The sequence below is a fragment of the Phyllobates terribilis genome, unplaced genomic scaffold (assembly GCF_046119375.1).
Source record: "Phyllobates terribilis strain yellow unplaced genomic scaffold, ASM4611937v1 Scaffold_11__3_contigs__length_659146591, whole genome shotgun sequence".
NCBI classification, from domain to species: domain Eukaryota; kingdom Metazoa; phylum Chordata; class Amphibia; order Anura; family Dendrobatidae; genus Phyllobates; species Phyllobates terribilis.
In genome coordinates, this window is record NW_027362771.1 from 331076482 (window position 1) to 331220660 (window position 144179).

The 144179-nt window shown below is 44.1% G+C and overlaps 1 protein-coding gene across 1 annotated transcript; it reads right to left on the reverse strand.

The window, feature by feature from the left end:
- Positions 1–31884: 31884 nt before the first annotated feature.
- CRABP1 (cellular retinoic acid binding protein 1) lies at positions 31885–110629 on the reverse strand. Its single transcript, XM_073650776.1, has 4 exons — positions 110419–110629; positions 107862–108040; positions 56393–56506; positions 31885–34506 (listed from the first exon to the last, which is right to left on the reverse strand). Exons 1-4 carry the CDS (start codon positions 110486–110488, stop codon positions 34456–34458), a joined length of 414 nt encoding a protein of 137 aa, XP_073506877.1. The 5' UTR covers positions 110489–110629; the 3' UTR covers positions 31885–34455.
- Positions 110630–144179: the final 33550 nt, after the last annotated feature.

Sequence of the window (144179 nt, forward strand, 5' to 3'; positions counted from 1 at the left end):
GACATTTCAATCAGTCAAAATCTGCAGTGGAGAAAATCTGCTGCTTTTCTTCTCAGAAATTTACATGCTGCGGGTAAGTTTACGCAGAGTCAAAAGTGGGCATAGAATTTCTTATAATTGAAATAAATTTAGAATTAAATTAAAAAAATGGTGTGGGCTCCCGCATCATTTTCATAACCAGCAATGGGAAAACAGATCACTGGGGGCTGATATCACTAGCCAGGGAAGGGGCCATTAGCCAAAAATGTTCCCTGGCTATTAATAACAGCTCACATCTGTTTGCTTAGCGTTTACTGGCTAGATTACAGGGAGACCCCAGAAAAACATTGACATAGGGTCCCCCTATAAAATATAACCAGCAAAGGCTAAACAGACAGCTGTGAGCTGATATTAATAGCCAGTGAAGAGGCCATGGATACTGGCCTCCTCCGAGGCTAATAATATCTGCCCTCAGCGCCCCCAGAAATGGCGCATCCATAAGATGCGCCACATCTGGAGCTTAGCCTCGCTTTTCCCACTTGCCCTGATGCGGTGGCAAGTGGGGTAATAGGGTTGGGGTTCATGTCAGCCTTGTATTGGCAGCTAACATGAAGCCCAATAAAAGTCCACATTTTATTGGGCTTCATGAAATAAAAGTCCACATTCTTTAATCATTTATTTAAAAATAAAAACACAGTTATACTTGCCTAATCCCCTGAAGCCATCGTCTCCTGTAAAAAAAAAACAGAAAATAATAAACAACAAAAAACTCACCTAACTCCCATTCCATTTGAAGCCATTGTCACCTGTAAAAAAATAAAAACCAACCATATCCCTCACCTGTCCGACGCGATAACATAATCCAGAGTGTCTTCTGAAGATCTGGGTCAGTTCTAGAGCAGTCACATCAGCAATCCATGACGTGACTGTTCTAGAGGACAGCAGGCTATACACTAATACAGGAGTGTAATCACTCCTGTGTCAGTGTATAGAGCTGAGCTGCCGGGAGGGAGGTCACCGGTGTTCAATCAGCTGATGAACTCCGATGACCTCACTTACGGCACTACCACTGCCTGAGATTTTTTTTGCTCGGTGCAGTAAGTGAGGTCACTGGAGCTCATCAGCTGATTCAACTCCGATGACCTCTCTCCCGGCAGCTCAGCGTTATTTACTGTTGGGAATGATCGCGCTCATGTCAGTGTATAGCGTGCTGCCGGGTGATCCGATCGCCATGGGACACTCGGGATTACGGCGGATAGGTGAATATAAGGTGTTTTGTATTTTCATATTTATTTTAACTTTTTTTTTCACTGTGAGCTTGGTCGCCGGCAGATGACAGCTCCCATCAGTGGTGTCTGCTCTCGCTGTTATCAGCGGCAGCAGCCGTCGGCTGATGAGAGGAGTAGTCTCTCATCAGCTGATGCCTGTAACCCACGGTCAATTCTTTGTGCGTTTTTGACGCGTTTTTGACCCATTGACTTCAGTTTCATCAGTCAAATCCACAGCAAATCCGCAAATATTTTTAGACCTGCGTTTTGCTGCGGATTTGACTGACTCAATTGAAGTCAATGGGTCAAAAACGCACAGAGAATTGACATGCTGCAGATTTAAACGCAATGCAAATCCTAACAGGAAAATTCCTGATTATGTGCACAGTACTTCAGGATTGTCATTGAATTAGTTGGCAGAAGGATTCCCTAGCTTTTTTGGATCGGAAAAAAACACTGCGAAAATGCACCAAAAACCCACAGTGTGCAGACAGACTTATGGCATCATTAAATCTGTAAATGGCTTTGTTGTGGAGTACACACACCTCTCATACTGCCTTTACTTCACATAACCTGCAGCCCAAGATATCTGTTCCATCAACTTTGAAAGCTAAAGGGTAAAATTGCTGGAAAATTGTATAAAAAATGCAATGAATTGTGCATGCTGCAGGGTGAACCTATTATTCGCTGCCAGTTTTATATGGCTGTATCTCCGCTTCATATGTGTAATGTGATTGTTTTGCAGACTCCACCCTCCAGGTATACTTTTCTACATGAATGTTTTTCATGACACTTCTATGGGTTGTTCGCTCTCTTGTATTTCAAATTTAATAAAATGTATTGAGCCATAAAAAAGCAGTGTAGTCTGAAAAGCAGGTGGTTTTCTGCCACGCTGAGGAAATGGATTTACAGGGACTCTCTTTTCAATATATTTTCTGACCAGCACGTATCAACATAACCTTAAAGAAGTATCCCCATCTCAGACATTTATGGGATATTTACGGGATATGTGCACAACTAAAAGGGTTAAATCCAGCTCACTGGTTCAGTGATTGTATAGTGTGAGCCTTTCCCATCACCTTGTATCATCCATTATAGAGTAGAAAGAGGCACACACGCAAGCCATCCTTATGCAAGATTCATATGTTAGTAGATAATCAAAAAGTTACATAGTTGAAAAAAGGCACGGGTCCATTATATTCAATCTTCCTCCACCAGTTATACAGTGGCAACCAAAAGTTTTGCATTTTTTTTTAAAAGTGTGATTACTTCTGTCTGGTTGTTGTGATGCCATCTCCCTGGTGATGAATTGAAAGTGCATGAAGTTGTCATCATACAAGACCTTAATTTTAACCAAAATTCTTTTGAATATAGTTATGATCATTTAATTAAAGAAAACTGACTGCCAAAAGTTTTGCATATACTATTTATTGATCACAACACAAAGAATAATTCATTGTTTACAATGTCATAACTTAGTATTTTGTAGCATCACCTCTTGCTTTAATTACTGTAACACACCGACGGAGCATTGAAGCCACTAGGGTATTCAAGACATCTTGAAGGATCTTGCTCCATTCCATTTGCAAATCTGCAAACAATTTGTCTTTATTACTATCGTTACGGGCCCCAACTCGTCGCCCTAACTCATCCCAAGGGTGCTCTACAGGGTTTAAATCAGGTGATTGGCTTGGTCATTGCAACAGGCGAACATTTTTCTTTGCTAACCTGTTTTTTACTAAATTAGATGTGTGCTTAGAATCATTGTCTTGCTGGAATTTCCATCCCCTGCCTGCTTTGGTTTCACCATGTGGCAGCTTTATATTGTCCAGTATATCCTTGTACATGGTAGCATTCATATTTCCATCAATTCTATGCAGAGGGCCAATGGCAGATGCAGAAAAACAGCCCCAAACCAAGACATTGCCACCACCATGTTTCACTGTAGGAGTTTGGTACTTTACATCATTATGTTTTCCAATGTGGCAGTATATATAGTGCTTGCCATCACTACCAAGCAGATTGAACTTGGATTCATCCGACCACAACACCTTAGACCAATCTGTCTCTTTCCATTGGCTGTGTTCTTTAGCAAACTCAAGTCAGACCTTCCAGTTCTTTGCAGAGATGAAAGGCTTCTTGACTGGAACTCGTGTATTCGACCTTACTGCTCTTAGCCATCGCACCGCAGTTTGGCCACTCACTTTGACCCCATATTCTTCGTTCATTTCGTGTGAAATCTGTATAATACTTTTATGGACATCAGATACTGACTTTTTCTTAATAATGTGATCAACTCTGGAGGAAGTTTTCCATGGTCGTCCACTTCTAGGTTTGTCAGCTGTTCCATAATCTTCTTTTCTTTCTTTAATATAAGTGACACTTGACTCTGAGAACAGTTGAATTCCATAGCTACCTCTTTTTGGCTTTTGCCTGACTTCACTCTCAGAATAATAAGCTTCCTGACATCTGGTGATAAATTTGGCTTTGTCTTTGCCGTCTTTTAACCTAAAAACACACACACAAAAAAAAATTCTTCAAAATTGAGCTACCCATGACAAAATATACAAAACATTTGGCCCAGCAAATGTTGAAATGTAACACATAAAGGTATAAAACAATCCAAACACAATTTTCTTCCTTACAGCTGACAACCATTTGCTTCCAGTTTACTAAAATCACCAGGAAAATGGCATCACAACAACCAGACAGAAGTAATCACACTTTTAAAAAAAATGCAAAACTTTTGATTGCCACTGTACATCACCTGTGACTAGATTATTATTAACCCACAATGATATTTATTGTGACAAAAAATTCTAGCCCTTTTTTGATGCTGTTATAGTTTCTGCCATTACAACCTCTTTCGCATTCCACAGTCTGTTCCTTTGCAAGGTCCTTAAAGAAATAAATCATGTGCCAGTCCTTCATAGATTGTAAGCTTGCGAGCAGGGCCCTCACTCCTTTTCGTACCTGAGTTATGTGTTATTCTGTAATGTCTGCTTATTCCCCTCTAAAATGTAAAGTACTGCGGAATATGTTGGTGCTATAGAAATAAAAATAATTATTATTTGTATTGACCACACAAGTATTTATAGATGTAAAATAGAAGTCAGGATTCTGTTGTCCTTCTGCGGATTGACCACTAGTGGCTGCTATTATTCACTTTGTTAAATTGTGCTGGAATTGTACTCCTTACTACTGGAGGCTGGTATTGTGTTCTGGAATCATCATTTAGTAAGATTATTGATGTTGAACCTGTGGAACCCATCTTGTTTGCTGTTTGGGCCTACTTAAGCCACATGGAACATTCACTCATTGCTTGAGTATTGTGTCTAGTTGAGTCTAGTTCCAGTCTTCAGCTCCTAGAACTGTCTTATCTAGACTATTGCCCACCGCTTTCCAGATTGTTTCTACGATCTCCACTGCTACAACCAAGAACTCCAACTAACACTTGGTGTTCCTGCCCGTGTGTCTCAAATCATTGGATCCCAGCCGTGTTCCACCACATCCCCTCTGATGCATCTTTTTTCTGAGTTAAAGAACTTTTCTGTTATCTCATTATATGGAGGTCTTCCATCCCTTGTAATAATCTAGTTGGCCGCCTTTGAACTACCTCTAGTTCCAATATCCTTTTTAAAATGTGAAGCCCAAAACTGGATCCCATATCCTAGATGTGACCTCACAAGTGATTTATAAAAGTGTAACAATACGTTGAGATAATTAGATTTTATCTCTTTTTTATGCACCCTAAAATCTTATTTGCTTTTGCAGCTGCTGCCTGACATTGTGTACTGCTGCTCAGCTTACTTGTAACCAGAACACCCAAGTCCTTCTCTTGCTCTTTAATTTCTAGTATATTTCCATTTAGTGTATATGTATTAGGGATGAGCCAGCACTAAAATGCTTGGATGCTCGTTACTCGAATTGAGCAATTCCTACTGCTTGTTTCGAGTAACGCGTATAATGGAAGTCAATGGGAAATCCGAGCATTTTTTCCGGCAGACCCAGCAAGGGGGCTGTAAAATGTTGAAATGGATGTAAAAAGTTCTAAATGGAAGGAGAACAACATGGGGAAGACCCTTGGAAGCATGTCTGACTCCCAGATTGCAGCTGAGAACAATGGTGTCACACTTTTACGCTACTTTAAGGACTGACAATAAAACATTCAAAATCAAAGAGAAATTGGAGTTTACAGGAAAAAAATGTTAAGAAACAGCCTTTCCTGTATAATGACTTGTATATAAGGCAACATTTAAAAAGGATTCTAAAAAAATATTAATTTAAGTAAACAAAAATTTAAATTTTTATAAAAAAATGGAAATTTCAGTGTCATTTATGAAGGAAGCAAGAACTGCCAAAAATTAGATGGAAGAGGGACTCAGATACATCCTGTATTAGACAAAAAGCCGGGCCTCATACACATTTTGTTCAAATTGTCATGTAGTGGTACTCCTAGACTCACAAAGGCTATGCCTTAAGTGCAAAGCCTGCCAAAAATTAAAAGCCGGGTCATCCATACACCCTTGAAGACACCAACTGTAGTGCCTCATTCAAATATTGTGAACAAAGTGTAGTTGTGGTACTCCTACACTCATAAAGGCTTTATGCAAAGCCAGGAAAAAATTATAAGGATGGTCATCCAGTCATCCTTAGACCCTTGAAGGCAACAACTGGAGGGCTGCATTAAAATATTTTGAAAGTGCAGTTGTGTACCCCTTTACTCATAAAAGTGCAAAGCCAGGAAAAAATTATAAGAAGGGTCATCCAATCATCCATAGATTCTTGAAGGCAACAACTGGGGGGCCTCATTAAAATATTTTGAAAGTGTAGATGATGTACTCATTCAAATATTAAAGATTAAAAACACTTTATGTGCTGCTGTCAACTGGTGGTGTGCAAAAGTCAGGGCTATTCCAAGCTTTGTTCATTTTTATCGGAGTGAGCCTGTCAGCATTTTCAAGACATAGAGGGACAGCTCATGACAGGTGTCCAGCTTTAAGACCCAATAGTTGAAGGTCGCAGAGAATTACGCTGGTTTGGTCAACAAGGTAATGCTTGACCATCTTTAAAAACGTTTCCCTCTTTGTCAAAAATACCCTGTCATCAGGCCCTGGATGCTGGGAGAGTGTCATGAAATTGGCCCAGGCCTTTGACAGTGTACCCCTGCCTCTTCTGTACCTGGTGTGTGTCTCTTTCGCCTCTCCTCTTTGGTTGGGTAAGCAAGCTTTCCCCCTGCCGCTAGTGTTGTCTGATGGGAATTTTTAAAACATATTTTACACAATGGCCTTCTGGTATAGCACCATTTTAGTAGACCTCTCCGCCTCAGGAGGGAGAAATGCAAAGTTCTCCTTGTAGCGTGGTTCTAGCAGGGTGAACAACCAGTATTCTTTTTTTGGCCAAGATGAATATAACAAGAGGGTCACAGGAAAGGCAGCGGTACATAAAGTCAGCCATATATGCCAATCTCCCTACAGCCAACACTTCCCTGTATCCACCATGATGACGACTCTCCATCTCCTTCTCCCTCACCACCTCATCTTCCACCACCACACACTGGTTCTCCTGACTTCATGACTTAACAACCTGACTTACCGGCAACTGAGTTTCATAATCTACTTCCTTAGATAAAATTTGCCGTTCCCCACCGTCATCTTCTTGTGACTGTGGCTGCTCTAAGTTTTGTGCATCACTAAACAGCATGTTCACCTGTTCCTCTTGGAACATGCAGGGTGAGAGGTCATAATCAAGAAATGATGATGTAAGGGGTTCTCGTAGTGTCGGTTTTTGTTTATACTGCCTCCCAAAAATCGGAATAGAACGTGATCAAAAAATGTCATGTGCCCAAAAATGGTGCCAATAAAAACGTTAACTTGTCCTGCAAAAATCAAGCCCTTACATTACTCTTTTGGCCGAAATATGGAAAAATGATTGCAAAAACTAGTCTTTGCAAAAAAAAGCATCTAGTGTGTGACAGCTGCCAAACATAAAAACCTGATATGAATCTGGTATCGCTGTAATCGCACCGACCCGAAGAATAAAGTCGTCTAATCACTTATACTGCACGAGGAACCCTTGTGAAAATAAAAAAAAATTGGGTCTAAAGTAACATTTTTTTGTGAAAAAAAGTTAAATGTTCATTGCTTTCTTCTACATTCCAAAAATTCCTGTGAAGCACCTGAAGGGTTAATAAACTTCTTGAATGTTGGTTTTGAGCACCTTGAGGGGTACAGTTTTTAGAACGATGTCACTTTTGGGTATTTTCTGTCATTAACGTCCCTCAAAGTCACTTCAAATGTAATGTGATCCCTAAAAAAATGGTTTTCTAAATTTTGTTGGAAAAATGAGAAATCGCTGGTAAACTTTTAAACCTTATAACTTCCTAACAAAAAAAAAATTTTGGTTCCAAAATTGTGCTGATGTAAAGTGAACATGTGGGAATTGTTATTTATTAACTATTTTGTGTGACATATCTCTCTGATTTAAGGGCATGAAAATTCAAAGTTTGAAAATTGCAAAATTTTCACCAAATTTCAGATTTTTTCACAAAGTAAGGCGAGTCATATTGAAGAAATTTTACCTCTAACCTGAAGTACAATATGTCACGAAAAAGCATTCTCAGAATCAGTGGGATCCGCTGAAGCATTCCAGAGTTATTACCTCATAAAGTGACAGTTGTCAGAATTTAAAAATTGGCTTGGTCATTAACGTGCAAACCACTTTCGGGGTTAAAGGGGTTAATATACTGTCATAATGTAACACAAAGCTCGTTAAACTGTATGGATGACTAATTCAATCCTGAATTTATTTTTTTTTACTTTTTTGGAATTGTATATACCACCATAATGTAATACTAAACACGTTAAACTGTATGGATGACAATATAGTACATTTTTTCACTCCCCAAAAAAAAGAATGAGGTCACCTGCAGCAGCTATATACAGTTATATGAAAAAGTTTGGGCACCCCTATTAATCTTAAGCTTAATGTTTTATAAAAATTGGTGTTTTTGCAACAGCTATTTCAGTTTGATATATGTAATAACTGTTGGACTCAGTAATGTTTCTGCCTTGAAATGAGGTTTATTGTACTAACAGAAAATGTGCAATCTGCATTCAAACAAAATTTGACAGGTGCATAAGTATGGGCACCTCACCAGAAAAGTGACATTAATACTTAGTAGATCCTCCTTTTGCAAAAATAACAGCCTCTAGTCGCTTCCTGTTGCTTTTAATGATTTCCTGGATCCTGGATGAAGGTATTTTTGACCATTCCTCTTTACAAAACAATTCCAGTTCAGTTAAGTTTGATGGTCGCCGAGCATGGACAGCCCTCTTCAAATGATCCCACAGATGTTCAATGATATTCAGGTCTGGGGACTGGGATGGCCATTCCAGAACATTGTAATTGTTCCTCTGCATTAATGCCTGAGTAGATTTGAAGCGGTGTTTTGGATCATTGTCTTGCTGAAAGATCCATCCCCTGCGTAACTTCAACTTTGTCACTGATTCTTGAACATTATTGTCAAGAATCTGCTGATACTGAGTGGAATTCATGAGTCCCTCAACTTTAACAAGATTCCCGGTGCCGGTATTGGCCACACAGCCCCAAAGCATGATGGAACCTCCACCAAATTTTACTGTGGGTAGCAAGTGTTTTTCTTGGAATGCTGTGTTTTTTTGCCGCCATGCATAACGCCTTTTTGTATGACCAAACAACTCAATCTTGGTTTCATCAGTCCACAGGACCTTCTTCCAAAAAGAAATTGGCTTCTCCAAATGTGCTTTTGCATACCTCAGCCGACTCTGTTTGTGGCGTGCTTGCAGAAATGGCTTCTTTCGCATCACTCTCCCATACAGCTTCTCCTTGTGCAAAGTGCGTTGTGTAGTTGACCGATGCACAGTGACACCATCTGCAGCATCTGCCTTTCTGATGTTTTTCTTGGGATGCCACTTCTGGTCTTAACAAGAACTGTCCCTGTGTTCTTCCATTTCCTTACTATGTTCCTCACAGTGGAAACTGACAGGTTAAATCTCTGAGACAGCTTTTTGTATCCTTCCCCTGAACAACTATGTTGAATAATCTTTGTTTTCAGATCATTTGACAGTTGTTTTGAGGAGCCCATGATGCCACTCTTCAGAGGAGATTCAAACAGGAGAACAACTTGCAAGTGGCCACTTTAGGTAGCTTTTCTCATGATTACATACACCTGGCTATGAAGTTCAAAGCTCAATGAGGTTACAAAACCAAAAACAGTGCTTTAGTAAGTCAGTAAAAAGTAGGTAGGAGTATTTAAAACAAGAAAATGATAAGGGTGCCCATACTTATGCACCTGTCAAATTTTGTTTGAATGCAGATTGCACATTTTCTGTTAGTACAATAAACCTCATTTCAAGGCAGAAACATTACTGTGTCCAACAGTTATTACATATATCAAACTGAAATAACTGTTGCAAAAACACCAATTTTTATAAAACATTAAGCTTAAGATTAATAGGGGTGCCCAAACTTTTTCATATAACTGTATTAAGCAACGGACTGCAAAGCCCAAAGCCCTGCCTAGTGGCTGTATTCTGCCACTCTCCCTGCTCCTGCAGCTGTCCCTAGGCTAAATGCAGAATGTCATAGTATATATAAATGGCCTCTCAATAAATCAGCTCCCCGCTGAAAATTAACAGATTAGCAACAAAGAACCCAACAGAGAGTATGGGATAAAAAATACATGATCTTTATTTGAAAATCATTAATAAATCACATAACATATATCATATTTAATACTGGACAATATAATAGGCAACAGAAAACAAAAAGCTAATGGCAGACCACTAACATTAGCTATCCAAATTGTAAAATACAATAGCAGAAGGTATGTGGCATAGCAGGCTGTACAATATATAGTGCCTAATTGTCTGCAACCTGAATCAAGCTACTAAGCCCATATGCTATAAAACATCATCCAAATATAAGATGAATTGCTATGTATATTGAAATATCATTGCATATATATAATATAACCAAGAAGGACATGTCATTTAAAACATACCTATGCTCATTATTGTAGAGCACACTGCCAGATACCAAGGTGGGAAGAGGGAACGCCAAACAGACATGTCCTTCTTAGTTATATTATATATATGCAATGATATCTCAATATACATAGCTATTCATCTTATATTTGGATCATGTCTTATAGCATATGCGCTTAGTAGCTTGATTCAGGTTGCAGACAATTATTCACTATATATTCTACAGCCTGCTGTGCCACATACCTTCTGCTATTGTATTTTACAATTTGGATAGCTTTATAGTATACCAGGTGGGATTAGTGGTTGTTACGAGTCCGGGTGGTGGAACCTCTGTGCTTCGGTGCAAGGAGGGACCAGAGGGGCGTGACTAAGTGCCTACTCGGCCCGACCAAGGTCACATGGCGGCTTAGTCGACTCCGTGAACCAGGGAGGTGGACCAGGTGCCACTCTGGGACTGACCTTGTGTGAGAGCAGGTGACTCCCACGGGTCAGATGGTAGGAACTGACCGGTACAGCAGATGAGCATGGCAGGAAGGCTGAAGGGTGGATCGGGTAGATAAGCAGGCTGGTTCGGCAGATAGCCAGATGGGTGCTCCGGGTAGGTGAGCAGGCGGGCACGGCAGGTAACTGGCAGGTGCTCCGGGTAGACTGGCTGGCGGGCACGACAGGTAACAGACGGTTGCTCCAGGTAGGCAGACTGGCAAGCACGGCAGGTTACAGACAGGTCCTCCAGGTAAGCAGGCTGGCGGGCACAACTGTAGACAGACTGGAGAACAGAACTGTTAAGACAGGCTGGCGGGCTGGACTGACAGACAGACTGGCAGGCAGGACTGACAGGCAGCGGGACCTGAGGGCTGGAGCAAGTGTTAAGCACACGGAACAACAACCTTTTGGAGGAGGTGCCTTATATAAGGTAAGTCCTCCGTCCATTGTCAGGGGACTCTATAGGACGGAGCGCGCGGCCCCTTTAAGAGGGAGGGAGCGCGCGCCCTAAGCACAGTGCCCGGGAAGCTGCGCGCGGTGTGCGCCACAGCAGCAGGGGAGCAAGAAGACTCCGGACCTGGACCGCGGCGGTGAGGGGAACGGCGTCTTTGCCCGGCAGGAGGCAGAGACGCCGATGCTACAGTACCCCCCCCTTTACGCCCCCTCTTCTTTAGGCCCGCAAGAAATTCTTTAAGAAGATGAAGGGCATGAATGTTCTCCCTGAGTTCCCAAGACCTCTCCTCAGGGCCAAACCCCTTCCAATCCACAAAAAAGAAAGTCTTTCCTCTTACCCTCTTGGTGGCCAAAATGTTTTCTACCTCAAAGACGTCCTCAGCAGAGACTGGAGCTGGAGCGGTACCTGGATCGTCAGAGAAAGAATTAAGGACAACCGGTTTGAGGAGAGATACATGAATTAGTTGGGAATCCGTAAGGTGACCGGGAGTTGCAGCTTGTAAGCCACGGGATTGATTTGGTTCAGAACCTCGAATGGACCAATGAACCGCGGACCCAACTTATAGGAAGGTATCTTGAGATGAACATATTTGGAGGAAAGACAGACTTTGTCTCACAGACGGAATTGAGGCGGATCCAGACAACTCTTATCAGCATGTCTCTTCATCCGCTCGGAGGACTGGAGAAGCGCAGATCTAGTGTCTTCCCAAATAGCCGAAAATTTGCTGACCAGAGACTCCGCGGCAGGATTGTCCACTGAAGAGGAGACGGGAAACAGAATCCGGGGGTGTTGATCGTAGACCACAAAGAACAGAGATTTAGAAGACTTTCTCTCATGGTTGTTATAGAAGAACTCGGCCCAGGGCAGGAGCTCAACCCAATCGTTATGGTGAGCTTTGACAAAGTGCCGAAGAAAGCTGGTAAGGACCTGGTTGATACTTTCCACTTGACCAATGGATTGAGGATGATAAGCAGAGGAGAAATCCAAGGAGACATCCAGCAGCTTACATGTAGCTCTCCAGAAGCGTGAAGTGAACTGAACCCCGCGATCAGACACAATGTGGAGGGGTAGGCCGTGAAGACGAAAGATGTGATGGATGAAGTCCTTAGCCAGCAGCCAGCACAGATGCAGACGGAAGACCAGGCAGAGGGATGAAGTGGGCCATTTTAGAAAAGCGGTCAGCGACCACCCAAATGACAGTACAACTGGCAGAAACAGGGAGATCAGTAATGAAGTCCATTGCAATGTGTTGCCATGGAGCGGAAGGCACGGGGAGAGGAAGGAGACGGCCGGATGGAAGGTGTCTGGGAACCTTGTTACGGGCACAGGAGGAACAAGCCGCGACGAAGTCCGCAACATCCTTGCGCAGGGAAGGCCACCAGTAATGTCGGGCAATGAGCAGAAAGGTCTTCCTCTGGCCAGCATGACTGGCTAGTTTGGATGAATGGCCCCAGAGTAGAACCTTCTTACGATCCGGAACCGCTACAAAGGTCTTACGGGGTGGAAGATGAGACAGGTCAAACGGAGCCACAGTCATTACTTTGGAGGGGTCAATGATATGTAGAGGCTCCTCCTCTTGGTCGGAAGACAGGAATGAGTGGGATAGAGCATCAGCTTTAATGTTCTTGTCCGCCGGGCGGTAATGCAGCGTGAAGCAGAATCGAGCAAAGAATAAAGACCACATGGCCTGTCACGGATTTAATCTTTGGGCGTTCTGCAAATAAGCGAGGTTTTTGTGGTCAGTGTAGATGACCACCAGGTGCAGAGCCCCCTCCAGCAAGTAACGCCACTCCTCCAGTGCTAATTTGATGGCCAGCAGCTCACAATCTCCTATGGAGTAGTTGCGCTTGGACGAGGAGAAGAGCTTGGAGAAGAAGCCGCAGGTTACCATTCTCCCAGACGAGGATTTCTGGGTGAGCACCGCTCTAGCTCCGGAGGAGGATGTATCAACCTCCAGGAAGAACTGCTTGTTGTAATCCGGACGGTGTAGCACAGGAGCGGAGGAGAAGGCTTGTTTAGGGAGACGAAGGCCTCCTCCGCTTCGGAAGTCCATTCCCTGGGATTTGCTCCTTTACGGGTGAGCGTGGAGATGGAAGCAGTCCGGGAGGAGAAATGAGGATTGAAGAGGCGGTAATAATTTGCGAAGCCCAGGAATCGCTGAATCGCCTTCAACCCCTCCGGTCGGGGCCACTTTAAGACGGCAGAGACCTTCTCGGGATCCATCCACAGACCAGTCTTGGAGATAATATAGCCCAGGAACGATAGAGAGGTCTGCTCAAAGAGGCATTTCTCGAATTTAGCGTATAGGCGATTCTGCCGGAGCCTTAGCAGAACCTGACGAACATACCTCCGGTGAGAGAGCATATTCCGGAGAGAAGACCAAGATATCGTCCAGGTACACCACCACGCAAGAATACAGGAGATCACGGAAGATGTCGTTAACCTGCTCCTGGAAGACAGCTAGGGCATTACAGAGACCAAAGGGCATTACGCGGTATTCGTAGTGACCGTCCCGGGTGTTGAATGCCGTCTTCCACTCATCTCCCTGGCGGATCCGGACCAAATTGTACGCCCCCCGAAGATCGAGCTTGGTGAAGATCTTCGCGCCTTTAAGGCGGTCGAACAGCTCCGAGATGAGAGGCAGGGGGTACTTATTTTTTATGGAAATCTGGTTAAGACCCCTGTAATCGATACAGGGACTTAGAGAGCCGTCTTTCTTCTTGACGAAGAAGAATCCTGCTCCAGCCGGAGAGGTGAATTTCTGGATAAATCCCCTAGCAAGATTCTCCTCTATGTACTCAGACATGGCCCGGGTCTCAGCCAGCGACAAGGGGTAGATACGCCTGCGGGGAGGAGAAGCAACAGGTACCAGGTCGATGGGGCAATCATACGGCCTATGAGGTGGTAGTGTCTCTGCTTCCTTTTTGTTGAAGACGTCCGCATAGGACCAGTAGGGTGCCGACAGGCCAGGTAGATTAGCCAGAGTAGACGGGGGTCGAGCAGGACGAACCTGAACCAGACAGGACTCATGGCATTCCTAACCCCAACGGAGCACTTCACCAGATCTCCAATTCAGGATGGGCTCATGTCTTTGTAACCAGGGTAGACCAAGCAAGAGGGGGTGAGAGAGACCGGACAGAACATGAAAGGAGATCTTCTCCGAGTGCAGCATTCCCACCTGAAGGGTTACAGGCTCCGTGACGAGCAAGATGGTCTCTGGAAGAAGCCTCCCATCCATGGAGGCAACCGCCAACGGTTCAGCCAGACGTACAGTAGGAATCTGATACCGCTCCTTAACAGCATGTTGAATGAGATTCCCTGTGGCTCCAGAATCCAGATGGACAATCTTGAAGAATCGGGTCTCACCACTGGAAATAGAAACGGACAGAGTCAAAGATGGGGAGGATTTACTCTTGCCTAGGACGACCTCTCCGAGCGGTCCCAGACACTGGAGTTTCCCGGCCTCACCGGGCAGGAATAGATCAGATTCTCTTTACTGCCACAGTAGAAGCAACTCCCCTCGGCTCAGCGCATCTCCATCTTGGTTTGGTCAATTTGCATGGGCTTAGGCGAACATGCCCAGGGAATTGCTGTTTGCGAGGCTGGCTTTTGGAATACAGGAGCGAGACGCGGAAATCTTCTCTCCCAGGTAGTCTCCTTAGCACTTCCAGAAAACGGATGTCAATTAGGGTAGCTAATGACACCAGGTCGTCCAGGGTGGAAGGGATGTCACGACTGGCTAGCTCATCCTTGATCCTTCCGGAAAGACCCTCCCAGAAGGTGGACACCAGGGCCTCGTTCCAGGCAAGCTCAGATGCGAGGGTTTGGAAACGTATGGCATAATGGCCCACGGAGAGACTCCCTTGGCAGAGACGGAGAAGTGAGGAGGCAGTAGAAGATTTTCGTCTGGGCTCATCGAAGACCTTCCGGAAAGCAGCGAGGAAAGCCAGAATATCGGACACCAGGGGTACCCCTCTTTTCCACTGAGGGTTTAGCCATGCCAATGCCTCCCCGGTGAGGTGAGACATGATGAACGCCACCTTGGCCCGGTCGGAGGGGAGCTGATGTGCCCGGAGTTCAAAGTGCAGCGTGCACTGATTCAAGAAGCCCCGACATAAGACGAGGTCACCATCAAAACGTGGAGGCGCAGAGAGCCGGGGTCCAGAGCCGGGTGCCATAGCGCCAGTGGGATGAGATGCCGCTCGGCTAGAGACGGACACAGACGAGGTGGACAGCGTGTCCAGGCGGGAATTGACAGTCCGCTGATAGGACAGGATAGTTTCCTGTTGAGATCTCTGATGTGAGACCTCCTGATACAGATCAGAGAGTGAAGGAGCCTGGGGGCCACCGGGTTCCATGGCCTGTGCAAACTGTTACGAGTCCGGGTGGTGGAACCTCTGTGCTTCGGTGCAAGGAGGGACCAGAGGGGCGTGACTAAGTGCCTACTCGGCCCGACCAAGGTCACACGGCGGCTTAGTCAACTCCGTGAACCAGGGAGGAACCGGGCAGATGGACCAGGTGCCACTCTGGGACCGACCTTGTGTGAGAGCAGGTGACTCCCACGGGTCAGATGGCAGGAACTGACCGGTACAGTGGATGAGCACGGCAGGAAGGCTGACGGGTAGACCGGATAGATAAGCAGGCTGGTTCGGCAGATAGCCAGACGGGTGCTCCGGGTAAGCGAGCAGGCGGGCACGGCAAGTTACAGACAGGTGCTCCAGGTAAGCAGGCTGGTGGGCACAACTGTAGACAGACTGGAGAACGGAACTGTTAGACAGGCTGGCGGGCTGGACTGACAGACAGACTGGCAGGCAGCACTGACAGGCAGCGGGACCTGAGGGCTGGAGCAAGTGTTAAGCACATGGAACAACAACCTTGCGCAGGCACCTCCATTTTGGAGGAGGTGCCTTATATAGGGTAAGTCCTCCGTCCATTGGCCGGGGACTCTATAGGACAGCGCGCGCGGCCCCTTTAAGAGGGAGGGAGTGTACGCCACAGCAGCAGGGGAGCGGGAAGACGCCGGACCTGGACCGCGGCGGCGAGGGGAACGACGTTTCCTCCCCGCCGGAGGGCAGAGACGCCGATGCTACAGTGGTCTGCCATTAGCTTTCTGTTTTCTGTTACCTATTATATTGTCCAGTATTAAGTATGATATATGTTATGTGATTTATTAATGATTTTCAAATAAAGATCATGTATTATTTATCCCATACACTCTGTTGGGTTCTTTGTTGCTAAATGCAGAATGTATCTGATACAAACAGCAAAGCACAGGATTAGCCCTTAGAAGGACTGTTAGTATGATTGTTCAGCTTTAGCACCGATATCACCACTAGAGGACTCTGCCCTTCGCAACCCTGGGATTTTCCGTTTTTGCATTTTCGTTTTTTGCTCCCCTTGTTCCCAGAGCAATAGCGTTTTTATTTTTTGGTCAATATGACCGTGTGAGGGCTTATTTTTTGCGGGATGAGTTGTACTTTTGAACGACATTACTGTTTTTACCATATCGCGTACGGGAAAACGGGAAAAAAATTCCAAGTGCGGTGAAATTGCAAAAAAAGTGCAATACCACAGATGTTTTTTTCTTATTTTTTTTACCACGTTCACTGAATGCTAAAACTGACCAGCCACTCTTATTCTCCAGGTCATTACGAGTTCGAAGACACCAAACATGTATAGGTTATTTTTTATTTAAGTGGTAAAAAAAAAATTCCAAAGTTTGCTAAAAAAAAAAAAAATGGCGCCATTTTCCAAGACCCATAGCGTCCCCATTTAATGGGATCTGGGGCCTTATTTTTTGCGTGCCAAGCTGAAGTTTTTATTGATACCATTTTGGGGTAGATCCGATGTTTTGATCGCCCTTTATTGCATTTTATTGCAATGTTGCGGCTACCAAAAAACATAATTCTGGCGTTTACAATTTTTTTCTCGTTACGCCGTTTACCGATTGGATTAATTCTTTTTTTATATTGATAGATTGGGCGATTCTGAACACGGCAATACCAAATATGTGTATGTGGTTTTTTTTAATTATTTTATTTTGAATGGGGCGAAAGGAGGGTGATTTAAACTTTTATATTTTTTTTATATTTTTAAAAACATTTTTTTTCACTTTTTGCTTGCTTCTATAGTCTCCATAGGAGACTAGAAGCAGCACTTGTCTGATCGCCTCTGCTACATAGAGGTGATGAGCAGATCACCTCTATGTAGCAGAAATGGTCCTGTGCTATGAGCACCGACCACTAGGTGGCGCTCATAGCAATCAGAACATGACAACCACTGGGGTCTGCTGCAGACCCAGGGTTGTCATGCCCACGCATCGGTGACCCGCGATCACGTGACGGGGTCACCGATGGGCGGGGCAAAGGCCGCGCTTCCTGCGCGGCGATGTTAAATGCCGCTGTCAGAGATTGACAGCGGCATTTAACATGTTAGCAGCCGCAGGTGAATCATGATTCCACCCGCGGCTGTTGTGGGCACCGGTTCAGTGTAGGCTCACCGCCGGAGCCTGCGCTGAACAGGGGGTGACAGCCTGGTGCGTACTAATACGTCCCAGGCTGTAAAGGGGTTAAACTGAGCACACACAGGCCTTGGCAACTACTCTCTCCCTCCAATCACAACTGTCCCTGAGCTGTGCAATGGTGTCAGTGTGCCGAGCGTGGCTCTGACAGTTCTTTTATAAGCTCTGATGATGTAATGCGGTCAGGCAATCACAGTAATGCCACTACCAAGAGATGGCTACGGCATTACAGTGACTGGCTTGCAATCCCACATGTTTATTAACTGTGTAACAGGCACCAAACATGTGGGGTGGGGATTCGAGCTTGAAATCCAAGCACCCAGATACTCGAGTGATATCCAAGTATCACCGAGCATGTTCGCTCATCACTAATATGTATATATGAGCAATTGAAATACTCCTGCCAAGGTACATTACTCTATATTTATCAACATTAAAGTGTCACTGGTGTGTCAGGTTTGACAGACAGTCATACGGGGTCTGGCTGTAGAAGGTCGCTGCAGTCGCTGTGTTTAGCCTTGCAAACATCTTCCTGATCCTTTCATGATCCCTCTCCCTTTAGGATCCAGCAGTGATCCTTACCTTGCTTGGGGATTATACTTTTAGGTATACCCAGTGGTGATCCTCACTTTCTGCTACTAATTAGCACGCACTTGCTGTATTCTTAAATACACTCAGTTTCTCCAGAGAGTTGCCAGTGATAAAATGTTCTGATCTATTTAGGCCTGTAATTCTAGTAGTCGACTAGAATTTTCTTGGAGTTCCTTCGTGGATTGTTGCTCTGTTTTCTCCGGTGTCATCTTGAGGCTAAGTGTATTCCCTTGTTTGTTCCCCATATGTACTTTAGTTTGCAGTGGGGCTGACTACTTCTCACCCCTCCCCCTCCCTACCTAGGGCCTAGCTTTAGGGACATCTAGGGCCAGGTTTCCTGCTCGGCGATAGGTGCAGAATTTATATACGGTCCATAAGGGAGTCAGGACTTGCTGTTTGAACTGTTTAGGGGTCTCCACTTTCCCTAATTGTAGGGCACCCTTCACTTTTCCTGTCGTTATACACTGGGTTCCTCCATACCCAGAGTGACATAAAGGGGTTGTCTGGTCCAAATCGATAAGTCTGCAGTCACTCTGTGTGACTGCAGACTAATGAATCACCCCAGGGCACGTACTGTGTGCTGTGGAGATTCGCCGGTTTCTGAGCTGGGACTGGAGGGTATGTATAAGTTATACATACTCCCGGCCAGTGGGCATGGCCTTGCTTCCATACACTTGTATGTCTTAATACAAATGTATGGAGTGAGGCCACGCCCACTAGATGGGCCCTGGGCCGGGAGTATGTGTAACTCATACATACCCTCCGGATCCAGCTCAGAAACTGGTGAATCCCCGCAGCGCACAGTGCGTGCGCTGAGGAGATTCATAAGTCTGTAGTGACACAGAGTGACTGCAGATTTATCGATTTAGACCGGACAACCCCTTTAAATGTGTTTGCCCATGCAAGTATCTTTTCTAGATTGTTCTGTAATATTATACAGTCACGCTCAGTTATTATTTTCCTACACCAATAAAGTGCAAAATGATCTGACAATATTTACCATATGATCTAAAAAGTTCTAATTGCAGCAAATTATTTATTTGAGTCAGATGTAAAAAAAAATAGTGTTTACAATTAGGTAGTTAACACGCTAACCCTTACTATGAGGAAGCCATTCCCTTTCTCAAGCATGACTGTGGAAAGCTTGCAATAGGCTATAAAACATCCAACATTCACGATATTAGACAAACACACTATATTGAAATATTTAAAAAAATACAATGCAAGTAATAACAGATATATACAAAAGAAAACAAATTAACATGTTAACAATAAGTACTTTTAAATACTGAAAAAAAAAGAAAAATGAAAACCAAATTACTCACATATATAGTACTGTGCAAAAGTTTTAGGCAAGTGCAGAAAAAATGCTGCAAAGTAAGAATGCTTTTAAAATTAGAAGTATAATGGTTTACTTATTAACTAATTGCAAAGGGCATGAACAAAAGAAATCTAAATCAAATCACCTTTTGTGTGATCTGCCCTTTGTCTTCAAAACAGTGTCAAAGCATCAATTCTTCTAGGTACACTTGCACACAGTTTTTGAAGGATCTCAGCAGGGAGGTTGTTGCAAACATCTTGGAGAACTAACCACAGATCTTCTGTGGATGAAGGTTTCTGCAAATCCTTTTGTCATACAACATAGGAAACTATAAATATAGCCCCTGCTGTAAAAAACGGGATGTATACGGACGGCACACTGATGACAAGTGAGAAAAAAATCATCAGAGTTTTCTGGATAAAACCCTTCTGAATGATGGGGGCCCAGAGATCATACATTTATCACCTATTCCATAGATACACTAGTGACCAAAATTGTGGAAACCTTATGAAAGAATGGCATTTTTTATGTTTGATCTCTCAAAACACCATTTTTTTTGTTGTTTTTTTAAAAAAAAGAAAAACATAAACTTATATATCATTGGAAAGACAATTTAATGTAGAATGTATTAGTAGAACAGCCGTTATAAATAAGAAAAGTGGAATACAAAGCAAAAAATAAATATTCAAAACTTCTTTACATGTCGGTTAGTACTTCACTGGGAAACCTTTTGCCTTTATTGTAGTATTAGTAGAGTCTTACCATGGAGTAAACCACGTTTAGTTTTTTATGTTCTCCAGGTGTTATAATATGAAACCAAGATTGTATTATTGCTTCTATTAATTGTGTTTTACTTCTTGCTTTCTTACGTTTTTTTTAATTGGTTCCCTAGATTTTTGATGGGGTTAAGGTCTGAGCAATTTCAAGTCCTTTCTAGAAGTGAAATATGATTATAGTAGAACAACAATTATAGACAAAAAGTAAAACATAGTAAAAAAACAAATAAGGTTACATTTATAACGAAATTAGAAGAATAATCAGTGGAAACGTCACTAAAGCAGGTATTTTGAGTCTTTTGAAAAGGTATAAAATCAACAGCAGGTGAAGATAGAAAAATTAGACTGCTTAGCAGAATAAAAGCTAAAAGCATCTGAGCCTATAGAAAGTAAATTAATAATAATAAGAAGAATTTTTATTTTTATAGCGCCAACATATTCTGCAGCACTTTACTTTATTGAATTGTCTCAATGTGGTTTGAAGTTGAGTGCAAGCACTGAAAGAATCTGGTCTAAATGCTAGAATTCCACAATTTTTTTTTTATCAAAGATTGAAAAGATTGCAGTGGGCTAAAGTCTATATTAATGGGATAGAAAAACAATGAAAGATAATCATCTGGAGTGATGAAATGAGAATCTCCCAATCCAGTAGTAATGGCATAAAGTGCATAAAGAGAAAAATTGGACAAGATTTTCACCCAGATTATTTACACCTACCATGTAGCATACAAAAGCCCCAAAAAATACATGAATTAAATACTTGAGCCTACACTGAATCATTCTTCATATGATCTTTTCCAAGTTATTGAAGCCATTATATTTCAACAGTATTCAGCTCCATCTCATGTTGCGGCTGTGTGCAAAAAGCACTTTCATTACAATCATATTACATTGCTGGAATAATCCACATATAGCCAAGACGTTAACCCAATCGAAAATCTATGGAACCGATTATTGAAACTTGTTAGAAGAAACCAAGAAATAAAACACAATTAATAGAAGCAATAATACAATCTTGGCTTTACATACAGTCATATGAAAAAGTTTGGGCACCCCTATTAATCTTAAGCTTAATGTTTTATAAAAATTGGTGTTTTTGCAACAGCTATTTCAGTTTGATATATGTAATAACTGTTGGACACAGTAATGTTTCTGCCTTGAAATGAGGTTTATTGTACTAACAGAAAATGTGCAATCTGCATTCAAACAAAATTTGACAGGTGCATAAGTATGGGCACCTCACCAGAAAAGTGACATTAATATTTAGTAGATCCTCCTTTTGCAAAAATAACAGCCTCTAGTCGCTTCCTGTAGCTTTTAATGATTTCCTGGATCCTGGATGAAGGTATTTTTGACCATTCCTCTTTACAAAACAATTCCAGTTCAGTTAAGTTTGATGGTCGCCAAGCATGGACAGCCCTCTTCAAATGATCCCACAGATGTTCAATGATATTCAGGTCTGGGGACTGGGATGGCCATTCCAGAACATTGTAATTGTTCCTCTACATGAATGCCTGAGTAGATTTGGAGCGGTGTTTTGGATCATTGTCTTGCTGAAAGATCCATCCCCTGCGTAACTTCAACTTTGTCACTGATTCTTGAACATTATTGTCAAGAATCTGCTGATACTGAGTGGAATCCATGCGTCCCTCAACTTTAACAAGATTCCCGGTGCCGGCATTGGCCACACAGCCCCAAAGCATGATGGAACCTCCACCAAATTTTACTGTGGGTAGCAAGTGTTTTTCTTGGAATGCTGTGTTTTTTTGCCGCCATGCATAACTCCTTTTTGCATGACCAAACAACTCAATCTTGGTTTCATCAGTCCACAGGACCTTCTTCCAAACAGAAATTGGCTTCTCCAAATGTGCTTTTGCATACCTCAGCCGACTCTGTTTGTGGCGTGCTTGCAGAAACGGCTTCTTTCGCATCACTCTCCCATACAGCTTCTCCTTGTGCAAAGTGCGTTGTATAGTTGACCGATGCACAGTGACACCATCTGCAGCAAGTTGATGCTGCAGCTCTCTGGAGGTGGTCTGAGGATTGTCCTTGACTGATCTTACCATTCTTCTTCTCTGCCTTTCTGATGTTTTTCTTGGCCTGCCACTTCTGGCCTTAACAAGAACTGTGCCTGTGTTCTTCCATTTCCTTACTATGTTCCTCACAGTGGAAACTGACAGGTTAAATCTCTGAGACAGCTTTTTGTATCCTTCCCCTGAACAACTATGTTGAATAATCTTTGTTTTCAGATCATTTGACAGTTGTTTTGAGGAGCCCATGATGCCACTCTTCAGAGGAGATTCAAACAGGAGAACAACTTGCAAGTGGCCACTTTAAGTAGCTTTTCTCATGATTGCATACACCTGGCTATGAAGTTCAAAGCTCAATGAGGTTACAAAACCAAAAAAGTGCTTTAGTAAGTCAGTAAAAAGTAGGTAGGAGTATTTAAAACAAGAAAATGATAAGGGTGCCCATACTTATGCACCTGTCAAATTTTGTTTGAATGCAGATTGCACATTTTCTGTTAGAACAATAAACCTCATTTCAAGGCAGAAACATTACTGTGTCCAACAGTTATTACATATATCAAACTGAAATAGCTGTTGCAAAAACACCAATTTTTATAAAACATTAAGCTTAAGATTAATAGGGGTGCCCAAACTTTTTCATATAACTGTAATAATACCTGAAGAGTTAAAAAAAAATTGGTTCCCTCAATGGATTTTTAAAACCATAATTATTCTAAATTCTTCATCTTAATGTTTGGCCCTGATAAAAAAAAGCATATACTCACCTCCCGTGCCAGCGCCATTCTCACGGTGTCAGCACTCGCTCTCTCTGGGGCTCCTGTGCTGTTGTTGTGACTCGTGATCCCGGCGCCTAATCAGTGCTCGCACCACTGTCTCCTCCTTTGTATGGTCAAGTAATGAAGAGTAAGACAGTGGCAGCCGCAGCTCTAACTTCCTTTTTATTGCTTAACCGTACAAAGGTGGGGACAGTGACGCCAGCACTGATTGGGCATCGGGGTCACGTGTCACAACAACAGCACAGAGACCCCGGGGAGAGCGAATGCTGACACCGTGGGAATGGCGCCGGCACGGGAGGTTAGTATGAGCTTTTTTATTTTGAGGCCGAGCGTGGGGTATGACAAGGAGTTATTCAAGTAGTGGACAACTTCTTTAAAGGGGTTTTCCCACGAACGAAAGTACATGTTAATCAATAGATCTTGGAATGATAATAATTTCCACAATTGAATATAGTTAAATAAAATGTTCCTGTGTTGAGATAATCTTATAAATGTGCCCCTGCTGTGTAATGGCTGTGTCTGACCATGCAGGAACATGGTCTGATATACCACATCTCCAGGGCAGGGGAGGAAGCAAATGAGAGTAAACAGACAGGACAGTGTTTTACTTCAAAGAAAGAATCAGCTGTGATCCCATGCAGTAATGTCTGTATACTCTCCTGCATCCTCCCCTGCCTAGGAGATATGGTATGATCAAACTGTGTTCCATACTGTCAGACACAACCATTACACAGTACACAGCAGGTGCACATTTATAAGATTATCTCAGCACAGGAACATTTTATTTAACTACATTCAATTGTTGAACTTATTATCATTCCAAGATCTATTGATTAAAAGGAACTTTTGTTCTTGGGAAAACCCCTTTAAGGCTAAACGTTTCCTAACTAAGCACTAACTGGCATTGTGAAGACATGGGGTCTTCCGTTGGCATAATACTGCTCAGACAACACAGGATGAGGGTTAAACAGTGTGGCAATACTTTATTGAACCATCAAACAGACAATAAACATAAAGAACAGTCCCAGCAAATACCCTAGATGGTGCAAAATTACACAGTCTTACCCTTTTGCTGGCCCGAGAATAGAGAAACTGCGACTTTAGGACCAGTGCCAACTACCTCAACCAGTGGCACCCCACTTTGGGAGGACACCCACAGAGAGGAGGTAACGGCAAGTTTAGGAAGCTGGCAGTCCATTGAGGTACAAGGCCAGGAGACCCGAGGTTCCCACCCTGACCTCTTCGAACAACTCCGTGGGTTCCAGGTGACCTCATTGTTCCAACCTGGCTTTCGCCAAATGTCTCCATGTGTTCCAGGCGACAAGATGGTCCCAACCAGGCAACCCCAAAAAACATATCCATGGGGCCAGGTGACCTCATTGTCCCAACCTAGTTTCCCCAAATGTATTCATGGGTTCTCTGATGGTCAATGGAGCAGATCTGCATCCTTCCAGCCAGAGCCGTGTACCCTTAGGCTGGAATCCTGTAGAATCCAAATCTGAGAGTCTCTGGATAAAGCCATGCTACCAAGCTACTGTCCTCAAGAGTCTCGCTCTGATTCTTTCATTCTCTGATTCTCTTTGCAGCACAATAGAAATCCTTTTTTATATTTTTCTGTGGCTCAGGTCATCACTCACAGGTCAGAGGAAAGGTGCAGTGCTCAGGTCTCATTGTTTGAGCATTTACATAGTTTGTATCCCCCTGCTCAGTAAATCAACAACTAGCTGGCTTAGTACAATATGTAATTAGCATATTAATAAACACTATTGTTCTACCCTGAGTCACTGTCCTTCTTGACCAGCCAAAGAAGCACATACATTCAAAAGTCAACACAAACACAATAGTGTATTTATCTTGGCCTAACAAATCTAGACGTCTGGTTAATTAAGATTAGAAGCTGAGTCATCACAGGCATGTTGAGCCATTTCAATATATTTTTTTTCTTTTTGTTTCACTTTTTGTCTATAACTGTTCCACTACAAATAGCTGTTCTACCACAAATTATTTAGAAAATTAGTTGCATTACAATGTATATTAAATTATTTTTCCAATGCTAGATAATTTTTTATGGTATTATGAAAATAAAAGAAAACTGGCATTATAAGAGATCAAACATAAAAAATGCACTTAAAAAATAAGTTTCCACAATTTTGGTCACTAGTGTAAAAGATAACTTTTCTTTATGGTTCAACCACTTTAATGATACCACTTCAATGATGGTTGTTAATCAAGGAATTATTGCTCTCATTAGTGACAAAATGAGGGTCATTATTTTTTTATGTGATCTAGTGAAGCTATGAGCCAAGCAAACTGAACCCACTATTTTTGCACGTTCACAACTTGTTCCTCTTTTCTAACAGATACCATTGAACACAGACAATTTTTAATTGAAATAACTTTAATAAATCACAAAGTAACAATAGATGACATGTAATGAGACACTGATCAAAGGCACAGTACACAATACGAAAACACTGCAGAAGGTAAGGGCATTGAAGGAGTGGTGCAATGGCATTGCAGTCCCTTCTGTAGTAATGAATCAAATACAGACTGTGTCCTTATGAAATGCAGCCTAGGTTCACATGTTCAGAATATTTTGAACACTCTATCTGAGAAAGAGTCTCTTCTGTTGGTTGTACTCAGCATGGTGACAGTCAGTAAGAAATTTGCTTAGAAGACCCTGTGGCCAGTTTGTGCATGTTAAACTGGCCACATCATGGTATAATTGCTGCAGAGCTGAGTATAGTCCAAGGGGAATTACTGGGGTCATGCACTTCTTGCTCTGTATGATGTTAAGGCTGCGTGCCCACTATGCGTTTTTCAAGCGTTTTTGCCACGGAATTTCCGCAGCGAAAACGCTTAAAAAATGCTTGGTAATACGTGCCCCATGGTCCCCAATGATAATCCGCATGTGCTGTGCACATGCTGCGGAAATTTCCGCTGCGGATTATCATTGCGGAAAAATTTTGCGGACACGCAGCGTAATCGCCGCCATTGACTTGCTTTGGACCGCATGACATCCGCATCACTGCATCTGTACATGCAGATATCACACGGTTCAATGTGCGGATGGTACCCAGGTCTGGAGGAGAGGAGACTCTCATCCAGACCTGGGTACCATAGAACCTGTTAAAAAAATAATTTAAAATAAAAAAAAAAGATTATACTTACCTTCCGATGTCCTCCCGGTGTTTTCTCCCCTTCGTCTGGTCTGCTGTATGGGTCGCGGTGTTGTGAAGGACCAGCCATGACGTCATTGAGTCATGTGACCTGTCACATGACTCAATGACATCACCGCAGGTCCTTCACAACACCACGAGCCGCCCAAGACACCGGACGCAGCCGAGAAAACACCGGGAGGACATCGGAAGGTAAGTATAATCTTTTTTTTTTATTTTTTACCATTCTTATTCTTTTTTTTTTTTAACTAACTTGGTCACACTACTATAAATCCATGCCGGTTGCATGGATTTATATAGTGTGACCAAGTTGTCAAGCACTTTTCCAAGTGATGCTAAAATCGCTTGGAAAGCGCTTGATAACCCGCATGCAGAAATGCATGTAAAAACGCTTGACAAACGCTTCTACCTGGCGGGAAAAACGCATGTAAAAACCGCATGTACAATCCGCATGCGTTTTTCCTGCCAGGGAGAAGCGGAAAAAATATGCAACATTTCTGCATCTTGGGCACATAGCCTAACTAATTAAAAGAAAACAGCAACATACAGGATAAAAAAGAACAGGCTTAGAACAGGCAATAACTTAGAACAAGCTTTTTTTTATGTATGAGACATGCAATAACATTCTGCTCTCCTCACTTGTCACATTTCTTTTGCTCAAGTGCTGAAAGTATAGCAGAGATTGTGATACCTTTCAGCTTTCATGTAAGTGAAGTCAGTGTGGGGGAAGGGTTGAGCCAGGGGCAGACCTACCGCCTGTGCAGCCCGTTCATTGAAGGGGGGCCCTAAGGGAGAGGGGGCCCCTCCAGCATCCAGCAGGGCCGCCATCAGGGCATGACTGTCCTGACTCCAGTATGGGGCCCGGCCGGTCGGGGCCTCCTCGGAGCCCCGTTGGGGCCCCCCTCTTGTGCGTCTCCTCATGGGGCCCCCGCAGGGTTGGCGTCAGCAACCGGGCAGATGCCGGGGCCCTGAGCAGGCGGGGGGGGCCCTCACCGTCGGGCACCCCGTGCGCTATGGGACCCGTGAGAGGAGAGCGGTGTCAGCGCCCGCTCCCCCCCCCGCTTGCTCAGAACCCCGGCACAATACTTACCCCTCCCCATGCCTCCGCAGCACCTCCTGCATCTTCCGCGGCTGCTGCACTGTGACGTCTCAGGTCAGAAGGCGCGGTGACGTCTTTATACCGCGCTCTCTCCTGAGCAGTCACAGCACAGAGCGGGATGAGGCCCGCGACGCTGGAGTCTGGAGCAGCGGCAGCAGGTGAGACGTGAGGTGAGTATTTGATTTTTTTTTTATTGTATGGAGGCATGTGGCAGTATAAGGGAGGGGGGTGAGGTTGGGGTGTGTGACATCCTGCATGGGGCATTATAAGGGGTGGGGGTGTGACATCCTGCATGGGGCATTATAAGGGAGGGGGGGTGACATCCTGCATGGGGCATTATAAGGGAGGGGGGTGTGTGACATCCTGCATGGGGCATTATAAGGGAGGGGGGTGTTTGACATCCTGCATGGGGCATTATAAGGGAGGGGTTGTGTGTGACATACTGCATGGGGCATTATAAGGGAGGGGGTGTGACATCCTGCATGGGGCATTATAAGGGAGGGGGTGTGTGTGACATCCTGCATGGGGCATTATAAGGGAGGGGATGTGTGTGACATCATGCATGGGGCATTATAAGGAAGGGGGGGTGTCATCCTGCATGGGGAATTATAAGGGGGGGTGACATCCTATATGGGGGGGACAGCCTGCATGGGGCATTATGTGGGGGGAACAGCCTGTGTGGGGCATTATGTGGGGGGAACAGCCTGCATGGAGCGTTATATGGGGGCCAGTATTCTGTATGGAGAGTTATATGGGGGCCAGTATCCTGCATGGAACGTTATATGGGGGCCAGTATCCTGCATGGAGCGTTATATGGGGGCCAGTATTCTGTATGGAGCGTTATATGGGGGCCAGTATCCTGCATGGAGCGTTATATGGGGGCCAGTATTCCATATGGAGCATTATATGGGGGCCAGTATCCTGTATGGAGTGTTATATGGGGGCCAGTATTCCGTATGGAGCGTTATATGGGGGCCAGTATTCTGTATGGAGCATTTTATGGGGGTCAGTATTCTTTATGGAGCATTATATGGGGGCCAGTATCCTGTATGGAGCATTATATGGGGGCCAGTATTCTGTATGGAGCGTTATATGGGGGCCAGTATTCTGTATGGAGCATTATATGGGGGCCAGTATTCTGTATGGAGCATTATATGGGGGCCAGTATCCTGTATGGAGCGTTATATGAGAGCCAGTATTCTGTATGGAGCGTTATATGGGGGCCAGTGTCCTGTATGGAGCGTTATATGGGGACCAGTATCCTGTATGGAGCATTTTATGGGGGCCAGTATTCTGTATGGAGCATTTTATGGGGGCCAGTCTCCTGTATGGAGCATTTTATGGGGGCCAGTATACTGTGTGGAGCGATTCACTGGTTTCTGAGGTATTGTGGAATTTACAATAGATATCACTTATGTAATGTAAGAAGTGAAATCTTTGCATTGTATTATATATATATTTCTCTTCGGTATCTGTGCATCATGAATCGTGGTATGTGTTAAAGGGGCCCACTGAGACTCTTTCGCCCGGGGCCCACAAAAACCTGGAGCCGGCCCTGGGTCCCAGGCCCCATGCTGATCGCTAAGCACCGGGACATCTCAGCGCTGCTTTCCTCTGTGTAGCAGTGCAGCGCTGCTGCGGCAGCGCCTTCATGATTCCCCTGACTTCCGGTCATGTGACGGCGCCGTCACATGGCCGGAAGTCAGGAGAACCTGGTGGCAGTGACGTGGACGAGCGCCAGGATTCTGAAGGGACAGCCTGCATGGGGCATTATGTGGGGGGAACAGCCTGCGTGGGGCATTATGTGGGGGGAACAGCCTGTGTGGGGCATTATGTGTGGGGAACAGCCTGCATGGAGCGTTATATGGGGGCCAGTATTCTGTATGGAGCATTTTATGGGGGCCAGTATTCGGTATGGAGCATTGTATGGGGGCCAGTATCCTGTATGGAGCATTATATGGGGGCCAGTATTCTGTATGGAGCGTTATATGGGGGCCAGTATTCTGTATGGAGCATTATATGGGGGCCAGTATTCTGTATGGAGCATTTTATGGGGGCCAGTATTCTGTATGGAGCATTGTATGGGGGCCAGTATCCTGTATGGAGCATTATATGGGGGCCAGTATTCTGTATGGAGCGTTATATGGGGGCCAGTATTCTGTATGGAGCATTATATGGGGGCCAGTATTCTGTATGGAGCATTATATGGGGGCCAGTATCCTGTATGGAGCGTTATATGGGGACCAGTATCCTGTATGGATCATTTTATGGGGGCCAGTATTCTGTATGGAGCATTTTATGGGGGCCAGTCTCCTGTATGGAGCATTTTATGGGGGCCAGTATACTGTGTGGAGCAATTCACTGGTTTCCGAGGTATTGTGGAATTTACAATAGAAATCACTTATGTAATGTAAGAAGTGAAATCTTTGCATTGTATTATATATATATTTCTCTTCTGTATCTGTGCATCATGAATCGTGGTATGTGTTAAAGGGGCCCACTGAGACTCTTTCGCCCGGGGCCCATAAAAACCTGGAGCCGGCCCTGGGTCCCAGGCCCCATGCTGAGCGCTAAGCACCGGGACATCTCAGCGCTCCTTTCCTCTGTGTAGCAGTGCAGCGCTGCAGCGGCAGCACCTTCATGATTCCCCTGACTTCCGGTCATGTGACATTGCCGTCACATGGCCGGAAGTCAGGAGAACCTGGTGGCAGCGACGTGGACGAGCACCAGGATTCTGAAGGGATCGCATGGGGGTAAGTATAACAAGTTTTATTTTTTTTTAAATACAATTAATTAACTAGGAGTGGTGGGAATCAGAGATGCACGGGGGATGAGAGATGCACGGGGGGATGAGAGATGCACGGGGGGGATGAGATGCACGGGGGGGTGAGATGCACGGGGGGGGTGAGGTGCACGGGGGGGATGAGATGCACGGGGGGGTGAGAGCTGCTCATTGGGGGGTGAGAGATTCACATGGGGGGGTTATGTTTGCATAACTTTGTTGCCCTATGAAGGGCAGGGGGGGTTGCCCCAAAATTTCTTGCACAGGGGCCCACTACAGTCTTTGTCCGCCCCTGGGTTGAGCTGACAGTACTGTGTGAGGAGAGCAGCTGCTGCAGAGGTGTTTCTAGTGAACACAGCACTGCCCCACCCCCACCTCTGATTGCTGTGAGATGAAAGATGAAAGTTATTAGTAATATCTGCTCTACTCCTGGCATTTGTAATCACAAATAAGAAAGTGTCACATCACCACCAGGACTTGCTCCTGTGATGTCTGCTGTTGTCGCAAGGCTCCTTCATTCTTCTGTGGTGGCGCTAGTGGACTGAAGAGACGTTAGAAACAGAAGCCTGGACGTTACAGGCTCTGTCCAGCCACTTAGATTTGGGTGGCTGAGACATGCAGTGCTGTCCAGTCTGGCAGCATGGGAATGTGTGCTGTGCAGCTGGAGTTATCATCTCCATGCTCCAGCCAATTAGAGAGCAGCACACCTTACTTAAGCCTCCAGCTTACTGCTGGAAGCTGCCAGATATAGCTTTGTGCTTCCCTGGTTTAGGTCTGTGGATTCTGCTCCTGTGTTGTATTTGTGCTTTCCTGTTTTGAACTCGGCTTGCTTATTGATGTTTCTCCTGCCTGATGATTTTGTACCTTTGCTACCCTCTTGGTTTTGACCCGGCTATCTGACAATCCTTCTTGCCAACTTGCACCACCAAACAGCAGCTGACTCTGTGGCCTTTGCCCTGGGACCTCTTTGTAAGTCCAGATCCCCTGTATAGGGGTTAAAGAGTAAGTCCAGGGCAACCCCAGGGCTCCCCGAAATGGAGGAGCTTGGGCCAAGCCTGTTCGTGGTAGCAATTTTAGAGCTGCCAGGCGACCACTGACAGAGCCACCTTACAGAGAGCAAGGCTGCCTGTCATCAAGTGTCTCAGACAGGAGAAAACCTGTTCTAAGCTATTGTGGGAGTGTTCTTTTTTACCCTGTATATTACTGCCTGCTTATGATTGGTCAATGTCATACAGGAGAAGAAGAACACGCCCCCAGACAAAATTCTGTCATAGTACTTACCTGGACTTATAGGGGTATTCCCATCTCCAAGATCCTATCCCATTATGTAGTAGGTGTAATAATAATAATATTCGCAAATATTTCCAATTAGAAATGTAGTATAGTTTTTCTGATTCAATGTGTCTCTTTCCTTATGAGTAGGCACTGGAGGACCTTAGGTATCCATGGTTACGACCACTGATATAGTTACAGTTAGCTAGCTAGTTGCTAATGATCGCAACCATGGATACATAAGGTCCTGCAATGTCTGCACATGTGGAAAGAGATATAGCGAATCAGAAAAACTATACTACATTTCTAATTGGATGTATTTGCTAATATTATTATTACACCTACTACATATTGGGATAGGATCTTAGAGATGGGAATACCAATATCTATGCAATGGAGAGGAGAAATTAAAAAATAAAACCTACGTTTTATTGAGCTCTGTCGCCACTATTCCATGATGTCATCGTTTTTTGATGCTCAAACTAGTGAACCATCCTCTTTAATGTATATTGTTAAGAAGAATGTAACATAATCTATTCAGAAAAGTAAATGCATCATTTCTTTTTATGATGTCCAATGGCCTCTTCCACAACAATTCAATAACTTTTCAATATTTCTATATTTATTTCCATTTAGGGCAATGTATAAAATCAGTTTATACCAAAATTTTATATTTGAGAAGTTCCAACGTACCAATAACTTTAGTTTACATTTTCATGCAGACAGAGAAGAAATGCCTTGATTTAATGAAACAGAAGAATACTAATGGTGTTATATGTACAATAAACATACCTGAGTGTTTGCCACTAGAATTCTATACTTTTATTTTACCAAAAGCATTATATAAAGGTCCTTTATTACACATGAAAACAAAAAATGTGTACTTATATCAGGTTTTTGATGGCAAGTATAATCTGCAGGATTATTCTTGCCATAAAAAGTAAAAGAAGCTTAAGGACACATTATAAGTCAATAGGATCTATCAAGGTTTACTGAGATCTGTTTCACAAGAGATTCTTCAAGGCTGTCATGGCTAATAATAAATACTTAAAAAATGACAAGACTTAACTAGTTCTGAGCACAGATGTGGAAGGGTTGTCATAGTAGTTTGGTTACCATATACTTGAGACCAGATTCTTCAAGCATTGACAATAGTAAACTACAAGAAACTACATTTTTCATGTGACTTTTATAAAAAACTTTTGGTAGTTTGAAACATCTATCTTTGGCTAGGTTTACACTTGCATTAGGAAGAAACAGCTCAGCATGTTGCAGTATTTTTTCCATGATAATGACAGACACCCTAACAGAAATCATACTGAATCCATGGCTCTATTCGTCATGGAATGAATCTGTTGCCTCATGAGATATTTTTCTATTCCTTTCTTGGGTTCTCCAAGAGTAGAGTAAAATAGGCCCCATGACATGAATCAAGCTGTAGCCCATTCTAGTTACGTGTTAGGACGTTCTGCAGTCTTAAGAAACACAGCTCTTGAAACCTGCGTCTCAACTGACAGGAGCTGTATCATAAGAACGCATAGTGGAGCTGCAGTTGGAGAATTGTTTGACAGTAGAAGAAATGTAACTTCTCTTCATGGCTGACTGAGCATAAAGGATTTTTTTCCATCCTCAGTCCAACGTGCTCAGTCAGCAGAGGACTATATATCTTCTTCTGTTATAGCCCTGCTTCGGCAGCTCACCAGTAGGTGTGCTTATGATACAGCTCTTGCCAGTTGAGACACAGGTCTCAGGAGCAGTTTTATCAGACTGCAGCCTGTCCTGACACATGACTAGGATGGGCTGACATTTGAATTATGTGAGAAGGCAGTTTTATTACATTCTAGGAGGACCCTTTTAAAGAAACTTTGACTGCTGGTGTGAACCTAGCCTTATTTATAAGATCTATTGATTATAATAAACATTTGAAAGAGTGGAAACCGGGAACCGATCATTACAAACTGAAGCCAACCCTACATAGCAGGTCCTAAATGTAAAATAAGTGGTATATGTGATTCCTGTATATTCATTCTGCTGCCTACCTTGTGGCTCAGAATTACTTCTTGTGAACAAAGGCAAGTATTTTACACAACAAAGACAACCTGCAAACACTGGGTTATCAAAATTAACTAATAGGTATAAAATGCATTTAATCATATGAAAATATGTGTATCTAATAAAAATGATCATCAATTTAAACACTGTGGATACAGGCACATAGACATTGTTAATAAAAACAAAAGATGCCATAATAATGAATGAACCTCTAATACCTTGGTACATTTCGAGAATACTGTCTGACAACTTTAAGTTTGGTCACATAGACATACGTCATTAAGGCATTTTTCACCATTTTAAATGGTTGTATTTTATAAATGGTACCGTAGTTTTAATTCTTGTTCCATGTCTTCAAGGTGCTATATATTATGAAAGGTATGCTTATTTATTTTTTTGCCTTGTGCATTAGGGATGTATGGTATACGTCAATTATTTCTCTATAGTTATTCAAGTGCCTAATGAGTATAAAATAGCACATAAAACTGAAATATATCAAATCATAGGGCTTTCTATAAGGCTAATCTAGAAATGAATAGAAGTGGAATCACTATTACGTCATGACTCCTGGTAGCACATAATAGTACAAGTAAAGCAGAAGTGCTTGGCAGGATCTATAGAATTAGATAGCACCAGTCCAGAATGCTATGATCACCTCTAACATCTTTGGAGATGCATACCATTTATTGATAACTGCATTTAGTAAGAACGCAATCTGATTTTACTAGCGGATGACAACACAATTGAAAACCTTAATATGTACAACGGGTTATGTGTGGTAAGAGAATGATCCGTTTGTTGCTGAAAGGACACAGGAAGATTTTAAGAGCCCAGACAAATTTGCGTCTCAAGCTCTCACATATATCCTTGTGCAAACTACATCATCAGCGCCAAAGACCTGTAAAAGGGAACAATTCAGTTAGTTTCAATTATTGCCAAAGACTCAGTGAAAAAAATTCCATTCAAGAAAAACATTTTCTACATGAAAAAATATATATATACGGTACTTGGCTAATTTAGGTTTGCAATGTTTACAATACAGAGGTTCCCACATGCCAAAAACACACTGATAGGGAATTTAGATAGTGAGCCCCAATGGGGACAGTGATGATGTCTGTACAGCACTGCTGAGTTAATGGCACTATATAAGTGAGTAAAATAAATAAAATATTTGCAGCAACACTGCTACCCTGATTCATAAGATGATCCCTTTTAAAAATAAAGCCTGTGCTATGAGACTCCATACATTGTAATAAGTATGTACCATCATAGCAAGACCCCCTTAATGAATAAAGCATTATATGAGACTAGAAAGACTGTAAAAAATGTGTTAAAGCAGTGGTCCCCAACCTTTTTTGCACCAGGGACCGACTTGAAGCAAGATCATTTTTCCATGGCCCAGCAAGGAGGGGGTGGGGTGGGCGGGGCTTTGGTCATATGGGGGCGGGGTAATGGAGGGATTTGGAGTTTAGTGCATACTTATCATATAGTGTAGACCAGGTCCCCGCCAGGAGCTATGCCAGGAGCCCCACATAATGTGCTGTGCCAGGAGCCGCATCACTGAGGCCCCATCACGCCCTGCAGCAGGACAGGGCAGCTGTCCTGACAGCTGCTGTTCAGCTGCATTTACTTCATCCCAGGGGCGGACACAGACTGTAGTGGGCCCCTGTGCAAGAAATTTTTGGGGGCCCCCCCCGCCCTTCATAAGGCAACAAAGTTATGTAAACATAACCCCCCCATGTGCATCTCTCACCCCCCCATGTGCAGCTCACCCCCGTGCATCTCTCATCCCCCTCCGTGCATCTCTCATCCCCCTCCGTGCATCTCTCATCCACCCCCGTGCATCTCTCATCCCCTCCGTGCATCTCTCATCCCCTCCGTGCATCTCTCATCCCCCCCGTGCATCTCTCACCCCCCGTGCATCTCTCATCCACCCCCCGTGCATCTCTCATCCACCCCCCGTGCATCTCTCATCCACCCCCCGTGCATCTCTCATTCCCCCCGTGCATCTCTCACCCCCCCCGTGCATCTCTCACCCCCCCGTGCATCTCTCATCTCTCCCCTCCCTCCCATGTGCATCTCTCATCTCTCCCCTCCCCCCATGTGCATCTCTCATCTCTCCCCTCCCTCCCATGTGCATCTCTCATCTCTCCCCTCCCCCCCATGTGGATCTCTCATCTCTCCCCTCCCCCATGTGCATCTCTCATCTCTCCCCTCCCCCCCATGTGGATCTCTCATCTCTCCCCTCCCCCATGTGCATCTCTCATTTCTCCCCTCCCCCCCATGTGGATCTCTCATCTCTCCCCTCCCCCATGTGCATCTCTCATCTCTCCCCTCCCCCCATGTGCATCTCCCATTCCCCCCACTCCTAGTTAATTGTATTTAAAAAAAAATAAAACTTGTTATACTTACCCCCATGCGATCCCTGCAGAATCCTGGCGCTAGTCCAAATCGCTGACACCAGGTTCTCCTGACTTCCGGCCATGTGACGGCGCCGTCACATGACCGGAAGTCAGGGGAATCATGAAGGTGCTGCCGCAGCAGCGCAGCGCTAAGATGTCCCGGACCCGGCGCTTAGCATGCGGCCGGGGGCCCCATGAGGAGAGAGACGCACAAGAGGGGGGCTCCGAGGGGGCTCCTACCGGCCGGGCCCCATACTGGAGTCAGGGCAGTCATGCCCTGATGGCGGCCCTGCTGGAGGCTGGAGGGGCCCCCTCTCCCCGCGGACCGGCTGAAAAACCCCAACGGCCCGGTCCTGGTCCGCGGACCGGCGGTTGGGGACCTCTGTGTTAAAGCACCACTCCAACGTTTTGTTTTTTTCAGTGCTTCTAAAGCAAGGTCCCTGCCCCCAGTCTTACACTCACCCTCTGGAGTCTTCACCTTTTTTCGGCGCCGCTCCGGTCCCGTGGCGCAATCTTGTGCCTGTAACTTCTGACTGGCCAGAATGAGGCTCTCATTGACTTGTATCAAGTTGTGACCTCCGGCTCACCCCATGAAAAACTGGAGCGATTCAGCAGGTCATAAACTGCTGGAGACCATCGGGAGCGGCAACAATTAAAGGTGAAGACGGCGGCAGGTGAGTAGGGTCAGGGACCATAGATTAGAAGCACCACTCCAGCGGTAAAATTAAAAAAATATGTTGGAGTGGTGCTTGATGTGAGCTGCATAAACATTGGGCAGTCCATCATGATGTCTTACAAAAATGCAGCGGACACCATAAATGAATAATATTACTATAATAAATTCAACTAGGTATTTGTCACGGTTCCACCCCTCAGTGTGTCTGGGATGTAGTTACTGACAGCTCAGCTGTTCAATCTGGTACAGGGGCGTGCTGAGCTGTCAGTGTGTTTATTGACAGCTCGGCCATACCATATGTGACTGGAAGGCGCTGGCTATCTCCAGGTGTTCATTATCCCAGGTGATTGCCAGGCTACTTAACTGGGCTGTTTCTCCCACACCTCTGCCAGACATACATTGAGCTTGTTTGAGGTTTGTCTCTGTGCCTTGTATTCTGTGTACTGATCTTCTGTTGCCTGACCTTGGACCTTGTTCTGACCATCTATCTGTTTAACCCCTTCTGCTCTGATCCGCAATCCTCCTGGTATTCTGACCAACAGAATGTTACCTGACTACGCCTTTGTCTCTTCCTTCTGTTTATGACGTACCCTCCTGGCTTTTGACTTCGGACTCCTTGACTATCCCATCTCACGGCTTGGCCGTGAAAAGTGACTTAGCATCACAGTATTATTTGTAAGGTTCCCATTAAGGCCAAAACAGTAATACACCTAGTTTGCCTAAATCTCTCTATCCATGTCACAAGCTTAGATATGGGTTATTGAGCAAACCATAGAGCTAGAGATCACCAATGCAGTTTTTCTTTATCTTGGAAAAATAGTGGCTCTTCCTAATTAAAGCAGATTGTTCACCAAAATATGTTGTCCTAGTTATGCTGACCTGGATCTGCTTTAAGAAGTGAAAGTTAAGAGCCACTGTTTTTATTAGAGAAGGACCACAAACCCTGCCAAAAAACACTCTTTAGTTACACTCTCCAGTCAGCTTTATGGTCTTTTTTGAGCGTGATCTGAAACAAATGAGTGACGGGTATGGTGAAATAGTATAATGTTCCCTTCTCACATTGACAATTTACTTAATCCTAGAAGTCTTTTCTGAGGGCAAAAAGTTGGGTGACTTTTGGCAGAAGTGCAAGTGAGTCAGGTCTGGTGATGGGTAAAAGATGTGAAAGTGAATTTTATAATTAGGGAAAAAAAGTTAATATTGGCAATTTTAGGGGAAAAACAGTTTTTCGCACTAGGGTTTTAATGAGCAAAAGCACAATGACCTCTTTGTATATGGATAATGTTAATGAGAGTTTGGTCAGGAAACAAAGACCTTCTTGTGTTAATATGATGTTCTTATTGACCTCTGTGTCTGGCCAGCTCATCAGTATATACTAATGAGGTGCATTAGTATCGCTGAGTGTCAATGCAGCCTGTGTACGATGTCATTTAATGATTCCTCTGTCATATACAACAATGGGTGCCAGATATAGCACTTTTTACTCTGTCACTTCTACATAGACTCATTAGTATAATAAAGTAAACTCTTTTATCAGAAAATATGTTAACACATATTTCGGCCTTCTTTCTCTTAAAATTAATCTCATCAAATATGCAAATAATGCCAGGGAAAGAGGCCCACTGAAAAATGTAGTTTAACATGCGATGCATTTCTTGATTAAATATGCCTGGGCCCAGTCCACCAAAGCAGGAACAGTTCTATTGGAAAGTCCAAGTTTCTAACTTGGACATAAGAACATTTATCTTCTTGATTGTAGCGCATTTTATTTGTCCAGGGATTGTCGGCATGTTTACACAAGTTGATAATTGGCAAATGAGCTTTCTATCGAATGTTTGTTATTAATTATTGACTAGTCTAAATGGGCCTTTACCTTAACTACGTGCAGTGTGCACAGTTTTGGAGCTCTGCAGGTTACCCTTGCACTACTCACACCCTATAAATCAGCTCCTATGGACAATGAATTAATACTGTTGACCATTAATATAATTGACTATTTGAAGATGCACATTATTTTTGTTCTCGTTATTATCTTGGAGCCCAGTGTATGAACCCTTATTTCCTTTTTATGAGTTCAACCTACATCATGATGGAACGTCTCACTTCTTAGTTTGGGGAAGATAACGATGCACTGTTACTCTCCACAGAAATTAAATAACTGTTGTAATCAGCTGGGCACATTGAGCTAGTTCTGACACTCCCATTTAAACATGTGAAGTAAGCATATAAAACGAAGCGGCACACTGATGGAAAATAGTCCGTTTTTTTTGTAGACAAGAAAACAATTGCTGATGTGTGTATTAGGTCTTACTAACAGCATGGCCTGAGAGCTGAACATTTTCAGATAATTCTGAAAATTCTAATTATGTAGTTTGACTAAAAGCTTACTATTGACAAGGATATTATGGACATGGACATAAAAAATCTGGGTTAGATCTGGGTTGGCATGTACAGTATCAGTAGTGTGGGTGCTCAAAATTAATTTCACTGATAGTCTCTACTCACTCCAGTACTGCAGTCTCCTCATATCAACTGTAGTATGATTGTAACTAAAAAAGTCTGAGACTCAAAGTAGGAGGTCTGAAATATTAAGAGGTATGAAAATTCATGATGGAATAAAGATTGTAAGAGGTTTGAAAATGGGCTTGCTACACTCTTATGAATATTACATATTGTTGCTCTGTGAACCACTGCTGTTACCTGTTCAAATGTCCAGGACTGTACTAAAGCCATGCCCTTAGTCTTAATTGCCTAGCCAAGGTGGCATTGAGTAGCATAAATCATGGCTGAAGAGATGACTCCACAGCATAAAGAGTTAACAAACTAAGCTGTGATGTGAAATGCTGAGTCATGGGGAGTGTGGACTTACCATTAGCATGTATTCCCACACCCTCTGAATGTATACAGAATAATAGTTTCTCCTGTGTTGTTTTGATGGCGAGATGAGAAGGATGAGAAGGATTTTTACAGGCAAGCTGCAGGCTGAATCAGGAAAAAGGCACAACTAACATTTTCTTTAAGATATAAAGCTAATTGATGTGCATGCCAAAGGACTAGGAAGGAAAAAAAATGTAAAACTCTCCATCCTGCACTGCAGTTAATATAGACTTTCCCATAAGAGAGTTTATCACACCTGGGTGAGAGAGCCACCATTTTAGAGAGCGGGAGAAAAGTGCCACCACAGAGGGGAGCATAGATGCTTATTCCTTTGATTGAAGAATGTATCCGCTGACAGCGCTAAGATTAGCCACCATAAGAGAAGAGTTGCCACTGCACCGGAGTGGCATAGAGACTGTGAGGATTGTCATACAAATATAGTCTGAGTGCTAAGTCCTAAAGGCCCTGTCACACTAATCGCTAGCGAGATTGCTGCTGAGTCACAAGTTTTGTGACGCAACAGCGACCTCAGTAGCGATCTCGCTACTTTTGACACTTAGCAGCGACCAGGCCCCTGCTGTGAGATCGCTGGTCGTGTCGGAATGGTCTGGACATTTCTTTGATCGTTGAGGTCCCGCTGGGTAGCATGCATCGGTGTGTTTGACACCTTACCAACGACCTTGTTGACGACTCAGACACAGAAACACATAGGCATGCTTCGTTATACAGATCGTTACGGGTCGCCGCATCGTTGCTGCGTTGTTGGGAAGATCTGACTGTTTGACATCTCACCAGCGACCACATAGCGACGCAGCAACGATCCCTGAAAGGTCATATCGTTGTCGGGATCGCTGCAGCGTCGCTTAGTGTGACGGGGCCTTAAGTGTGAAGAGAATTACCATATTGTAGATAAGTGTCTGTGTGTGAGCAACTGTGATGCAGTAGCTAAGTGAATAGACCACAAGAAAGTGTAAGTTGCCGGACTAAAGCTATTGCTTTAATAGTGTATACATGCTATTTAAAGAAACACAACAATACCTGGCTTCAACTTCTTTAACTTTAGGTAAACTCTAGCATACCATATGTTAAAATCATTTTTCATGTCAATGTTATCTATAGCAGTGAATGCAGTTAATGATATCCATTTCATAATATACTTATATACTTTTATCTGAAGCCCCCAAAATACCTGTAAAGATTTTTTTTTACATTCCATTATTTATAGGATTTAAATAACTGCATTTAAATGACTGCAGTGAGTCCTGAAACTAAACAGATAAGGGCTATATTGTGGTTTAACCTAAGATAAAAACAAAATAAGCAAATACCCTGCAGTAAATAAAGAGCAATAGTGCATGAAAATAACATAAAGTACTTAGTTAACATAATTTTGATTAAAAAAAACTAAAAGCCATCCCACTATGTCAAGGTGACTCTATTCGGGATGGTCCTAACGTGTAGCATTAAAATCTTACCATATGTCAAATGACATAATTGTGAATAAGGGCCTAGCACACCGCTCATTAGGAGTATAAAACCCCAGTCTTAATGAATCTGCGCCATTATGTTTTCCACCCCTCTAGATATTGCCACTGTCGATAGAAATACTGTATAAAGATAAAAAGAGCTTGAATAATGCCAGAGCTGTTGCTCTGCAATCACTTCTCTTCTCTTCTCCCCTTTGTCCTTTTAAGGAGGTCTGTCAAAGGGGTGACTATCATGGCGAAGTTAGGGATGAACCGGCGGTAGTAGCCCACGATGTCCAGGAACGTTCTGACCTGCTTTTTTGAGAGAGGTTGTGGCCAAACCGGATCGCGTCAATTTTATTTATTTGGGGCTTTATCACGCCTCTACCTATGACATAGCCTAAATATCTGGCCTCCTCCATGCCCATGGCACATTTCTTTGGGTTGATGGAAAACCCCGCCTGTCATAGAGTATCGAATATGGCCTGGACTTTGCTCAAATGGTTGCCCCAATCCTGGCTGTAGATCACGACATCATCCTGGTAGGCCACTGCATACTTCCTGGGGGGAGCTAGGATCCGGTCTATGGCTCTCTGGAAGGTAGCTGGTGCTCCTTCCAACCCAAACGGCATCCTGGTGTATTGGAAACATCCATCTGGCGTTGAAAAGGCCGTCTTCTCCTTGGCCTCTTGGGACATAGGAATCTGCCAATACCCTTTTGTGAGGTCAAGGATGGTAATGTACCTGGCCGGCCCTAGCCTTTCAATTAGTTCATCTACCCTGGGCATTGGGTACGAATCAAACTTAGAGACCTCATTCAGTTTCCAATAGTCAATGCAGAACCTCCATCTGGTTTCGGCACTAAGACTATGGGACTGGACCAGCCACTCTAGGACTCTTCGATGACCCCCATATTCAGCATGCACTTCACCTCCTTCGAGAATACCTCTCGGCGGGCTTCAGGAATCCGATATGGCTTCATATTCACTTGGACATGAGGCTCCGTAAGCACTTTATGCTCTATGACCTGAGTACAACCCGGTAGATCCGAGAACAGGTCTCTGTTCCGCTGCAGCAACTCTCGGCATTGTTGCTTCTGGGCACGTGACAGCAACTCTGCCACCTTGACTTTCTCCATGTCAGTTTCAGTGTTTGCCACCAATCATGGAGCTTCCACAAGCTCCCTGTCTCACCATGGCTTAATGAGGTTGACCTGGTACACCTGGTAGGGCTTCCTTCTCCCTGGTTGGTGTACCCTATATTTGACATCGCCAACCTTTTCAACCACTTCATAGGGGCCCTGCCACTTGGCCAGGAATTTGCTCTCCACTGTAGGTACCACCTCTGGTATCCAATCCCCAGGGTTGAAGTGTCTCACCCTCGCTGATCTATTGTACACCCTCGACTGTGCGTCTTGTGCTTTGAGGAGGTGTTCCTTCACAATGGGCATCACCTTTGCAATCCTCTCTTGCATCTGGGCCACATATTCGATTACACACCTGTAGGGTGTAGACTCCGCCTCCCAGGTCTCCTTTGCTACGTCCAAGAGTCTGCGGGGGTGGCGGCCATATAACAGCTCGAACAGGGAGAATCCAGTAGAGGCCTGTGGGACTTCTTTAATGGAAAACAGAAGGTACGGCAGTAGACAGTCCCAGTCCCGGCCGTCTTTCTCTACGACCTTCTTTAACATTGTCTTCAAGGTTATTAAACCTCTCCACTAAGCCATCTGTCTGGGGGTGGTAGACTGAGGTCCTGAGTTGTGTGATTTGCAGGGTTTTGCACAACTCCCTCATCACCTTTGACATAAATGGGATCCCTTGGTCTGTTAGGATCTCCTTAGGCAACCCCGTTATACAGAAGATGTAGAAAACTCTCCCGGGCTATACATTTGGCAGAGAAGTTACGTAGTGGCACGGCCTCCGGATACCGTGTAGCATAGTTCAGTACCACCAGGATATACTGATGTCCTCTGGCGGATTTGACCAGGGGTTCCACTAGATCCATAGCTATGCGATCAAATGGCACCTCAATGATTGGCTACGGCACTAAGGGGCTACAGAAGTGGGCCACCGGGGTGGTCAGTTGGCAGGTGGGACATGACCTACAAAAATGTACAATTTCTCGGTGACAACCAGGCCAATAGAACCTCTAGAGGATCCTTTCCTGGGTTTTCTCTACCCCCAGATGACCACATCTAACACCCTGCGTCTGTACGGCCATTTACAGCAAAGTGCGGATATCGGGTGTCAGCCCCCGGCTCCTGAGCAACACCATTCAGGACAGTGACATTATCAAACGCCCCTTTTAGGGTCAAGTCTCTGAGCTGGGCTGTTCCAAAGTTCCCCCCGGACACCATCAGCTCAGGGATGTTGGCCTCCGGGAAAGCTGCCTCATCCTCATCTCCAACAAGCACACAAAAAGGAAACCCGGCGGCGGCGACCTGCGATGAGGTTTCTTTAGGAGCGACCTGGTCACCCAGACAACCTGGCTTCCTCCCTTTCTCCCACAAGGCCCAAAACAAGGCAAAGTCCAGTCCTATTATAACAGGGTGCAACAGGTCCTTGACTACGCCCACCTCATGGGACTTGGCGCCACAGTTTGTGTCTATGACCACTCGGGCCACAGGGTAGTCCTTAGCATCCCTATGGATACAATGAACGCCGACCTTTTTCCCTGGAACCAGGCAATGAGGAATTGTTTCCCTTACTAGGGTTACCAAACTCACCGAGTTTAACAGAGCAGTTACTCGCCTGGTTGAGGGACAGGATATGCAAAGTACGAGCAGCGCTGTCCTGTTCTGCAGTCCATTGGTTCATTGGTCATGGGGCAACGGGCGGCTATGTGACCTGGGGTGTGACATCTCCAACATACTATGCTATTGGGCGGGACCTTTGGCAGCAACTCAGACCCCTCGTGGGCTCTAGAACGCCCCACAGATGTGGCTCTAGATCCCCACTTTTGGATGTCCACCACCTTTTGGGAACCCCAGTATGAAGATGCTACAACCCCTGGCTTCCCCAAGGAACTTTCTACCGCCTGGTATCTTTCGACCAACCCCACCAGGTCATCGGCATTACGGGGATCTCCCTGGGCCACCCAGGCTTGCACCGACCTCGGCCGAGAATGTATGAACCTGTCCATGATGACCCTCTCCACCATCTGTGCTGGGGAGGAAGATTTAGGTTGCAACCACTTTTGGACCAGGTGTAGGATGTCGAACATTTGGGACCGGGGAGGTTTGTCACTGCTATAGACCCAGTGGTGCACCCATTGCGCCCTGACAGTCAGAGTCACTCCTAAGCACGCCAAGATTTCCATTTTTCATTTGGTGTACCCTTTTGCGTCCTGCAAGGCCAAGTCATAATAGGCTTTCTGCGGCTCGCCTGTTAAATATGGCACCAAAACCTCCACCCACTGCTCCAGAGGCAATTTCTCCCACTCTGACACCCGCTCAAAGACCGTCAGGATCACCCTGGGTCATCTTTTGTAATGCTCTTCTTACCATTTTCCTCACATGAGAGTCATCACCTAGAGTTGGGGGTGGGGCAGTTGCCCTTCCACAGATCACCTCGGCCAGGAGCTCCATCTGCTGCTTGTGCTGCACTTAGAATCATAGAATGGTAGAGTTGGAAGGGACCTCCTGGGTCATCTGGTCCAACCCCCTGCTCAAAGCAGGATTCACTAAATCATCTCAGACAGATATCTGTCCAGCCTCTGTTTGAAGACGTCCATTGAAGGGGAACTCACCACTTCTCGTGGCAGCCTGTTCCACTCATTGATCACCCTAACTGTCAAAAAGTTTTTTCTAATATCTAATCTGTGTCTCCCCCCATTCAGTTTCATCCCATTGCTTCTAGTCTTTCCTTGTGCAAATGAGAATAAAGATGATCCTTCTACAATGTGACAGCCCTTGAGATATTTGTAGACAGCTATTAAGTCTCCTCTCAGTCTTCTTTTTTGCAAGCTAAACATTCCTAAATCCTGCAACCGTTCCTCATAGGACATGGTTTGCAGACCAGTCACCATTCTGGTCGCTCTTCTCTGAACTTGCTCCAGTTTGTCTATGTCTTTTTTAAAATGTGGTGCCCAAAACTGGACGCAGTATTCCAGATGATGTCTGACCAAAGAAGAGTAAAGTCCGATAATGACGTCACGTGATCTAGACTGTATGCTTCTGTTAATACATCCCAGAATTGTATTTGCCTTTTTTGCTGCTGCATCACACTGTTGACTGATGTTCAGTCTATGATCTATTAGTATACCTAAGTCTTTTTCACATGTACTGTTGCTTAGCTCTATTCCTCCCATTTTGTATATGCTTTTTTCATTTTTATTGCCCAGATGTAGTACTTTGCATTTTTCCCTGTTAAAAACCATTCTGTTAGTTAATGCCCACTGCTCCAGTTTATTTAGGTCTTTTTGAATCCTCTCTCTCTCTTCTCTAGTATTAGCTATCCCTCCTAGCTTTGTTTCATCAGCAAATTTAATCAGTTTACCCTCAATTCCTTCATCTAAATCATTGATAAAGATGTTGAACAATACAGGTCCCAGGACAGAGCCCTGTGGTACCCCACTTGAGATATTCATCCAACTGGATGTGAAGCTATTTACGACCACTCTTTGAGTCCGATCACTAAGCCAGTTATGAATCCACCTAACAGTTGCCTTGTCCATTCCATACTTGGTAATTTTTTCAATAAGGATGGTGTGAGATACTTTGTCAAATGCTTTGCTGAAGTCAAGATATACTATATCTACAGCATTTCCCTGATCCACCCAGTCAGTGATTCTGTCATATAAGGAAATTAAGTTAGTCTGACATGACTTGTTAGTTACAAACCCATGCTGACTCTGGTTAATCACTTCATTCTTATCCAGGTACTTACATACATGTTGTTTAATAATTTGTTGAAAGATCTTTCCTGGTATAGAAGTGAGACTCACTGGCCTATAGTTCCCTGGGTCCACCTTCTTCCACTTTTTGAAGATAGGAACAACATTTGCTCTTCTCCAGTCTTCTGGGACTTCTCCTGTTCTCCAAGAATTTTCAGAGATTATGGAGAGTGGTTCTAAAATTTCTTCTACGATCTCCTTCAGTACTCTGGGGTGTAATTCATCTGGACCTGGAGACTTGAACTCATTTATGTTAGCTAAATATTCCCTCACAATCTCTCTGTTTACAGATAAAGGAATAGAAGAATCCAAGTTAATAGGACAGTGAAGATCAGTTAATGTTATATTTTCTTTCTGAGAGAAAACAGATGCAAAATAGGAATTAAAAAGTTTGGCCTTTTCAACATCCTTTCTTACCATTTCACCATTTTCATCCTTTAAAAATCCTATAGCATCTTTGACTTTTCTTTTACTTTTGACGTACCCCCAAAATCCTTTTTTATTACTTTTGACATCTCTTGCAAGCCTTAATTCATTCTCAGCTTTAGCTAACCTGATATATGCCCTGCAGGATCTGCAGACTGCATTATAATCTTCTTTAGATATGCCTCCCTCTTTCCATTTGATAAACATTTCTTTCTTTCTTTTTAACATGTGTTTAAGTTCTGTGTTCATCCATCCTGGTTTCTTTAAATGCTTCCCATTCTTCCTACTTTTCGGGATTGTTAACGATTGTGCTTTGAGAATCTCATTTTTAAAAATTTCCCATCCTTCCTGGACATTTTTGTCCTTAAGGACATCCAGCCATTGTATCCCTCCTATTCTCTTTCTGAGTCGCTTAAAATCTGCCTTTCTGAAATCTAACCTTGAAGTTTGAGTCTTCACATGTCTTCCTCCTCTAGTTATTCAAAATTCTATAATAGCATGATCGCTGCCTCCTAGGGTTCCAGCCACTTTTACCTCCTCAACCATTTCCTCTTTGTTTATAAGGATTAGATCCAAAGTAGCAGATCCTCTTGTTTTCTCCCCTACCTTTTGGAAGATAAAGTTGTCAGCAAGAGAGGACAAGAATTTGCTTGACCTGTTAGTTTTACTTGAGAGAGATTCCCAACAAATGTCTGGATAGTTGAAATCTCCCATGACCACTACGTCATATTTTTTGGAGAAGTTGGTCATTTGATACATAAAGAGTTCATCCATATCTTCAGCTTGCCCAGGTGGCCTGTAGTAAATGCCTACAATGGTGTCCTTTCCGTTGTTCTCTCCTTGTATTCTTACCCAAACATTTTCCACAGAAATCCCAGTCTCTGCTTCAATCTCTGTGCAGATATACGCTTTTCTAACATACAATGCGACACCTTCTCCTCATTTATCAAGTCTGTTTCTTGCAAATGAGTTGTATCCTTTTAGCCTTGTATTCCAATCATGTGTATCGTCCCACCGAGTTTCAGTGATTCCAATGACATCATATTCCTTTCCTGCGTTAGTAGTTCCAATTCTCCTTGTTTGTTGCCCATGCTTTGTGCATTTGTATAAAAACATTTTAGTTTGTGATTGGTTTCTCTTCCTCCCATATTTTTATTATTTAATTTTTTTTGTTTTTGTTCTTTCTTTCCACTTCCAGTAGCAGAGATCCCAATAGTACAGTATTTGTCAGCTGTATATCTTTTTCTGGCCTTTTGCTTCCCTTCCCACATTGTTCTAGTTTAAAGCTCTCCTGATGAGTGTAGCAAGGCGACTTCCAAATACATGTTTTCCAGTCTTTGTAAGGTGCACCCCATCTCTAGCAAGTAGTCTATCATATAGGTAATTCATTCCGTGATCCAGAAATCCAAATCCTTGTTGACGGCACCATCGACGTAGCCAGTTGTTCACCTGTAGAATCTTATTCCACCTCATTATTCCATGGCCATCCACTGGGAGGATGGATGAGAAGACCACCTGCGCTCCCAATTCTTTCACTTTCTTGCCTAAGTCTTCAAAGTCACTGCAGATGGTTTCCAGGTCCTTTCTTGCGGTGTCATTTGTCCCCACATGTATTAGCAGGAATGGGTAGTGATCTGTAGGTCTGAAGAGTCTTGATATCCTGTCAGACACATCTTTAATTTTTGCTCCTGGAAGACAGCACATTTCTCTTGAGGTTATGTCTGGTCTGCAGATAGCGGCCTCTGTTCCTTTCAACAGGAAATCCCCCATGACCACCACTCTCCGTTTTTTCTTCACATTTTTCTTTCTCCATCCAGGAGGATTCTGAGGACTTACAAGGTTATTCATTGTGGGCAAAGTCTTATCTTGCTGTATTCTTCATTGTTCTCCTGCGTGAGAGCCTGGTACTGGTTCTGACTGCCTCTCGATCCTCCTGCTTCTCTGGGTCACATGCTTCCATTCCTCTGTTTCGTCAGGTGCAGTTCGAATTTCTTCTCTTTCTGTATCATGAAGAGATAATTCTGCTCTGTCTAAGAACTCTTCACCTTCCTTAATGATTTTCAAGGTAGTTAACCTCTCTTAACCTCTCTTCTAGATTTCGCAACTTTTCCTCCAACAGGGACACAAGCTTGCATTTCTGGTATGTAAAGTTTGGCTTTTCCACTGGCAAGTCTGTGAACATGTAGCAGGATATGCAGCTCACCAAATGGCTCCCAGACTCTTCCATGTTCTTATTGTTGATATGTTATGAAAACAGTGAAAAACGCTCCAAAAAGCTGCTGCATCTGCTGCTGCTGTTGCCACTGCTGCTGCGCCTGCTGCTGCTTGTTGCCACTGCTGCTGCTGCTGTTGATCCTGCTGGAGGTTAGCCTGCACCAATTGCTTTATCAGCTCCTCCATGCTGCGGACGTCCCTTGCTGGCTGGCGGCCTTCACCCAGGACATAAACGGTTTTCTGTAGCAGTCACACTGCCCTTTGGGATTCGTTCCTGTGCTTCTAACACCAATTGTAGGGTTTGGTACTCACTCGGCTGCGGTGGAGGTAGGCACAGAAGATTTTTCAGTTAAATCCTGGCTGGTTTATTAAACAGCATAAACCGCTCAGGAAGCAAAACGTAAAGAAACAGCCTTTTCCGGCACATAGTGGAAACACAAAGAACTATGTCCATACAAGGTAGCGGGTTCGCTCACTCAGGTTAGTGTCCAGTCCTTAGGTCCTAACAGAGACCAACATTCTGGAGATCCACACATCTCCAGACACAGCCCACAAATGAGACACTCGGTCACCGTTTTATATGGGGATATGTCAGCAGCCAATCTTATGACTGCTCGTAAAACCGGCCCTGATACACCCTAATAACCCTCTCAGCACTATGTGTGCTGGAGCATGCTTTCCCGGTTTTACATCATCGAAGCTACCAACCTGGGTTCTACATATTTCCCCTCAAGGACCTGACCGACGACCATCTTACAATACATACATATACATATATATATATATATATATATATATATATATGTATACAGTACAGACCAAAAGTTTGGACACACCTTCTCATTTAAAGATTTTTCTGTATTTTCATGACTATGAAAATTGTACATTCACACAGAAGGCATCAAAACTATGAATTAACACATGTGGAATTATATATTTAACAAAAAAGTGTGAAACAACTGAAAATATGTCTTATATTCTAGGTTCTTCAAAGTAGCCACCTTTTGCTTTGATGACTGCTTTGCATACTCTTGGCATTCTCTTGATGAACTTCAAGAGGTAGTCACCGGAAATAGTTTTCACTTCACAGGTATGCCCTCTCATGTTTAATAAGTGGGATTTCTTGCCTTATAAATGGAGTTGGGACCATCAGTTGTGTTGTGCAGAAGTCAGGTGGATACACAGCTGATAGTCCTACTGAATAGACTGTTAGAATTTGTATTATGGCAAGAAAAAGCAGCTAAGTAAAGAAAAACGAGTGGCCATCATTACTTTAGGAAATGAAGGTCAGTCAGTCCGAAAAATTGGGCAAACTTTGAAAGTGTCCCCAAGTGCAGTTGCAAAAACCATCAAGCGCTACAAAGAAACTGGCTCACATGAGGACTGCCCCAGGAAAGGAAGACCAAGAGTCACCTCTGCTTCTGAGGATAAGTTTATCCGAGTCACCAGCCTCAGAAATCGCAGATTAACAGCATCTTTGATTAGAGACCAGGTCAATGCCACACAGAGTTCTAGTAGCAGACGCATCTCTACTACCACTGTTAAGAGGAGACTTTGTGCAGCAGGCCTTCATGGTAAAATAGCTGATAGGAAACCACTGCTAAGGACAGGCAACAAGCAGAAGAGACAAGTTTGGGCTAAAGAACACAAGGAATGGACATTAGACCAGTGGAAATCTGTTCTTTGGTCTGATGAGTCCAAATTTGAGATCTTTGGTTCAAACCACCGTGTCTTTGTGCGACGCAGAAAAGGTGAACGGATGGACTCTACATGCCTGGTTCCCACCGTGAAGCATGGAGGAGGAGGTGTGATGGTGTGGGGGTGCTTTGCTGGTGACACTATTGGGGATTTATTCAAAATTGAAGGCATACTGAACCAGCATGGCTACCACAGCATCTTGCAGCGGCATGCTATTACATCCGGTTTGCGTTTAGTTGGACCATCATTTATTTTTCAACAGGACAATGACCCCAAACACACCTCCAGGCTGTGTAAGGGCTATTTGACCAAGAAGGAGAGTGATGGGGTGCTACGCCAGATGACCTGGCCTCCACAGTCACCAGACCTGAACCCAATCGAGATGGTTTGGGTGAGCTGGACCGCAGAGTGAAGGCAAAAGGGCCAACAAGTGCTAAGCATCTCTGGGAACTCCTTCAAGATTGTTGGAAGACCATTTCCGGTGACTACCTCTTGAAGTTCATCAAGAGAATGCCAAGAGTGTGCAAAGCAGTCATCAAAGCAAAAGGTGGCTACTTTGAAGAACCTAGAATATAAGACATATTTTCAGTTGTTTCACACTTTTTTGTTAAGTATATAATTCCACATGTGTTAAATCATAGTTTTGATGCCTTCAGTATGAATGTACAATTTTCATAGTCATGAAAATACAGAAAAATCTTTAAATGAGAAGGTGTGTCCACACTTTTGGTCTGTACTGTATATACACTGCTCAAAAAAATAAAGGAAACACTTAAACAACAGAATATAACTCCAAGTAAATCAAACTTCTGTGAAATGAAACTGTCCACTTAAGAAGCAACACTAATTGACAATCAATTTCACATGCTGTTGTGCAAATGGAATAGACAATAGATGGAAATTATTGGCAATTATCAAGACACACTCAATAAAGGAGTGGTTCTGCAGGTGGGGACCACAGACCACATCTCAGTACCAATGCTTTCTGGTTGATGTTTTGGTCACTTTTGAATGTTGGTTGTGCTTTCACACTCGTGGTAGCATGAGATGGACTCTACAACCCACAGAAGTTGCTCAGGTAGTGCAGCTCATCCAGGATGGCACATCAATGCGAGCTGTGGCAAGAAGGTTTGCTGTGTCTGTCAACGTAGTGTCCAGAGGCTGGAGGTGCTACCAGGAGACAGGTCAGTACACCAGGAGACGTGGAGGGGGCCGTAGGAGGGCAACAACTCAGCAGCAGGAACGCTACCTCCACCTTTGTGCAAGGAGGAACAGGAGGAGCACTGCCAGAGCCCTGCAAAATGACCTCCAGCAGGCCGCAAATGTGCATGTGTCTGCACAAACGGTTAGAAACCGACTCCATGAGGGTGGTATGAGGGCCCGACGTCCACAGAACACCAGGATTGGCAAAGTCGCCACTGACGCCCTGTGCTCTTCACAGATGAAAGCAGGTTCACACTGAGCACATGAGACAGAGTCTGCAGACGCCGTGGAGAGCGATCAGCTGCCTGCAACATCCTTCAGCATGGCCGGTTTGGCAGTGGGTCAGTAATGGTGTGGGGTGGCATTTCTTTGGAGGGCCACACAGCCCTCCATGTGCTCGCCAGAGGTAGCCTGACTGCCATTAGGTACCGAGATGAGATCCTCAGACCCCTTGTGAGACCATATGCTGGTGTGGTTGGCCCTGGGTTCCTCCTAATGCAGGACAATGCCAGACCTCATGTGGCTGGAGTGTGTCAGCAGTTCCTGCAAGATGAAGGCATTGAAGCTATGGACTGGCCCGCCCGTTCCCCAGACCTGAATCCGATTGAGCACATCTGGAACATCATGTCTCGCTCCATCCAAAAACGTCATGTTGCACCACAGACTGTCCAGGAGTTGGCGGATGCTTTAGTCCAGGTCTGGGAGGAGATCCCACAGGAGACTATCCGCAACCTCATCAGGAGCATGCCCAGGCATTGTAGGGAGGTCATACAGGCACGTGGAGGCCACACACAATACTGAGCGTCATTTTGACTTGTTTTAAGGACATTACATCAAAGTTGGATCAGCCTGTAGTGTGTTTTTCCACTTTAATTTTGGGGGTGACTCCCAATCCAGGCCTCCATTGGTGATTTTTGTGTGATTTTGTTGTCAGCACATTCAACTTTGTACAGAACAAAGTATTCAATGAGAATATTTAATTCATTCAGATCTAGGATGTGTTATTTGAGTGTTCCCTTTATTTTTTTGAGCAGTACATATATATGTATATACGAGGGTCAGTCAATAAGTAATTCCTCCTATTTTTTTTCTCCTTTTAGTTGGCAAGAAATTCAAATGCAATTACATAGGTTGAAAAACACAACATTAACGATTAATTTGTCACTTTTCAATATAATCTCCATCCATTTCCACAGTCTTGGTCCTCCGTTTAACAAGGGCATGTATTCCAGCATGGTAAAAAAAGCATTCTTGGTACCCACCGTGCACAAATTTTTCTATATCCCAGTTGTCCAATAATTTTCATCACACTGCCTTTACTGAGGCAGATAATGCCACACAATTCATCTGCAGTCACCCGGCGGTCACCACGAATGATGTCATCGACTCGCTGAATGTTGCTTGGAGTCACTGCGGTTACTGGCCTGCCACTCCGCATTTTGTCAGCTAACGGTGATGGCCCTTCAGCTGTGTTACAGCGACGAACCCATCGTCTAACAGTACTGACATCCACTATTGCATCACCGTACACATTTTTCAGTCTCTCATGAATTCGAATGGGCGTTTCACCTTCTGCATGCAAGAATTCAATCACAGAACGTTGTCTAATACGAACATCGATGTCAGCTATTTTGCAAACGGATACAGTCCTGCCACCTTTTGGTGCAGGAAGTTGCAATTGCTGTGGATTGGAGAAGAAGGTTTGAGGAATTGTGCCAAATTCGAATATTTAACATAACTACCTTATTTAAGGAGGAAAAAAATAGGAGGCATTACTTATTGACTGACCCTCGTATATATATATATATATATATATATATATATATATATGTATATATATATATATTACAAAGTTTGGGGTCATTTAGAAATTTCATTATTTTTTAAAGAAAAGCACATTTTTATTCAATGAAGCTAACATTAAATGAATCAGAAATACACTCTATACATTGTTAATGTGGTAAATGACTATTCTAGCTGCAAACGTCTTGTTTTTATTGCAATATCTACATGGGTGTATAGAGGCCCATTTCCAACAACCACCACTTCAGTGTTTTAATTGTACATTGTGTTTGCTAACTGTGTAAGAAGGCTAAAGGATGTTTAGAAAACCCTAGAAAAACCTTGCACAAGTATGTTAGCCCAGCTGAAAACGGTTTGGCTAATTTGAGAAGCTATAAAATTGACCTTCCTTTGAGCTAGTTGACAATCTGGAGCATTACATTTGTTTGTTCTATGAAACTCTCAAAATGGCCAGAAAAAGAGAACTTTCATGTGAAACTCGACAGTCTATTCTTGTTCTTAGAAATGAAGGCTATTCCATGCGAGAATTTGCCAAGAAACTGAAAATTTCCTACAACGGTGTGTACTACTCCCTCCAGTGTAGAAAGAGAAGTGGGAGGCCCTGCTGCGCAACTGAGCAACAAGACAAGTACATTAGAGTCTCTAGTTTGAGAAATCGACGCCTCACAGCTCCTCAACTGGCAGCTTCATTAAATAGTACATGCAAAACGCCAGAGTCAATGTCTACAATGAAGAGGCGACTCCGGGATGCTGGGCTTCAGGGCAAAGTGGCAAAGAAAAAGCCATATCTGAGACTGGCTAATAAAAGGAAAAGATTAATTTGGGCAAAAGAACACAAACATTGGACAGAGGAAGATTGGAAAAAAGTTTTATGGACAGACGAATCAAAGTTTGAGGTGTTTGGATCAAAGAGAAGAACATTTGTGAGACGCAGAACAACTGAAAAGATGCTGGAAGAGTGCCTGACGCCATCTGTCAAGCATGGTGGAGGTAATGTGATGGTCTGGGGTTGCTTTGGTGCTGGTAAAGTGGGAGATTTGTACAAAGTAAATAGGATTTTGAATAAGGAAGGCTATCACTCCATTTTGCAATGCCATGCCATACCCTGTGGACAGCGCTTGATTGGAGCCAATTTCATCTTACAACAGGACAATGACCCAAAGCACACCTCCAAATTATGCATGAACTATTTAGGGAAGAAGCAGACAGCTGGTATTCTATCTGTAATGGACTGGCCAGCGCAATCACCAAATCTCAACCCCATTGAGCTCTTGTGGGAGCAGCTTGTCGGTATGGTACGCAAAAAGTGCCCATCAAGCCAATCCAACTTGTGGGAGGGGCTTCAGGAAGCATGGGGTGAAATTTCTCAAGATTACCTCAGCAAATGAACAGCTAGAATACCAAAGGTCTGCAATGCTGTAATTGCTGCAAAGGGAGCATTCTTTGACGAATGCAAAGTTTGAAGGAGAAAATTATTCTTTCTAATAAAAAACATTATTTCTAACCTTGTCTATGTCTGGACTATATTTTCTAATCATTTTGCAACTCATTTGATAAATAAAAGTATGAGTTTTCATGGAAAACACAAAATTGTCTGGGTGACCCCAAACTTTTGAACGGTAGTGCATATATTAGATCATCTACACCTTCGGCTTGGGACAGCTCATAGAGTCTCACGGCTTTCAGTATCACCTCTATGCTTATGACACACAGATCTACCTCTCTGAACCTGATATCACCTCCTTACTAACCAGAATCCCACACTGCCTGTTTGCTATTTCATCTTCTCTGGTAGATTCCTAAAACTTAATATGGATAAAACTGAATTCATCATCTTTCCACCATCTCGCTCAACCCCCCCATCTAACCTATCTTTCAAAGTAAATGGCTGTCCACTCTCCCCAGTCCCGCAAGCTCGCTGCCTTGGGGTAACCCTTGACTCTGATCTCTCCTTCAAACCTCATATCCAAGCCCTTTCCACTTCCTGGCGACTCCAGCTCAAAAATATTTCCCAGATCCACACATTCCTCAACTTCACATCTGCAAAAACACTAGTGCATGCCCTCATCATCTCCCGCCTCGACTACTGCAACCTCCTGCTCTGTGGCCTCCCTTTTACCACTCTCGCACCCCTCCAATCTATCCTAAACTTTGCTGCCCGACTAATCCACCTGGCCCCCCACTATTTTCTAGCCTCTCCTGTCAATCCCTTAACTGACTCCCCTTTGCCCAGAGACTCCAGTTCAAAACCATAACCATGGCATATAAAACCATCCACAACCTGTCTCCTCCATACATCTGTGACCTAGTCTCCTGGAACTTACCTGGATCTTACCTCCGATCCTCACAAGATCTCTTTCTCTACTCCCCTCTTATCTCCTCTTCCCACAATCGCTTACAAGATTTCTCCCGTGCATCCCGCCTACTCTGGAACTCTCTACCCCAACACATAAGACTCTCGCCTACCGTGGAAACCTTCGAAAGGAAGCTGAAGACCCACCTCTTCCGACAAACCTACAACCTGCAGTAACCCTCGCTCCACCATACCGCTGCACGACCAGCTCTACCCTCACCTACTGTATCCTCACCCATCCCTTGTAGATTGTGAGCCCTTGCAGGCAGGGTCCTCTCTCCTCCTGTACCAGTCGCTGACTCGTTTTTGTTCAAATTATTGTACTTGTTGTTTGCTATGTATACCCCTTTTAAACATGTAAAACGCCATGGAATTAATGGCGCTATAATGATAATAAATAATAATAATAATCATACGGTAAGTACTCTCCAAATAAATGTAATGCTTATTCACAGTGTGATAATAAGTTTGTTATTTTCTTGTATACATTTAGTTTCTGAATTTATTATCATTCCTAGGTGTTCTTAGAATTTCTAAAGCTACCCAGAAATTGCTGTACAAGTAAAGACATTGTCCAGCCATTAATAAAAAAAAACATTTTAGAATGCTTTCACATATTAAAAGAAGCCATACTCACCTTCGTGGTTCCTCGATACTGTCGTCTTTTTTATTTTATAACATTTTAGGCTGTTTTTTATTTCATTTTTTTATGACTGGACAACCCGCCAACTTTCCATGAAATAACCAAACTATAGATTAATATATTGCCTCACCAGTATCAGTTCGTCTCCTATGAGCTCTCGAGTCCAGTAAGTCTTGGGCCCGGTCCCATCTACCAGATTTTGCTTACAGTAGATCTTGTTTTCTTTTTCCCAAACAGGAAAACTCTGATAAACAGAAAAACAAGTTAGCTTCTGTTATGCAAGAGTAGGTATATAGTAAACAAAAGTAATATAACCTCTTTACAATTCATTTAGAAACACTTAGTATTTCTGTTTAAGGCCACGGCCCCACTATCAGTATTTGGTCAGTATTTTTTCTCAGGAGTGGGAGCCAAAACCAAGTGAGGAACAATAAAAGAAAAGGGATCATAGAAACAAGTCACCAATTCTGCATCTATCACCAACTCCTGGTTTTGCCTCCCACTCCTCTGAAAAAATACTGACCTAATACCGACCAAATACTGATAGTGGGGCCGTGGCCTAAATACTTAAGTTGTCATAATGTTATAAACCAAAATCAACTCAACAAATCAACTAAAAATTTGCCTTTGCAATATCTAAAAGAAATTTTCATGCAATTTTCACTAACGTTTAAATAATAATTTACCTTTATATTCAGTAATGCAAGAAAATTCTGATTAAAAAATGGGCCACAATCCAAGTAAATCCTAATGGAGTGCTCTCCATGAAGCTGCTCACAACAGTTTTGGAAGAACACATAAAAACTGAGAAAAAAAAGGCAAATTGGACATAATTTCACCCCCAAAATGGGCCAACAAAATTGTTGGCACCCTCAACTTAATATTTGGCTGAACACCCTTTGGAATAAATAACTGCAATCAATCGCTTCCTATAACCATCTACAAGCTTCTTACACTTCTCAAATGGAATTTTGGACCACTCTTCTTTTATAAACTGCTCCAGGTCTCTCATATTTGAAGGCTGCCTTCTCCCACCATCAATTTTAAGATCTCTCCACAGGTTTTCAATGGGATTTATATCCTGACTCATTGCTGGCCACTTCAGAACTTTCCAGCGCTTTGTTTCCATCCATTTCTGGGTGCTTCTTCAAGTAAGTTTGGGATCATTGTCCTGCATGAAGACACATGACCTAGGACGCAAACCCAGCTTTCTGACACTGGGCACTACATTGTGACCCAAAATCCTTAGTAATCTTCATATTTCATGATGGTTTGCACAAAGTCAAGGCAGCCAGTGTCAGAGGCAGCGAAACAATCTCAAAACATCTTTGAACCACCACCATATTTGACTGTAGGTACTGTGTTTTTTTCTTTGTAGGCCTCATTCCGTTTTCGGTAAACAGTAGAATGATGTGCTTTACCAAAAAGCTCTTTCTTGGTCTCATCTGTCCACAAGATGCTTTCCCAGAAGGATTTTGGCTTACTCACGTACATTTTGGCAAATTGCAGTTTAGATTTTTTATGTCTTTGTGTGAGCAGTGGGGTCCTCCTGGGTCTTCTGCTATAGCATTTCATTTCATTCAAATGTCGACAGATAGTTCGTGCTGACACTGATGCACTGTGAGCTTGCAGAGCAGCTTGAATTTCTTTGGAACTTGATTGGGGCTGCCTATCCACCATCCGGACTATCCTGAGTTGCAACCTTTCATCAATTTTTCTCTGCCGTCCATGTCCAGGGAGATTAGCTACAGTGCCATGGGTTGTAAACTTTTTGATCAAGCTGCACACCATTTAACATCAAGATCTCTAGAGATGGACTTGTAACCTTGAGATTGTTGATATTTTTCAACAATTTTGGTTCTCAAGTCCTCAGAGAGTTCCCTTCTCCTCTTTCTGTTAACCATGCTTAGTATGGCACACACAGACACACAATGCAAAGATTGAGTCAACTTCTCCCCTTTTTATTTGGTTTCAGGTGTGATTTTTATATTGTCCACACCTGTTACTTTCCACATGTGAGTTTGAACAAGTGTCACATGCTTGAAACAATGTTGTTTACCCACAATTTTGGAAAGGTGCCAACAATTTTGTTTGGCCCCTTTTTTGGGGGTTTTGTATTAAATTATGTCCATTTTACCTTTTTTACTCTGCTTTTTGTGTTCCAATACACGCTAAGGAAATAAACATGGTTTATAACAAAACATGTGTAACTGCAATAATTTTCTGGGAGAAATACTTAATTTTCTGGAACAATTTCAAGGTTGCCAACACTTTTGGCCTTGACTGTTGTGGTAAAGCGACAAGCTCGGCTGTATGCGGATGTAGACACAGGACACTGTCTCTTTAAATTTCGGGTTAGTTTACTCAGCGTCATAAACTACCCTGGAATCCATAAAGAAAAACACAGCCCATTCGGCTGAAGTGGCAAAATAAAATGCAAAATTGCAGCACAGTCCGGATATCGGCCAAGGTCTGGCCACTCAGGATTAGGCACACATGTTACAGCAGAGCACCTGCAAGCTCCTCTCTGGTGCATGTTTCCCCAGATACTGAACACACCTGAGTGTTAAGGCTGGCTACTTAAAGCCCAGACCACTCCCTGGATTGGAGATATGGTGGATGGCGTCCCGTCCAGCACTTTGCCATCCACTGAAAACATTCCTTTGTAAACCTGGTCCATTAATTCTCTCTACACCTAATGTGCAGGAGAAACTTCCATGTTTCATATCATTGAGGCTAACAGCCTCAGTGAAACATACCTCCCTTCCGCCACATGGCCAGTGACTTTGTCACACTGTATACTGTATGTATTTGGTAGAACTTAGGAAAAAAAGAGCCTGGGTCCCAGAGAAACAAGGATGCACCTAGAGGACTTGTTGGATCCTGTGGTGGTTACATGAGGAGGTGAATTGTGGACAGACAAGACAGAAGAGCTGTGCGGTGCCAGATTAAACCAAAAGCATTTTTGAACTGTGTGCGCACAGGAGGAGGACAGGGTGGTGAGTTTGCAATTAGTCTATTAGCAAATTTTTACTCGATAGGTAGCGTAGCAATGAAGCTCCAGGACATTTTATATATATTCATCGACAATTCACATAAGGCTTGTGACAGTGCCCGTATTGTTTTTTAGTGCTGTCAGTTTTTTTCACAGACAGCACTTGGACTGAAAATATGGTCATGTGAACTTAGCCAGTGTTTATCAATGAAGCTGTTCAGATAACTTTTTTTTTCAATGGACCAATTGCATGAAAAAAATTGCAGCATGCGCTAATCTGTTCCAGATGAGACTCGTTCATTCAAGTCTATGGGTTTTTATATATTATCTGTGTTAACAAAATTAGTATTTACAAATGGTGCACAAAAAATCATACTTTACATCAATTTCCCTCATTCCCTATCCCCACAATTTCAGCCATCGTGCACCCTTACCATCCCTCGCCTTTTCCATTTCAATTGTTGACAGAGTGGTGTGAGGTATATAAAAATAAATAACACTTTCCTTCTCTTTTGTCATTCTAAGTCTAAGGGTATGTGCACACAGTGCGTTTTTGATGTGGCAAATTCGTGAGGAATTGGCCTCAAAAGCGCATTGCAAACCTTATCCCAGCATTTTCTATGAGAATTTGCAAGATCTGTTGACATGATCAGGAATTTTCCTGACAGGATTTCATGTGCGTTTAAATAAGCAGCATGTCCATTATTTGTGCGTTTTTGCCTGCGTTTTTCCTATACAATGCATTGGAAAAAACGCATGGCAAATCCGCAGGAAAGAACACATCAAAAATACATGAAAATGCATCAAAAACGCTGCGGAAGCGTTTTTACTGCCAAATGGTGCAGAACCTTGCAGAAACGCTGCAGAAATTTTTGGAAGCAAATACTGGTCGTGCAACAGTTCAGTAACCGGCACCTCGCACACCGAACATACCTCATCAGCAGAGTTCCGGAATCAGAGACAGCTGGCTGGCTTCCTCGTCAACAGATTCAACACCACCAAAGATAAAGTCCTTGAAACAACGACCAAGTAGAAATGCATGGGGTGGCACACTTTAGGAGGTAAAAAATCTTCTTTATTTGTAGATAAGTAAAAACATGGATGCGGGGGAGAGGATCCACAGATGGACGACGGCGGTTTCCCTTGCTAAACACGCTTCCACGGGCCGTTGTCCATGTGCTACCGCGGGCCGCTCACAGGCATCACGTGATCCCCCACTGATGTCACGTCAAGTGAGGCGTGACATCAGTGACACGGTCCCCGCGGTGGATGCTGGGTTGTGGGCGGGATTACCCCGCGCGTCACACCCAGCATCCACTGCGCACTTTCCCAATGAATGGGGAGAGGGAGAGCGCGCGGTGGATGCCGGGTGTGAAGTGTGGGGTAACCCCGCCCACAGCCCAGCATCCACAAGTGGAACGCAGAAGAGAGAGACCTGCCGAGAGTCATGTGCTGCCTGTGAGCGGCCAGCGATAGCTCCACTCACAGGCAGTAACTGCACCGCAAGGTAATTACAAAACCACTTAGGAGCCCCGGGAGAATACATTGGGGGGGTAATAAAATGTAGTGAACATCCCCTTTAAAGCTTTGAGAATTGACAATTGATAGTTTGAAGCAACTTTGCTCTAATCAATGCCTCCCAGAACACAGAGTACTATGTCAACCACATGAGACAATATACAGTACAGACCAAAAGTTTGGACACACCTTCTCATTTAAAGATTTTTCTGTATTTTCATGACTATGAAAATTGTACATTCACACTGAAGGCATCAAAACTATGAATTAACACATGTGGAATTATATACTTAACAAAAAAGTGTGAAACAACTGAAAATATGTCTTATATTCTAGGTTCTTCAAAGTAGCCACCTTTTGCTTTGATGACTGCTTTGCACACTCTTGGCATTCTCTTGATGAGCTTCAAGAGGTAGTCACCGGAAATAGTTTTCACTTCACAGGTGTGCCCTGTCAGGTTTAATAAGTGGGATTTCTTGCCTTATAAATGGGGTTGGGACCATCAGTTGTGTTGTGCAGAAGTCAGGTGGATGCACAGCTGATAGTCCTACTGAATAGACTGTTAGAATTTGTATTATGGCAAGAAAAAGCAGCTAAGTAAAGAAAAACGAGTGGCCATCATTACTTTAAGAAATGAAGGTCAGTCAGTCCGAAAAGTTGGGAAAACTTTGAAAGTGTCCCCAAGTGCAGTTGCAAAAACCATCAAGCGCTACAAAGAAACTGGCTCACATGAGGACCGCCCCAGGAAAGGAAGACCAAGAGTCACCTCTGCTTCTGAGGATAAGTTTATCCGAGTCACCAGCCTCAGAAATCACAGGTTAACAGCAGCTCAGATTAGAGACCAGGTCAATGCCACACAGAATTCTAGCAGCAGACACATCTCTTAAACAACTGTTAAGAGGAGACTTTGTGCAGCAGGCCTTCAAGGTAAATAGCTGCTAGGAAACCACTGCTAAGGACAGGCAACAAGCAGAAGAGACTCGTTTGGGCTAAAGAACACAAGGAATGGACATTAGACCAGTGGAAATCTGTGCTTTGGTCTGATGAGTCCAAATTTGAGATCTTTGGTTCCAACCACCGTGTCTTTGTGCGACGCAGAAAAGGTGAACGGATGAACTCTACATGCCTGGTTCCCACCGTGAAGCATGGAGGAGGAGGTGTGATGGTGTGGGGGTGCTTTGCTGGTAACACTGTTGGGGATTTATTCAAAATTGAAGGCATACTGAACCAGCATGGCTACCACAACATCTTGCAGCGACATGCTATTCCATCCGGTTTGCGTTTAGTTGGACCATCATTTATTTTTCAACAGGACAATGACTCCAAACACACCTCCAGGCTGTGTAAGGGCTATTTGACCAAGAAGGAGAGTGATGGGGTGCTACGCCAGATGACCTGGCCTCCACAGTCACCAGACCTGAACCCAATCGAGATGGTTTGGGGTGAGCTGGACCGCAGAGTGAAGGCAAAAGGGCCAACAAGTGCTAAGCATCTCTGGGAACTCCTTCAAGATTGCTGGAAGACCATTTCCGGTGACTACCTCTTGAAGCTCATCAAGAGAATGCCAAGAGTCTGCAAAGCAGTCATCAAAGCAAAAGGTGGCTACTTTGAAGAACCTAGAATATAAGACATATTTTCAGTTGTTTCACACTTTTTTAAGTATATAATTCCACATGTGTTAATTCATAGTTTTGATGCCTTCAGTGTGAATGTACAATTTTCATAGTCATGAAAATACAGAAAAATCTTTAAATGAGAAGGTGTGTCCAAACTTTTGGTCTGTACTGTATATGCTTCATTTAATATACTAATTACTTTGTTCCATTATCTGTATAACCTAGGGAATGTCCGCAACAAATGTAACATATGTGTACCTTCTCTCTAACATTTTGGGTACTTCGAGTTTTGTCTCAGCCCAATCCTATATAAATTCGTAGGTGTGACATATATCTTATGAATTATAAAGTACTGTGATCTAAAACATTCTGTATTGTACAACAGCAGAGGAATTGTATTAAATATAGTTTCAGGAATATCACCCAAATCTTCTTCCAACTTATACAGTTAGGTCCATATATATTTGGACAGAGACAACATTTTTCTAATTTTGGTTCTAGACATTACCACAATGAATTTTAAACAAAACAATTCAGATGCAGTTGAAGTTCAGACTTTCAGCTTTCATTTGAGGGTACCCACATTAAAATTGGATGAAGGGTTTAGGAGTTTCAGCTCCTTAACATGTGCCACCCTGTTTTTAAAGGGGCCAAAAGTAATTGGACAAATTAAATAATTGTAAATAAAAATGTTCATTTCTAGTACTTGGTTGAAAACCCTTTGTTGGCAATGACTGCCTGAAGTCTTGAACTCATGGACATCACCAGACGCTGTGTTTCCTCCTTTTTGATGCTCTGCGAGGCCTTCACTGCGGTAGTTTTCAGTTGCTGTTTGTTTGTGGGCCTTTCTGTCTGAAGTTTAGTCTTTAACAAGTGAAATGCATGCTCAATTGGGTTGAGATCAGGTGACTGACTTGGCCATTCAAGAATATGCCACTTCTTTGCTTTAATAAACTCCTGGGTTGCTTTGGCTTTTTGTTTTGGGTCATTGGCCATCTGTAGTATGAAACGACGACCAATCAGTTTGGCTGCATTTGGCTGGATCTGAGCACACAGTATGGCTCTGAATACATCAAAATTCATTCGGCTGCTTCTGTCCTGTGTCACATCATCAATAAACACTAGTGACCCAGTGCCACTGGGAGCCATGCATGCCCAAGCCATCACACTGCCTCCGCCGTGTTTTACAGATGATGTGGTATGCTTTGGATCATGAGCTGTACCACGCCTTCACCATACTTTTCTCTTTCCATCATTCTGGTAGAGGTTGATCTTGGTTTCATCTGTCCAAAGAATGTTCTTCCAGAACTGTGCTGGCTTTTTTAGATGTTTTTTAGCAAAGTCCAGTCTAGCCTTTTTATTCTTGATGCTTATGAGCGGCTTGCACCGTGCAGTGAACCCTCTGTATTTACTTTCATGCAGTCTTCTCTTTATGGTAGATTTGGATATTGATGCGCCTACCTCCTGGAGAGTGTTGTTCACTTGGTTGGCTGTTGTGAAGGGGTTTCTCTTCACCATGGAGATTATTCTGTGATCATCCACCACTGTTGTCTTCCGTGGGCGCCCAGGTCTTTTTGCATTGATGAGTTCACCAGTGCTTTCTTTCTTTCTCAGGATGTACCAAACTGTAGATTTTGCCACTCCTAATATTGTAGCAATTTCTCAGATGGGTTTTTTCTGTTTTTGCAGCTTAAGGATGGCTTGTTTCACCTGCATGGAGAGCTCCTTTGACCGCATGTTTACTTCACAGCAAAACCTTCCAAATGCAAGCACCACACCTCAAATCAACTCCAGGCCTTTTATCTGCTTAATTGAGAATGACATAACGAAGGGATTGCCCACATCTGTCCATGAAATAGCCTTGGAGTCAATTGTCCAATTACTTTTGGTCCCTTTAAAAACAGGGTGGCACATGTTAAGGAGCTGAAACTCCTAAACCCTTCATCCAATTTTAATGTGGATACCCTCAAATGAAAGCTGAAAGTATGAACTTCAACTGCATCTGAATTGTTTTGTTTAAAATTCATTGTGGTAATGTCTAGAACCAAAATTAGAAAAATGTTGTCTCTGTCCAAATATATAAGGACCTAACTGTACATGCTGATATTGGTATAGATACGTTGACTCTTTATCCATAACATGTCACATAGTTTTTACATTATCCCCTTTTATTTGTAGCCTTCATCTCCAGGTCTAATAAGTTTACATAATTTTTAATTTCATACCTATTTCTAATTGGATGGATTATGACTAGTCACTCCCTCCTAGGCGGCACAAACTTCTGGGTGGAACTTGTGCTTTTAAGGGTAAATGTCAGCAGTCAGTGGCCGGCCATTGCCCAGCTAACATCTGACAAGTGAGATCCTACAAACTGGTCTGTCTTAAGAGCCATGTATGGGGGAAATGTTTTGGAGGCAAATTACATCTTCAATATATAGTAAGGGACTCTAAATAGGGACTAATTAAGGAGTCATGTCGCCCTTGTAAACACCCACTTAGAGCTGACATTGAGGTATAGACTGTAGGATACTTTGGTTCTTAGTCTCCTTATTACAAAGCACATTAAATTAGGGACATATAAACCAACACCCAGGTTTGGTATTCCTCTTATTTTTGTCTCTTCTATTCAGTGGTAAATGTTCTGAACAGGGGCAGACATATTTTTGATGCAACCTGAGTCCAAGAGCAAGAGGTGAGGGGGCCACTTCCATCTCTAAAGCAGCAAGGAACTTCTGTGCTAGACAGAACTATTTAACTACAAAGGGCCCATACATGATTTTTGCAGGGTTTGTTTAACAATCTGTTGAAAGGTTTTTTATGTCATTACTGCACCTTATTCTCATTTTGGGGGGAACATAAAATGGTTTTAAATTAATGAAATTAACATTATGTTTTTATTCCATAGTTTTTATCACTATAGTAATATATATATACTAGATGGTGGCCCGATTCTAACGCATCGGGTATTCTAGAATAGGTATGCGGCCGACCGGGCGCAAGCAGCAGAGCGGTGTTAAAATTTGGCGCCTATATCGCAGATTGGTCATGGCCGGTGGTCGCGACTAATGAGCAGAGCGGGGTTTAAATTTGGCGCCAATAATGCTGATTGGTTGCGGCCAGCGAACGCGACCCATCAGCAGAGCGGGGTTTAAATTTGGCGGCAATAATGCTGATTGTTTGCGGCTGGCGGTCGCGACCAATCAACAGAGCGGTATTTAAATTTGGCGCCAATAATGGTGATTGGTCACGGCCGCGACCAATCAGCAGAGCGGTGTTTAAATTTGTCGCCAATAATGCTGGTTATTCATGACCGGTAACCGCGACCAATAAGCAGAGCGGTGTTTAAATTTGGCACCAATAATGGTGATTGGTCACGGCCGCAACCAATCAGCAGAGCGGTGTTTAAATTTGGCGCCAATATCGCTGATTGGTCGCGGCCGGCCAATGCGACCAATCAGCGAAGCGGTGTTTAAATTTGGCGCCAATATCGCTGATTGGTCACGGCCGGTGGTTGCGACTAATCAGCAGAGCGAGGTTTAAATTTGGCGCCAATACTGCTGATTGGTCGCGGCCGGCAACAGCGACCAATCAGCAGAGCGTTGTTTAAATTTGGCACCAAAATTGCTGATTGGTCGCGGCCGGCCACCGCGACCAATCAGCAGAGCGGGGTTTACATTTGGCGCCAAAATCGCTGATTGGTCACGCCCGGCCACTCTTCTTTTATAAACTGCTCCAGGTCTCTCATATTTGAAGGCTGCCTTCTCCCACCATCAATTTTAAGATCTCTCCACAGGTTTTCAATGGGATTTATATCCTGACTCATTGCTGGCCACTTCAGAACTTTCCAGCGCTTTGTTTCCATCCATTTCTGGGTGCTTCTTCAAGTAAGTTTGGGATCATTGTCCTGCATGAAGACACATGACCTAGGACGCAAACCCAGCTTTCTGACACTGGGCACTACATTGTGACCCAAAATCCTTAGTAATCTTCATATTTCATGATGGTTTGCACAAAGTCAAGGCCGCCAGTGTCAGAGGCAGCGAAACAATCTCAAAACATCTTTGAACCACCACCATATTTGACTGTAGGTACTGTGTTTTTTTCTTTGTAGGCCTCATTCCGTTTTCGGTAAACAGTAGAATGATGTGCTTTACCAAAAAGCTCTTTCTTGGTCTCATCTGTCCACAAGATGCTTTCCCAGAAGGATTTTGGCTTACTCACGTACATTTTGGCAAATTGCAGTTTAGATTTTTTATGTCTTTGTGTGAGCAGTGGGGTCCTCCTGGGTCTTCTGCTATAGCATTTCATTTCATTCAAATGTCGACAGATAGTTCGTGCTGACACTGATGCACTGTGAGCTTGCAGAGCAGCTTGAATTTCTTTGGAACTTGATTGGGGCTGCCTATCCACCATCCGGACTATCCTGAGTTGCAACCTTTCATCAATTTTTCTCTGCCGTCCATGTCCAGGGAGATTAGCTACAGTGCCATGGGTTGTAAACTTTTTGATCAAGCTGCACACCATTTAACATCAAGATCTCTAGAGATGGACTTGTAACCTTGAGATTGTTGATATTTTTCAACAATTTTGGTTCTCAAGTCCTCAGAGAGTTCCCTTCTCCTCTTTCTGTTAACCATGCTTAGTATGGCACACACAGACACACAATGCAAAGATTGAGTCAACTTCTCCACTTTTTATTTGGTTTCAGGTGTGATTTTTATATTGTCCACACCTGTTACTTTCCACATGTGAGTTTGAACAAGTGTCACATGCTTGAAACAATGTTGTTTACCCACAATTTTGGAAAGGTGCCAACAATTTTGTTTGGCCCCTTTTTTGGGGGTTTTGTATTAAATTATGTCCATTTTACCTTTTTTACTCTGCTTTTTGTGTTCCAATACACGCTAAGGAAATAAACATGGTTTATAACAAAACATGTGTAACTGCAATAATTTTCTGGGAGAAATACTTAATTTTCTGGAACAATTTCAAGGTTGCCAACACTTTTGGCCTTGACTGTTGTGGTAAAGCGACAAGCTCGGCTGTATGCGGATGTAGACACAGGACACTGTCTCTTTAAATTTCGGGTTAGTTTACTCAGCGTCATAAACTACCCTGGAATCCATAAAGAAAAACACAGCCCATTCGGCTGAAGTGGCAAAATAAAATGCAAAATTGCAGCACAGTCCGGATATCGGCCAAGGTCTGGCCACTCAGGATTAGGCACACATGTTACAGCAGAGCACCTGCAAGCTCCTCTCTGGTGCATGTTTCCCCAGATACTGAACACACCTGAGTGTTAAGGCTGGCTACTTAAAGCCCAGACCACTCCCTGGATTGGAGATATGGTGGATGGCGTCCCGTCCAGCACTTTGCCATCCACTGAAAACATTCCTTTGTAAACCTGGTCCATTAATTCTCTCTACACCTAATGTGCAGGAGAAACTTCCATGTTTCATATCATTGAGGCTAACAGCCTCAGTGAAACATACCTCCCTTCCGCCACATGGCCAGTGACTTTGTCACACTGTATACTGTATGTATTTGGTAGAACTTAGGAAAAAAAGAGCCTGGGTCCCAGAGAAACAAGGATGCACCTAGAGGACTTGTTGGATCCTGTGGTGGTTACATGAGGAGGTGAATTGTGGACAGACAAGACAGAAGAGCTGTGCGGTGCCAGATTAAACCAAAAGCATTTTTGAACTGTGTGCGCACAGGAGGAGGACAGGGTGGTGAGTTTGCAATTAGTCTATTAGCAAATTTTTACTCGATAGGTAGCGTAGCAATGAAGCTCCAGGACATTTTATATATATTCATCGACAATTCACATAAGGCTTGTGACAGTGCCCGTATTGTTTTTTAGTGCTGTCAGTTTTTTTCACAGACAGCACTTGGACTGAAAATATGGTCATGTGAACTTAGCCAGTGTTTATCAATGAAGCTGTTCAGATAACTTTTTTTTTCAATGGACCAATTGCATGAAAAAAATTGCAGCATGCGCTAATCTGTTCCAGATGAGACTCGTTCATTCAAGTCTATGGGTTTTTATATATTATCTGTGTTAACAAAATTAGTATTTACAAATGGTGCACAAAAAATCATACTTTACATCAATTTCCCTCATTCCCTATCCCCACAATTTCAGCCATCGTGCACCCTTACCATCCCTCGCCTTTTCCATTTCAATTGTTGACAGAGTGGTGTGAGGTATATAAAAATAAATAACACTTTCCTTCTCTTTTGTCATTCTAAGTCTAAGGGTATGTGCACACAGTGCGTTTTTGATGTGGCAAATTCGTGAGGAATTGGCCTCAAAAGCGCATTGCAAACCTTATCCCAGCATTTTCTATGAGAATTTGCAAGATCTGTTGACATGATCAGGAATTTTCCTGACAGGATTTCATGTGCGTTTAAATAAGCAGCATGTCCATTATTTGTGCGTTTTTGCCTGCGTTTTTCCTATACAATGCATTGGAAAAAACGCATGGCAAATCCGCAGGAAAGAACACATCAAAAATACATGAAAATGCATCAAAAACGCTGCGGAAGCGTTTTTACTGCCAAATGGTGCAGAACCTTGCAGAAACGCTGCAGAAATTTTTGGAAGCAAATACTGGTCGTGCAACAGTTCAGTAACCGGCACCTCGCACACCGAACATACCTCATCAGCAGAGTTCCGGAATCAGAGACAGCTGGCTGGCTTCCTCGTCAACAGATTCAACACCACCAAAGATAAAGTCCTTGAAACAACGACCAAGTAGAAATGCATGGGGTGGCACACTTTAGGAGGTAAAAAATCTTCTTTATTTGTAGATAAGTAAAAACATGGATGCGGGGGAGAGGATCCACAGATGGACGACGGCGGTTTCCCTTGCTAAACACGCTTCCACGGGCCGTTGTCCATGTGCTACCGCGGGCCGCTCACAGGCATCACGTGATCCCCCACTGATGTCACGTCAAGTGAGGCGTGACATCAGTGACACGGTCCCCGCGGTGGATGCTGGGTTGTGGGCGGGATTACCCCGCGCGTCACACCCAGCATCCACTGCGCACTTTCCCAATGAATGGGGAGAGGGAGAGCGCGCGGTGGATGCCGGGTGTGAAGTGTGGGGTAACCCCGCCCACAGCCCAGCATCCACAAGTGGAACGCAGAAGAGAGAGACCTGCCGAGAGTCATGTGCTGCCTGTGAGCGGCCAGCGATAGCTCCACTCACAGGCAGTAACTGCACCGCAAGGTAATTACAAAACCACTTAGGAGCCCCGGGAGAATACATTGGGGGGGTAATAAAATGTAGTGAACATCCCCTTTAAAGCTTTGAGAATTGACAATTGATAGTTTGAAGCAACTTTGCTCTAATCAATGCCTCCCAGAACACAGAGTACTATGTCAACCACATGAGACAATATACAGTACAGACCAAAAGTTTGGACACACCTTCTCATTTAAAGATTTTTCTGTATTTTCATGACTATGAAAATTGTACATTCACACTGAAGGCATCAAAACTATGAATTAACACATGTGGAATTATATACTTAACAAAAAAGTGTGAAACAACTGAAAATATGTCTTATATTCTAGGTTCTTCAAAGTAGCCACCTTTTGCTTTGATGACTGCTTTGCACACTCTTGGCATTCTCTTGATGAGCTTCAAGAGGTAGTCACCGGAAATAGTTTTCACTTCACAGGTGTGCCCTGTCAGGTTTAATAAGTGGGATTTCTTGCCTTATAAATGGGGTTGGGACCATCAGTTGTGTTGTGCAGAAGTCAGGTGGATGCACAGCTGATAGTCCTACTGAATAGACTGTTAGAATTTGTATTATGGCAAGAAAAAGCAGCTAAGTAAAGAAAAACGAGTGGCCATCATTACTTTAAGAAATGAAGGTCAGTCAGTCCGAAAAGTTGGGAAAACTTTGAAAGTGTCCCCAAGTGCAGTTGCAAAAACCATCAAGCGCTACAAAGAAACTGGCTCACATGAGGACCGCCCCAGGAAAGGAAGACCAAGAGTCACCTCTGCTTCTGAGGATAAGTTTATCCGAGTCACCAGCCTCAGAAATCACAGGTTAACAGCAGCTCAGATTAGAGACCAGGTCAATGCCACACAGAATTCTAGCAGCAGACACATCTCTTAAACAACTGTTAAGAGGAGACTTTGTGCAGCAGGCCTTCAAGGTAAATAGCTGCTAGGAAACCACTGCTAAGGACAGGCAACAAGCAGAAGAGACTCGTTTGGGCTAAAGAACACAAGGAATGGACATTAGACCAGTGGAAATCTGTGCTTTGGTCTGATGAGTCCAAATTTGAGATCTTTGGTTCCAACCACCGTGTCTTTGTGCGACGCAGAAAAGGTGAACGGATGAACTCTACATGCCTGGTTCCCACCGTGAAGCATGGAGGAGGAGGTGTGATGGTGTGGGGGTGCTTTGCTGGTGACACTGTTGGGGATTTATTCAAAATTGAAGGCATACTGAACCAGCATGGCTACCACAGCATCTTGCAGCGACATGCTATTCCATCCGGTTTGCGTTTAGTTGGACCATCATTTATTTTTCAACAGGACAATGACTCCAAACACACCTCCAGGCTGTGTAAGGGCTATTTGACCAAGAAGGAGAGTGATGGGGTGCTACGCCAGATGACCTGGCCTCCACAGTCACCAGACCTGAACCCAATCGAGATGGTTTGGGGTGAGCTGGACCGCAGAGTGAAGGCAAAAGGGCCAACAAGTGCTAAGCATCTCTGGGAACTCCTTCAAGATTGCTGGAAGACCATTTCCGGTGACTACCTCTTGAAGCTCATCAAGAGAATGCCAAGAGTCTGCAAAGCAGTCATCAAAGCAAAAGGTGGCTACTTTGAAGAACCTAGAATATAAGACATATTTTCAGTTGTTTCACACTTTTTTAAGTATATAATTCCACATGTGTTAATTCATAGTTTTGATGCCTTCAGTGTGAATGTACAATTTTCATAGTCATGAAAATACAGAAAAATCTTTAAATGAGAAGGTGTGTCCAAACTTTTGGTCTGTACTGTATATGCTTCATTTAATATACTAATTACTTTGTTCCATTATCTGTATAACCTAGGGAATGTCCGCAACAAATGTAACATATGTGTACCTTCTCTCTAACATTTTGGGTACTTCGAGTTTTGTCTCAGCCCAATCCTATATAAATTCGTAGGTGTGACATATATCTTATGAATTATAAAGTACTGTGATCTAAAACATTCTGTATTGTACAACAGCAGAGGAATTGTATTAAATATAGTTTCAGGAATATCACCCAAATCTTCTTCCAACTTATACAGTTAGGTCCATATATATTTGGACAGAGACAACATTTTTCTAATTTTGGTTCTAGACATTACCACAATGAATTTTAAACAAAACAATTCAGATGCAGTTGAAGTTCAGACTTTCAGCTTTCATTTGAGGGTACCCACATTAAAATTGGATGAAGGGTTTAGGAGTTTCAGCTCCTTAACATGTGCCACCCTGTTTTTAAAGGGGCCAAAAGTAATTGGACAAATTAAATAATTGTAAATAAAAATGTTCATTTCTAGTACTTGGTTGAAAACCCTTTGTTGGCAATGACTGCCTGAAGTCTTGAACTCATGGACATCACCAGACGCTGTGTTTCCTCCTTTTTGATGCTCTGCGAGGCCTTCACTGCGGTAGTTTTCAGTTGCTGTTTGTTTGTGGGCCTTTCTGTCTGAAGTTTAGTCTTTAACAAGTGAAATGCATGCTCAATTGGGTTGAGATCAGGTGACTGACTTGGCCATTCAAGAATATGCCACTTCTTTGCTTTAATAAACTCCTGGGTTGCTTTGGCTTTTTGTTTTGGGTCATTGGCCATCTGTAGTATGAAACGACGACCAATCAGTTTGGCTGCATTTGGCTGGATCTGAGCACACAGTATGGCTCTGAATACATCAAAATTCATTCGGCTGCTTCTGTCCTGTGTCACATCATCAATAAACACTAGTGACCCAGTGCCACTGGGAGCCATGCATGCCCAAGCCATCACACTGCCTCCGCCGTGTTTTACAGATGATGTGGTATGCTTTGGATCATGAGCTGTACCACGCCTTCACCATACTTTTCTCTTTCCATCATTCTGGTAGAGGTTGATCTTGGTTTCATCTGTCCAAAGAATGTTCTTCCAGAACTGTGCTGGCTTTTTTAGATGTTTTTTAGCAAAGTCCAGTCTAGCCTTTTTATTCTTGATGCTTATGAGCGGCTTGCACCGTGCAGTGAACCCTCTGTATTTACTTTCATGCAGTCTTCTCTTTATGGTAGATTTGGATATTGATGCGCCTACCTCCTGGAGAGTGTTGTTCACTTGGTTGGCTGTTGTGAAGGGGTTTCTCTTCACCATGGAGATTATTCTGTGATCATCCACCACTGTTGTCTTCCGTGGGCGCCCAGGTCTTTTTGCATTGATGAGTTCACCAGTGCTTTCTTTCTTTCTCAGGATGTACCAAACTGTAGATTTTGCCACTCCTAATATTGTAGCAATTTCTCAGATGGGTTTTTTCTGTTTTTGCAGCTTAAGGATGGCTTGTTTCACCTGCATGGAGAGCTCCTTTGACCGCATGTTTACTTCACAGCAAAACCTTCCAAATGCAAGCACCACACCTCAAATCAACTCCAGGCCTTTTATCTGCTTAATTGAGAATGACATAACGAAGGGATTGCCCACATCTGTCCATGAAATAGCCTTGGAGTCAATTGTCCAATTACTTTTGGTCCCTTTAAAAACAGGGTGGCACATGTTAAGGAGCTGAAACTCCTAAACCCTTCATCCAATTTTAATGTGGATACCCTCAAATGAAAGCTGAAAGTATGAACTTCAACTGCATCTGAATTGTTTTGTTTAAAATTCATTGTGGTAATGTCTAGAACCAAAATTAGAAAAATGTTGTCTCTGTCCAAATATATAAGGACCTAACTGTACATGCTGATATTGGTATAGATACGTTGACTCTTTATCCATAACATGTCACATAGTTTTTACATTATCCCCTTTTATTTGTAGCCTTCATCTCCAGGTCTAATAAGTTTACATAATTTTTAATTTCATACCTATTTCTAATTGGATGGATTATGACTAGTCACTCCCTCCTAGGCGGCACAAACTTCTGGGTGGAACTTGTGCTTTTAAGGGTAAATGTCAGCAGTCAGTGGCCGGCCATTGCCCAGCTAACATCTGACAAGTGAGATCCTACAAACTGGTCTGTCTTAAGAGCCATGTATGGGGGAAATGTTTTGGAGGCAAATTACATCTTCAATATATAGTAAGGGACTCTAAATAGGGACTAATTAAGGAGTCATGTCGCCCTTGTAAACACCCACTTAGAGCTGACATTGAGGTATAGACTGTAGGATACTTTGGTTCTTAGTCTCCTTATTACAAAGCACATTAAATTAGGGACATATAAACCAACACCCAGGTTTGGTATTCCTCTTATTTTTGTCTCTTCTATTCAGTGGTAAATGTTCTGAACAGGGGCAGACATATTTTTGATGCAACCTGAGTCCAAGAGCAAGAGGTGAGGGGGCCACTTCCATCTCTAAAGCAGCAAGGAACTTCTGTGCTAGACAGAACTATTTAACTACAAAGGGCCCATACATGATTTTTGCAGGGTTTGTTTAACAATCTGTTGAAAGGTTTTTTATGTCATTACTGCACCTTATTCTCATTTTGGGGGGAACATAAAATGGTTTTAAATTAATGAAATTAACATTATGTTTTTATTCCATAGTTTTTATCACTATAGTAATATATATATACTAGATGGTGGCCCGATTCTAACGCATCGGGTATTCTAGAATAGGTATGCGGCCGACCGGGCGCAAGCAGCAGAGCGGTGTTAAAATTTGGCGCCTATATCGCAGATTGGTCATGGCCGGTGGTCGCGACTAATGAGCAGAGCGGGGTTTAAATTTGGCGCCAATAATGCTGATTGGTTGCGGCCAGCGAACGCGACCCATCAGCAGAGCGGGGTTTAAATTTGGCGGCAATAATGCTGATTGTTTGCGGCTGGCGGTCGCGACCAATCAACAGAGCGGTATTTAAATTTGGCGCCAATAATGGTGATTGGTCACGGCCGCGACCAATCAGCAGAGCGGTGTTTAAATTTGTCGCCAATAATGCTGGTTATTCATGACCGGTAACCGCGACCAATAAGCAGAGCGGTGTTTAAATTTGGCGCCAATAATGGTGATTGGTCACGGCCGCAACCAATCAGCAGAGCGGTGTTTAAATTTGGCGCCAATATCGCTGATTGGTCGCGGCCGGCCAATGCGACCAATCAGCGAAGCGGTGTTTAAATTTGGCGCCAATATCGCTGATTGGTCACGGCCGGTGGTTGCGACTAATCAGCAGAGCGAGGTTTAAATTTGGCGCCAATACTGCTGATTGGTCGCGGCCGGCAACAGCGACCAATCAGCAGAGCGTTGTTTAAATTTGGCACCAAAATTGCTGATTGGTCGCGGCCGGCCACCGCAACCAATCAGCAGAGCGGGGTTTACATTTGGCGCCAAAATCGCTGATTGGTCATGCCCGGCGGTCGTGACCAATCAGCAGAGCGGGGTTTAAATTTTGTGCCAATACTGCTGATTGTTCGCGACCGCGACCAATTAGCAGAGCATTGTTTAAATTTGGCGCCAATCTCGCTGATTGGTCGCGGCTGGCGTCCGCGACCAATCAGCAGAGCGTTGTTTAAATTTTGCACCAAAATCGCTGATTGGTCGCGGCTGGCGGTAGCGACCAATCAGCAGAGCGGTGTTTCAATTTGCCATCAAAATCACTGATTGGTCGGGGTCGGCCACCGCGACCAATCAGCAGAGTGGGGTTTAAATTTGCCGCCCATATCGATGATTGGTCGGGGCCGGCGGCCGCAACCAATCAGCATCGTATTAGTGAGGATCGGGGAGCGGCGCTGCTTGTGCGGGTACTTCCGCTGCGAGCAGCTGGGAGATGAGCGGCTGCTCGCAGCAGAAGCATCCCGACCGGCGGCTCCGCTCCTCGGTCCTCCTTTCACACTTTCCGTTGGGAGATCATAGCGCTGTTTAAATTAGGCGCCAATCTCGCTGATTGGTCGCGGTCGGCTGGCGGCCGCAACCAATCAGCTGAGCGTTGTTTAAATTTGGCGCCAATCTCGCTGATTGGTCGCGGCTGGCGGACGCGACCAATCAATAGAGCGTTGTTTACATTTTGCGCTAATCTCGCTGATTGGTCGCGGTCGGCTGTCATCCGCGACCAATCAGCAGAGCGTTGTTTAAATTTTGCGCCAATCTCGCTGATTGGTCGCGTCTGGCGTCCGCGACCAATCAGCAGAGCGTTGTTTAAATTTGGCGCCAAGCTCGCTGATTGGTCGCAGCTGGCATCCGCGATCAATCAGCACAGCAGTGTTTAAATGTGGCGGCAAGATCGGTGATTGGTCGCGGCCGCTATTTAAATGTGGCGCCCAAATCGGTGATTGGTCGCGGGCAGCGGCCGCGACCAATCAGCAGAGCGGTGTTTAACTTTAGCGCCAAGATCACTGATTGGTCGCGGGTGGAGAGCGCGACCAATCAGCGAATCGTATTGGTGAGGACCGGGGAGCGGAATCGTATTGGTGAGGACCGGGGAGTGCCGCTGCCTGTGCGGATACTTCCACTGCGAGAAGCCAGGACATGAGCGACTGCTCACAGCAGAAGTATCCCGACCCGCAGCGCCGCTCCCCGGTCCTCCCTTGACACGCTAGCCGCTGATGTCCCCACAGTATCCGCATGGTGTTACAAAGGTCCGGACATTTGTGTTAAAAATCGCTGATTGGTCGCTGGCGATGCCCGCGACCAATCACCGATTTGGGCGCCAAATTTAAATATCGGCCGCGACCAATCACTGATTTGGGTGCCACATTTAAATAGCGTCTGCGACCAATCAGTACAGCGGTGTTTAAATGTGGAGCCAAGATCGGTGATTGGTCGCGGCCGATATTTAAATTTGGCGGCCAAATCGGTGATTGGTCGCGGGCAGCGTCCGCGACCAATCAGCACAGTAGTGTATAACTTTTGCGGCAAGATCAGTGATTGGTCGCGGGCCAAGACCGCGACCAATCACCGATTTGGGCGCAACATTTAAATAGCGTCCGCGACCAATCAGCACAGCGGTGTTTAAATGTGGCGCCAAGATCGGTGATTGGTCGCGGACGATATTTAAATTTGGCGCCCAAATCGGTGATTGGTCGTGGGCAGCATCCGCAACCAATCAGCATAGCGGTGTTTAACTTGCGGTAAGATCAGTGATTGGTCGGGTCCGAAGGCCGCGACCAATCATCGAATCGTCTTGGTGAGGACCGGGGAGCGGCGCTGCCTGTGCGGGTACTTCCGCTGCGAGAACCCGGGACATGAGCAGGCGCTCGCAGCAGAAGTATCCCGACCCGCAGCACTGCTCCCCGGTCCTCCCTTCCGCATGGAGGTCAGCGGCGCCGGCGGTCGGGGTCCTTCCGCTGCTACCGGCCGGGAGATGAGCGTCTCGCGCCGCTCATCTCCCGGCTGCATCTCTGTCCCGCAGATGGGTCCGGCGGTCGAGGTCCTTCTGCTGGTACCGGCCGGGAGATGAGCGCCTCGCGCCGGTCATCTCCCGGCTGCATCGCCGCTGAGCTCCGTCCCGCAGATGAGCCGCTAACGGCCGCCATCTTTTTTCAGAAATCCCGCGGCGCTGATTGGCCGCTGCCGGACCAATGAGCGACGCGGGATTTCCAGGACAGACAGACAGACAGACAGACAGACGGGATAAGACGATTATATATATAGATGTATATATATACACTGCTCAAAAAAAATAAAGGGAACACTCAAATAACACATCCTAGATCTGAATGAATTAAATATTCTCATTGAATACTTTGTTCTGTACAAAGCTGAATGTGCTGACAGCAAAATCACACAAAAATCATCAATGGAAATCAAATTTATTAACCAATGGAGGCCTGGATTTGGACTCACCCCCAAAATTAAAGTGGAAAAACACACTACATGCTGATCCAACTTTGATGTAATGCCCTTAAAACAAGTCAAAATGACGCTCAGTATTGTGTGTGGCCTCATCATGCCTGTATGACCTCCCTACAATGCCTGGGCATGCTCCTGATGAGGTTGCGGATGGTCTCCTGTGGGATCTCCTCCCAGACCTGGACTAAAGCATCCGCCAACTCCTGGACAGTCTGTGGTGCAATGTGATGTTGGTGGATGGAGCGAGACATGATGTCCCAGATGTGCTCAATCGGATTCAGGTCTGGGGAACGGGCGGGCCAGTCCATAGCTTAAATGCATCTTGCAGGAACTGCTGACACACTCCAGCCACATGAGGTTTGGCATTGTCCTGCATTAGGGGGAACCCAGGGCCAATCACACCAGCATATGGTCTCACAAGGGGTCTGAGGATCTCATCTCGGTACCTAATGGCAGTCAGGCTACCTCTGGCGAGCACATGGAGGGCTGTGTGGCCCTCCAAAGAAATGCCATCCCACACCATTACTGACCCACTGCCAAATCAGTCATGCTGAAGGATGTTGCAGGCAGCAGATTGCTCTCCACGGAGTTTCCAGACTCTGTCACGTCTGTCACATGTGCTCAGTGTGAACCTGCTTTCATCTGTGAAGAGCACAGGGCGCCAGTGGCGACTTTGCCAATCCTGGTGTTCTGTGGCAAATGCCACGCATCCTGCACGGTGTTGGGCTGTGAGCACAACCCCCATCTGTGGACGTCGGGCACTCATACCACCCTCATGGAGTCGGTTTCTAACCGTTTGTGCAGACACATGCACATTTGTGGCCTGCTGGAGGTCATTTTGCAGGGCAGTGCTTCTCCTGTTCCTCCTTGCACAAAAGCGGAGGTAGCGGTCCTGCTGCTGGGTTGTTGCCCTCCTCTGGCCCCCTGCACATCTCCGGGTGTACTGGCCTCTCACCTGGTAGCGCCTCCAGCCTCTGGGCACTACGCTGACAGACACAGCAAACCTTCTTGCCACAGCTCGCATTGATGTGCCATCCTGGATGAGCTGCACTACCTGAGCAACTTCTGTGGGTTGTAGAGTCCGTCTCAAGCTACCACGAGTGTAAAAGCACAACCAACATTCAAAAGTGACCAAAACATCAGCCAGAAAGCATTGGTACTGAGATGTGGTCTGTGGTCCCCACCTGCAGAACCACTCCTTTATTGAATGTGTCTTGATAATTGCCAATAATCTCCATCTATTGTCTATTCCATTTGCACAACAGCATGTGAAATTGATTGTCAATCAGTGTTGCTTCCTAAATGGACAGTTTGATTTCACATAAGTTTGATTTACTTGGAGTTATATTCTGTTGTTTAAGTGTTCTCTTTATTTTTTTGAGCAGTATATATATATATATATATATATAAAGCCTCTCATTTAGAATTTTTGATTTGTAGAGACCAGAACATAAAAGCTAAACTTAGGTTAGTATCTTGACTAGTATTTGTAACGCCGACGTCCCTGCATGGTTCCCCTTCCTCCACCTCACAGGGACGCTGACATGCTCACCGCCATGGCCTCTTGGCAGGATCTCCTGATGTGGCTTTCAGATTGCAGGACATGTGCATGTCGCTCAGGTCTCACGGCAATGCGCTTAGGGCACGCTCGCACATGCTCCCCGCTTCTTAAATGGGCAGCGCACGCACTTTGGAAATGTCCCCATACCTATTGCTGAGAGGCATTAGGTATTTAAGGTACCCTCCCCTGTAGGGAGGTGCCTGAGGAACTGCAGTACCTAGTGTGTCTCAAATCTACTAGTCCGTTGTCAGGTCCCTGTTCCTGAACCTGTTCTGCGATCCCGTATCAGTATCTGTCCAGTGATCCTGAGCCTGTCCTGTCTGTACCAGCCATTCTGTCCGTACCCGAACCCGTTTTGTCTGAACCGGCACCAGTATCCATACTGCCAATGATCCTGGCCTGCCTGACACTCCGAGTCCATACCTGCGTCCCTGACCTCTGGGATCAGCTGCTGCAGTACAGGGGAATGCCCTGGAATGGTACCTGCAGCATAAGCCTAACCTCACCTTCAGAGGCTCTTTTGAAGAACTAGGTAGTTGCTTAGTTGCGCCTGTCCAGGACAAGCCTGGCCCGTGGTGCAGTGGGTCCAGACCCACCAGTGTGACAGTTTGCTCAGGCAATTGACCACGCTGACCCCAATACCGCTCAGCTCTCGGAGCAGTTTTGAGAGATGACCCGCCAACTAAATCAGCATGATCAAATCCTGTTCTACTTGCGGTCGGTGAATACCGAATTAGACGCCCTGATGCTGGCTGCTTCACCAGCACCAGTCCAAGTTGCAGCAGCCTCGGCAGTTACTACCCAGTCTGTAACTCATGCACCTGGAACTGGTCCTTGTCTGTCTGTTCCACCATGTTTCGATGGAGATCCCAAGCAGTGCCATGGATTTGTTAATCAGTGCACACTTCACTATGAACTGCTGGCCCACCAGTTTCCCTCTGATCAGGCTAAAGTGGCATTTTTGATGTCCCACCTTGGGGGAGAGGCCCTCGCATGGTTCAACCCCTAATGGCAGAGAGGGGATCCTGTGACCTTGAATCTGCAGGTCATCCTGAGGGACGAGCCGGGTCGTGTCACCTCAGCTGCATCCTCCCTCCTCATACTGCGTCAGGGAGGTCTTACTGTAGGCCAATATGCCATCCGGTTCTGCATCCTTTCTTCCAAACTTGGCTGGAACAATGAGGCACTGGTAGCTGCCTTCTGGGAGGGTTTATCCAGAGGGATTAAGGATGAACTGGCAGGTCGAGACATCCCCGCTACTCTTGATGACCTACAGTGGGTACGGAAAGTATTCAGACCCCTTTAAATTTTTCACTCTTTGTTTCATTGCAGCCATATGATAAATTCTAAAAAGTTCATTTTTTTTCTCATTAAAGTACACTCTGCACCCCATCTTGACTGAAAAAAACCCAGAAATGGAGAAATGTTTGCAAATTTATTAAAAAAGAAAAACTTAAATATCACATGGTCATAAGTATTCAGACCCTTTGCTCAGTATTGAGTAGAAGCACCTTTTTGAGCTAGTACAGCTATGAGTTTTCTTGGGAATGATGCAACAAATTTTCACACCTGGATTTGGGGATCCTCTGCCATTCTTCCTTGCAGATCCTCTCCAGTTCCGTCAGGTTGGATGGTGAACGTTGGTGAACAGCCATTTTCAGGTCTCTCCAGAGATGCTCAATTGGGTTTAGGTCAGGGCTCTGGCTGGGCCAGTCAAGAATGGTCACAGAGTTGTTCTGAAGCCACTCCTTTGCTATTTTAGCTGTGTGCTTAGGGTCATTGTCTTGTTGGAAGGTGAACCTTCGGCCAAGTCTGAGGTCCAGAGTACTCTGGAAGAAGTTTTCATCCAGGATATCTCTGTACTTGGCCGCATTCATGTTTCCTTCAGTTGTAGATTATAGGGTTCTCAACCAGATCACGATTAAAAACAAATGTCTGTTGCTACTAATCTCAGAATTGTTTCATTATCTTAGAGGTGCCAGGATCTTCACCAAGCTCGATCTGAGAGGAGTCTACAACCTAATTCGCATACGCCATGAAGATGAGTGGAAGACTGCTTTCACTGGACACTATGAGTACTGTGTTATGCCATTTGGGCTGAGTAATCCTCCAGCTGTCTTCCAAGAGTTTGTGGTCAAATGGTCACCTGTGATTTCTTTTCTAAGGCCTTCTCTGCCCCTGAACGTAACTACTCGATTGGCGATCGTGAATTGTTGGCAATTAAGATGGCTTTAGAGGAGTGTCGTTGCATACTCGAAGGGGCAGTTCATCCTGTCATCATATACATTGACCATAAAAACTTGGCTTACCTGCAGTCCGCACAAAGACTGAATCCATGCCAAGCTAGGTGATCGCTGCTCTTTGTCCGCTTTCTAGGTCCTTTCTAGCCACCGACCAAGAGGAGAAACCCCAACTTATCATTGAATCTTCCAAGATGGTTCTGTGACTCCAGTAAACTTGTCTCATATTCCTCCAGGGAAGACTTTAGTGTCGGAATCGGATAGGAGGCAAGTTCATTTGTGGGGACACCATTCAAAGTTGGCTGATCATGCCGGGCAGAGAAAGACTTCACAACCTATATTTCGTCATTATTGGTGGCTATCCATGTTGAATTCATTTCAGTCTGTCCTTCCTGTGCTCGTAACAAGAGTCCCAGGCAACTTCTGTCCAGACAACTTTTACCACTTCCTGTGCCTTCAGTTCTCTGGCAGCACATCGCTATGGACTGTATTATGGATCTCCCTGTGTCCTCTGGATGCTCTGTCTTCTGGTTGGTGGTGGAAGGTGGCTTACTTTACCCCATTGCCTGGTCTTCTGCATGCTCCTGTGCTCGCTGAGAAGTTTATTCAGCACATCTTCCGCCTTCACGGGTTCCCTCTTCACATTGTATCCGACAGGGGCATCCAGTTCACATCCAGATTCTGGAGACCCATTTGTAAACTTTTGAACGTGGTCTTGGACTTCTCTTCTGCGTACCATCCCCAATCCAAAGGTCAGAGGGAGAGGGTCAACCAGATTCTGTCTAATTTTCTGTGGCATTTCATGAATGTGCACCATGACGATTAGGTCAAGCTTTTGCCCTGGGTGGAGTTCTCCTATAATAATCATGTAAGCGAGGCCTCTGCGAAGTCACCGTTCATCATTGTCTATGGTCAACATCCTGGTATTACTCCTTCTGTATCTGCCGCTTCTGGAGTCCCTGCAGCCGATACTCTCACTAAGGATTTCTCCAAGATCTGGGAGGACACCAAATCCACACTTGAGAAGTCGTCTGAATGGATGAAAAGGTATGCTGACAAAAAACGCATGGATCCATCATGTTTTTGTCCAGTGGATGAGGTGTGGCTCTCCTCAAGATACATCCATCTCAAAGTTCCATCTTATAAATTAGGTCCTCACTTTATCGTTCCCTTCAAGGTCGTCAAGTAAATCAACACCGCGTCCTACAAGTTGAAGCTTCCAGCCTCGTTATGCATGCGTAACTCCTTCCACGTATCTCGCCTCAAGCCAGTCATTTTGAGCCACTTCCTCAAGGATCCTAGTTCCATGCCTGCGCCAGTCTGCTCTGAGGATGTCTTTAAGGTGAAGAGCATGTTGGCCATGAAGAAAGTGAGAGGTAAAACATTTTTCCTGTTGGATTGGAAAGGATTTGGTCCCAAAAAGAAATGGTAGGAGCCCATGGAGAACATTCATGCCCCAGTTCTCCTGAAGAGATTCCTTTCGGGTTTGGAGAGGAGGGGGCGTAAGGAGTGGGCTACTGTAATGCTGGCGTCCCTGGATGCTCAACACCTTGGCCGCTCGGTGCCATCTCCTGTATCAGTACCTGTCCAGTGATCCTGAGCCTGTCCTGTCTGTACCGGCCATTCTGTCTGTACCCAAACCTATTCTGTCTGAACCGGCAGCAGTATCCATACTGCCAGTGATCCTGATCCTGTCCTGCCTGACACTCCGAGTCCATACCTGCATCTCTGTTCCCTGGAGTCAGCTGCTGCAGTACCGGAGACTGCCCTGGAGTAGTACCTGACGGCTACCTGCAGGACAAGCCTAACCTCACCATCAGAGGCTCTAGTGAAGAACCAGGTAGTCGCTTAGTTACACCCGTCCATGGTAAGCCCGACCCTGGGTGCAGAGTGTCCACACCCACCAGTGTGACAGTATTGTCTGTGTCTCTCACCATATATATGATCATACTTATAGGACTGACATTATATTATGATGTGAGAGACATACGTGTCCCTCATACATAGACATTTAGCTTTCACTGCAATCTCTGCATCAATTACAAAATGGAGTAGGAAGCAGTAAGGGAAGAAATTCTCAAAGGAGGCAACAAGTCTAAAGAAAAAGTTGAATATCAAAATTTCTACTGTAGGTTACTTGGAATGTAATATAGAATCTTTTAATACCTTTCTTGAGAAAGCTGACAACTGCGTGGTAAAACGCTCCTTGAGGCGTGTTCTACCATCACCTCCAGTAGCCCTACTCCTCACAAACGGTACCTGACTTTTTGGTAAAGCTTTGGTCCTATATCTGATTGTTACATACACTCTTCAATTTGATTGTATTATATATATTTTTATTACATCAATTTAGGACCTTTGACTATCTGCACTGCATTTGTCTTTGCAGTAGTAAAAGGGTACTTTATGTGGGTTGCCTCGCAGCTACTATCCGGTGTATCTTATCTTGTCGTTTTTCTACATTTTGTATGTCTATTTCATGAATTAATCTAGTATTATATTTATATTTAATAAAAACTGTTTTTATTACCAATCAAACTCCCTGTTCTCCACTTTGCCATATGATCATTTGGAGTTGGTATTTACCTGCGGACTTTGGCTCCAGCTGGGGCCGGTTGCACCGGTTGCACGGAGTGTTCTCTAGACCATGTTATTGGCCTTCTTTTTCTTAACTTTTGGGTTTTCAGTAGAGAAAATAATGTAATCTAGATTACAATTTCAATTTACTGGAATTGTAATATATTTTTTTTCTTCCCAGAAGATGAGGACACCATATACAGTGACTTGCAAAAGTATTCACACACCCGCCCATTGGCTTTTTACCTATTTTGATACATTACAACCTGTGTTTAAATATTTTTGAAACCCGATTTGTGTGTGATGCATCAGCACTAAATCGTCTAAGTTGGTTAAGTGAAGTGAGAAAAATATACGCATAAATTAAATTTATGGGATCAAATAACTAAAAATTGGCATGTGCATGCTCCTAAAAATTTCTGGTGCAAGCAATTATCTTCATAAGTCACATGCTTAGTGAAAGGAAGTCCACCTGTGTGCAATCTAAGTGTCACATGGTCTGTCAGCATATACAGTACATACCTTTTCTGAAAGGCCACAGAGGCTGCAACATCGTTTAGCAAGAGGCACCACTAACCAAACAACACCATGAAGACCAAGGAGATCGCCAAACAAGTCAGGGGCAAAGTTGTTGAGAACTACAAGTCAGGGTTGGGTTATATCCCAATCTCTGATGATCCCCAGAGCACCATCAAATACATTATCATCAAATGGAAAGAACATGGTAACACAACAAATTTGCCAAGAGAGGACCACCCACCAAATCTCTCAGCCCAGACAAGGAGGGCATTAATCAAAGATTCAGCACAGAGACCAAAGGTAACCCTGATGGAGCTGCAGAGTTCCCAAGCAGAGACTGGAGTACCTGTCCATATGACCACAATAAGCCGTACTCTCCTTAGAGGTGGCCTTTATGGAAGATTTGGCAGAAGAAAAGCCTTTACTTACTCAGAAAAATTGTAAGGCTTATTTGGAGTTTGCCAAAAGACATGTGGGAGACTCCCCAACTGTATGGATGAAGGTGCTCTGGTCAAATGAGACCAAAATTTAACTTTTTGGCCCCAAGCTAAATGCTATGTCTGGCGCCAAACCAACACAGCTCATCACCCCAAGAACACCATCCCCACAGTGAAACGTGGTGGCAGCATCATGCTGTTGGGATGTTTTTCGGCAGCAGGGACAGAGAAAATGGTCCGCATCAAGGGGAAGATGGATGGTGCAAAAAACAAGGATATTCTTGAGCAAAACCTGTTACAATCTGTCAGTGATTTGAAACTGGAAGGAGGTTCACCTTCCAACAAGACAATGATCCAAAGTATACTGCTAAAGAAACACTCAAATGTTTTAAGGGGAAATGTGCAAATGTTTTGGAGTGGTCTAGTCAAAGCCCAGACCTTAACCCCTTTTTGACATGAGGCATAATAATACGTACCTGTGACCTGGGCCTTAATGACCAGGTACGTATTATTATGCCTCATAATAAACTTCAACCCTTAAAACTTCCTTGCAAAAAAAATTTTGGTTCCAAAATTGAGCTGATGTAAAGTAGATATGTGGAAAATGTTATTTATTAACTATTTTGTGTGACATATATCTCCTATTTAAGGGCATGAAAATTAAAATTTTGAAAATTGCTAAATTTTCCAAATTTTTGCCAAATTTCCGATTTTTTTCACAAACAAACGCAAGTCATATCGAATAAATTTTACCACTATCATGAAGTACAATATGTCACGAAAAAACAATCTCAGAATCAGTGGGATCCGTTGAAGCGTTCCAGAGTTATTACCTCATAAAGTGAGTCAAAATTGTAAAAATTGGCCTGGTCATTAACGCGCAAACCACCTTCAGGTGTAAAGAGGTTAATCCAATTGAGAATCTGTTTTCAGACTTGAAGATTGTTGTTCACCAGAGTAAACCATCTAACTTGAAGGAGCTGGAGCAGTTTTGCCTTGAGGAATGGGCAAAAACCCCAGTGGCAAGATGTAGAAAGCTCCTAGAGACTTATCCAAAGCTACTTGAAGCTATAATTGCTGCAAAAGGGGGCTCTGCAAAGCACTGACTTTAGGGGGGAGGGGGTGAATAGTTATGCACACTGAAGTTTTCAGTTATTTGTCCTATTTGTTGTTTGCTTCACAATAAAAAGAAAACAAAATGTTCACAGATGTAGGCATGTTCTTGACATGAACTAATGCAAACCCTAAAAAAAAACTGCGAAATTCCAGGTTGTTAGGTAGCAAAACATAAAAAATGAGAATGGGGGTGAATACTTTCTCAAGCCACTGTAAATATGAATCGCCCCCCTTTATAATTGTTTTAGAATTCATTAGTTCTGCTTTTAATTTTGCTGTTTGCAATTGACCTTCTTCACTATTATTCAGCATTAGCTAATCGTGTTAAATATTTTTCTTTAATTAAGTTATCTCAATTATTTTCTCTATGTATTTATTCTGTTTTTCTTCTTCCAATATAGTACAGTGTGAAGTCGTAGCTATACAGTTTTAATAAGTAACTAAGAATTATCCGTACTAACTTCAATGTAAGGTACAGCTTGTCTGAAAGTATTTCATTATTAAGGAGTCTTGATCAATACCTTGCTCTATTGCATCATTAGTGCCGAGCCCTTCCTGCAGGCTTGGGGATCCAATAAATCCACCCCATCTTCTCGCCTGGATAGCACAAGGAGGCAGATGGGAAGCAGTCATATAAATCAGCAGTTATGCCTTGCTGTGTCAGATCTAATATACACTGCGTGGACTGTGTAATGTCTGGGATGTAATCATGTAGCCAATTCACATTCAATGTGACAGCCAAAGATATATACACCTCATGGCTGCCCATTATGTGTATCATCTGTTATACTAATGTACTTCCATTGACAGCTGCACCATATCTGGCTAATTCGCTCACACCCTACCTCTCTGTGTGTTATATTAATGTGCTCACACTTTTACTGCTTGCTGTCTTATATTAAGTGGATAATACATTATTTTATGGTTATTTTAATGGAACTGTTCTGGATAATTAAAATGAGGCATTTCCTTATCAAAGGAGGTAAATTATTAAAGAGCTTTGTTCAAGAAGTTATATAGAAATAGGCATAATAGATATCTCACACTTTAAAATTATCACTTTTTTAGCATTTCTATGTTGTTCATTTTATGGTAAAAATAATATAATTTCGTTTAAGAGGCTGTCAGGAAATGCTGAATTGTAGAACTTCAGAAAAATACATGTCGTTCATGTAACACATATATAGTGCATCAGTAGACCTTAATGTAGTAACTTCATGCTTATTTGTAGCCACAAGTTTACTAAGGTCTGATGTTCATGTTCTGTATGCCAGCAAAATGAACTGAAGGAATGCAAGTTCTTTATAGAGCACCCTGCATACTATATTTGCGAAGTAGCTTGATCCCCAAAATAAAAGAAAATCAGGTTTCACAGTTAATGATATTGTTATATGCAAGAGAGCTTTCTGAAAAAATGCAGGAGAGGTGAAATTGTAAATGAATGCGGTACTAGGGCAAGCAGAACATCTACATTGTGCATATGGTTTAGTACTCTCCTGGGTCCAAATACGCAGCTCTATTAAAATCGGAAAAATATCCTTCTTAAAAAGCTGCAGTTTTTATGCTTTCTGTTACCAGCTCTTACCACCTTCTGTAGCCTCCAACTCAAAAATATCTCCAGAATCCGTCCTTTCCTCAACCCTGAATCTACTAAAATGTTAGTACATGCCCTCATCATCTCTCACCTCCACTACTGCAATATCCTCCTCTGTGGCCTCCCAACTAACACTCTTGTTCATCATTAACTCTGCTGCCAGACTAATCCACATCTCTCCTTGCTACTCATCTGCTTCTCCTCTCTGCAAATCCCTTCATTGACTTCCAATTCCCCAATATATCCAGTTAAATCTACTAACATTGACCTTCTGTCTATAATCTGTCTCCTCCATATATCTCCGAATTTATCTCCCCATACCTTCCCACACGTAATTTCCGGTCCCACCAAGACTTAGATTTCTCATCCTAATTTGTACCCAATCGCCTCCAAGACTTTTCCAGAGTATCTCCTGTCCCTGGAATTCTGTGCCCCAACATGTCCGATATCCACCACATCTCTTCAAAAAAGCTTACCGCCTGCAATGACCCCGCAGTCACATCACCACCACCGGAGTTGCCACAACCTCCCAACCTACTGTCTCCTTCCCCATTATCTGGTAGACTGTAAGCCCGCAAAGGCAGGGCCCTCTTCCCTCTGTTCCAGTCTGTCATAGTTTGTTCATTGTAATTTATTTGTATATTGTTTGCAACCCCTTCTCATGTACAGCACCATGGAATCAATAGTGCTCTAAAAATAAATAATGATAATTAAAATTAATAATAATAATAGGGCGTTCACAAAAAAAATGAATTCGCCAGAACCTGAGAACCTGAATTTTTCTTTAAGATTTGATTCTTTTTAGTGCCCAGTATGGTTATAAAAAATAAATTATAAAACATTATACTCACCTTGCTTCTCTTACAACTTCACTCTTTGGAGCCTCTGGTGCTGACTATGTATCAAATAATGTCATAACATTGTATGAGGTCTAGTGATCGGTAGAGGTGCTAAAGTGGGAAAAAGGCTGAAGACCAAAAAGAGAAGCCTGGAGATAGAGAGAGGTAGCGAGCCGGCTGACAACTGGGCAGGGAGTCAACTTTGAGCAAATTAGATAAATTGAATTTCGTCATATTCCCTCATTTCTACTGGCTATATATTTGAGATAGATGTTAGCTGAGTTTACCAGACAGCTATTTCTCTCTATCTCACCATAAGAATATATACAAAGTATGCTTATATTAATAGGGAGAAGGAAATTAACCACTGCCACATGTTGCTTGCAGTGGATAATCTGTGGGAGCAAAAATAGAAATATGCTTACTGTCAAAGTTTATTATGGGTACCATTACCAGTTTTCTATACGTCCATAACTAGGCCACAGTCAACTTGTGATCTTAGTGACATGTCACTCACTGCATCTTTTATTAGCCACGTTAAATTCCCTTGAATGAAACAGTGCTGTGAGAGTCTCTACAGACTACAGTCAATGAATGGTAGAGCAATCTGATGACATTACTATAGGCACAATGTCAATGTGACCAAAACAGAGCAATGGATGAATTCATGACAATATTACATTTATGGGCTTTACTGCCAACTGTTTTGTAGGACTTTTCTAGCCAAATCTTAATAGAGGTGGAGCTTAAAGAGGTTGTCTAGCCCCAAGTATTTGATGACCTAGTGGGGTCGTCGGGTGTCGGATATCCACTAAACTGCTGTTGAAGACCTATCCTGTAGATCATCAAATACTTATGCCCAGACAAACCCTCTGTTTAACATAGCAATCCAAGTACTCTGCATCTCCATTTATACAACTAGAAGAAAATTACATCTTTCTGATTGTTGCATACATTGAAAAAGGATGCAACACAATCAGTGGTTGCAGGCTTCCCAAATTTATTACTGAACTCTGCAACAGACAGCAAATGATTCAAGATTCAACCTTTAGAGCTGTACTTGGTGCTTTTAGCAGTGTTCACATTTATATCCTCAGTTCTTAACCACTTTGGCCCCCAATGCTGTTTACACGTTCATGACCAGGCCAATTTTTACAATTCTGACCACTGTCATTTTATGACATAATAACTTTGGAACGCTTCAACTGATCCTATTGATTCTGAGCCTGTTTTTTGGTGACATATTGTATTTCATGATAGTGATGCAATTTCTTATATCTGACTTGCGTTTATTTGTGAAAAAAACAGAAACTTGGCAAAAATGTTGAAAATTTTGCAATTTTTAAACTTTGAATTCTCATGCTCTTAAATCAGAGAGATGTGTCATACAAAATAGTTAATAAATAACATTTCCCACATATCTACTTTACATCAGCACAATTTTTGAAACAACATTTTTTTTTGTTAGGAAGTTATTAGGGTTAAAAGTTGACCAACGATTTCTAATTTTTCCAACAAAATTTACAAAATAATTTTTTTAGGGACTACATCACATTTGAAGTGACTTTGAGGGGTCTAAATGACAGAAATTACCCAAAAGTGATACCATTCTAAAAACTTCACCCTTCAAGGTGCTCAAAACAACATTCAAGAAGTTTATTAACTCTTCAGGTGCTTCACAGGAATTAATGGAAGATGAAAGGATCAAAAAAACTTTTTGTCACTAAAATGTTACTTTAGACCCAAATTCTTTTTATTTTCACATGGGTAACATGAAAAAATGGACCCCAAAATTTGTAGTGCAATTTCTCCTGAATATGCTGACACCCCATATATGGGGAAAAAACACTGTTTGGGCACACGGCAGGGCTCGGAATGGAAAGAGCACCATTTGACTTTTGCAACGCAAAATTGGCTGGAATTGAAAGCGGATGCCATGTCGCGTTTGGAGAGCCCCTGATGTGCCTAAACAGTGGAAATCCCCCACAAATGACCTAATTTTGGAAACTAGACCCCTAAAGGAACTTACCTAGATGTGTGGTGAGCACTTTGAACCCCCAAGTGCTGCACAGAAGTTTATAACATAGAGCCATGAAAATAGAAAATCACATTTTTTCCACAAAAATTACCTTTTAGACCCAAATTTTTTATTTTCACAATGGTAACAGTAGATATTTGACCCCAGAACTTGTTGGGCAATTTCTCCTACGTATGCTGATACCACTGTGGGAGAAAACCACTGTTTGAGCGCACGGCAGGGCTCGGAAGGGAAGGAGCACCAATTGACTTTTTAAATGCAAAATTAGCTGGAATAATTAGGGTATGTTCACACGGTCCGTGCTGTCAGCGTTTTGAACGCAGCATACTTTATGCTGCGTCCAAAGCGCTGCACGTAGGTGAATCTGACTCGCCCCCTGGGCCGTGGGGCACGCGGATCCGGGCGATAGGGGAACGATGGGGGTAGTAGTGGCGACCCGGTTCCGTGGCTTAGGGTGGTCAGGCCAATGGTAGTCTGCTACTGTACTTTAGATAATGTCCGACTACGCCACCCGTGGATTGCGGTTATTAGGAACCGCCGCTGCAAGGCAGTCCGCTGGGGCTGATGATGAATGCAGCTGGGATGGTGTGACTCCCCACGGGAAGAGTGCGGCCCCAGGGCAGTGTAGTGGATGGTGGGAGTGATGGTAGTGAGAGTCCCGGTGCTGATAGTGCTGGAGGAGCGAAGGAGCACACAGACAACGTACTGCAGTCCAATGTTGTTTACTCACAGTTCAGGTACTCCGGGTCACTTCTGTACAGGTAGTGACCGCCCGAGCCGTGCTGCGTCCACCAGGTGTGGGGCTCGGTCAACTCCCAGGCAGTTCAGGAGCATGGCACAGGACCCCCTTTAATCCTTTCTCTGGCCTGCCTCACCAGTGACCCACTTTTGTCCAGCTGCCGCGGACTTGTGCGGTTAAACGTGGGCCCCGTCCTCCGCTGTCCTATATGGTGCCTTCCTAGCAGGTTTGATGAGGTGTCGCACCAATAGATGATCACGACGACCGGTCTTTGGCTGAGGGTTGTTTCTCCTCCACCAACTTGGGTTCCGGTACCCTTAATCTGCCTGACCCTGCACCCTGGATTCTCGTGGGTTCTTAGGGTCCCTTCCACCTTCTTGTTCCTGAGCCCTTCTGTTTCTCTGTCTCTCCTTCTCTTTCTCTGTTCCTTTCTGTTCCTTTCTGTTCCTTTCTCTTGGAGCTGGGATGAGCCAAAATCCCAGCTCCCCTTCACCTCCTCCTCGGCCTCTCACTAGGCCCTCCTGGAGTAGAGCTCCTACAGAGCCTCTACTCCCTGTCTTCTCCTCTGGCTGAACGAACCCAGATCTAAGATGGTGCCCACCTTTTATACCTCCCTCTAGCCATGAGCCCAGGTGACCAGCAACCAATGGGCTCCTATCTACGCTCAGGAACCAACCCCTATCTGCTCCTACAGCACTGGGTGTTCCACCCCCCTCCCCACTCCAGACAGGGACATAGTCGGTCGTGCCTGCACTTCGGTCTAGTGGGAGCACCGTTGAGCTGTCCCTCGGAAATGGGGTGTGTGTGCTGTATGCAGCTAACTGAGCCCTGGTCCATACTCCATCCTTACCTGGGAGTGGAATATCACACCTCTGGTCTGAGGTGCAATACCCCTGTAGCGGCCGAACCCTCGGGGCGCTACATTCCCCCCTGGTAAAGCACAGCACGTCCTCGGGCTGGAAAAGAGCAAAAACAGTTAATTACAGGACATGCAAACTTTTTAAAACTTTTCACATCAGAAAACAGGCAATACGGTTCAATTCCCTTTATGGGAAACACTTTTCTTTTCTTGTCACTATTATAAAACACTTTGCTAATGCCTCTGGAACTCTTTTGTCATATAAAACACCTTGTAAAACATTTGCATTATCACCTAGCAGCATATTAAACTTTCTCATGTAAAACATTTTTAAGTAAAGCACATTCTTGGATTCTTGGATCACGGCCGCGGTGCAACTTGCGACCAGGTAAAGGTGCAACAGTCCAGTAAATCTTGAGGTAGACGTTGCGGTTTTTGTATAAAACCAGTAGGGGGCGCTTTAGGAAGCGCAACTATATACAAGGGATTTGACTGCTCTCAGTCCTCGGACAGTTTTGGGAAGGGAATGGCTGCTCACAGTCCTCAGCCTGGTAGGGGATGAGGGGCACACAGGTAACAGTTCAATATTTGTCCCAACGGGGACCACACTTTCAAGACGGGAACAGTACCAAAAACAGTTCTGATACCCTGACGGGTAACTATGTACACAGGTACTTTGCTGCTTACTAGTAGCGGTGTCCTCCATATGCTCCTTCTTCCTCCTCATATGGTTCTTCAGACCCGTCCGGGTCCTCTTGGCTCTCCTCATAGCCGCGGTATTGTAGCTCCTCCTCGGTGAGCCGATGGACATGTAGGGCGTATGGTCCTTTTGCACCTACGTGGCGGGTAAAGGCGACCACATCACCAGGGTACAGGTCACAGCCACGATGTCCCTCCGGTAGATGACTCTCCGTGTCCCTGCGGGTCACAAAGACGTCGCCTGCGGTTTCTGGGCCCCTGATGAAGCCCCAGCCGTTCTCCATGTGGAACTTGACTATGGTCCCGGTGATTCGGGGACCACGGGCTGCTTGGGGGTCTTGGCGGGCCTTGCGCTTTTGTTCAGCACTCTGGGCTTGGAGCCGTTCCTCTCTGACGCGCCTCTCTCGTCGCTCCCGCTCAAAGGTCGCCAGTTGCTGATGACAGGCCTCCAGACGACAGACCGCGTCTGCCCGGGTCTCTTGAGAGAACCCCATCAAGTTCTCGCTGGTGGGGTCCCACGCAAATTGGACGTCCTCCAGTGGGGGTAAGGTGACCTCGACGGGTTCAGGAGCCGGTATCAGAGGCTCGCACGGGGGCTGGGCCTTCCATGGCTGATTGCCGGTCACTTCAGCCGGCCACTCCAGCGGCAGTCCATCCGGACCGGTATGATGGGCAAACAGGTCCACACCCAGCGATGGTATAGTGGGGGGACCTGATCTAGGAGCAGCGCCCGGGGGCACTTGGCCTTGCGACCAGGCCGGGGGTCTCTTGGCTGCGCTAGGTGGCAGTCCCGTCCGGGACAGGGGCGCAGGCTTAGCAATGGCGCCCGGGTCATCCAGGCCTTGCGACCGGGCCGATGATGCTTCCTGCTTTACGGCGCCCGGGGTCAAGGGGCGTGGCGCTGGGCGGGGCGTGGCCGCGGCGCTCGCCGCTTGAGGCCTAGCCGGGAGCAGTGGCGGCGCAGCAACAGGTGCGGTGAGTGGGGCTTCTGGTGCTACGACGGGAGGCTAGGGCAGGCTTGTGGTGGCTGGGCTTGGGGTGGTGACATCCCCTTCACTTGCCTCAGTCCTCGTGGCTCCCTCCGCGGCGTCGCCTCCGGTCCTCTCTCCACTTGCGCCGTCCTCAGAGGCAGGCAAACCCCGGGGTGCGGCTGAGGCCTGTCGCTGGTGGGTCTCAGCCTGCCGGGCCAGTTCCTCTCTCCACTCGGTGAGTGCACTCCGCTGCGCCCGGACCATCCTCCGCTCCAGGTCCTCCATTGCAGCTTGCGCACGCTACGGGTCTCTGGGGAGCTGCGCTAGGACTTCTGCTAGGCTGCAGAGCGGTTCGGCCTGCAGCAGGCTTCGGGCCAGGAGGCTGGTGCTGCTAAGGGCGTCCATTCCCGGGTGCGGTCTGTCTGGACTGATCTAGACCACCCCCTGCCCCGCAGTTTTCTTTCCTATCCGCCCCCATGGGGGGTGGTCTTGGGGGCATCTGGGGGCATCTGCTGACAATCACTCTGAGGGGCAGCCCCCCCACGTTGACGGACATTTCCACAGCAGTGCTCATGGTTGTTGGGGATGGGCTTCCTCTTTGGCGCCATTCCGGGACCCGGCCCACGATGGGAGGCGGCCTCCTGTGGTATTTTGGCGCGCACATTATGGCGCTCGTTCTTCTGGGGCGGGCGCCATCTTTAATACCGTGAAACAGTCTCTTTTCAGGCGCGCAGTACCCGTGGTTAGTGGGCACGAAATCCTGCCGACTACGCCAAAGCTGACTCGCCCCCTGGGCCGTGGGGCACGCGGATCCGGGCGATTGGGGAACGATGGGGGTAGTAGTGGCGACCCGGTTCCGTGGCTCAGGGTGGTCAGGCCAATGGTAGTCTGCTACTGTACTTTAGATAATGTCCGACTACGCCACCCGTGGATTGCGGTTATTAGGAACCGCCGCTGCAAGGCAGTCCACTGGGGCTGATGATGAATGCAGCTGGGATGGTGTGACTCCCCACGGGAAGAGTGCAGCCCACCAGGGCAGTGTAGTGGATGGTGGGAGTGATGGTAGTGAGAGTCCCGGTGCTGATAGTGCTGGAGGAGCGAAGGAGCACACAGACAACGTACTGCAGTCCAATGTTGTTTACTCACAGTTCAGATACTCCGGGTCACTTCTGTACAGGTAGTGACCGCCCGAGCCGTGCTGCGTCCACTAGGTGTGGGGCTCGGTCAACTCCCAGGCAGTTCAGGAGCATGGCACAGGACCCCCTTTAATCCTTTCTCTGGCCTGCCTCACCAGTGACCCACTTTTGTCCAGCTGCCGCGGACTTGTGCGGTTAAACGTGGGCCCCGTCCTCCGCTGTCCTATATGGTGCCTTCCTAGCAGGTTTGATGAGGTGTCGCACCAATAGATGATCACGACGACCGGTCTTTGGCTGAGGGTTGTTTCTCCTCCACCAACTTGGGTTCCGGTACCCTTAATCTGCCTGACCCTGCACCCTGGATTCTCGTGGGTTCTTAGGGTCCCTTCCACCTTCTTGTTCCTGAGCCCTTCTGTTTCTCTGTCTCTCCTTCTCTTTCTCTGTTCCTTTCTGTTCCTTTCTGTTCCTTTCTCTTGGAGCTGGGATGAGCCAAAATCCCAGCTCCCCTTCACCTCCTCCTCGGCCTCTCACTAGGCCCTCCTGGAGTAGAGCTCCTACAGAGCCTCTACTCCCTGTCTTCTCCTCTGGCTGAACGAACCCAGATCTAAGATGGTGCCCACCTTTTATACCTCCCTCTAGCCATGAGCCCAGGTGACCAGCAACCAATGGGCTCCTATCTACGCTCAGGAACCAACCCCTATCTGCTCCTACAGCACTGGGTGTTCCACCCCCCTCCCCACTCCAGACAGGGACATAGTCGGTCGTGCCTGCACTTCGGTCTAGTGGGAGCACCGTTGAGCTGTCCCTCGGAAATGGGGTGTGTGTGCTGTATGCAGCTAACTGAGCCCTGGTCCATACTCCATCCTTACCTGGGAGTGGAATATCACACCTCTGGTCTGAGGTGCAATACCCCTGTAGCGGCCGAACCCTCGGGGCGCTACATTCTCCCCTGGTAAAGCACAGCACGTCCTCGGGCTGGAAAAGAGCAAAAACAGTTAATTACAGGACATGCAAACTTTTTAAAACTTTTCACATCAGAAAACAGGCAATACGGTTCAATTCCCTTTATGGGAAACACTTTTCTTTTCTTGTCACTATTATAAAACACTTTGCTAATGCCTCTGGAAGTTGCTATTCTCCGCAAGAGAAATTGACATGCTGGAAAGACGCGCCGCATGTCCGTGGGTGATCTGCAGGTGCACGGAGACGCATAGTGGGCATGGGATTTATTGAAATCCCATCTACTTTGCTTGTAATGTAGAATGCTGCGGTTTTCACGCAGTGCAAGTGCACTGCATCCAATCCGCAGAGTTTACTGATCATGTGCATGTGCACATACCCTTAGCAGACACCATGTCGCGTTTGAAGATCCCCTGATGTGCCTAAACAGTGGAAACCACCCACAAGTGACCCCATTTTGTAAACTAGACTCCTTAAGGAACTTATCTAGATGTGTGGTGAGCACTTTGAACCACCAAGTGCTTCACAGAAGTTTAAAACGTAGAGCCGTGAAAATATTAATTAAAATCAAATTTTTTCACAAAAATTTTATTTTAGCAAAAAAATAATAATTTTCACAAGGGTAACAGTAGAAAATGGACCTCAAAACCTGTTTTGCAATTTCTCCTGAGTACACTGATTTCTCATATGTGGGAGAAAACTACTGTTTGGGTGCATGTAAGGGCTCGGAAGGGAAGGAGTCACGTTTTGGAATGCAGACTTTGATGGAATGGTCTGTAGGCGTCATGTCGCGTTTGCAGAGCACCTGATGTGCCTACACAGTAGAAATCCCCCACAAGTGACCCCATTTTGGAAACTAGACCCCCAAAGGAATTTATCTAGATGTGTGGTGAGCACCTTGAACACCCAGGTGCTTCACAGAAAATTATAACGTCAAGTTGTGAAAATAAAAAAAAAATCACATATTTTCCACAAAATTGTTATTTTAGACAAAAAGAAATTATTTTCACAAAGGTAACAGGAGAAAATGGACCTCATAATCTGTTGTGCAATTTCTCCTGAGTACGCTGATACCCAATATGTTGGAGAAAACTACTGTTTGGGCGCACGTTAGGGCTCGGAAGGGAAGGAGTGACATTTTGGAAAGCAGACTTTGATGTAATGGTCTGCAGGCGTCATGTCGCATTTGCAGAGCCCCTGATGTGCCTAAATAATGGAAACCCCCCACAAGTGACCCAATTTTAGAACTGATCTACTGTTTCCTGGTATGTGAATTTTATAATGTAGTGGCATACGTGAATTGTGTAGAGTGCATCTGGCTGGTATACGTGAGTTGTGTGATGTTCATCAGGTTGTCATACGTGAGTTGTGTAATGTTCGTCAGGTTGGCATACATGAGTTGTGTAAGTCAGAAATTCAATTAGTAGACCATGGATGTGTGGTACAGTCTGAAGCATTCTTTTATACAAACGCCAGGTTTGTCAGGGCAGGTGTCGCATTGATAAGTGGTGTCCATGCGAAAGCGTTGTACATTGCCATCTGTACAATGTGCACGGTCTGCTTCTTGTACCACACCTTGGCTTTTCTCATGGCACTGTACAGCTGGAGGACTTGTTCAGACAGATCAACTCCCCCCATGTTCTTGTTGTCCCCAGTACACAGAGTCCAGTTAGTAAATGATGAAGAGCGGTTTTGTGCCAAAAATTTGTTTGGCCCACCATGAGGTTTACAAAATCCTCATGGAAAAAGAGTTTGAAAAAGTGCATTTCTGTGAGGCCGGTGGTGTCAAATTTGATTCCTGATTGTACCACAAAATGAGGAATCAGTGGCTCACAGTCTTCGGGGAGTGAGGTCCATACGGGGTCAGTAACGGTGGGCCCTGGTTCAGTTTCTGTCCTGTGGCGTCTGTATGGCAGTTCAGCATCACTTGAGGAAGAGGAGAAGGAGGAAAAATAAAGGAAGGTAGGCTCCTCTCCCTCACTGTCAGTGTGCGAGACAAGGAAAGTGTATGCTCCGCTAAATAACGGGTTTAGAATGAGCGGGACTTTTTTTTTACTTATGTGGTGTTTGTGTGTGTACCAAATTTTATTCAGTTGTGTGTGTGGGATTGCTTGGTGTAAACTTTTTTTTATTTAGAAAAGAAAAAGAAAAGAAAAAAAGCAACTACTGGAGGTTGATCACTGATGTTCATCAGTGATCAGCGCTCGACGGCTGTAGGACGGCCGCATGGATGATTCTTTTTTCCATGCTGACACGAACAGTAAAAAATACCATAGTAGATGACAATTGCTACAGTATATGTTTACTCTTTACTAACTCGATACTCAATTCAGTAAAAAATACCGTAGTAGACTACAATTAATATGGTATATGTTTACTCTTTACTAACTAAAACTCAATTCAGTAAAAAATACTGTAGTAGATGACAATTACTACGGTATATTTTTACTCTTTACTAACTTTAACTCAATTCAGAAAAAAATACCGTAGTAGATGATGTTTACTATGGTATATTTTTACTCTTTACTAACTAACTAATTTCAGTAAAAAATACCGAAGTAGATGACGATTACTACGGTATATTTTTCCTGTCCCTAATCTAGTCCTATAAACTAATCTAAATGATTTTTTTATTATTATTTCCCATAAAAAAACAACAACCGGAGGCCAGTCAGTGATGTTTGTCACTGACCAGCGCTTGACGGCTGCAGAACATACGCACGGATGAGGTTCAAAAAGGGGATAAAAAAAAAATAGGAAAAAAAAAGTCACTGCCAAAAACGAGCTCAGGTGCTAATCAGTGGTATGCGTCTGATAAAAAAAATAGTGAGTGGAAAAAAAAGTTGTGGAAAACAGCGAGCACGAGTGCGGATCAGTGATTTGCATGACTGATCAACGCTCGGCAGCTGCAGGATGAACGCACGGAGGTGGTGCAAAGAATGGAGGGAATGGAAAGGGACAAAAAAAGTTCTGGTAAACAGCGAGCATGAACATTGATCAGTGATTTGTGTCACTGATCAGCACTCGGCCGCTGCAGGACACATGAAAAAAACTGACAAAAATCGAGGGATCAAGTACTGATCAGCGATCAAATACTGATCAGCGTTCGGCGGCAGAAAGGGAGGTTGGGGGTGAGAGGGTTAAAAGGGGGAGAAAGGTGGGTGAGTGGGGGATTGGGGTGGATTAGGAAAGATCAGGCAAAGATCAGAGATCAGGAACTCTTCTTTCTTTAGCAGGAACAGCGATTCAAATGCAACAGTGGTAATTGTGATGACACAGGCTTCTGTGGCACCACGAGGCCCAGCACAGCACCCAGACGGACAGAGTGACCGCCCTGTACAAATCCGAAGCTAGAATGAGGAAGTACAGTGCGGTCACCCTGCAGTCAGATCGCGTCTGTGCGCTCTGATTGGTGCGATCGATGTCATCGTCGATCGCACCAATCAGAGCTGGCTCAGGTGAGCCTGGTGTTGCCAGGCACCAGCCTAAGATCGGTGCTCTTACAGCACCGATCCTGGGCTTTACATGACTGTTTCAGGAAATCTGATTGCCCGAAACACTGAGAAACGTTGCGATTGGCTGTTCAAAAGTGATCATCCAATTACAGCGATCGTAGTTGCAGGGGGGCGTTGTCACCCCCCGGGACGACGACACCATCTAACCTGAGGTAAGATGGCGCCGGAATTTTTACGCTATCACCACGACTGTGATCGCGGTGCCGCATTAAAGATATGACGTATCCATACGACTAAGGTCAGTAACTACCAGGCGACCCAGACGTATGGATATGTCTAATGTCGGAAAGAGGTTACAGTGGGGAAAAAAAGTATTTAGTCAGCCACCAATTGTGCAAGTTCTCCCAGTTAAAAAGATGAGAGAGGCCTGTAATTGACATCATAGATAGACCTCAACTATGAGAGACAAAATGAGAAAACAAATCCTGAAAATCACATTGTCTGTCTGATTTGGAAATAATTTTTTTTCAAATTTTGGTGGAAAATAAGTATTTGGTCAATTACAAACAAGCAAGATTTGTGGCTCTCTTAGACCTGTAACTTCTTCTTTAAGAGGCTCCTCTGTCCTCCACTCATTACCTGTAGTACTGGCACCTGTTTGAACTTGTTATCAGTATAAAAGACACCTACCCGCAACCTCAAACAGTCACACTCCATACTCCACTTTGGTGAAGACCAAAGAGCTGTCGAAGGTCACCAGAAACAAAATTGTAGCCCTGCACCAGGCTGGGAAGACTGAATCTGCAATAGGCAAGCAGATTGGTGTGAATAAATCAACTGTGGGAGCAATAATTAGAAAATGGAAGACATACAAGACCACTGATAATCTCAATCTGGGGCTCCACACAAAATCTCACCCGTGGGGTCAAAAGATGAAACGTGGCTGGGTCTTTCAGCATGACAATGATCCCAAGCAGGGCCGGCTCCAGGTTTTTCTGGGCCCGAGGCGAAAGAGTCTCAGTGGGCCCTTTTAACACATACCACGGTTCATGATGCATAGATACCGCAGAGAAATATAGGTATAGTACAATGCAGAGATTTCACTTCTTACATTACATGAGTGATATCTATTGTAAATTCCACAATAGTACAGAAACCTGTGAATCGCTCCACACAGTATACTGGCCCCCATAAAATGCTCCATACGGAATACTGGCCCCCATATAACGCTCCATACGGAATACTGGCCCCCATATAACGCTCCATACAGAATACTGGCCCCCATATAACACTCCATACAGAATACTGGCCCCCATAAAACGCTCCGTACAGGATACTGGCCCCCATATAATGCTCTGTACAGGATACTGGTCCCCTTATAATGCTCCATACAGGATACTGGCGCCCATATAATGCTCTATGCAGGCTGTTCCCCACACATAATGCCCTATGCAGGCTGTTCCCCCCTTATAATGCCCCATGCAGGATGTCACCCCCCATATAATGCCTCATGCAGGATGTCCCTACCCCCATATAATGCCCCATGCAGGATATCACTTCCCCCCATATAATGCCCCATGCAGGATGTCACGCCCCATATAATGCCCCATGCAGGATGTCACCCCTCATATAATGCCCCATGCAGGATGTCACTTCTCCCCCCCCATTTAATGCCCTATGCAGGATGTCCCTTTCCCCCATATAATGCCCCATGCAGGATGTCCCTTCCCCCCCATATAATGCCCCATGCAGGATGTCACCCCTCATATAATGCCCCATGCAGGATGTCACTTCTCCCCCCATATAATGCCCCATGCAGGATGTCCCCTCCCCCCCATATAATGCCCCATGCAGGATGTGACCCCTCATATAATGCCCCATGCAGGATGTCACTTCTCCCCCCATATAATGCCCCATGCAGGTTGTCCCTCCCCCCCAAACATAATGCCCCATGCAGGATGTCCCTCCCCCCCATATAATGCCCCATGCAGGATGTCCATTTCCCCCCATATAATGCCCCATGCAGGATGTCCCTTCCCCCCCATATAATGCCCCATGCAGGATGTCACCCCCCCATATAATTCCCCATGCAGGATGTCACCCCCCATATAATGCCCCATGCCTCCATACATTACAAAAAAACAAAAATCAAATACTCACTTCACTTCTCCTCACCTGCTGCCGCTGCTCAGGTCCGGACTCCAGCGTCGCCGCCGTCTTCCCGCTCTGCGCTGCCTGTGATGGCTCAGGGGAGGGCGCGGTGGAAAGACGTCACCACACCCTCTGACCTGAGACGTCACAGGGAGTGCACAGCAAGAAGACAGAGGATCTGCGGAGGCACAGGGAGAGGTAAGTATCCGGCTGCGGTGCCCGATCGCGAGTGGGCCCCCCGCCTGCTCAGGGCCCCAGCACTTGTCCGGGTGCACCGAGTGCTGACGCTGGCCCTGATCCCAAGCACACCGCCAGGGCAACGAAGGAGTGGCTTCGTAAGAAGAATTTCAAGGTCCTGGAGTGGCCTCCTAGCCAGTCTCCAGATCTAAACCCTATAGAAAACCTTTGGAGGGAGTTGAAAGTCCGTGTTGCCCAGCGACAGCCCCAAAACATCACTGCTCTAGAGGAGATCTGCATGGAGGAATGGGCCAACATACCAGCAACAGTGTGTGCCAACCTTGTCAAGACTTACAGAAAACGTTTGACTTCTGTAATTGCCAACAAAGGATATATAACAAAGTATTGAGATGAACTTTTGTAATTGACCAAATACTTATTTTCCACCAAAATTTGAAAAAAATTTCTTTCCAAATCAGACAATGTGATTTTCAGGATTTGTTTTCTCATTTTGTCTCTCATAGTTGAGGTCTACCTATGATGTCAATTACAGGCCTCTCTCATCTTTTTTAAGTGGGAGAACTTGCACAATTGGTGGCTGACTAAATACTTTTTTATCCCACTGTAAAGGGGTTTTCCCATGAACAAAATTAATTTTAAAGTTGATTTTAATCAATACATCTTGGAATAATAATAATTCCCACAATTGGATGTGTTTAAAATAAAATGCTCCTGTGCTGAAATAATCTTATAAGCGTTCCCCAGCTATGTACTGTGTAATGGCTGTCTCTTACCTTGTAGGGACATGGTCTGATCATACCACAGCTCCTGGTCAGAGGAGGAAGGAAAAGAGACTATACAGAGAGGACAGTATGGGATCACAGCTGATTCTTTTTGTGAGATAAAGCATTTTCCTGTTGGTTTTTAAAAAATATTTTACTTCAAAGAGGAATTATATGCGATCCTGTGCTGTAATGTCTGTATACTTTTTTACTTACTCCCCTTCCCAGGAGCTGTGGTATGATCAGACCATGTTCCTACACGGTCAGAAAAAAACATTACACAGTACATTGCAGGGGCACATTTTTAAGTTTATCAAAGCACAGGAACATTTTTTTTAAATACATTCAATTGTGGAACTTATTTTTATTCCAAGATCTATTGCTTAAAATAAATTTTGTGTGTGGCAAAACCCCTTTAACCTCTTTCTGACTTGAGACATATTCATACCTCCCTGTGGCCTGGGCCTTAATGACTAGGTACGTATGGAAACGTCTCGGCGATCACAAGCTGATTCTGACAGCTGACATCAGGCACTCAGTGCCAGGAGCAGCGCCCGCACCGCTCCTGGCACTTTAACCCCCTGAATGCTGTGATCGCTGCGATAGCAGCATTTAGCAAGCGAGCAGAGGGACAGAAGCCCCTCTGCTCTTGGAACGGAGACCCGCAACGTCATCGCGGGGTTCCGATCGTTGTCATGGTGACTCAATGTCATCACGACAACATCTGGGACACCAGGAACTAACAAGGTAGTTAGATCATGCGCAGTGCATGATCTAACTATTTTGTGTCTGCAGGACTGACGGCTATAAGGCATAGCAGTGATCCTGCACTACTATGCCTTATAGCAGTGATCAGACTGCAGAAAGTGAAAGTCCTATAGTGGGACTAAGTAAAAAAGTAAAAAAAAGTTGTAAAAATATTTTTTAAAATAATAATAAAAAAAAACCCATATATTGTACCCATAAATAAATATTATTATAAAAAAAAAAACAATAAAAGTATTGGTATAGCCGCGTCTGGAACGACCTGACCTATAAAACTGACCCTCTAGTTAACCCCTTTAGTGAACATGATAAAAAATAAAAACGATGCTTTATCATCATACCGACAAACAAAAAGTCGAATAAAAGGCGATCAAAAAGAGGAATGTAAATAAAAATGGCACAGCTGAAAACGTCATCTTGTCCCGCAAAAAAAAAGCCTCCATACAGCTCCATCAGAAGAAAAATAAAAAAGTTATAGCTCTTAGAATGAAATAATACAAAAACATTTTTTTTCTATAGAATAGTTCTTGTGTAAAAGCGCCAAAACATAAAAACTATATAAATGTAGTATCACTGTAAACATACTGACCCAAAGAATAAAGCTGCCTGATCAATTTTTCCACACGTGGAACGGCATAAAAAAACAAACAAAAATCAATTCCTGAATTTTTGGCTTTTGTTTATTCTGCCTCCTAAAAATTTAAATAAAAAGCAATCAAAAAATGTCATGTGCCCGAAAATGGTTCCAATAAAGACGTCAACTTGTCCTGCAAATAACAAGCCATTAATACATGACTCTGTGGGCCAAAATATGGAAGAATTATAACTCTATAAATATGGTGATGTATTTTTGCAAAAAAAAGTGTTTTTTAGTGTGTCCCTGCAGCCAAACATAAAAACCTGATATAAATCTGGCATCGCTGCAATCATACCGACCCAAAGAATAAAGTCCTCTAATCACTTATACCGCACAAGGTATGGCATAAAAAATAAATAAAACCAATTCTTCTTCTGCTGCTGATGAACAAATTCAGCCTCTCATAGATTGCAGTATGACTTGGCTCACATTTATCCTAAGCTCTGCGCTGAGCGCTTACACTGGGGTTTCCGTGTAAATCTCTGAAATACATGATTAAGACGGAACCCCCGGCAGAAGATTTCCTATAATGAGGCAGATGGAGGCACCATGGGCGCCGTCTGGCCTGTGATCCCACGGTGTCTGTCTTTTTATTAGGGGTGCATAAAAGTGCCGTCGACCACAGTTTTGTGAACCTCTGAAAAAAAAGACACCCCTGAACAGAGGCAAGAAAGATTCCAGAGTAACTTTGCTGCCTCATTATAGTGAATGGATCCCTCGGGGATTTCATCTGAGTTACGTCAATTGGCGCGTTCAATGGAAACCCCAATATCAGTGCTCAGCATAGAGCACAGGATAAATGGGAACATTTTACATAACACTTTGGATCTCAATAAAAGCTTCGACTCAATCCACAAAAAAGCAAGTCCCCACTCATGTCCGTCTTCTGTTAACGGAAATATAGGGGGCTTCCACATTACTGGTAGCACAAAGGCTCTGGAAAAGCAAATTGGCCCTTGCCCCGCAAAAGAAATTCAGCAAATTCTGTGCTTCCAAATACAAATGCCCACCTCCCTTTTGAGCCCCACAGTGTGCTTAAACTGTAGTTAGCGTCCACATATTTGGCATTTCTGTAGCGATGAGAGTCCGCCTAATTTAAGAGTGAATGTCTCCAGAAGCATGTGCTGGGCACAACGTACTGGTCACTACAATGTATTGGCCACTACAACAGCAGTTTTTAGAATTTTCACTAAGCAACATCCGCTGCTGCATGTTTCTGGAAAAGACCCATGAATTCAAAATCGTCACTACACTTGGAGATAAATTCCCAAAGGGGTATAATTTCCAAAAAGAGGTAATTTGAGGGGAGATTCTGTTATTCTAGCACTTAGGGGCTCAGTATATGGAGTCCACATACTATTCTAGAAAAATCTGCACTCCAGGAAGCAAACAGCGCTCCGTCCCTCCCGAGTCTCGACATATGGCTAAGCAGTACAGTACAGCCACATATGGGGTATTTCTACATTCAGCAGAAATTGTGGGACAAATTTTGGTGCAGTTTTTACCCATTTCCCAGTGTGAAAATGTTAAATCTGGGGCTAAAACAAAATTAATTAATCGAGAGGTGTAGTTTGTAAAATGGGGTCTTTTATGGGGGGTCTGCTGTTCTGGCACCTCAGGGGTCTGCCAATGTGATATGGCACCCTCAAACAAGTCCAGCAAAATTTGAACTCCAATATGGTGCTTCTTCCTTCTGAGCTTTGCACTGTGCATTAAAAGTAGTTTTCGACCACATATGGGGTATCGGCGTACATAGGAAAAATTGCACAACAAATTTTGGGGCCCATTTTCTCCTGCTGTCCTTGTGAAAATTAAACAAATTGGGGCTAAAACAACATTTTTGTGGGAAAAATATTTTTTTTTCATTTTTACAGATCCACGTTGTAAAATTCTGTAAAGCACCTGTGGTTTCAAGGTGCTCACCACACATCTAAATAAATTCCTTGAGGGGTCTAGTTTCCAAAATTGGGTTACTTGTGGGGGTTTTCCACTGTTTAGGCACATCAGGGGTTCTCCAAACACGATATGACATCCGCAGACCATTCTTTCAAAATGTCACTCCTTCCTTTCTGAGCTCTGCCGTGTGCCCAAACAATAGTTTCCCCCCACTTATAGGGTATCACCGTGCTCAGCAGAAATTGCACAAGTTTTGGTGTCCATTTTCTCCTGCTACCCCTTTGAAAATAAAATATTTGGGGATAAAACAACATTTTTGTGGGAAAAATTGGATTTTTTTATTTTCACAGCTCCATGTTATAAACTTCTGTGAACCCGGGAGGTGGGGGGGTTCAAGGTGCTCACCACATATCTAGATAAGTTCCCTCAGGGGCTAGTTTCCAAAATGGTATAACTTGTGGGGGGTTTCCACTGTTTAGGCACATCAGGGGCTCTCCAAATGCAACATGGCGTCCGCTAATTATTCAAGTAAATTTTACATTCAAAAAGTCAAATGGCACTCCTTCCCTTCTGAGTCCTGCCTTGCGCCTAAACAGTGGTTTTCTCACACATATGGGGTATCGACTTGCTCAGGAGAAATTGCAAAACAAATGGTATGGTGCAATATCTCCTGTTACCCTTATGAAAACACAAATTTTGGGACTGAAAAACATTTTTGTGGGAAAAATGTTAACATTTTATTTTTACGTTATAAACTCTTGTGAAGCACATAGGGGTTCAAGGTGTTCACCACACATCTAGATAAATTCCCTGAGGGGTCTAGTTTCCAAAATGGTGTCGCTTGTGGGGTGTTTCAACTGTTTAGGCACATCAGGGGCTCTTCAACACGACATGGCGTCCGCTAATTATTCAAGAAAATTTTACATTCAAAAAGTCAAATGGCACTCTTTCCCTTCCAAGCCATGCTGTGCGACCAAACAGTGGTTTTCCATCATATATGGGGTATCGGCGTGCTCACCAGAATTTGCACAACAAATTTCGGGGTCCAGTTTTTCCTGTTACCCTTGCGAAAATAAAAAAAAATTGGGTCTAAAGTAACATTTTGTGAAAAAAGTTAAATGTTCATTGTTTTCTTCCACATTCCAAAAATTCCTGTGAAGCACCTGAAGGGTTAATAAATGTTTTGAATGTGGTTTTAAGCACCTTGAGGGGTGCAGTTTTTAGAATGGTGTCACTTTTGGGTATTTTTGGTCATAACTGCCCCTCAAAGTCACTTCAAGTGTGATGTGGTCCCTAAAAAAATGGTTTTGTAAATTTTGTTGGAAAAATGAAAAATTGCTGGTCAACTTTTAACCCTTATAACTTTCTAACAAAAAAAAAATGTTGGTTCCAAAATTGCGCTGATGTAAAGTAGACATGTGGGAAATGTTATTTATTAACTATTTTGTGTGACATATCTCTCTGATTTATGGGTATGAAAATTCAAAGCTTTAAAATTGCAAAATTTTCTCCAAATTTCTGATTTTTTCAGAAATAAACGCAAGCCATATCAAATAAATTTTACCACTATTATGAAGTACAATATGTCACGAAAAAACAATTTCAGAATCACTGGGATCTGTTGAAGCGTTCCATAGTTATTACCTCATAAAGTGACAGTGGTCAGAATTGTAAAAATTGACCTGGTCATTAACGTGCAAACAGCCTTCGGGAGTAAAGGGGTTAAGCTGTCCCCAACCACTTGAGCAGTAAACTTTCCATGGTAACTAAGCATATTAATCCAGCCATACATACAGCTACATTCCCATATCCCAAACAGGTTATCAAAAACACTTAGAAAATTACTTAATCATTTGCTGTTTGAAGCTTGATTTTGGTAATTTACATTTGTTAACATCATTTGCAACCTGTACATAAACAACTGTACAGTAATTTGATGTAGAGGCAAAAATAATTCAAAATGCAGTGCAATACTGGCCTGGGAGATCTGGATGATTAAGGGAATGAGATGGTGTTGCTGTCTTTAGAAATTTCCCTCAGTAACAAGTATGGGGAAGAAGAAAGAGGTTGAAAGTGCTCACGATTACACATCATGGGAAATCTGAATTCATGCCTTTTATCAAGGACAAGAAAGAGTTGTGTTTCCAACCATTCCTAAAATATCATTCTTCAACTCCATGTTTTTAAATCCCCCTTCATGAACGGAGATCACCAGTCTGTTTTATTGTTCAACATTCAACATTTTCTACTAATATGGATTTTATATTGGACTTAACAACCCGGTACGTGTACAGTATTTGAGACAAGGAGAATCTACCTTGCATTTTCTGCCATCCACAGTCTCCTCATCATATTCTTCTCCAACTGTAAATTTGATCTCTGTGGTTCTGACTGTGGTGGATGTTTTAATATAAAACTGGTCTCCATTCTGACGGATCTCTACGTGAGGCTTTGAAGCTGCAGCCACTGCTACCTTCCTGAGCATTGCGTTCACACCTATACAACAGCAATTGCACAAGTAAGTATTAAACTATTCTCACTCACTCACCTTAGAAAACATAAACTTATCACATAGTTTTTCCATTACATTGTTAACTGTTGTAAATCTTGTATTGTATGAAAATGTAAACAAAAACTATACCTATTGTAGTAAAATTGATCAGCTTTGTTAGCAACCGCCCCTACCATAAGTGATTGCAATGTACAAGAATTATAATAATTTAATACACAACATTGATTTCTACAGTGGCCATGAATCAGCCCCTTAAGTACATGCTACAGTCAAAATGGTGTAATAATACGTAGAACATTTATGAAACCAATTACCGTAATACTTTTCCAACCAGTCCTTGTCTAAGTGATAAAGGTGGAATTATCTGAAAACTTGTACATTATGTCTTGAAATGTTTAGCTGATATGCACCGAATTGTGTAGCTTGTTGCAGCAATAATTAGTACATGACAACTTTTAGTATTAGTATATTACTAAATGACAACTTTTTCTATTTGAAACCTCAGATATTGTCTTGACTTTTAAGAACCATCTAGAACAAATGTAATTTTCGATTTACTTTTCTTACTAGTCGGGTAGTGCATGCATTACATGACAGTAGCTTAATTATTACCCAATACTAGTAGTAATGAAGCATAATAGGATGCTGATGTAATTCTTGGCCAAACTTAGCACGACTTAATGTGTCATGCTGGTGTTTAGGGTGGGGGTTTCTGAACGTCTGCAGTAACAAAAAGCCATTAACCACTGGGCATGGTAAAAAGCTTCCTCATAGGCTCCATATACATAATAATAATTGTTTATGATGTAACCAGAAAAACTATAATTAATGATTATGTATTTGTTGCCAAAATTATTGATTTTGAAGCATAAAAACATATCACTGGCAGTAACAGTGCTTTTCATTTTTCTCTAGTCTTTATTCATTAATTGTATATCGGTGCTTATATGATCTGAGAACCATTAGGAATTATTATCATTTTTATTGCAGATCTAGAAATGTATGAATGTCATTGTCTAAAAGCATTTATACTGACACATCTTGCTGTACTATACAATTCAAATTACTTGCAGAAAGATGCAAATAATACATTTACACATTACCACATTGTAATTTTTCTTTATGTAGATCTATTTCTTAAAGATGAGCAATTCAGAAACAAAGAGGGTTGGGGTGATCTGGGTCAAATATAATGACTGCCTCTCAAAAGAATGGAACTATGAATATACAACAGTATACCAAAGTAATGTTGTTTTTATGTTGAAAATCCATGAAATCCATGAAATCTCTAGCTGAAGTTATTGCCAGAGTGACAAGGCATGAAATACACTCAGTCTGACAAGAGCTTAGTCAGAGGCACAAGCTTAATTCTCTTGAGCAATACCTACATCAGTCTTAAGTAGGTCTTACAAGATCCAGTCTGTCACCAGGATCATGTGCTCCCGAATGGTCAAGTCTCAGGATATATTGTTTAAAAATATCCAGAATATCATATTTATATAATTTTACATTTTAAAGCAGATCATTTTTCTGTTTTTGTATTTGTATATACTCGCATAATCTTTTGTGCATGTATCAGTATTGTCAACTGCACTGCATTTCTCAGCCATTGTTTTATGCCTTCATTTTTTTTCAAATATAGAATTACAGAATAACCTGCCCATTTAATAAAAAAAAAAAAATCAGAAAGATTCAATTCTTATATTATTTGATAAATTGCAGCATATCCACTTTTTATAATTCTGGTATAGGTTCACTATGCCAGATTCACTACATTCCCATTATAATAGCATATAATCATGTATTTTTACATCCATTGTCCATCCAGTACATGTAGTGATTTTTTTTCTTGGTTTTGTCTATTATGTAATCTACTTATGGATATTATCTTATTGTTAAATTCCATGGAATGAACTTGTTTTTTTTTAGTCAAATTTCTTCATTTATGAATACATTACATAAACACGTGTGGTAGAGCTCAATTTGCTTATTTTTTCTGCAAAGTAATTAATCTCATAGCCATCTCACTAGATTTACCTGCAATCTTAGCTCTGCTACCTCTGCCTTTATATGGAAATAATAAAGACCAAAAAATATATTACACAGTTAAATAACATCATGAAATTGATTCAGTATTGACTGATATTCTTCATTTGGTGCTTTATTATGTAAACTTATAATTGTATAAAAAAAGAATGAAAAAAATACTTTTGATAAATTAGTTGGTAATGTGATACTTTTCTGTATTAAATAAGTTAAACGTAGATTTGTGTAGGATTGTTGTCCAAATATATAAAATCCTATATAATGTAACATTCTGGCATGAATGCAGATAAATTATATAACCATTTGCCGATCTTACCAAGAGCTTTTAGAAGTTCATCAAAATTCTCACTGCTTTTCATTTTCCAAATTCCTGCAAAATTCGGCATGATGTATGTGTAAGTTCCACGCAGATGTTGGCCGTAAACAGGGTAGAAATGAAGGAACTTAGGATGGTTCAATCTAAGCGGACGTTCTGATTCCAGCCAGACGTCTAAATGAGTCCTGTCTTATTCTCTCATGTGTTTCATCGTGATGGAGAAGAGAGTGGGTGCCCCTCCTTCTGCCCTCTCCACTGCCCCCCTTCAGAAATGTTAGATTTTCATTAGAAATATAAGCACCTTACAAGGACGTTTCTACAATGTCGAAATAATACACATTATTTTGTCTGTGCTGCGGCTTCTGTGCTAATTTCTAATGGATGAAAGGCTAGAGTGGTTTTATTATCCCCTGTCGGAAAGCATTCTTGCATTTAAATAAAGGAATCTGGATTTTTGCCTATAGCAGTGCCTTCATGGTAATATTTCTTAACTAATGCTTGATATTTGACCCATTCTTCTTGAGTATATAAAGGCTGGCTTTCTGGAATAAATGATAAAATTAACAGTATTGTTTTGATTTTAATGGTAATAAATTTGTATTAATTTACTACATATTAGCTCATTGTCAAAACTTTATTGGTAATGTGTCTACCTGGAGTCCTATGTAAAATTTTAGATAAAATATCTCACTATCCCAATTCAAATTGAGTCACGATGCAGAGACCCCTGACAAACTGATACCAGCCACACCTTCATATGCCCCCAGTATCTCTGCACAGGATGGAGATTTTATTACAACTGCTGGGTAATCGTTGTCAGCACTAAACACTAAAATATGCTCCTTTAACTTCTCTAAGCCATTTTATAATGTTGCCCGGTATAGAAATGCAATGGTTAAGTCATTTAATTATCACACAAGGAACAATTGGTCTGAGCATCCTCCCTCAGGCAGTGGAACAGTTAATATATGTCACAGCTGCAGATTGGGTTTGATAGACTGTCCCAGCTGGTATATGGGTGTGAGACATTTGGGACATAGATGTGGACATTAAGGTGTCATAAATCCAAGTCCCTCCTGGCAATAACGACATCCACTCCTATAAATCTGCATAATATGACACTCCCATTATTATTTGGATGTGAGTTTTTCCGCTGATTCAGAGTTGCCTGCTGAGAGTGGCATCAGCATTGGGTTAATAGGTCAATTTCATGTAAGACAAAATCTGACTTAAAGGGGGCATGTCTGTTGTGACTTCATTAACTCTTTGTACATTTTAAGTTATGGTGGGTGAGCCACGTTCACCAGCTGTGATATAATAAATTACAAATTTGTAAAGTACAAAGGCTGCGCTAATGGACTTCATCATGGTTTTTTAGACTAAAAAGTGACCTAAGTGTAGAATTATGTAGCTTATAACTCTTACTGTGTTTAGTTACAATATGTCTAGAAATGTTTTCATCATTGTGGGGTTTATCAAAAGTGTAAATCAAAAAATTGTAAATATTAGTTATAAACAAACTTTATCTCACCTTTTCTCTATCACTTTTTCCAATTAGTTATTCCTATCTGTGACACAAGAGGCGGGTTTCCAAAAACAGCAGAACGCAGTTGCCCAGTGCTATTTGCGTAACTCCAATAGAAACTAATGTGAATTACTGAAGCAGCATAGGAAAACGAGTCAATTTATTGGCGTAACTCCTCAGTGGCGAAAAACTGTGTCACTCAACGTGTAACACTGTTTCCATAAGGTTATGGTCACACTATTGTTTTTCTCTCATCCGAGAAAATCGATCCGATTATGCTAATCACTCTCTGATCAGAGTGTGAGCACAGTGTGAGCCAATTTTCTCAGATGCAGAGAATATGTAAAAAAAAGTGTCTCCATCTTCTCCATTCTGTCAGTCCGCAAAAATCGGACTAAACTCACATGTCATCCGAATGCGATCCCATTTTTTGTGACGAAACCATAGACTTGCATGGCCGAGTGCAATCCGATTTACAAATGCAAATCATGCAGGCTGTGACTTTTTCCTCGGACAGACCTCATTGACTTGCATGGCTGAGTGTGATCTTAATATCAGATCAAACAATGGAATGCAGCGATTTTTTCCTTGAAAGTCTCTGCCTGAGGAAAAAAATTGGACATGTGCACAGCCCCATAGAATAACATTGGTCCAAGGGCGATCCGATATTTTGCCGGATCGGACTTTGACCGAAAATACGGTCGCCTAAAGAAGCTCTAATTTTGATTCATTTCCAAGAGATATGCATAAATAGCATAGTGCAGATGTACTCGGCTGTTTTTGTAACACTGCATCTGGTGGCCTTAATTTAAAAAGAGTTATTACTGCTTTGGCCATAAAGGACAGAAATACAGTAGCGACTAAAAGTTTTGCATATTTTTTAAAAGTGCGATTACTTCTGTCTGGTTGTTGCGATGCCATTTCACTGGTGATGAATTGAAAGTGCATGAAGTTTTCATCATGCAAGATCTTCATTTTAACCAAAATGCTTTTGAATATAGTTATGATCATTTAATTAAAGAAAACTGACTGCCAAAAGTTTTGCATATACTATTTATTGATCACAACATAGAGAGTAATTCATTGTTTACAATGCCATAAATTAGTATTTTATAGCATTAACCTCTTGGTTTAATTACTGTACCACACCGACGGGCATTGAAGCCACCAGGGTATTCAAGACATCTTTAGGAATCTTGCTCCATTGCATTTGCAAATCTGCAAACAATTCGCCTTTATTGCTATCGGTACGGGCCCCAACTCGTCGTCCTAACTCATCCCAAAGGTGCTCTATAGGGTTTAAATCAGGTGATTGTCCTGGCCAATTCCACAGGCGAACATTTTTCTTTGCTAACCAAGTTTTTACTAAACTGGATGTGGACTTAGGATCATTGTCTTGCTGGAATTTCCATCCCCTGCCTACTTTGGTTTTACCATATGGCAGCATTACATTCTTGTACATCAAGTATATTCTTGTACATGGTAGCATTCATATTTCCATCAATTCTATGCAGAAGGCCAATGGCAGATGTAGAAAACTAGCCACAAACCATGATATTGCTACCACCATGTTTTACTGTAGGTGTTTGGTACCTTACATCATTACGTTTTCCATTTGGGCAGTATATATAGTGCTTGCCATCAGTACCAAACAGATTGAACTTGGATTCATCCGACCACAACACCTTAGACCAGTAATGGCAAACCTTTGACAGACTGAGTACCCAAATGGCAACACAAAACCCACTTATTTATCACAAAGTGCCAACACTGCAACTTAACCTGGGACTGAAGCAGACATCACAGGAGACTAGCAAAATACTCCCCCCCATACACACACACACAACTGCCCCTCTGCAAAATACATATGTACACACACACACACTTACTGCTCGTCTGCAAAATATATATATACTGTAATGCAGCGGCTTGCTTGGCATTACTGTAATGATCCAGGATGTGTTTTTGGGCTGACCATGTACCTTCCCCCTCAGGTGACTGGTCACATGACTGTGACATAGTGCAGGTCCTTTGCACACAGAGAAGGTCTGAACACATGACTGTGACATCAGCTCAGGTCCTGTGTGTGTGCACTGGATGGGTATATAAACCCTGGTAGATTTGAGACAGGGGTGGAAAAGGCATGAGGCCTGTACCCATGTGGGACACCGTTAGAGTGAGGCCTGGTGATGCCTGGCGTAGCCTGAAAGGTCGAGGCTGGATCTTGTGTAGATGCCAGTGGCCTTGGAGGGAAAGCAGGCTTGGAAGGCAAGAGTCCTGGAAGGCGAAGGCTGGATGTTGTAGCTGAGAAAACATACCAGTAGCCTTGGACGGGACGACGGCTAGAGACCCCCATCTGGGAAGCCGCAAAGCCACAGTGGTGGCAAACCAAATGGACTGAAGCAGCTGTAACCCGTCAAAGGTAAAGACACTGCTTATTGTGGACATTTATGTTAGTACCTTGCTGAAGGCTGTACCTGGAGCCAAGTGGGCGTAGCTGCCACTGGAAAGGCTCGTGGACACTATATGTATGATATGCGGTTTATGATAAAATAATAAACTGCTGCATTGTACAATACCTGAAAGACATGGCATGTGTGCTTTAATTAACCCGGTGCAGCGAGTGTCCCCCAGTATGATGACTAGCGCTGCCTTACAATACACACACACTGCCCCTCTGCAAATATATATATACACACTGCCCCTCTGCAAAATATATATACTGTAAGGTGGCTAATGGTCGCGTAGTTGATGGGAGGTATGTGTCACAGAGATGGCTGGTCTCTGTGCTGTAACCCGGAGTGTTTTCTCTAGTGCACGTAAGTACTAAGAGGATCGTTTGTTGCACCTGGGACCGGATTACGGGTAGCTGTAAAGAGTTAGGCGGGTCTAGCTACCCATATACCTCACCTCTGGGTGTGGTTAACATCTATATAATGGAGGCTGTTGTTTGGCACATGGTCTGTGTATCTGGAGGGAGAAAAGCCTCCTGCATGTGGTTGTCTCCAGGCTCGGCCGTGTACTGAATTCCTACCAGCCTGGGTGACCACAGCGCTGGCAAACCAGAGACGTTGCCTGCACCTAAGGCTGTTTGTTTGCATTTTGCTTTTGACCAGTTTATGAAGAAAATAAACCATTCTGGACATTTAAAAGAACAGGACTCCTGTTTGCCTCCCACAGCTCCTAAGTGAGTACAATCCCTACAATACACACACACTGCTCCTCTGCAAAAATATATATATATACACACACACTCTGCCCCTCTGCAAAATATATATACACACACACACACACCGCCCCTCTGAATAAAGCAGCCCCCGAAGTCAACACACTGTCTCTAGCAAAACTCGTCAATACTGTGCCCCCTTTCACATTAATACATTTAATGCTCGGATCCTGCTGGAGCTTTTACCAGTGCCCACGCTGTCTCTGCTCCTCTACGGCCCCGGCGCAGGCAGCAATGTGATGAGGTCAGTAGCTGGATGACATCATCACACTGCTGCATATCGGACCTGGGGCTGACAGGAGCTCCTCTGCCTCAATCCCAGCGCAGCACTGTTCAAATGTATTCATGTCTAAAAGATGGGAATACATTTGAACATGGGAGCAGAGCAGCGTGCGTGCGGCGGCCTTGGCTTGCATGCCCACAGAGAGGGATCTGAGTACCCCCTCTGACACGCGTGTCATAGGTTCGCCACCACTGCCTTAGACCTACCTGTCTCTTTCCATTGGCTGTGTTCTTTGGCAAACTCAAGCCAGACCTTCTGTTTTTTTGCAGAGATGAAAGGCTTCTTGAGTGGAACTCATGCATTCAACCCTACTGCTCTTAGTCATCGCACCGCAGTTTGGCGACTCACTTTGACCCCATATTCTTCGTTCATTTTGTGTGAAATCTGTATAGTACTTTTATGGACATCAGATACTGACTTTTTCTTAATAATGTGATCAACTCTGGAGGAAGTTTTCCGTGGTCGTCCACTTCTAGGTTTGTCAGCTGTTCCATAACCTTCTTTTTCTTTCTTTAATATACGTGACACTTGACTCTGAGAACAGTTGAACAGTTGAATTCCATAGCTACCTCTTTTTGGCTTTTGCCTGACTTCACTCTCAGAATAATAAGCTTCCTGACATCTGGTGATAAATTTGTCTTTGTCTTTGCCATGTTTTAACCTAAAAGCACACACATAAAAAAAAATGTAGGCAAAATTTGACTACCCATGACAAAATATGCAAAATATTTGGCCCAGCACATGTTGAAAACAAACACATAAAGGGATAAAACAATGTCAAACATAATTTTTGTCCTTATAGCTGACAACCATTTGCTTACGGTTTACTAAAATCACCAGGAAAATGGCATCACAACAACCAGACAGAAGTAATCACACTTTAAAAAAAAAAATGCTAAACTTTTGGTCGCCACTGTAGGAATAATCCTTTAATATACATTATATGGATAAAAATACGGGGACACACTTTTTAATTATTAAATTCAGGGTCTTCAATCAGTCCCATTGCCACAAATGTATAAAATCTAGCCCCTAGCCATGCAGTCTGCCTTCACAAACTTTTGTGAAAAAATGCATCATTTTAAAGAGCTCACTGAATTTTAGCATGTTACTTTAATAAATTGACAGTTTGCAACATGTCAGTTTGTGATTTTTTTTCCCTTCTCAATATATAATAGTAAAAAGCGGAACTGTTTAGGAACCACAACAACACAGCCACACAGCTGGAGACCACATAAAATTAGAAAGCGGGGTTGAGTGCTGAAGCTGAGTGCATAGAAGTCGCCAACACTCTCCTGATTCAATAACTGCAGTTATACATCTTCTTTTTGCAGTAACTTGTTCATGGCATGGGTTTCCATGGTCAGGCAGCCACATACAAGTCCTATATCACCAAGCACAATACCAAGCGAAGTATGAAGTTGTGTAAATCATGCTGCAACTGGCATCTGGAGCAGTGGAAACATGTTCTGTGGACTGATGGATGAGTCAGGGTTTGGTAAATGCTATAACATTATCGGTCTGACTTTTGGCAGAGTACCAACTGAAAAACCATATAGCATTGTCCCTCTTCCACCAAATTTTGTTTCAAGCATAAGATGAATTCTGTCACTGAACTCCTCTTCATAGCAGCTCCAACTTGAATGGGCTACAGTACAGTTGTTGGGAACCTCATAATTCTGCATTGTTCGGCTAGCATAGACTGTTCCTTGCACAAAGCCATCTTGCACTTGGGATAGAATGGCTTCTAATTCATTTACACAGCCATCCACATAAAGGGCAAAAGGCTTAATGTAATCAACCAGAAATGGAACACATGTCAGTAGTGTACCAGCTTGTTCTCTTGTCTTCAATCGTGCACTGACCCTCTTTTTGGTGGCCCCAGGAGTGGCTCCATTCAGCAGAATGCGGAAGAGGGAAGTTACTTTGATACAATGTTAGAAAATGTTAGTAGTATCTAACTATATCCAAGAAGGCTTGGAGTTCTGTCAAGGTGTTGGTCAGAGGCCACTGCGTCAGTGCCTGTACTCTTGTCTCCATGGGCTGGACCCCTTCCTTAGTTATGACATGCTCTCTCAGAACTAGAGATGAGCGTTGTTCTACTCGAACTGTTCGCCAATCTCAAATTCGAGCTGTTTTGGGCGGTGTTCGAGCCGTTCGGCGAACACGAACGATTTGAGAAAAATTCGGCTGTTCGAGGTTATGTTCGATAACTGTTCGTGCACCAAAATCATAACTGGATTTTTTCTCAGTAATGATGAAAATTAATGTTAATACGCAGTTTGAGTGTACAGCGGGGTGGGGGGAGGGGCAGGGGATGGATCTCTGCAGGAATAATGAAGATCTCCATTTTTTTTTTCTTTCCCGCATTTACAGTGGGGAGGTGCAATCTGTCAGCCTATCAGCAGCGCACACACGGAGCGAAGTGCTTTTTTCACACAAGCAAGGGCATGTGTCATTGGCAGTGTATGTCACATGTCCTTGCCCTATAAGACCAAGCCATTTTCCCCGTCGCCACCATTTTCTCACTGCTGCAGCTGCGTGTTAGACGGCACCGCTGTTGCTGTGTGCGCTATACCTTGTTAATTTCAAGCCAATTTTCGCACAAATCTACAGATAGCTTGGGAGTAGGGAATAGTTGTGATTGCAGTCCTTTTAAGGACTAGGTTACAGCATTTCATACGACTTTTATCAGGCAGGTCTGTGCTCTTAAATAGATAGATTGTGGGAGTAAAGACTAATTGTAATTGCAGTCCTTTTCAGGACTAGGTTACATCAGTTCCTATCAGTTTTTGCCAGGCAGGTCTGTGCCAGTGCTGTGCAAGTTTTTTTCACAGCATTTGGCTGAATCTAGCAAAGCTAATCCTTTTTGGCCTATTGCAGAGTGTGTTAGTCAGTGGAGTAGCCTATCTGTGTTGCAAGATATACCACCTGTGTATAGAATACCAATTTTTTTACTGCACCTAGTGAAGTAAAATCTTTTGGGCATAGCATCATTCTATTAGTCCATCTATACTGACCTCCATCAGGTTGCAAATTGAATATAATTTTTTTCTGCATCTAGCTCTGAAAAAATATTTGGGCTTCTAGCAGTGTGTGGGACTTGTTCTATTAGTCCATCTATACTGATCTCCATCAGGTTGCAAACTGAATATAATTTTTTTCTGCATCTAGCTCTGAAAAAATATTTGGCCTTCTAGCAGTGTGTGGGACTTTCTCTATTAGTCCATTTATACTGACCTCCATCAGGATGCAAACTGAATATATTTTTTTTCTGCATCTACCTCTGAAAAAATATTGGGCTTCTAGCTGTGTGTGGGACTTGTTCTATTAATCCATCTATACAGACCTCCATCAGGTTGCAAACTGAATATAATTTTTTTCTGCATCTACCTCTGAAAAAATATTTGGGCTTCTAGCTGTGTGTGGGACTTGTTCTGTTAGTCCATCTATACTGACCTCCATCAGGTTGCAAACTGAATATAATTTTTTTCTGCATCTAGCTCTGAAAAAATATTTGGCCTTCTAGCAGTGTGTGGGACTTTCTCTATTAGTCCATCTATACTGACCTCCATCAGGTTGCAAATTAAAAATAATTTTTATCTGCATCCAGCTCTGAAAAAATATTTGGCCTTCTAGCAGTGTGTGGGACTTTCTCTATTAGTCCATCTATACTGACCTCCATCAGGTTGCAAATTAAAAATAATTTTTATCTGCATCCAGCTCTGAAAAAATATTTGGCCTTCTAGCAGTGTGTGGGACTTTCTCTATTAGTCCATCTATACTGACCTCCATCAGGTTGCAAATTAAAAATAATTTTTTGTCTGCATCTAGCTCTGAAAAAATATTTGGCCTTCTAGCAGTGTGTGGGACTTTCTCTATTAGTCCATCTATACTGACCTCCATCAGGTTGCAAACTGAATATATTTTTTTTCTGCATCTACCTCTGAAAAAATATTGGGCTTCTAGCTGTGTGTGGGACTTGTTCTATTAATCCATCTATACAGACCTCCATCAGGTTGCAAACTGAATATAATTTTTTTCTGCATCTACCTCTGAAAAAATATTTGGGCTTCTAGCTGTGTGTGGGACTTGTTCTATTAGTCCATCTATACTGACCTCCATCAGGTTGCAAACTGAAAATAATTTTTTGTCTGCATCTAGCTCTGAAAAAATATTTGGCCTTCTAGCAGTGTGTGGGACTTTCTCTATTAGTCCATCTATACTGACCTCCATCAGGTTGCAAATTAAAAATAATTTTTATCTGCATCTACCTCTGAAAAAATATTTGGGCTTCTAGCTGTGTGTGGGACTTGTTCTATTAGTCCATCTATACTGACCTCCATCAGGTTGCAAACTGAATATAATTTTTTTCTGCATCTAGCTCTGAAAAAATATTTGGCCTTCTAGCAGTGTGTGGGACTTTCTCTATTAGTCCATCTATACTGACCTCCATCAGGTTGCAAATTAAAAATAATTTTTATCTGCATCCAGCTCTGAAAAAATATTTGGCCTTCTAGCAGTGTGTGGGACTTTCTCTATTAGTCCATCTATACTGACCTCCATCAGGTTGCAAATTAAAAATAATTTTTATCTGCATCCAGCTCTGAAAAAATATTTGGCCTTCTAGCAGTGTGTGGGACTTTCTCTATTAGTCCATCTATACTGACCTCCATCAAGTTGCAAATTAAAAATAATTTTTTGTCTGCATCTAGCTCTGAAAAAATATTTGGCCTTCTAGCAGTGTGTGGAACTTTCTCTATTAGTCCATCTATACTGACCTCCATCAGGTTGCAAACTGAATATATTTTTTTTCTGCATCTACCTCTGAAAAAATATTTGGGCTTCTAGCTGTGTGTGGGACTTTCTCTATTAGTCCATCTATACTGACCTCCATCAGGTTGCAAATTGAATATAATTTTTTTCTGCATCTAACCCAGCCAATAGTTTTGGCCTAATACCACAGTTTGGCCACTCAGCTCTGCTCGGTTCCCATCCATTGTTTTTTTGTGCAAACAACTCCAGAGTTGTGAATTAGTTAACCACCAAAATGAGTGGAAAAAGGCCTGCTGCTGGTGGAAAGGGGAATATGCGTGTTGGGAAGGGGAAAAAAGGTTGTGTCCGTGGGGTAGGTGTTAAAGCAACAGTAACATCTGCAGAAGAAAGACCATCTTCCAGCCAAACTAAAATGTCTACTTCTTTTAGCGGACAATGTGATAAGATCCCTTTCTTACGGCCACGCCAATCGCTACAAATTCCAGATGAGGCACAAAAACAGCAGGTGCTTCAACGGATATCAAGTGCTCCTTTAAGTGGGCTCTCCTCCACATCAACTTCAACATCACAAATACTCCAGTCCTCAAAGGTGTCACCCCAATCGCACTTGCTTCCTCACAGCTCCCAAATCTCCAGCTGCCCGTCTGAGTATGAGGTAGAACAGATGGTTGAGTCTGCAGAGCTGTTTACTCATACTATAGCCTGGGAATCAGAGGTCGACTCCAGCGCTTCTGTGAATCCAGACGAGGAAATGATCTGCACTGATGCCCAGAATCTTTATGAATCGGATCCAGGACCAGACGCAGAAGGTTCTGACCATAATGTAGTCCCTCATTCCCAAACTGTAACTCCTGTTGGTGGAGACAATGAGGAAGACGATGATGAGACTCAAATACCTGATTGGAGCGACAACTTTAGTTTTTTGTCAGGGCAGGAACAGGTTGGCTCTGAGGACGACGGGTGTGATAACGCACAGGGTGATGATGATGAGGTTGGAGATCCCACTTACTGTCAACCCACAGTCAGCCAAGAGATGAGGTCAGCAGAGGAGGTGGAGGAAGATGCTAGTGACGACGAGGTCAGGTTGCGCCTTCCTGGACAGAGACGTAGTACTGGAAGCACGTCAACAACTGCATCCTCAAACACAACTCTGCCTCTCACCACAAGTCGTGGTGGCTCTTCAGGTCGCATGGGTGCTAAGCCTTGCATAGCCTGGGCATTTTTTCAGATCGATAAAGATGACCCAACTCGTGTTATCTGTAACATTTGTCAGCAAAAGCTAAGTAGAGGCCAAAAAATACATAGTTTGAGTACTTCATGCATGAACCGGCACATGGACATGAAGCATAAGTTGCAGTGGGAAGCTCAGTGTGCTACAATGCGGCCTAGCCGGCCGGGCCAACCACCGTCTGCCATATCTTGTGCATCCGCGGCCTCTTCATCCTCTGTGACTGGGGGGACAGCAGTCACACCTGTTTTGGGGCGCAGACCTGCCACCTCTTTACCCGCAACAGCCAGCGTGATTGGCAGGTCATCATTTTCTTTGGAGGTGGTAACACCAGCTGGTGTTGAGCGCTGTCCGACATCGATAGCACCACCTTTGGATCAAGGCAACCTAACATGTCCGCCTGCATCTTCCTCACAGACCGGCAGTTTGCCGGGGACACCCTTATCAACCCCGTCTAAGCACAATAGCCAGCCCTCGGTCCCTCAGATGTGGACAAGTAAAAGACCATTTCCTCCTAGCCATGAGAAAGCTAAGAGGTTGAATTTCACCATCTGCAAGCTCTTGGCTACAGAAATGCTGCCTTTCCGCCTGGTGGACACAGAGGTTTTTCGAGACCTTATGTCCGTAACAGTGCCCCAGTACCAGATGCCCAGTCGGCACTACTTCTCAAAGAAAGGTGTGCCTGCGCTCCACCAGCATGTCGCACACAACATCACCGCTTCTTTGAGAAACTCTGTGTGTGACAGGGTGCATTTCACCACAGACACTTGGACGAGTAGGCATGGACAGGGGCGTTACATGTCGCTGACTGGGCACTGGGTAACTATGGTGACAGCAGGACAAGGGGCTGCTGTCCAAGTCTTGCCGTCCCCACGAGTTGTGCGTCAATCCTCTTTATGTCAAAGTTCCTCCACTGCTTCTGCCTCCTCAACCTCCTCTCGGTCTTCCACCTGCACCCAAAGCCTGTCTGGTCATGCCACAAGCTTTCTAACTGCGCAGAAGGGATCCTGCACACCTCCTTACTATGCTGGCAGTAGGGCTCAACGTCATCAGGCGGTTTTTACTTTGAAATGTCTGGGAAATGTGAGTCACACAGCTGAGGAGTTGTGGTCAGCTCTGGAGAACCAATTTCATGAATGGTTGTCTCCACTGGACCTGAAACCAGGGAAGGCCGTGTGCGACAATACTGCAAACCTGGGTGCGGCCCTTCGCCGGGGCAATGTCACACACGTGCCTTGTATGGCTCACGTGTTGAACCTGGTTGTCCAGCAATTTTTAGCCCACTATCCCAGACTAGATGGCCTTCTGCAGAGGGCACGGTCGCTGTGTGCTCACTTCCGCCGTTCGCATCCCGCAGCTCAGCGACTTACATCTCTACAGAAGTCGTTGGGCCTGCCACTTCACCGGCTAAAATGCGATGTGCCTACCCGGTGGAATTCAACTCTGCACATGTTGCAGCGACTGTGGCAGCACCGACAAGCCCTGGTGCAATACGTTCTGACGTATAGCCTGGGCCAACGAGATCCGGAGGTGGGGCAAATCACGCTGGAGGAGTGGTCTCAGATCAGGGACCTATGCACCCTTCTGCACAGTTTTGAAATGGCGACGAAGATGTTTAGTGCTGACGATGCCATTATCAGCATGACTATTCCGGTGATTTACATGCTGGAGCACATGTTAAACAGAATTCGGAGTCAGGTGGTGGCACAAGAGGAGGTGGAGGAAGTAGAGGAGGAGGAGTTGTATGCGGAAGGGCTAACATCTGCAAGGTCCAGACGGTCGGCAGCACCAAGGCGGCAGGCATGTGAGGGTGGGGGAGATGGTTTTACCAGGGCGCATGGTAGCAGCCAAACTAGTGAGGAAGGTGCAGGAGCCCAGGAAGAAGTGGAGGACGAACTGATGGAAGACTCATCAGATGAGGGAGACCTTGATCACATTTCTGTTGTGCGAGGTTGGGGGGAGAGGACAGGAAGGAAGCATGATTGTTACGTCGCCACCAACACAACAGGGACTTGGTGCTCCTGGATGCGCAACACACATGAGTGCCTTCTTGCTGCACTACCTGCAACATGACCCTCGAATTGTGAGAATTAGAAATAATCCTGACTACTGGGTTGCCACACTGTTAGATCCCCGGTACAAAAGTAAATTTGCAGAAATTATTCCTGCCATAGAAAGGGATGCACGCATGCAGGAGTATCAGCAGAGACTGTTGCAGAATCTTACATGTGCTTTTCCACAAAACACCAGTGGTGCACGTAGTGAATCTCACAGTTCCAACTTGCCAACCGTGGTACCGTCAAGTGTTCAGCACTCAAACCGTAACAGAACCAGAGTATCTGCTGGTAACATCAATTTTGCGGAATCATTTCACCACTTTTTTAGCCCATCCTTTGCAAGGCCACAGGAGACAAGAAGTCTGACACATAGTCAACGCCCAGAGACGATGGTACAGGAGTATCTCCAAGTAAACATTGAAGCCATGACTGTGTCACTGGACCCTTGCTCTTTTTGGGCTTCCAATCTGGATAAATGGCCGGAGCTAGCCACTTACGCCTTGGAGATCTTGTCATGCCCCGCAGCCAGCGTTCTGTCTGAACGTGTGTTCAGCGCTGCTGGTGGTGTGCTGACAGATAAGCGCACGCGGCTCTCCACTGATAATGTAGACAGACTCACGTTCATAAAGATGAACAAATCATGGATCCGAAACGACTTTTCTACCCCTGTGTCATCCTGGGGAGAGTAAAAGCTTGATGATTGGTTAAAATCACCCTACCAACCGTTTTAAGCTTTCAAATTACTAATCATGTTTATCTGTATCTTGACTGGAAAATAATTTGGGCTTTGTAGCAGTGTGCAGCACTGATCCTATTAGCCTATCTATACTAAGCTCCACCAGATTTAAAATTAATAATAATTTTTAGCTGCATCTAGCCCGGAAAATAATTTTGGGGCTCCGAGATGCGCAAGACACATAAGTGCCTTCTTGCTGCACTACCTGCAACATGACCCTCATATTGTCAGAATTCGAAGTAATCATGACTACTGGGTTGCCACACTCTTAGATCCCCCAAACTTTTCGATCAACCTTTTCATTTTAATAAAGACCAAAAAAATGGTCATTTTTGAAATTATAAGCATTAGCAGGTTATTAGAAACTGAAATCAAACAGTTTTCAACTCAAAACTTTATTCTAGGTGATGTTACATTTTCACATAGGACCCCTTGTTCGAAAGGAGCTTCTGAACTCTCTCGTCCATTGAATTTGTCAGGTTTTGGATGGTTTCTGCTTCAATTGTTTTGCATGAGGACAGAATACCCTCCCAGAGCTGTTGCTTAGATGTGAACTGCCTCCCGCCATCATAGACACTCCTTTTGATGATGCTCCAGAGGTTCTGAATGGGGTAGAGGTCAGGGGAGCATGGGGGTCACACCATAAGTTTGTCCCCTTTTATGCCCATATCAGCCAGAGATGCAGATGTTTTATGTGCAGCATGAGATGGTGCATTATCATGCAAAAAAATGATCTTGCTGTGAAATACACGGTTCTTCTTCTTGAACCATGGCAGGAAGTGCTGTTTGAGAAAATCCACATACATTATGGAGTTCATCTTTAGCACCTTCAGGGATCCTAAAGGGGCCGACAATCTCTCTCCCCATGATTCCAGCCCAAAACATTACTCCACCTCCTCCTTGTTGGCGTTGTAGCCGTGTTTGCGTGGGGTGTCCATCAACCAGCCATCCTCCACTCCATCCATCTGGACCATCGAGCGCTGCACGGCACTCATCCGTGAACAAAACAGTTTTGAAATCAGTCTTCATGTAATGTTTGGCCCACTGGAGCCGTTTCTGCTTGTGTGAAGTGGATAGAGGAGGTCGACAGGATGGCATATGCACAGCTGCAAACCTCTGAAGGACCCTGCATCTTATTGTTCGGGGGACGTTGGAGGCACCAGCAGCTTCAAAAACTTGTCTGCTGCTATGACAAGGCTTTTTTGCCGCTGCTCTTTTAACCTGACGTAATTGCCTGTAGGAAAGAGTCCTCAATTTGCCCTTATCAGCACGCACACGTGTGTACTGTGAATCAGCTTCATACTTCTTGATTGCCAAGACACTTCATCCTGATCATCGCACAATGTTGATTGTAGTCATGCCTTGACCTAAACACTCCACAATTTGTTGCTTCTCAGCAGCCGACACATCCTTTTTCTTTCCCATTTTGGCAGAAAATGTAGGCTGCTTAATAATGTGAGACAGCCTTCTTAAGTAGTCTTGCCTTTCATTGGACACACCTGCCAAACTAATTAGCACAGGTGTCTGAAATTGCTTACAGTGATATAAAGAGCCCTGGCACACATCACCATCAATGAGTTTAACTGACAAACAAACAAATTCTTCCCTTATCACTCCTAAACACTTTTTGCATAATAATTTGGAACACAGTGTACATGTGCTTTTCCACAAAACACCAGTGGTTCACGTAGTGAATCTTACAGTTCTAACTTGCCAACCGTGGTCTGTATGGAGTTGTTCAATAAAGGGCCCAAAATTAAGATAACATAGATGGGAGAGGTCTCTATGAATAGGAATTCCTAAGTATTTGATACCCTGTGAGGGCCAGGCAAAGGGAAAGTTGGACTGGATGGAATCCTATATGGATTTGGGGAGGGAGACATCGAGGGCCTCAGACTTCGCTGCATTGATTTTAAAATTTGACCATGTAACAAAGTGATCTATTTCAGCCATAACAGCATGGATGGATATATGTGATTGAGTGATATATACTAGTACATCATCAGCAAATAGAGAGCACTTGTACTCGGTGCCTCCCACCTCAATCCACCTAATATTGGGGTTATGGCGAATTGATGAGAGCAGGTGCTCCGTCACTAGGATGTATAAGAGAGGGGACAGAGGACATCCTTGCCTTGTCCCATTGGTGATTGTGAAAGGTGATGAAAATGTTCTGATGCACCCCCTAGGCCTTGGGACACCCGGAGCCGGACCCTTTTTGGTGGATGCTGGTGGTTGTAGTCTTCGTGGCGGCGACCCGGTTCCGTGGCTCAGGGTGGTCAAACCAGTGGCGGAACTATTTATGTGGTTTTGATGTTTAAATGTCCGACTACGCCACCCGTGGATTGCGGTCAGAGTGAACCGCCGCTGCAGGGCAGACCGCTGAGGCTGGTGTTGTGGGTGCAGCAGAGCGTAGCATAACTCCCCATGGGAGGAGTATAGCCTCAGGGCAGTGTATGCGGAGGATGGGGGTGATGGTGCAGGGCAGCAGCAGTAACGACACGGAGTCAGTGATGCAGTCCAGGGCCTTTACTCACAGTTCTTATTATCCAGACCACGTCTGCAGGTAACGGCTGCCCACGTCGTACTGTGCTCACCAGGTGAGGGGCTCAGACAACTCCCAGATAACTTTGGAGCGCTTCACAGGACCCCCTTTGTGTGTCCTTTGTCTGGCCTTTCTTACCAACCCTTCTGTCCGGCTGCCTCGGGCCTCCTCTTGGTAAACTTGGCGCCAGTTTCCCTGACCCTATGTGCTGCCCTCCTAGCTGGTGTAGCGAGGGGCTGCGCCACATAAAATGTCACAGCCTCCGGTTTCTAGCTGAGGGTCGTTTCCTGCCTCCACTAGTTTCGGGGACCGGTCTCCCCCTTTGGCCTGACCCCTCCATGCAGGTGGATTCGGGCGTGCGGTGGCGACTCGCCCGTCCGCACCCCTGGGATCCCTTCGTTCCTCATTCCTGGAGCCTTCTCCGCTCCTCTTCCTTCCTTCTCCCTCTTCCAGGCCTGGGCCTCTGTTACTAGGCCCGCCTCCGGAGCAGAGCTCATGCAGAGCCCCTGCTCCCTGCCACTTCTGCTCAGACTTCTCTGCACTGAACTAAGATGGTGCCCACCTTTTATACTCCCTTCTCAATGCACCCAGGAACTGCTTCCTCCCTGCTCCTGCACTACAGGGTTCCCCTTCCTCAGTGTTCCCTCCCCCCACTCCAGTCAGGGACAGGGACTGTCGTGCCCATCTCAGGGGCATATTGGTCGCCCTGCCCCACGGCAATGTGGTGTAATGCATGCAGGTGTCGGGTCCTGATCCACACTCCATCCTTACCTGAGAGTGAGATATCACACCTCTGGGTGAGGTGCAATACCTCTGTAGCAACCGAGCCCTCAGGGTGCTACAGTTCCATTTATCTTCAGCCTAGGTGACGTATTGCGATACAGGGCCGTGATTTTGGCTATAAAAGGGTCCCCTAGACCCCTACCCCAAGCTTTTTAAGAGAATCATATATGGCGTGCCAGGAGACTCTATGGAATGCTTTCTCAGCATCCAACAAGAGTATCTAATTACAAATTTTTAACTGCATCTAGCCCAGGAAATACTTTGTGCCTAGTAGCAGTGTCTGCTAGTCAGCGGATTATCCCGGCTGTTAAGCAAGCTACACCACCTGTAGTTTGGACACTTAATTTTTTCAAAGGAAATGCTTCGGGACCACGGGATACTCAGTGAAGAGCATCAGGAGGCACCCCAAGGCATAGGGGCTGGGACTGGCAGTAGGATGCCTTGCGGTGGACAGCCGAGCTCGATCCTTATAAAAGCTTTTTAACTGCAGCAGCTTTAGTGGACGCTACTGGAGCTGGAATTACGCTGCTGCTGGCATGAGACTTGCCCTCCAATAGATCCTTGTAAATGGATTTAACCGGTTCCCGACCGCCCACTGTAGATAAACGTCGGCGCTTGCCGGGCTCTGTGCAGCGCCGACGTTTAAAAACGGTGGGTGGTCTCGCAGCGCTCAGGACCCCCAGGGTCCTGCAAGCGCTGCGATTCCGGTGCAGAGCGTTAGCTCTGACAGGGGACATCATCGGGACCTGATTAGATCAGGTCCCAGTGATGTTAACCCTTAGCTGTCTTCTATATGCTGTGATCTATTGTGATCGCGGCATATAGGACACAGCAGGAGGAGAGGGGGTCGTCAACTTACCTCTCCGAAGACCTCCGAGTCCTTCCAGGACCTGGGGTTGCTATGGCAGCTGGAGGTCACATGACCGCCTCCAGCTCTGCCATATATGGTGTCCTGTCTGGCTCAGCTGCTGCTGTAGCCAGACAGGAGACTCTGACTGAAACAGTCAGGGAAGATCTCATGTAATGTAATATATGTCTATTACATTACATGAGATCAGAGATCAGAAAAATAAAAATTAATGTCCCATACAGGGACTAAGAAAAAATGTGAAAAAAAGTAAAAAAAAAGTTTTTAAACTATTAATAAAAAAATCACAAAATAAATAAAAATAAATAAATAAAATATTAAACCAATAAATCCGTATATTTTTACAAAACCAAAAAAAGTACACATATTTGGTATCGCCGCGTCCGAAACAACCCGAGCTATAAAACTGTCACACTAATTAACTCCTTCTGTGCACACCGTAATAAAAATAAATAAAAAACGGAGCAAAAAAATATGCTTTTTCATCATATTGCCAAACAAAAAGTGGAAAAAAATGCGATCAAAAAACAAAATAGAAATAAAAATGGTACCACTGAAAACGTCATCTTGTTACGCAAAAAAAAAGCCGCCATACAGCTCCATCAGCCGAAAAATAAAAAAGTTATAGCGCTCAGAATAAAGCAATGCAAAAAAAATATTTTTTTCTATAAAATAGTTTTATTGTGTAAAAGCGCCAAAACATAAAAAAAATACAGTAAGTGTAGTATCGCTGTAAACGTACTGACCCGAAGAATAACGCTGCCTGATCACTTTTACCACACGCAGAACGGCATAAAAAAAAAACTCAAAAAACAATTCCTGAATTGTTTGTTTTTGTTAATTTTACCTCCCAAAAAACGGAATAGAAAGCGATCAAAAAATGTCACGTCCCCAAAAATGGTACCAATAAAAATGTCAGCTCGTCCCGCAAAAAACAAGCCATCACATGACTCTGTCGGCCGACATATGGAAAAATTATAGCTCTCAAAATATGGTGATGCAAAAACTAGATTTTGCAAAAAAAGCGTCTTTTAGTGTGTGACAGCTGTCAGTCATAAAAACCCGATATCAATCTGGTATCTCTGTAATCACACCGACCCGAAGAATAAAGTAATCTAATCAGTTATATCACACTAGGAACGGCGTAAAAAATAAATAAAACCAATTCTTCACCTGCTACTGATTTGTTTATTATGTCCCCAAAGATCCCAGTAAGGCTCTGCCCACATTTATCCTGTGCTCTGCGCTGAGCACTTACACCAGAGTTTCCGTGTAAATCTCTGAAATACATGATTCAGCCGGAACCCATGACGGAAGATTCCCTGTAATGAGACAGATATAGGCCACTGTGGACGCCGTCTAGCCTGGGATCCCACGGTGTCATTTGTTTTAGGCGTGCATAAAAGTGCGGTTGGCCACAGTTTTGTGCACTTCTGAAAAAAAGGACACCGCTACACAGAGGCCAGACGGTGTCCAGAGTAACTCTGCTGCCTCATTACAGTGAATGGATCCTGCAGGGGTTTCATCTGAATTACATCACTTGGAAATTTAGATGGAAACCCCGATGTAAGTGCTCAGCCTAGAGCGCCGGATAAATGTTACGTAAAATGTTCCCAATAAAAGCTTCAACTCAGTCCTCAAAAAAAGCTAGTCCCCACTCAGGTCCGTCATCTGTTAAAAATATAAGGGACTTCCAAGTTACTGGTAGCAGAAAGGCTCTGGAAAAGCAAAATGACCCTTGCCCCCCAAAAGAAATTCAGAAAATTTTGTGCTCCCAAATCCAAATGCCTATTCTACAATAATTTGTTCTCCAATTGTCAAATAGCACTCCGTCCCCCCCAGATCTCACCGTATGGCTAAGCGGTACGATACAGCCACATATGGGGTATTGACACTTTTAGAAGAAATTGTGTGACACATTTTGGCACCATTTTTACCCATTGCCCTGTTTGAAAATGTAAAATCTGAGGGTAAAACATTTTTTTGTGGTAAAAATATAATTATGATTTTTTCACTGCCCAATGGTATAAATTTAAAAATTAAAAAATACTCACTACTTCCCTAGATGAATTCCTTGAGAGGTGTAGTTTACAAAATGGGGTCATTTGTGGAGGTTTCTGCTGTTTTGGCATGTCAGCGACTCTTCAAATGTGACATGGTGTCTGCTGCCTATCCCAGCCAACATAGCGCTCCTTTCTCTTCCGAACCCTGCCGTACACCAAAGCAGTGGTTTTCCCCCACATATGGGGTATCGGCGTACTCAGGAGAAATTGTACAACAAATTTCATGGTGCAATTTCTCCGGTTATCCTTATGATAATGCAAAATTAGGGGATGAAAAACATTTTTTATGGGAAAAATGTGAAAATTTTATTTTCACGGCTCAATATTATAAACTTCTGTGAAGCAGCTGGGGGTGCAAGGTGCTCACCACACATCTATATAAGTTCCCTAAGGGGTCTAGTTTCCAAAATGGTGGCACTTGTGGGGGGTTTCCGCTGTTTAGACACATTAGGGGCTCCACAAATGTGACATGGCGTCCGCTAATTATTCAAACAAATTTTACATTCAAAAAGTCAAATGGCGCTCCTTCCCTTTCAAACCCTGCCGTGCGCCCAAACAGTGGTTTTCCCTCACATATGGGGTATCAGCGTGTTCAGGAGAAATTGCACAACAAACTTCATGGTGCAATTTATCCTGTTACCCTTATGATAATACAAAATTAGAGAATGAAAAAGATTTTTTGTGGGAAAAATGTGAAAATTTTATTTTCACGGCTCAATATTATAAACTTCTGTGAAGCAGCTGGGGGTGCGAGGTGCTCACCACACATCTAGATAAGTTCCCTAAGGGGTCTAGTTTCCAAAATGGTGGCACTTGTGGGGGGTTTCCACTGTTTAGTCACATTAGGGGCTCCCCAAATGCGACATGGCATCTGCTAATTATTCAAACAAATTTTACATTCAAAAAGTCAAATGGCGCTCCTTCCCTTTCAAACCCTGCCATGCGCCCAAACAGTAATTTGCCTCCACATATGGGGTATCAGCGTGTTCAGGAGAAATTCCACAACAAATTTCATGGTGCAATTTATCCTATTACCCTTATGATAATGCAAAATTAAGGGATGAAAAACGGTTTTGTGGGAAAAATGTGAAAATTTTATTTTTACGGCTCAATATTATAAACTTCTGTGAAGCAGCTGGGGGTGCGAGGTGCTCACCACACATCTAGATAAGTTCCCTAAGGGGTCTAGTTTCCAAAATGGTGGCACTTGTGGGGGGTTTCCACTGTTTAGTCACATTAGGGGCTCCCCAAATGCGACATGGCGTCTGCTAATTATTCAAACAAATTTTACATTCAAAAAGTCAAATGGCGCTCCTTCCCTTTCAAACCCTGCCATGCGCCCAAACAGTAATTTGCCTCCACATATGGGGTATCAGCGTGTTCAGGAGAAATTGCACAACAAATTTCATGGTGCAATTTATCCTATTACCCTTATGATAATGCAAAATTAAGGGATGAAAAACGGTTTTGTGGGAAAAATGTGAAAATTTTATTTTTACGGCTCAATATTATAAACTTCTGTGAAGCAGCTGGGGGTGCGAGGTGCTCACCACACATCTAGATAAGTTCCCTAAGGGGTCTAGTTTCCAAAATGGTGGCACTTGTGGGGGGTTTCCACTGTTTAGTCACATTAGGGGCTCCCCAAATGCGACATGGCATCTGCTAATTATTCAAACAAATTTTACATTCAAAAAGTCAAATGGCGCTCCTTCCCTTTCAAACCCTGCCATGCGCCCAAACAGTAATTTGCCTCCACATATGGGGTATCAGCGTGTTCAGGAGAAATTGCACAACAAATTTCATGGTGCAATTTATCCTATTACCCTTATGATAATGCAAAATTAAGGGATGAAAAACAGTTTTGTGGGAAAAATGTGAAAATTTTATTTTTACAGCTCAATATTATAAACTTCTGTGAAGCACCTTGGGGTTCAAGGTGCTCACCACACATCTAGATAAGTTCCCTAAGGGGTCTAGTTTCCAAAATGGTGTCACTTGTGGGGGGTTTCCACTGTTTAGGCACATCAGGAGCTCTCCAAACGCAACATGGCGTCTGCTAATTATTCAGACAAATTTTACATTCAAAAAGTCTAATGGCGCTCCTTCCCTTCCGAACCCTGCAGTGCGCCCAAACAGTGGTTTTCCCTCACATATGGGGTATCAGCACGCTCAAGAGAAATTGCACAAAAAAATTTGGGGTCCATTTTTTCCTGTTACCCCTGTGAAAATAAAAAAAATTGGGTCTAAAGTAACATTTTTGTGAAAAAAGTTAAATGTTAATTTTTTTTTTCCACATTCCAAAAATTCCTGTGAAGCACCTGAAGGGTTAATAAAGTTCTTGAATGTGGTTTTGAGCACCTTGAGGGGTGCAGTTTTTAGAATGGTGTCAATTTTGGGTATTTTCTGTCATAAAGACCCCTCAAAGTGACTTCAAATATGATGTGGTCCCTAAAAAAATGTTTTTGTAAATTTTGTTGGAAAAATGAGAAATCGCTGGTCAACTTTTAACCCTTATAGCTCCCTAACAAAAAAAAATTTTGGTTCCAAAATTGTGCTGATGTAAAGTAGACATGTGGGAAATGTTATTTATTAACTATTTTGTGTGACATATCTCTCTGATTTAAGGGCATGAAAATTCAAAGTTTGAAAATTGCAAAATTTTCTAAATTTTCACCAAATTTCCGATTTTTTCACAAATAAACGCAAGTTATATGGAAGAAATTTTACCACTATCATGAAGTACAATATGTCATGAAAAAACAGTCTCAGAATCAGGGGAATACGTTGAAGCGTTCCAGAGTAATTACTTCATAAAGTGACAGTGGTCAGAATTGAAAAAATTGGCCCGGTCACGAAGGCAAAAACAGGCTCTGGCGCGAAGTGGTTAAAGTGTATTCATTCAAATTAGAGAGACAATTTAAATTAAAAAGCTTAGAGCTGCCTCCACCACAGGGGGGCTCGCTCGACCCACCAGCGGACAGGCACCAGTATTGGGAGAGGGGGGCTGGCCGTCAGGGTTCACCGCGGCTCTGGCACAAACCCGGCGACACGGAGGTGGCACGGGCAGGAGCGGACTGAACGTGTCGGCTTCTCACTTTTTGGATTTTAGAAGGGCATGACATGCCTATATCTGTGTCTCCCCCTCCTTTTACTCCTCCACCTCTTTTCTTTTCTCATGACTATATGTACTTGTCACTTTTCCATGTGTTAGTTGTGTCTTCTGAGCAGTTTGTCAGCTTTTGGACACCTTTGAAGGTGTTTTCTATGTGTTTCTATGTGTTTTTGTTTGCCTGCCATTGGTTTTAACGGTGTTCGAAGGTGTTCGACGAACAGTTCGACGAACAGTTCGGCGAACACACGGGTGTTCGACGAACCGAACCGAACTCGAACACTACGGGGGTGGCTCAACACTACTCAGAACAGAAAACATTGCTTGACATCAGGTTTAGATGGGCTAGCCATATCAGCATCAGATACTCTCCAAGAAAGATGATGAAGATAATAAAGTTATAAATAAATCAATAGGCATTCAAACTGTGTCTCTCCTAGATATAACTCCACGAGTCTCTGTGAGTAGGGTATTGATAAGACCAGAGGAAATCAAACAGTTGTGGGGTGTAATAAAAACCATCTTGTCATTCTCTTTCTTGGCCACAGGACCATGCCAACACCTGATAGCAAAGTCTTGGGTGAAGAAAAATATGGCTCTTCCTAGGGTCACCACGGAGTCCTGTGTCGGGGGCAGTAGATAGGCATCTTTGAAGGTACATGTATTCAGTCACATGTAATTCAAACAGAATTGTAATTTCACATATTTCTTTTTCATCAGAATGACAGGAAATGCCCGTGGGCTCTTACTTGACTGGATAATATGGTCATCTAATATGCATTTCAGCAGAGTCTTAGCTTCCTTGTAGAGTGCTGGTGAAATGGGGCAACATTGTTGTTTTATGGGCCTGACATTTCCAGTGGAGATTTTCTGTTCTAATGTGCGAGTTATGAGAAAGTCTGTATCACTAAATCAGAAAGTGCCAATGTAATTTCTTAGCATTTTGGCCGCCTCCCTCGGTTCTTCAGAAAATAACAAAGTACCCTTTAGCTACACTTCTTTCAGGAGCTTTTCTTCTATTCTAGCTATTAGCTCAGAACCAAATTAGACCGATAATGTTATAGCATTTACCAAACCCTGACTCATCCATCAGTCCACAGAACATGTTTCCACTGCTCCAGATGCCAGTTGCAGCATGATTTACACCACTTCACTGTCTGCTGGTGCTTTTACAGATATTTGTAGAAATAGGTATCAGGGGCCAGGAATATTTTTTTTTTATCTTAATCCTGATTATTTGCTTAAAAAGCAATCCAGAGAACACTGTTTTTCTGCGCCATTTGCTTGTTGGCACTGCAGAATACAGCCAGATCCTTTCCATATTACAGCGCTAAAAATCTAGCTATTTAAAACTGTGGTTTGTCCATCACACGGATCACATATAATTGCACTGAAAATTCTGTCATTTCTGGCCTCCATTAAAATTTTGTTTCAGTGTGTCAGCGAAGTTATTGACACGAGATCGCTGTTAAAAATAGTTACCTATAGGCCAGCTATTTAAAACTGTAGTTTGACCGTCACATGGATCACATATAATTGCGCTGAAAATTCTGCCATTTCTGGCCTCCATTAAAATTTTGTTTCAGTGTGTCAGCGAAGTTATTGACACAAGATCGCTGTTAAAAATAGTTACCTACAGGCCAGCTATTTAAAACTGTGGTTTGTCCGTCACACGGATCACATATAAGTTCGCTGAAAATATTGCCATTTCTGGCCTCCATTGAAATTTTGTTGCAGTGTGTCAGTGAACTTATTGACATGAGGTCGGCGCTGTTAAAAATAGTTATCTACAGGCCAGCTATTTAAAACTGTGGTTTGTCCATCACACGGATCACATATAGTTGCGCTGAAAATTCTGCCATTTCTGGCCTCCACTAAAATTTTGTTTCAGTGTGTCAGCGAAGTTATTGACACGAGATCGCTATTAAAAATAGTTACCTACAGGCCAGCTATTTAAAACTGTGGTTTGTCCGTCACACGGATTATATATAAGTTCGCTGAAAATATTGCCATTTCTGGCCTCCATTGAAATTTTGTTGCAGTGTGTCAGTGAACTTATTGACATGAGGTCGGCGCTGTTAAAAATAGTTACCTACAGGCCAGCTATTTAAAACTGTGGTTTGTCCGTCACACGGATCACATATAATTGCGCTGAAAATTTTGTTTCAGTGTGTCAGCGAAGTTATTGACATCAGTTTGCTGTTAAAAATAGTTATCTACAGGCCAGCTATTTAAAACTGTGGATCACATATAAATTTGCTCCAAATTCAGCCATTTGTAGTGAGCGTGGCAAGGCACGTGGCAAGGGACGGGGAACTGGACGTGATGGTGATGGTGCATGCAGAGGTCGAGGGCGTGGGCAAGCTGAAATTGTGCCACAACAAACACCCACATCTTCTCGCTCAACCTTCCTGTCCCAATTAATAGGGGACCACAGAACACCACTATTGAACACAGAGCAGTGTGAAAAGGTTATTGGTTGGATAGCAGATAATGCTTCCAGTAACTTAGCCACCACCACCACCCTGTCTTCCACACAGTCAAGTCTCAGTAGCTGTGAGTCTGGACCGCATATTCCTCACCCTGATCCTCCTTCCTCCCACCATGCCAAGTGCCCAGAGACTACTGATCCCACGCTTGGACACTCCGAAGAGCTGTTCACTTTTCCATTTATAGATTCGAGCCTCTCGCCTGGTCCTCTTGAAGCGGGGCAAGAGGAGATCGCATGTAGCGATTCCCAAATATTTGAGCAGCTATGGTCATACGAAGGTGACGGTGGGAAAGTGTCACAAGAGGTGGACGATGATGAGACACAATTGCCAGAAAGTCAGGAGGAAGACAAGGATGCGGAAGTGGAAGACGAGGTGGTGGATGAAATAGTAACTGACCCAACCTGGCAGGAGGACATGCAGAGCGAGGACAGCAGCACACATGGGGAGGGAGGCAGAGCACCCCAACATCAGGAAGAAGCAGTGTGGTGGCCACAGACAGAAGGCGGGCAACCGTTCCCCGTAACACCAACACGACAGAAGTTGCCAGTACAACTGTTAGATCTTCCCGAGTCTGGTTGTTTTTTAAAGACTCTGCCGATAACCCCAAAAAGGCCATTTGCACCACCTGCCAGGCCAGCATCAGCAGGGGTAGCAAAACTACCAGCCTGACCACCACCAGCATGATCAGGCACATGGCAGCAAAGCACCCGACTTTGTGGGCCGAACCCCAGGGTCCAGGAACAGTGTCTGCGGGTGACACTGCTGCTTCTTCTGCTGTTGTGTGTGCAAGCCAATCTCCTGTCCATAGTGCATGCGAAGATGCCTCCTGCCGTGCACCTGTCGTTGCACACTCCCAAATAGCACCATCAGCAAGCACATCCTTGTCCCAGCACAGCGTTCATTTGTCCATACCCCAGTCCTTGGAATGCAAGCGCAAGTACGCAGCCAACGCCCCACAGGCCATACTACTAAATTCCCAAATTTTGCGACTGCTTGCACTTGAAAATGGCAACCTTTTAGGCTCGTGGAGACGGAAGCTTTCCGCAACCTGATGGTGATGGCTGTCCCTCGGTACTCGGTCCCCAGCCGCCACTATTTCTCCCGGTGTGCCGTCCCGCATTACACAAGCACGTGTCCCACATTAGCCGTGCCCTCAACAATGCAGATACTGGGAAAGTCTACCTAACCACGGACACGTGGACAAATGCTTGTGGGTAGGGACGGTACATCTCACTGACGGCACACTGGGTTAACATAGTGGAAGCAGGGACCCAGTCGGACCTTGGGACGGAACACATCCTTCCAACGCCGAGGATTGCAGGCCCTAGGTCAATCAGGGTTGCCCCCACAGTCTACAGCTCCTGCACCTCATCCTCCTCAGCCTCCTCCTCCTCTTCAGCCTCCATCTCTGAAATTACCACATCAGTCACAAGCTGGAAGCACTGCAGCACTGCCTCGGTCAAGCGGCAACAGGCTGTGCTGAAGCTAATATGCTTAGGTGACAAACCACACAATGTTGAAGAGTTGTGGATCTGTGGCTGACACCGCTGAACCTACAGCCAGGCATTGTCGTGTGTGTCAATGGCCGGAACCTGGTGGCAGCTCTGAGGCGAGACGAGCTCACATATGTACCAAGCCTGGCCCATGTGCTTAACCTCGTGGTTCAGCGGTTTCTCAAAACCTACCCGGAGCAGCCAGATCTGCTTGTGAAAGGACCCTGCCTGTGTGCCCATTTTAGAAAGTCAGCTACAGCTTCTACTGCCCTTGCCGTGCTTCAGCAGCATTTCCAGCTTAAGGCTCACCAACTGGAGTGTGATGTCCCCACGCGTTGGAACTCTACACTGCAGATGTTGGGAAGGATTTGTGAACAGAAGAGGGCAGTTGTTGACTACCAGCATCAACAAGGCCGTTGGTATTCAGTCCAGACTCCACACATAAGACCTCAGGAGTGGACATGGATGTCAGACATATGTACCATCCTCCAAAACTTTGAGGACTCCTCCAAGATGGTGAGCGGTGATGACGCCATAATTAGCATCACCATCCCGCTTCTCTGTCTTCTGAAACGCTCTCTGCTCACAATCAAAGAGGATGAATTGCAGGCTGAGCACGATGAGATGGAGCAAGGAACCATACAGGGTGATAACACAGCCCAGCCTCATCTCATCCCAACGTGGATTCGGTGATAATGAGGAAGAGGAGGAGGAAGAACAGGAGCTAGATTCATGCTTTATAGACGGTACTACCTGCACAACTGTCATACGGTCTGTTCAGCGTGGATGGCCTGAGGACAGGGAGGAGGAGGCGGTGGAGGAGGAGGAGAACATGGTCAGTCGTCCTCTTGGTGAGGACACAGAAGTCTTGCCTGTTTGCAGTCTGGCACGTATGGCTGAGTTTATGTTACGCTGCCTTTCCCGTGACCCTCGTGTTCTCAGAATTTTGGTTGACTGTCATTACTGGTTGGTGACACTTCTAGACCCACGCTACAAGGAGAACTTTATATCTATTATTCCTGAGGTGGATAGGTCTACAAAAATGGGGCAGTACCAGAAGGCCCTTGTTGCGGAACTATTAAAAAAATTCCCATCTGAAAACGCTGGCAGCAGAGGTCATAGTTCATTGGACAACCAAGGAGTACAGGCGAGAGAGATACAACTCCAATCCAGCAGAGGCAGGGGAACACTGTCAAAGTTCTGGGAGAGTTTTCTCAGCCCCTCCCATCGCACAGGCCCTGAGGCGTGGGGTACTTTCGCAAGGATTGCAAAGTTTGGGAAGATGCTGAGGGAGTACCTTGCCAACCATACCAACGTCCTCCGTGATTCCTCTGTGCCTTATAATTATTGGGTATCCAAGCTGGAGACATGGAATGAACTGGCTCTCTATGCCTTGGAGGTCCTGGCCTGCCCTGCCGCTAGCGTTTTATCAGATCTGGTTTTTAGTGCCACTGGTGGAATTATAACTGATAAGCATATCCGCCTATCAACTGAAAATACTGACAGGCTGACTCTTATAAAAATGAACAAGGGCTGGATTGGGCCAGACTTCTCAACACCACCGAATGATAGGAGCGTAACATAAACTCAAATCCAGTGTCTTTTTTTTGGAAGGTGTATTCCCTTGCACCTTTTCACACCCACATATTTGTATACGCTTCCTGATTTTGGCTATTTGCTCTTGTCCTCCTCCTTCTCCTCATCCTTCACCACCATATCACCAGGGTGACCGTGGTCTATGATGCAACACCCACATAATTTTTTTAAAGGGTGATTATGATACCCGTAAAAAAAAATTTTTATACAGTATGTTCATGTATACCCCCCAGGAGTAAAAGATTGGGGGTGATAGCACTCATTTTGTCTCCATTATCTGATCACTTCTGCTGACTGGTGGCAAATGTAAGGTAGCTGGTGGATTGCTACAACAATACAGCAAAAATATGCGATTACTTCAAGCTTGTGAGTATACCTCTCCAGTGCTGTAACTAGAAAATAAGTTTAATGGTAATCTGTCAGTAGGATTTCACGCCAAAACTATTTATATGTACATGTAGCTCTTTCAAAGACAAGTCCAATGATACCTTTACATGGCCAATCCATTCCTTCGTTACTGAAAAATCAGCATTTGAATGGATATGCGAATAAGGCTGTAGCTTTGTCACTCCAGCTCTCTTCTCCACCCAACCCTGCCTCCTCCTGTTTGATTGACAGCCTCAATTTAATACATGTGTGAGGGCTAACGACAATTCAATAGAGTTAGGGAATTCAATTCTTACATTAGTTACTTTAAGGATGTAGTCAGATGGCCGTATAAATCAGAACGAGATCGGAACACAGTGCACGGACTGACCAGCAGCTATGCCGACCTGAGCGTGACAGCTTCATTTACTTCTATGCAGCTGTCACACTCGGGTCGGGAGAGCCGTCAGCCAGTGTGTGCAGTGCGTTCCAATCTCGTTCTGATTTATACGGCCATCTGACTGCATCCTGACTATCCGATGATTGCTCACTTGGTATTCAAATCCAGCGTTATGCAATTCCTTGTTGAGACTGAAACTTTCAGCATTGTGCTGGTTCAGGATCTGCACTCTTGCTCTACAATGTGACCTAGGTTTGCAATACTATGCACTCTTCCTCGCTTTATTTCTGCTTGTGAGGTGCAGCAATACATAGTTGGAGGCTGGATCTCTCCACCACACTCTGTTGGCCCCCGTTACAGCCTCCTTGCCAGAGGCGGATATACCATTGGTGCAACCTGTGCAGCCACACAGGGGTCCAAGATGTAAGAAGGCCCACATCAACCCTTTCAAAGCAGGTGGAATTGTGCATAAGGCCACGGCCCCACTAACAGTATTTGGTCAGTATTTTTTCTCAGGAATGGGAGCCAAAACCAGGAGTGGGTGATAAATGCAGAATTGGTGACTTGTTTCTATTATACCTTTTCTCTGATTGTTTCTCACCTGGTTTTGGCTTCCACTCCTGAGAAAAAATACTGACCAAATGCAGATAGTGGGGCAGTGGCCTTATGGTGAGTTATTGGACTGTCTGTGTCTACTTCTCCTCTCTGCACAACAGTCACATGTGTATTTCCTGAAACCTCCCTACTACACAACACTTTTAGTTGGATCTTCTTCCCTGAGTATCTCCTGAACAATGGTTTGGGCCCCACCTGCTGGGCAATCTTGGTACATTAACAGGGTGGCTTTGCTCTGCAAGTGCAGTAATGTCTCTGTATGTTTTTTGTAGGGTTCTGACAATAAGGCATGAAATATATTTTCTCTTGATTGCAACATACACAGCCAAGTTCCAATCTTCCTCTAAATACAACAGTAACACCAAAATGAACGTGTGAGTGAACACAATTTTGCTCTAATATCAATCAAGTGTTATGATCGTTGCAGCCATGTGGTTGCAGAACTGGCCTCTTTTAAACGGCTGGGAAATAAATGGCACAAGTTAAAGACCTATGGCCAGGTCAAAAGTGTCCAGTTGGTACTCTTATTTTATTCCTGCTGCTCCCCTGAGTAATCTGTTTATTTTCTTTTGTAAATCCACCATATGGTCCCAGAGATATGGACCTCTATTTCTAGTGCTGATTTTTATGATCTTTACCAAGAGGGTGATTCTCATAGGGCAATAATGCAGAGCAGCCTAATGACATGGCACCAGAAAATCCTGTGAACCATGTACTCTTGTAAAGACCATAAAAATGACACGTAAATTAAAAGAATCATAGTTCTGTAACCATATGAAGGATTTAGAAAAAATAAAGATTGGTATGCTCAGAGTTGCAACGGAAATAAAATAAGTGCAAAAGCTGGTCATTTTTTACCTGGTGAACCTAAAAAGCCTAAAAATGTGGCTGAAAATATTGTTAACTTCACCACTGTCGAGACTGCAAAAAAAACAGAAAGGGACATTTTAAAGGGGTTGTCCACTACCCAGACAACCCTTTCTCAACAACTATGTTTCCCTGAAATAATATAACAGCTAAACTCACCTCCGGTGGGGGCAGTTCCAGCGGTGTCGGCACTGGATCTCCCAGAGCTCATGTGACATTGTTATGTCACGTGATTACTGCAGTCAATAAGCGGCTGCTTCACTGTCCCCTCCTTCAGACAAATCAGACATTTCGAAGAAGTGAGAGGGCAGCTGCAGATCTCACTTCCTCCAGATGTCAGTTACGTCCAAAGGAGGGGACAGTGAAGTGACCGCTGAGTGACTGCAGGGATCGCTTGAAAAAAAACAATGTCACATGAGCCCTAGGAGAGCCAGTGCTGAAACCACTCCCACCAGAGGTGAGTTTAGCTGTTATTATTTTACTTTGGGGAAACATAGTCATTGAGAATGGATTGTCCAAGTAGTAAACAACCCCATTAAAGGTGTAAGACAATTTTGCTAGCAATAAAGTGGCAACAGGGTGAAAATAGTTGGGGTGTCCTCGTTGATCAATAATGGGCAAACTGCTTCATATCTCTCTCCTCTTTTGCTCTCTGAGATCTTTAAGTCAGCCCTGAAAAGACAGAGCCTTCTTATAAATCTAGCTATTCAGATACACGGAATCAGTACATATGTAGCACCCCGAGGGCTCGGCTGCTACAGGGGTATTGCACCTCAAACCAGAGGTGTGATATTCCACTCCCGGGCAAGGATGGATTGTGGACCAGGACTCGTTAGGCTGCATGTGACGTGCCCCTGGGCCTGAGTCGCGCAGCGTTGCGCACGCGGGAGCCTACCCGGAGCCGGATCAGATGGGGGTAGTAGTCTCGTGGCGGTGACCCGGTCCGTGCCCAGGGAGTCAGACTAAGTGGCAGTCTATTAGCAGTAGATGGTGGATGACTACGCCACCCGTTGAATGCAGCTATGGAGCTGCCGCTGCAGGGCAGACCGCTGAGGCCGGTGGAAGGATGGTGCAGCGTGGATGGTATAACCCCCAACGGGAGGGGTATGGCCTCAGGGCAACCGACGTGGATGATGGGGGTAGCAGGAACCACTCAGAGACGATGCGGTGTAGTTCAGGGTCTTTACTGGTGACAGAGATAGACCCTCCCGGAGTACTTGCTAGCAATCGGGGCCTGGTCAGTCCTTGAGCAGATGGGATCTCCCCTGGCCAGGCTGAGTTGTAGGCCTTCCCAACTAACTGTACTCTTCTGGCTACCTTGCTAGAGGCGGGTAAAAGTAGCCCACGTCCCTGAGTGTACCGTGTGGTGCTCACCCGTATGGCCGGTGACTCGGGGCCTTCTAATGGCTTCCGCTCCACGATGGCGGTGCTGGTCCCACGCGTGTGACCGTGCCTTCGGGTTTCTGGGCCAGAGGACCTGCAATCCCCTGCCGGTCGGTTTCTGCTGCTGGGTAGAGATTAGTCCCCACAGCCTCGGACTCCGGGTCCGGTGATACTTCTCAGTCAGGGCGAGCTCTGCAGCTGCCAGCCCCTGACTCCTTGTAGCACTGTTCCCACAGAGCTCCTGATGTTCTTTTCCTATATCTGCTTCTCTGTCTCTACTTCTTCTCTACTCACTAACCCTGCCTCAGCCCTAGGTTTATATAGGGGAAGTTCTTCCCCTCCCAGGACTGGGCAGGAGGTGTGGCATGCATAGGATCCCTGACCAAGAGACCTCCCACCTGCTCTCAGACGTAATATCTCTATCACTGTGGCAACCAGACCCCTGGGGTGTCACATTCCCCCCTAGTGAAATTTAGTACTCCGGGACTAAACATATTTTTGGAAAAACATAACAAGGTATAAACAATAATAGTACAATAAGAAAAACATATAAAGATGGTCACGGCGTGTCCGCAACCGGGTGCAGTTTTTGAAGAAAAGCAAGGTGTCCATTTCACCAAAACAGGGAGACGTAACCAGGTAGGGGTCTGTCCTACCCCGAGTCCTTAACAGTCTTTAGTCCGTCCTGGGTTACGCTCCAACTATGTACACAGGATTCCCGGTAAATCCACCAAAGACTCCTATAAACAACTAGAAACACATAATTATACACAAGCAACAAGAAAAACAGGTAACCACAAATAAAACAATTTATACACTTCAAATCCTCCAACGTGCGGGTAACTGGCCTCTAGTGGCCCTAGTGGACCTACGGAGCTGACTGTCTAGCCCTGAACTACAGGGTGTAGGAGCTGTCAAGGGTAAACTGGGCAGCTGTCTACCGGCTCCTTGGCTCACTAGGGGTACGGCAGGCTCACTATAAGCAGAGGGTACGGGTCGATACCTCTCTTTTATGGGAGGATGGTCTCCCATGGGGATGTGGTGTTCTACCCCCTTGACTCGCCCGAAGTCTAACGGGTGTTTACTAAACACTCTCTCGTACTCTTGAACCACCCGATAGACTCCCTGTTTCTGGTGTGAGGGAGTGGAGTCAGTACCCAAATGTAGTTGCTGACACCAGTCCTCCATCGTTTTCTTAGAGCCGTTACCTTCCTCTGGGGAAGATGGAGGCAAGGGTTCTACGGACTGTATGGAATCTTGATTGATGGTATACAATTTGGCTAGCGTGGCATACCGGGGCAGGTACACTTCCCTCTTCCCGATATTTATTATGCGAACGGGCATCCTCCC

Excerpts from the sequence above, each read along its gene's own strand:
- CRABP1 (XM_073650776.1), bottom strand. The coding sequence starts at position 110,488 with ATGCCGAATTTTGCAGGAATTTGGAAAATGAAAAGCAGTGAGAATTTT. Across the intron at positions 56,507-107,861 it reads TGGATGGCAGAAAATGCAAG|AGTTTTCCTGTTTGGGAAAA; the intron begins GTAGATTCTCCT and ends TCTGTTTATCAG. Across the intron at positions 34,507-56,392 it reads TAGGAGACGAACTGATACTG|GTCTTTGGCGCTGATGATGT; the intron begins GTGAGGCAATAT and ends TCCCTTTTACAG.